General features: G+C 44.7%; 1 protein-coding gene and 1 long non-coding RNA gene across 8 annotated transcripts; both read left to right on the top strand.

Annotated features, from left to right (window-relative positions):
* The first annotated feature begins 41,801 nt into the window (after positions 1-41,801).
* Positions 41,802-42,281, top strand: LOC140511836 (uncharacterized). Its single transcript, XR_011969681.1, has 2 exons — positions 41,802-41,890; positions 41,983-42,281. It is a non-coding gene; the product is annotated as an uncharacterized lncRNA (long non-coding RNA).
* Positions 42,282-43,774: 1,493 nt separating this feature from the next.
* Positions 43,775-137,682, top strand: MASP1 (MBL associated serine protease 1). 7 transcript variants are annotated; one of them, XM_072618819.1, is made up of 16 exons: positions 44,176-44,398; positions 53,288-53,519; positions 83,797-83,974; positions 84,137-84,268; positions 86,889-87,085; positions 89,368-89,515; positions 93,321-93,439; positions 94,827-94,905; positions 105,391-105,528; positions 106,870-106,944; positions 119,448-119,582; positions 126,110-126,223; positions 128,380-128,565; positions 131,317-131,384; positions 133,509-133,608; positions 135,388-137,682. In XM_072618819.1, the coding sequence occupies exons 1-16, from the start codon at positions 44,394-44,396 to the stop codon at positions 135,576-135,578; spliced, it is 2,097 nt and encodes a 698-aa protein (XP_072474920.1). In that variant the 5' UTR covers positions 44,176-44,393; the 3' UTR covers positions 135,579-137,682. The 7 variants fall into 7 exon arrangements, with proteins under 7 accessions (XP_072474922.1, XP_072474919.1, XP_072474920.1 ...); XM_072618820.1 differs by lacking the exon at positions 119,448-119,582; XM_072618818.1 differs by lacking the exons at positions 119,448-119,582; positions 126,110-126,223; positions 128,380-128,565; ... (1 more) ...; positions 133,509-133,608; positions 135,388-137,682 and adding an exon at positions 115,510-117,807 and having other exon boundaries at positions 44,175-44,398.
* The last annotated feature ends 6,497 nt before the right edge of the window (positions 137,683-144,179 follow it).

The following is a 144,179-nucleotide window of genomic DNA, read 5'->3' as shown; positions in this document are numbered from 1 at the left end:
AGGCACTGTGGATAGAAATCAAAAGAATGAATTAATCTCTAAATTCAAGGAGATTTTATCCCAATGGGGGAAAAAACAAATATGATAAAATACACAAGGAATCAATATTAATAAATACAAAGGTGTGAAATACAAGGTAGTTTGGGAATAGCACAAGTAATATCATCCAGTGATGACCCAGCACTGAAGTCTAAGTTCTTGGGAATCATAGAGGAAGTTGTGTGGTAGAATGGACAGACTTCTGGGTTTGGAATCCTGAATTCTCATCCCTCTCACCTCTGTGACCCTGGACAAGTCACTTAACCTCCAGAGACCTCAGTTCTCTCATCTGTAAAATGAGGGTGTTGGATTCAGGGACCTCGAAGGTCCCTTCCGACTCCAAATCTATGTCCCACAAAGGAAGAGGAGTTTAATTCAGCAATCTTACTAAATGCCTAGCACTCTACAAGGAGCTGAAGTTATAATGACAGAAGGGAAGGAGTTGACAGTCTTCGTAGGGGAGTTCAGGTAATATCAAAACTGTTTTGAGAGGAAATAAAGCATCTTAGAAGAGCATGGCCACAGGTCATGGAGAAGCAGCCAGCTTCAGGGAGATGATAAGATAGGTACCAGCCACATCTCTTAGAACCCAGACAATGCCACGAATGCCAAATGTTTCTTTGGAACTTTCTGAGCCAAGAATGGAGTGTTTGTTTTTTTCTACCCTGTAAGAGCTTTCATTAAAAGATTGTTTGCCCAGGAAAAAAATAATTAAGAGTGAATGGATGTAATTCTTCTGTCATAATTAATATTAATTAAAGGTAAACACAGCATCAATTTTCATTTCAGAAAGGCTGACAATAACCACAGCTCAAAGTTTGATGGCATTTTAAAGTTTTCAAAATATTTCTTTTAAAACCTCTTTGAGAGAGGGGAAGTGTATTATCCATCGTTTCCAGATGAAAAAACTATGACTGAGTGACTTGCCCATAGTCACACAGCTAGTAAATAATGAAGCCATGAAATCTACTCCTGACTTTAAGATGTGTACTGATCTCATTACACCATCCGGCCTCTCCAGAGGGTATATTCATGTAGGAAAAAGACTGAATTGGCATCACTTGGATCCAGAGATCAGCACTAGGAAAAAGGCTTGAAAATTGCCTCAACATTTATTGGCATAAAATAAGGAAAATCTTCTTAATAATTAGCATCCTTCAAAAGTAGGATGGATTGCCCAAAGTGTAATGAGTTCCCTGTCACCAGAAGTAGTGAGTTATCCCATCACTGGAGGTCTCTAGGCAGAAGCTGGATGATGACTTGTCAGGTATATTTTAGAGAGGTTTCTATTTGAGTACAGGTTACATAAGATAGTGTCTGAGGGCTTTTCCAACTCTGAGATTCTGTGCCTCTAAAATGAAACCTGAAAGTCAAAGTTCAGTCCAAGCCAGAGAATTGTCTAAAGAAAACAAAATGAATCATATAGGCAAGTAATTTAAGACCTAGTATCCAATATGTCTTCCTACTTCCCACAAATCCCATTTGAACCAGGCAGCCACTGACTGGGGTTCAATACCCCAAGGCTACCTTCCTTCCCAGCTCATAACAGGCATGAGTTTAACTTTGGGATGACACATTGTGCAAGAGACAGAAGTCTAGGAAGTGTTGGGCTCCTCACCTTTCAGAGGAACAAGAGCCAAGTCCAGCTCTGACCTGTCACTCCAGGCAGTGGGAAAACCTTTGCAGTCATGAATCCTGGAAGGAATGACTAGCATCCAAGTATGTTTGGGCAGCAGCAGCCAAACCCTTGAATAAAACCAGAGCTTGAGTCCAATAATCAAGGGACACTGCATTCTTTCCCCTAGATCACCCAAGACTTGTTTATGACTGCACATTCTGTGATTCGTTGGTTTTAATATTCATTCATTCATCCAACACATTTATTGAATATGATGGTAACTTGAGAGAGTTGCCATAGCTGTGCATCTCATTTCCTCCATTTTTCAGAAGCGTTCTTACCGCTGACTCCCTCTCAGGAATGTTGGAGTAGGTCATTTTATGAGGATGAGAGGCACTGTGTTTCTCAGGAACTGATATGATATAAGCAAATTATATGTGGTTTTTAATGAAGTTACTAATTTACTCCTATTATTACTGTGGTTGCTGGTAATATTATTTGGATAGTTTCCATGAGAAAAGCCATATGAATGCCAGAATCTTCCCTTTTTCATTCTCACAAAATTACAGCAATCAGAATTATAGCCTTTCCAACAAATGCAGTGTCCAGTTAGTCTCCACATAAAGACTTTTATTTGGGAGACTCCCAGTACCTCCTGAGGGGATCATTCCACCTTGGGAGAGCACGGATTACAGCTTTTTCCTTAGATCATGTTGCTCCCCCAACATACACTGTGCTTATGCCATCGCTAATCCAGGAGCTACCCCTTCCTTCTCTCTTCTTCCACCTACCAAGATCCTCGTCACCCTTCAAGGTAACAGGTCCTCCATGAGGTTATTGCAGATTTCCATGGGCAGCAGTAACATCTGAGCAACGCTGGCGCCCACAAACTTCAGCGAGTTTTCTCTTACCACACTTCTACCTTTCTGCATTGTGTTCTAACATTTGCATACTGGGTCCAACCCCTCTACAAGGCGGGGATGAAGAAATACCATCAACACAGACAACTCCACAATGAGAAAACTACCTAGATCAGTAAAAGTTGGCACCTATTCTGAAATTGAGTCTCAGATAATTGCCTAGATCTTTGAAAGTTTAAGTAACTTGTCCAGGGTCATACAGTCAGTAGATGTCAGTGACAGGACTAGAATCCAGGTCTTTGTGCTTCTGACGTCAGCTCCCCATCCCCTGCTCTGTGTGGTCTATGCTGCTTTTATTATTTTGTATTCATTATTCCACGGACTATTAATAACTAGGCTTCTTGTTATTGTTAGTATTATTAGGAGCAAATGGTCACCTCTTCACCCAGCTAAAGAGATGTCAAAGATTCTTCATTCCCATTACAAGTGAAAAATCTCTCTGTTGACCTTGTAGAAATATTAATGGATTTGGTTTCACCATTTCCTTTCGGTTAAATAGCCAAGAGAGAAGGCCACCTGGGTTTTGATGCTTATATAACATGTTTTCCAAAGGCACAAAGGAGTCCTTCACTCTTGGTCCACACCTCTGTACCTGGTTGATCCCATGGGTCACAGAGGATTCTGTCACTTCAATTGCATGGCCTCTCAGACCTGGAGAAATTACTCTGCTTTTTTCTGGTCTTAAAGTATTAACACAGCATATTCTCTGTTAAGCAGAGTTCATGGAGAGAACAATCTAGAACATGGGAATGAATGCACAGGACTGTCTCCAGAACTGGAAGCGGCTTCAGGAGGAAAGGAGGCAGAAGTCATTTTCTATTTATCCAGTACAGAACATTTTCTTTGTATGTATCTGTCTACATGTTGTCTCCCCATTGGACTGTAAGTTCCCCAGTGCTCAGCACAGTGCCTGACACACAGTAGGTGCTTAATAAATGTTTATTGAATTGAAGGTGTTGGCCTCCTCATATTTCAATTATACCATTACCCAAAAGACACTAATACAATCTCTCTGAGCCAACCTACTTGTTTGGAGGGCACACAGGCTGGTGAGATCATTTAAGAAAATACTCAGAATATATAGAGTGATAGACTTGGAAAAACCCTTTGAAATCACCCTATCAAGCTTCCTCATTACTGAAAAATAAACTCTTAGGGATTCAGTAGCAAGAGACAGGGATGTTTAAAATAAGGAAGAGGAGACCCAGGGGGCATGATAGCCTTCTTCAAGAACTGAAAAGGCTGTTCTATAGATGAGAGAGCATGCTTATTCTCTGTGATACCCAAGGGAAGAACCAGTAGCAATGGATAGAGTGCTTTACATTCATTCATTCACATGAAGGAAGCAGCTACAAAACTCAGTAGAGAGAGCTGAACATGGAATCAGAAAGATCTGAATTCAAATACATCCTAAGATACTTCCTACATGTGTGACCCTGGGCAAGTCACTTAATTTCTATTTGTCTTAGTTCCCTCAGCTATAAAATTGGGATGATAATAGCACCTACCTCCTCTCTGAGTTGTTGCAAGGAGATGAGTTAATGTTTGTAAAATACTAGTTATTATTATTAGGCACTGTGTTCGATACTGGGGATAAAAATACCAAAAAAATGTATTGCCCTCAAAAAGTTTGCATTCCTTTGGAGGAAACTAGAGGTGGTTATGGAAGGAGATACAAACAAATAAAATATAAAATACAGGGTAGTTTGGGGAAGGGAAAACACTAGCAGTCAGAGAAATCAGGAAAGGACTCTATTGAAGGCTCCGCAGCTCTGGGCATCAGCAGATCACCGAGGCTCTGGTTACCACCAGTGCTTCTTCTGAATCTTCTTTTCAGTGCTATGATCTGCTGGTGACTCATCCCTCTCGGGGTGCGGCCTCTCTTGTCCTGCTTTACAGTTGGCATTGCTCTCTGCTTAGGCGCATACACAGGGTTCCATGGACCCAGTGAGGTATGAACCCAGACTCCTCTCACCCCCCACAGACCCTGCCTGAGAGACTTATTGTGCTGGCCTCCCAATGAACACTTTTACAGGCAAAGTCCAGCTGCTCCCAAACATTCTGCTGACTCCTCCCTGAGCTTGGATGGCCATTTCTGGATGCTATGGGTTCATGTGCTGTGACTCTCCTGAATCTTCCTACATAGACTTCCATGGTGGTCTCTTGTCCTCAATTTCTGCTCAGGTGTGTTGTCTTGCAGTCAGTCAGCTCCCTTGGTCAGAGCATGGAGTCAGTCCCTCCAACTCCTTGGTTCAAGTTCAACATGAGCTGGTTGACTTGGGCTATTTTACTGCCCACAGACTGAACCCCAAAGCTCACATGACTCTCTCAAAGGCATGTCCTCATGGTTCCTGTTTATTCATCACAAATATAGTTAGAGATATTCTACATTGTACAGGCTTCTAGGTTAGGTTCTGATGAGTGGGATCATAGGGGGAAAGTGTGGTCTTGTCAGCTCCATTTAATCCATAGCAGGAGAGAAAAAAATTCAAATCATATCCTGTTTGGGTGGAGGACGCGCACGTCATATTGATGCGTGCACGTCTTATGTACTCATCTTGTTGTACTTTTCCAGGCCCTTCTTAGGCCCTCTGAGCATAAGGCTTTCTCCCTAACTCCTTGAAACCCTGCGTAGCCCAGGAACCTGCAGCATAGACCAACACTCAGTACACGTTGCAATGAGTCTGGATCATAGCTCTGGAGCTGGACCTTAGAGGTCATCAGCCCAAGCCTCTAATTTTATGAAAAAAGAAACTGAGATCCTAAGAGAACAACTGATGAAGTAACTTCCCGAGATGACTGAGTGCTTGCCAATTGCATGAAGGGGGCTGATGAGACTTGGGTCATGCCAGCAGCCACCTCACTCTGACAGGAAGGACTGTTGGCTTTCCAGCCAGAGGAGGTAGGTTCAGATGCCAGCTCTTCCACTTACCCCCTGGAGGAAGCTGGGCAAATGCTCTCTTCTGGGCCTCATTCTCCTCCTATGTAAAACAAGAGGTTTGGGCTAAATTATCTCTAAGGTCCCTTCCAACTCTAAAGTTATGACTTTACGATCCCAGAAAGCAGCATAAGAGGCTAAGTATGTGAATGTGCCAGTGGGTCTCTCCACTTCCCATCCCAATGAGCCAGCCAGGAAGCCCAGGGCAGAGAAGATGAAAAGAAGCCAATTTGTGCATTCATGCCAATGGAGCTCATATGTGCAGCTGTATGATGGGCTCTCATTAGCAAATTAAGCATCAGCTTGGTAAGGGATAAATATTGGATGATGATTGATCTTCAGTCAAAGAGAGAAAACAGATCTTTAATCAATGCCACCGTCTCCCTACCTTTCCCAGCCCTGCCTCCATTTGAAAGCAATTTTCATGAAACTATTAGACAAGCATCCTTTTCAGCAGAATGGAACATTAGAAGACTTTCACTGGTTATTTGGATGTGGTGATCATGTTTTCTAACTACATATTCTCAGAGAAAAGAGAGAGAGTGTGTGTCTGTCTTCAAAATACAAAATCTTCAATTCTTCCTCTTCCTCCTCTTCATCATTATTATTCATCTCAGTCTCTCTCACTCTCTGTGTCTCTGCCTCTCTTCCTCTGTCTTTGTGTGCCTGTCTCTGCATCTCAGGTTCTGTCTCTGTCTTTGTCTCTGTGTCTTTCTCATCCTTGTCTCTCTCTTGCTGTCTCTGCATGTGTCTGTCTTTCTCATTGTCTATTTCTGAATGTGTGTCTCCTGTATCTTCTCTCTCTCTCTCTCTCTCTCTCTCTCTCTCTCTCTCTCTCTCTCTCTCTCTCTCTCTCTCTCTCTCTCTCTCTCCCCTAGTTTTTCCCAGTCATTACTCCATATAACCTAATTCTTGATAGGCATGATTTCTTTTCTGCCATACAAATGGAGATTTTGAGAGATGTAATCCCACACCTACCAAGCACTAGGATGTATATGAAATCCTATTTCTCTCCTTCTATGGCTTAATGTATGCCCAACCTGAGATGGTGAAAAAGGCTTCCACATGAATATGATTCAGAGGCACTTCTGTATCTATCCCAGGGAGATTTGATGAGAAGGCTTTGCATTTATTTCCAGGCAATTTCTGGTTATCCAGATTTGGAATTGTTTGACTGGTGGATCATCTGCATAGTAAGTGCTCAATAAATGTTTGTTGAGTAGGATAGAATTGAATTTAGTCCATTTGGCTTCCTCCTCTCCTGCCTCAGGGCTTGTTCAGCCTCCTCAGCCCTTCTCTGGGAGAACAAACAGAAGTGAGGAACAACTGAAACTCAGATTACTGAGTCTGTCTCCGTGCTAGATTGCAGACCTAATCACATACTCTCCTCTTCAAAAATCTTAAGTGATAGATTTAGGCCTAGGATGGATCTCAGAATCCATCTTGTCCAATCCTCTTTTTTTACAGGGGAAGAAACTGAGACCAAGAGAGGTTATGCAGCTTTCACAGGCACATGGACATGTTTGCTCTCCAAGCAGAATGTAAACTCTTGGAGGGTAAGAATCTTCACTTCTTGATTAGTATCCACACCCACTAGCAAAGGGCCTGGAACATAGTAATTATGAATAAACGTAGCTAATTAATGAGCCCAAGATCATACCAGAAGCATGGAACAGCAACGGGATTTGAACCTAGGTCCTCTGACTCTGAGACAAGAGCTCTTTCGGCTAAGCCATGCTCTTTGACTCTCTGTTGCCACTAGAATGAAATACACAATCCCCAACATCCCTCCCTAAATAAGCTCCCTCCGCCTCTCCCAGGTGAGTACAAAGCAAGCATTCTACCCACTCTGCTCCCCAGTCACGATGATCCATCCCCGATCTCTGTGTCCTTTCCTGGACTGTCCTTTCTTCCTAAAAGGCACCTCTTCCTCCCCTCCCTTTAGAGAAGGCTTAGCTTTCTTCTGAAGACAGCTCAGGTGCTGCCTTACCTAGAACATCACTTTCCCCATCTTCTAGGTTGTTGCATTCTGCATTTCTTGAAATGACTTTCTATTAATTTGTATAAGCTTTGTGTTTATTAATCTACGTTCATGTGCTCCTACAGCAAAATGTAGCCTCCTTGAGAACAGGAACTATTTATTTTTGTCTAGTGCTTCTCTAGTGCCTAGACAAATGCCTAAGGCACAGTTAGTACTTAATGAATGCTTGTTGTGACAAGAATATAGCAAATACTTAAATGTTGCGACAAGTACATAGTAGGTGCATATTAAAGGTTCCCATCATAGTAGGTACTTAGTAAATATTGTCAACAAATACATAGTAGGCATTTAATGAATGTTAACTGAGTCAATTACTAATAGATCTGATAAAAAGGAGCAACAAGGGTACCTCACATTTGGAGAGTACTTTAAGACAGGAGAAGTGATTTCCTCATTAAGTCCAAGATCTTACCAATCCTGTGAGGTTGATAGTACAATGTTATTGTCCCAATTTTACCAACAAAGAAACTGAGGTTCTGCGATCTAAATGGTTTAGCCATGATCAGCTAGTCAGTATCTGAATCAGGATTCCATTCTACTCCACTGGCTCCAAGTCATTTCTTGATCACATAGGAAACTGAACCCAATGGCTAAACCATTTTGGGGACTGTGTGCTGATAGCATTCAGAGGCCCCTGATGAGAGTAGAAAGAGCACTGCATCCAGGGACAGAGAACTCTTTTCAAATCCAGATTTTGCTAATTACTACGAGATCTTAGACAAATCACTCATCTTCCCTGGGACCCAGTATCTTCATCTATAAAATGAGGTGATGGGAGAAGTTCATAGCTGGCAAGCATCAATTCCAAGTGTCACAAGATTCCCAGAATATCCGGTGTGGAGACTGAGACAAGGATAGATATCTAGACAGAGATAGAGAGTGTTCTCCCCCCACCCCAAAACAATGTGAATACTCCTTTTTTATGCAAATTGCAACCTTTCCAAGGTTTCTAACCCATGGTTTTATTTTTTCAAAAATATCCTGCTCTTACTGTAGATGTCCTTGGTGACAGCTTTTATGCCATTTATTGTCAGGGTCATCACTGATAACCTGTGGCTGGTTACTTAGGTCTACTATCTATCTTGAGAACAAAATCCTAGAGGAGGAGAGGCCAGTGCTCTCCCCAGGATTGTTAATTGCCTTCAGCTGCTTCCTTCCTTTCCCCTCTGCAGAGCAAAACTGCTAGTCTTATTGTGATCATATCAGGACTTTTGGACTAGTCAGGTTGGGAAGTAACACAGAAAGGACTCCTAAGACTTAGCACTTTCCTGCTACAACATCCCAAGTCTCAATGGACTTTCCCGTTCACCTTGTAACCAAACCCTATCTATGTATAACCTCCTCCGTTAGACTGTGAGCTCCTTGAGGGGAGAAACTTTTACCTCATTTTGTATCCCCAGAACTTAGCACAGTGGCTGGCATCAAGTAGGCACTAGATAAACATTTATTGATTGACTGCTACCATACTGTCTCTCTAAGGTAAATAAAGTGAAAGAAGTGGCATGTAGGGGACCCCGTCCAGGAACCCTTCAGTGCTGGGGGTATGTTTGCCCAATGGCCCATAGGATGACCCTCACCCTCTGTTCTCCTACTCTGAATGCCGTCAGTCCTTTGAGTACACTAGAAAACATTTCTTAATTCTGTAGTAACTTGCTTAGTTTGTTATTGCTTTATGAGTGTCAATCTTGTCTCCTCAATAAGGCCATAACAGGTCCCTGAGGAACAGGATCATGTATGTAGCAGGCCCTCAGCACATACCTGGTGATGGATTCTGTGCTTAGGAAGAGGGTGTGCCAAAGCCTGGTATCCCAGGAAGCTGTGCCATGAGAATCTTCATGAGAATTTTCCCCAATGGCTTTGTAGAGGGTGGAAGTAAATACAGGGCAATATCTATACATGCTTCATCAGGTATAAAGTTATCTAGTTCATTCAAAAAAGAAAAATTCTATAAACAACCCAACCTGCCCTTTGTCTATCTTCTGGATTCTCCAATAATTAGGATTTTGAAAGATGTGCAGATAATACCAGAAAGACAACATGACCTAGTGGAAAGAATATGGAGAATAAAGAACTGAGTTCAAATCCCACCCCTGGACACTTCTTGGCTGGTGACCCTTGCCCCAACACAACACCTCTCTGATTTTTATCTACTAAGGCATTTTCCCCACAAGGCTACCAGAACAGCCAGATCCTGCTTCAATCCCTCTTCCTTCGGTCGAGGCAGAAGTAGCCAGAGAAGAGAAGTCACTGAAAACCGGCCCTTAGCAAACAAACACCTGGCTCTCCTGCCCTGGGCCACCATCTTTGCCTTGTCGTCTCCCCACTGATTTGTGCTTTGCCACGTCCCCTTGTCAGTTCCAGCACCTCCATTTTCCCGATGCACCTAGCCTTAGAGCCACAGAAGTGCTAGAGTCCCATGGCATCCATGCCTGGGGAGATATGAACCTTCCATTTTCCTTAATCCATTTGCAGTCTTGCACCCCTTTGGCTGAGAGCCCAGATGCCTCACTGCGAAAACCATGGCTTGTGAACAGAAACTCTGACTCTGGGTCTCCAACGCAGCAAGCACACTGAGTCTGCTGGAGCCATAGGGGAGTCCTAAAGCAGGCCTGGGACCCACAGCAAAGGTTTAGCAAAGGAAGGCTAACAAATAGGAGATGGCCAGCAGCCTGCTCTGAAGAAGAGCTTCCAGTGCCATCTGGTGGCCTTGGTAAGTCATTGCATCTTCTGACCTAAGCACAAATGGAGGTCTTGAAGGTTTCTGTAGTATTCTGGGTCAAAATAAGAACATATCTGTTAGTTGATTCTGCCTGAAGTTCCAGCCAATCAAGCTATTTGGGAATACCAGTTCTGTCATCCAGGTAAACCCTCCTGATTTCTTGTCATCAGAAACTGTAATAAGCATTCCAATATACTTTTATCCAAGTCATTGATAAACAACATTAGATGGAACATTGCCAATGAAGGAGCTCAGGGGGCAGCTAGCCCAAGCCCTTCATTTTACAGTGAAGGAAAAGGAGACTCAGAAGCAGATATGAATTTCATTAGACTACATAATGGCTATGTAAGTAAAGGGAGATATGTCTTTCGAAGCAAAATCTGGTTGGATCAAGTTAGAGAACTGAAAAAAGTTCAGATCATGAGTTGGGTGGGTAGCTTGTGTCTTCTCCACATTCAAAAACCAAACTCCTCTTATTTTCTGTCTCACAAATATGTGGTATTGGACAAAACAGGGATAGAGGCACCATATATGGATGCAGCATTGCCAAACAATCCCAGGATCCCAAAGTTATAAGGGATCTCTAAGATCATCTTGTCTCGCCATGACCAGAATAGGAATCTCCTTTACCGTATACTAAACAAGCGGATGTACAATATTTTCTAAAGACCTTCAGTGGGGGGTGGGCACTTCTCCTCCCCGCTCCCAGAGGCGATCCATCCCACTTTTAGAAAGTTCTAATTGCTAAGAAATTTATTTTTCTTACAAAGACAAAGCCGGACTCTTCAACGGCCGCCCACTGCTCTTTGCACTGCCTGATCTCCTTCTTGGGTCAGCTGAATGGCTCTTCCCTTTTCCAAATTGCTGCCACGAAAATATTTTAATATAGTCGTCCCCTTCTGCGTCCCAAACAAGGACAGGCTTCTGGTTGCTCTGTTTACAGCATGCCGTTGGGTCCCTTCAGTCACCATTCGCTGGATACATTTCAGTTTGTTAGGTCATTCCTAAAATTTGGCACCCTCTGACCAGAGCAAAACAAACTCAGACTATGGCCTCTTTTGTTCTAGACAGAATCCTTCTCAATACAGCCAGAGATCACATTTGATTTTGGAACCACCGTGTCCTGCCATAATGGTGGTCAATAAAACCTAGAAGTAAGTGGTTTGTTTTTAGACCTCTTCCTCCTCCCCCTTCCACAGCCTTACCACTCTCAATACCCAATACCTGATTATCAAAGAATGACAGAATGTTATACGTCTAATCCCACCCTGGATGACCAAGAATCTCTTCCCCAACGTTACCAACAAGTATTTTTCCAGCATTCCCTTAAAACCTCCAGTGTGGGAGAATCCCTTCCCAAATTGCTAGGAACAGGTGAAGTTTTTGTTTCCTTACATGAATCTCCCTTTTGGCATCTTCCATACCTTGTCTTAAGTGATCATGTCTCATCCCCCTGAGCCTTCTCTTCTTCCATTTTAACAACTCTACACTCTTTGTGGTGAATTTTCCTCTGCCCTCATCACTCAAAGACAGGCATACTATGCTAGAAGCATTCTTCCAATTCAGGAGCCTAATGGCCCTTATTTGAAAAGGAAGTGAAATTAGTTGGGCTCTTTTTGATCACTATTTCTCTTTCTAAATTTTCGTGAACCTTCCATTTAATTACATGTTACAGAACTTTCCCAGGAATCTAAGGCAAGCTTGCTGGTCTAAGGACTAAGGAATCTACCCTCTTCCCTTGTTTGGGTCAGGGCAATATTTTTGTTTTCCATTACATTCTTTTCAGACATCTGTCAGGTTACAAAGGGAGCTGAAAAACTTCATCTAACTAAATCATGTCTGGTACAATATTAGCATCTTACAATTCTCATAGGGTGTTTTCATCTTAATGAAAGACTCCTAGAGAAACAAAGCCTTAGCCCAGAGGCATGAATTGACACTAATTAGATTGTGTTGAGACAATCCTGAGTAATGGACCTATTATGATCTGTCCAATTCTGACCAGTCTGAAATATTGTGCTTTGTTCTCCATGCCATGGTTTAGGGAAAACAATGGAAAGTTGGAGAACCTTTAGAGGGAGGTATCCATCATAATGAAGAGCCTTCAAGTCATGTCATGTTAACATCAGCTGAAAGAAGAAGGGGTGTTTAGTCTAGAGAAGATAAAACTGGGGGGAGGTGGAGGGAGAGCACAAAGAACATGAAAGCTGGCTTCATGTATTTGGAGAGCTGTTTTAGAAGGGAAGGATAAGACTTACTAGCCTTGCTCTGAGAAAGAACTTACCAATGGGTGAAAGTCATAGAGAGGCAAATGCAAGCATGATATCAAGGAAAATGTCCAAATAATGCTGGCTGTCCAAACATGGAATGGGCTATCTAGCTGAGGAGTACATTTGCTCTACCAACAGATCTTTGCTAACCAACTGCTAACCACCTTGGGGGCACACCACATTTCAAAGGGCATTCTTGCTAAGGTAAAGGTGGGGCAAGATAACCACTGAGGGCTCTGCCAAACTCTGAAATTCTCTAATTTGATGGTAAGCCAAGGCTGAGGCTGCTGATGGAACTAGTCTAAGTTCAAAGCCAAGAATCCCAAGCTCTTGGAGGATACTAGGACAGGGAGCAAACACAAGCCAAGAATATATCCATCAAAGAGTGACCCATAGCTTCAGCAAGTGGTGATGCTTCTTCATTGCCCCAGCCCACAGCCAACACAAGTTGCTTGGCTCTAGAACCCCTTGCTTCACTGTAGCTCTTTGAGCCAAGACCTCATTTCCTGAGCTCTCTCCTCCTCTTCCAGATGCCCTCAGAATCCTGAAGAGAGTTGTACAGCTTCCAAAGAGTGGGTGGGGTGAATTCCCATAGCATGACATAAAGGGGATGAGTTTCCAAGGGATAATGGGTCATGACCCTCATGGCTCTCCTACCATCCCTCTGACCTGGACCAAGGACAGGTTACCCTGTAAGCTACATTTCCCGGCAAAGGCAGTCCATATGCCAGTCCCTTCTTTTTTTGGAGGAAGCAAGATAGCTTTACTGGGAACAATCTGCTACTTGAGGGAAGAGACAGACATATAGACAAATACAGAGAGAAAGAAGGAAAAATGGAGGGAGGGAGGGATGAAGAAGGAGAGAGGAGAGAAGGAAGGAAAGAAAGAGAGAAAGGAAGGAAGGAAGGAAAAGAGAGAGAGAGAGAAAGAAAGAAAGAAAGAAAGAAAGAAAGAAAGAAAGAAAGAAAGAAAGAAAGAGAAAGAAAGAAAGAAAGAAAGAAAGAAAGAAAGAAAGAAAGAAAGAAAGAAAGAAAGAAAGAAAGAAAGAAAGAAAGAAAGAAAGAAAGAAAGAAAGAAAGAAAGAAAGAAAGAAAGAAAAATTAAGAAAGGAACATCGCAGACGTCAAATAGCTCTTACACAACAGTAACATCTTGACTGGCCGTGTGTAAATAAACCAGGCCCATATGGAATGAATTTCCCCAAATGTAGCCAGGAATTTAATAAATCCAGGCTGGGATGGGGGGAAAGGAGGGGGCACGCTGTCACTCAATATTTAGAGCTATGGTAGAAAAGGAAACTCTTGAAAGCCATCATCCCCACCTCCAGTGCCTTCATCCCCTGGAACTGTCCCACCATGCCATTGAATCCTCCACCTGTTAGTTCCCAAGGACAGAGAACAAATCAGATTTCCACATGGTCTCAGGAAACACACTAACCCTACACCACTCTCTGAATCCAAGTCACTGCAGAGGAAATCAAAGCCCACTGTCTCTTGAGCTCATAACTCTTTTTCCAAGGGTTTCAGTTGAGTATCGTTTCCCCAGAGGACCTCTGAAGAATGGCAAATGTTTCTGGGAAGAATAAACAAAACTGGACCGCTTAGATGGCAGGGATCCTTCTGCCTTTCTTCTAGCCCAAATTCTTATAGAGAGGGGGAGAAAACAATGTTACACACACACACACATACACACACACACATTTGTGTGTGTCTCTGTCTGTCTCTCTGTCTCTCTCTGTCTCTGTCTCTCTCTGTCTCTCTCTGTCTCTCTCTCTCTGTCTCTCTCTCTCTCTCTCTTTCTCCACTCCTAGCCCCTCAGAGGTAATCATAGGGATTTCCTTGTGTGGAAACAGAGCTGGAGCATCAACAGAACTTGTCTATCTGAGGTTGTACAACTGTCACGGAGCAGACCAAGTAAAATCCTATGAAGTTAAATCCCAGGGGTGGAGGGGAGGGGGAGTAAGGAATAGAGCCTGCAGAGTATGTTAAAAATGCTGCTGCTCCTACTGACCATGGAAGTCCAAAAGCCACTGGACAAAGGTATCTGCCTCCGGGGTCAGCCCATCCTGAGCCCAGGAAATTGAAGGGCAGAAGCCCTGCCTCTCTCATCCCAACCCATTTTCCAGTTCATTTTGTAGGTTTGTCTCGACAAGAGACCCAGCTTCATCCATAGGGAGAGCCAAGAGAGACTGGGGTAATTTGGTCCACGGCCAAAGCTAGGGACCTTTCCTTAGTCTAATTGGTCCTGAACTCTGAAGCATCAGACACCGTTGACGATCTCTTCCTCCAGGATACTCTCGTTTCTCTCAGTTAATTTCTCCTGCTTCTCCTCTTAGTTATCCAACCATTCTTTCTGTATCTTCTTTGCTGGCTCATTAGCCACATAATGTGCCCCAACAGTGAGTGTGCCCCAAGTCTCTGCCCTGGGCTCTCTCCCGCCTCTATCCTCTCACTTGGGGACCTTACTAGCTCAAATGGGTTTAAATACCAAGTCTGAGCCAATGACTCACAGATCCCTAAATGCAGCCCCCATCCCTTCTCTGCCCACAGGAATCCCCAGAAGTGGGTTGGATTCATACAGCTTGGTAACGATTGCATTGCTAGTAAGTAAGAGCACCGGAATCCCAAGTGAGGTCTTGGTTCTAAGCCCAATGTTCTTGTTTGCCCTTCACCACCCTTCCTTTCTAAAGCAAAACAAAACGTAAAAAAGAGGATTTGATAAAAATTAAAATAGTGCAATCTAAAATTTCTTCAGATTTTGAATTTAAGAAAGACAGAGGAGAGATAAAGAGGGCACTAGGTCCTGAATGAAGGTGAGAAGGATTTGTATGGGGTGGGCGAAGAGGAGAGTGAGCCCTGGATCAGCTGGACCTTTCCTATAACACTTGCTTAGGACTGAAGAGCCCTGCCCTCTCCCCAAAACTGCAGCAAAACAGAAACACAGAAGATTCTATCCCACCCCAGCATGTTAGGCACTTTAAAGAGGAAGGAATTAGTTTCTTACTGTCAGCATCCAAATTCTCACCCAGATTAATGGTCAACACCAAAATTGTCAGGGCCTAAGGGTTTGGCTGATGCGCGGAGCTGTGCTTTTGGTTCAAGCTGCCAAAGAGTTAACATTTTCATTCTGTTTTGAATAAGACTATTGGGCATCAATGCAACAAATGTATTTTTGTTACTCATTCTACAACTATTATGCAGCAAAAACAGAGTTTTAAAAGAAATTTCATTTAGGTCATAAATAGGCCCAGTAGCAAATATCTGTTTCATAAATAATTGTTGCTCCAAACTCAAAGTTGTTGCAGAAATATTATGGTCCTTTTCCCCCACAGACTCCACATAATGGTACCATTGTTCCACTGTCATGAAACCATGGAAGGACTTCTGATTTATTGCACAAGAACATGATGGGTTGGGCTTTCATTTTTAAACCATCAACTAAGACACCAAAGCTAGCTTCATATGAGGAATTTTTGTTCCATTTGACTTAGTAATAGCCAGGTGCTGTAGAAAGGCTATTAGGAAGTCATGGATCTAGTGTGTTAGGGGCAGATACCTACCCAGAAGCCACCTGTAAAACCTGAAGGTCTTCTTCCTAAATGGAGATACTTCCTGAAAGGCTTGTGCAGTTCTCAGAGTACCCAAATTGTCTGGAATATTTGGGGAAAGATTGTCTGGAGGGGCAGCCTTTCTTTACAGTTATACCGAAGATAATCATATCATAAGATAGACCTTAGAGGACATTGATTTGTTTCAAGAACAAGAGCATGGTGGTTCAGTTACTTATTAGACCCTCCTCCCCATTGGTCTCTCCTAAACCCAGAGACATGAGAGCATTTAATATAAAAGTTCAACTACCTTTCCAGGAGACAGAGAGGAGAAAGTGGCTAAAAACCCACTCATCTTAGGATTGCTCAAATGTTGGACAGGCCTACTTCTGAAGGCATCAATACCAACAAATATTGATAAAGGGTCCATTGCTTGGCATGGTAGAGCAAGCATGCTAGAGACTTGGAGTATTCCATTATATAAAACAGTGAGTTTCACTAATAGATTGCTTCTATCTTAAATCATTGTATTTACTATCCAATCGGTCAGTATTTGGAGCTAATGGAAAGAAGCCATAATGCAAATGGAACTCTAACCCAGATCCAGAAATTGGTGGATTTTTACTAAGTAAAACCATCATCTTCTCCCCTCCCCTTCCCTCTCCCAGGAGTCATCTTCATGTCATTCTCCTGTGTGAAAACCTCCACTTTCAACAGATACTTCAGTTCCCTGTGCTCCTGATTCATGTAAATTCTCCATATCTAGAACATTGTCATTCCAACCTGGCTCCCCATTTCTTGCTCTGGGGACAATCAATATCCCAAATCAACAGATCAGTGCTACCATTTACAGAAAGGAATGTAAATCAACTGCCTTATGGCTCCATTTATCACTCCAATGTGGTAGCTAGGTGCTAGATTTGGATTCAGGAAAACCTGAGTTTGAATCCTGCCACTGATGCCTTAAATCTCCTAAAATCTCTCAGCCTAAAACATCAATGAAGATAAAAGGAGTTAACATGTAAAGTTCTTTGCAAACCTTAAAATTTTATATCAATTGTTTTCCCTTCATTTTGCAGTGACTTCTCTGACCAAGACAACTCTCCCTGGCAACTACCACTCCCCTATATAATCTGTCTTCACATATTAGAATGTGAGCTTCTTGAGGTCAGGGACAATCTTGCTTCTTATATCACCAAAGTACTCATGGTAAGTGCATAATATGTGAATTTTTCCTCACTCAGTCATTTACCACCCCACTTCTTCCATATTCCTCTAAATTTTCCTGAGTCAATGGAAACACTCTCTCTGGTTCCTGTCTCCCTAAAAACCTTCCCTGCTAGATAACCTATTTATCACCCAGAATGATGGGAGAACTGTCAGATGTGACTAAAATGCTGCTGAGAGCAGAAATCTTCATTTTTCCCCCTTTGTAGTCTCAAGACTTCATACATCATCTTTTTAGTTAGTTGTTGTCCTTCATCTTCGAGGACCAGAATGACATCACGATTGCAAAGTGAAATTTCAGTGTGTCTGACTGTGACTGATCAGACCAATACAAACTCAGAATGCTCTGCCACAGGTTGGACACAGATAGTCCATGTAGATATTTGGGGTGGATATCCCAAATTTGCACATCCTGAGTTTACTTTGTGCTGTCTCAATTCTGCTTTGCTCAAAGAGCACAACACCTTTTCTTATGTGGGCACATCATGCTGAGCGGTCCTGTGCCAGTGTCTCCCATGTTGCATAGTCAAATCCAAAGTTCTTGAGAGAGACCTTGAGAGTGTCCTTGTGTCACTTCTTCTGGCCACCATGTGATCACCTGCCCCAAACGAGTTCTCCATAAGATAGTCCTTTTGGCAAACGTACATTTTGCATTTGAACAATGTGACCAGCCCATCAGAGTTGCACTCTCTGAAGCATAGTTTGAATACTTGGCATTTTGCCAAGTATTCTTTGCTTTGCTTTGCTCAAGCAAGGACTTCAGTGTCTGGTACCTTATCCTGCCTGGTGATCCTCAGAATCTTCCTAAGACAGTTCAAATGGAAGAGATTCAGTTTCTTGGCATGGTGCTGGTAGACTGTGTTTCAGATCTGACCAAGGTCTTTGATACTATCGGTAGTGAGGGCTTATGGAAAATGAGGTCAAAATTTGCTTCCCCAGAGAAGTTCATTAATATTGTATGTCAATTTCATGATGGCATGTTTGCCAGGGTTCTGGATAATGGACAATGTTCTAGTGCCTTCCCAGTCACCATAGGAGTGAAACAGGGCTGTGTGCTTGCTCTTATGCTTTTTAGCATGATGTTTTCAGCCATGTTGACAAATATTTTCAATGAGGATGAACATGGCATCAAGGTCAACTACCGTGATGATGGTAAGTTCTTCAACTTGGAAAGGTTACAAGCCAAGACCAAAGTGGAGGGAGCATTGGTGCATGATTTTCTGTTTGCAGATGACTGTGCACTCAGTGCAACCTCTGAAGCTGAGACGCAACAAAGTATGGATCAATTCTCTGCTGCCTGTGCTAAGTTTGGCCTAATAATTAACAGCAAGAAAGCACAGGTGCTCCATCAGCCACCACCACACCACCCATACATGGTTACAACACATGGAGAAGTTTTGAATGCTGTGGATAAGTTCACTGACCTTGGAGCGCACTTTCCAGGGATGTACACACTGACAATGAGGTTGATGCACTCATTGCCAGAGCTAGCTCAGTGTTTGGGAGGCTCTGAAGAAAGGTTGGGAGAGAAGAGGTATCAGACTGACTACCAGACTGAAGGTACACAGAGCCGCTGTGCTGACGTCATTGTTACATCATCTTCTACCTAATGAGCATTTTATATATGTTTGCTGGTTTGGATGAAGGATTGGTTTTTTATATATTATTTATTTCGATGCTTACCATTTTGTTAAGATTTCAAATAAACTGCTAGTTGAAATATATTGCTCTGACCTTACACCCAGGTGTCTGTTATCATATTAGTCAATTACTGTAAATGCATGTATCTCTAGTTTTCCCATGTAAATCACTTCTAGGCCCTGGGAAGTGGGAACAGTCTGTGCCACAAGCGAGAGGCTAGTCCGCTGTAGGGTAAGCTGGCAAGCCTGTCATCTGCTCCATAAAAAGAGTACTTAACACAAGGGCTCGGAAAAGTCCGTGGGAAATCTCTTAAATACATACTCATTGTCACATTTGCCTAGGGACTGAAGAGGCAGCCTCCTCCAGGTACAAGGCTTCGAGAGCACCCCAGGGAAAGACGGTCCTGAGCCAGCTGCTTCCGGAGTCTACAAAGAACTAGCAGAAAAGCTGTGCCCTGCCCCCTGGAAATATAGACCACCTTTCTATGGCTCTCAGGACCTCATGTGTGTGTGTATGTGCACACGTGTGCGCGTGCATGCCCAGGCACATATGCCTGCACATGAATCCACATAAATCCAGATGGAAGAAAGAGCCCTGTAGCATCCTACCTGGGCTAAGAGTGGATTCTCGATTCACTTTAAGATACTGAATTGTAGTCATTATAAATGTGAGTGGGACCAGGCTCCTTCCTGCATAGCAGACATATTTATGTAACTGTAGGTCAAAATCTCCCATGAGAGGTGGGGGAGGAGAGAATGACAGGGCTGGGTTCCACCTTGGGGGGCAGCACAATGGTTTGGCTGATGCTGTCATCCAGAAACATGGAAAGATATCCATGTCCCAAGCCCAAATCTTCCCAGAAGGTTGGCACTGACTCTTTACTTAAGGATCACAGTATCTGAGAAGAACATGTTAATGCACAAAGAAAATCCAAAACTCATGACCAAGGCAACTGAGGCTCCAAGACTCCTCCAACAAACTCTCTATTTTCACCCAGACCCAGAAGGAGAGATTCAGTGTGTGGGGACTTCTAAGTATCTCTGAGGCCACCAATGCTGGATTTTGGCTGTTCCCTTCAGGTAATCTTTTCCTGTGTCCTGACTTCTTTTTACTACAGAAATGACCTGTCTTCTCTGCTGTCAACCCCACTGCCCATAAATCTCTCAAGTGCTACCTGAACCAAATTAAAATGTAATCAGGGAATGCTTAACAAAATAAAAAGAAAATGCAGATGATGTTAATTTGTGATTTTCTAAGCCAATATTCAGCCTACAAGGATCTGTTTCTGTTTGAGGTTGCTACCACTGACCTGTTTCTCTCAATTAAACTAATTTACCTGTTCCATGAAGGCTTCTCTTGGATGCCACCAGCTCCTGCTTTCAGTTTCACAGGAGCATGAACTTAAGCAGGCAGGGAACCACTGAGCCCAGGATTTCCAAACTGACCCAAGCCAGACTTCAAATTGTGCCATGGCCATCTTCTCACTGGTTGCCTTTGCTCTTGACACAGAGACCAGACCTTGGAGGATTTAACACTTTCACTTCTGAACCTCCAGCCCTAGGGTCCCACTGTCCCAACTGATGAAGACTTCATATGACCCTCTGCATCTTGGATGGCTCCATACATGCTCCAAATCATGCCCTGACCATAATTTTGACCACCTGCCTTATCATCACCACTCCACTCTTCTCCAGTCCTGGAATCACCAAGCAATTAGAAGTTTACTGTCCATTTCAATGGAGTTCATTGCAGTAAACATTTATTAACATTTTATTTCTAGCTTTCTATACATGTGGTGGTGGCAACAGTGGAAGCTTTGAGAGCTATCCACCCAGAAACAATGAGGAGGCTGGAAAATTCCTCAGAAAGAAATTACAGGGGCCCTTTACTGACACTGGGTACAGCTGGTGCTGACTGGAAACTGTTGCCCACATGTAGTTCTGAGTGGCAGATCCAGGGTGAAAATGAGCTCAGGAGGTCAGTCACAAGGGATCAGGACCCCAGGTCAAAGTGTCAAAGCAAAGAGAGAGATCTAACGCATATAGCTGCAAAAGACCAGGACCTATTCTTTGGTAAAGGCCAGAGTGAAGACCAGGAGAGCAGTGACCATACCTCTCAAAGTATCACACCACCTGAAAGCACCAAATGCTTTCAGACTACCAAAACTACCTCTGTAAATAGCAGTACGAAAAAGCGTGAAGCTTGGGACAGCGCCTCACCACCTCCAGGCAAGCGGAGTCCAACCTTAACATGAAGTTCAAAGTCAAAAAATAGGCTAGAAAAATAAGCAAACAACAACAGCAGCAGCAACAGCAAAAGAATTTTATCATAAAAAGGTATTGCAGTGGCAGGGAAGACCAAGACTTCCAGAAGAAGACCGCAGTATGAAAACAGCTAACAAAAAAAGCCTCAAGAAAATACTAATCAGATACAAGCCCAACAAGAATTCCTGGATGAGTTACAGAAAGAGATAAGAGTAGTAGAGGAAAAAATCAAGAAAAGAAACTAGAGGGATGCAAAAAAGCTACAAAAAATTAACAGCTTGTAAAAGAGACACAAAAAATATTGAACAAAGAAACACCTTAAAAATGGAATCAGTCTAATAGTAGAATAGGCATAAAGATTCAATGAAGAAAAGAACTCTTTAAAAAGCAAAACTGGCCAAATGGAAAAAAGTCTAAATGGAAAAGTCTAACTGAAGAAAATGATTCTTTAAAATTTAGAATTGGACAAGTGCAAGCTGATGATTCCATGAAACATCAAAAAACAATAAAAGAAAGTCAAAAGAAGAAAAAAATGTAAGAAAATGTGAAATATCTCATTGGAAAAACAACTGAGCTGGAAAATGGATCAAGGAGAGATAATTTTAAAACTATTGCACTACCTGAAAGCTATCATCAAAAAAAACAGCATAGATATCATATTTCAAGAAATTATCAGGGAAAACTGCCTTGCTATCCTAGAACCACGGGGTAAAATAATAGAAATTGAAAGAATCCATCAATCACCTCCTGAAAGAAATCCCAAAATGAAAACTCCCAAGAATAATTATAGATAAATTCTAGAGCTCTCAGATCAAAGAGAAAATACTTCAAGCAACCAAAGAGAAAAAATTCAAATATTGTGGAAACACAATCATGATCATACAAGATTTAGTGACTTCTACACTAAAGGATTGAAGGGCTTTGGATATGATATTATGGAGGGGAAAGAGGCTAGAATAACAACCAAGAATCGCCTACCCAGAAAAACTTAGTGTTACCTTTTGAGGAATAAGTGGATAGTTGATGAAATAGAGGGCTTTACTTTTTAAAGTTAATTTATTTATTTTAGTTTTCAACATTCACTTCCATAAGTTTTAAATTTTCTTCCCCTCCCCAAGACAAAACGCAATCTGATATAGGCTCTATATATATACATTCCCATTAAACATATTTTCACATTAGTCATGTTATATAAAAGAATTAGAATGAATGGGAGGAACTATGAGAAAGATAAAAACAAAACAAAAAAGAAAATAGTCTGCTTCACTCTGCATTTCAGACTACATAGTTCTTTCTCTGGATGTGGATGATATTTTGAATCATGAGTCCTTTGGAACTGTTTTAGGAGCTTGCAATGTGAGAAGGGCTAAGTCTATCAATGTCAGTTGTCATACGCCGTGGCTGCTACTGTGTACAATGTTCTTCTGGGTTCTGCTCACTTCACTCAGCATCAGTTCATATAAGTCTTCTCAAGATTTTCTGAAGTTTACCTTTTCATCATTTCTTATAGCACAATAGTATTCTACTACATGCATATACCACAGCTTGTGGGGTTATCCAATTGATGGGTATCCCCTCAATTTACAGTTCTTGGCCACCACAAAAAGAGCTGCTATAAATATTTTTTGTACACATGGGTTCTTTCCCCATTTTTTTATTTCTTTGGGATATGGTTCTAGAAGTGGTATTGCTAGGTCAAAGGGTATGCATATTTTTTAATTTTTTTGGTTTTTTTATTTGTTTTCAGTTTTCTACAATCTTATCCATAAGTCTTAGATTTTTCTCCCCTTCCATTCCCCCCTCCCTCCCCAAGATGGCATGCAATCTTATATAGGTTCTACAAATACATTCTTATTAACCACGTTTTCACATTAGTCATGTTGCATAGAAGAATTAAAATGAATGGGAGAATCCATGAGAAAAAAACAACATAACACAAGAGAAAATATTCTGCTTCATTCTGTGTTCCAATTTCATAGTTCTTTCTCTGGATGTGGACAGTATTTTGCCTCAATAGTCCTTTGGGAATGTTTTAGGCCCTTACATTGCTGTGAAGGGCTAGGTCTACCAGAAATAGTTCTCGTACACTGTGACTGTTGCTGTGTATAATATTCTCCTGGTTCTACTCATTTCACTCAGCATCAGTTCATATAAGTCCTTTCAGGCCTCTCTGAAGCCCTCCTTTTCATCATTTCTTACAGCACAATAGTATTCCATTACATTCATATACCACAACTTGTTCAGCCATTTCCTAGTTGATGGTGCATCCCCCTCAATTTCCAGTTCTTGGTCACTACAAAGAGAGCTGTTATAAATATTTTTGTACGTGTGAGACCTTTTCCCATTTTTTATGATCTCTTTGGGATACAATCCTAGAAGCAATATTGCTGGGTCAAAGGGTATGCACATTTTTGTAGCCCTTTGGTCATAGTTCCAAATTGCTCTCCAGAATAGTTGGATCAGCTCACAACTCCACCAACTTTCTCACATCTTCTCCAACATTTATCATTTTCCTGTTTTGTCATGTTAACTAATCTGATATGTGGGATGTGGCACCTCAAATTGTTTTGATTTACATCTCTTTAGTCAATAAGAATTTAGAGTATTTTTTCATATGACTATAGATGACTTTAATTTCTTCCTCTGAAAACTGCCTGTTCATATCCTTTGACCATTTATCAATTAGGGAATGACTTGTATTCTTGTAAATTTTACTCCATTCTCTATATATTTTAGAAATGAGACTTTTATCACAGACACTAGTAAAAATTCTTTCCCATTTTTCTGCTTCTTTCCTAATCTTGGTTGCACTGACTTTGTTTGTACAAAAACTTTTCAATTTAATGTAATCAAAATTATCCATTTTGCACTTCATAATGTTCTCTTTGAAATAGAGGACTTTCAAGAATTCCTGATGAAAAGACCAGAACAGAATAGAAAATTTCACATTCAAACAGAAGACTCAAGAGAAGCATAAGGGTAATCATAAGAGACTCAATAAAATTGAACTGTTTACATTCCTATATAGGAAGATGATACCTATAACTCCTAAGAACTTAATCACTATTAGGGCTGTAGAAAGAATTTTCAACAGGGGTATGTGTATGTGTTAATTATATTGGAATGATCTCCAAAAATATTAAGGGATAGAAAAAGGGATACACTGGAAAAAGGAGGAAGGGAGAAGTAGAATAGGGGAAATTTTCACAAATAAAAGAGGTATACAAGGAAGAGCTTTTACAATAGAGAGGATAATGGGAGTGGCAGGGACCTCACTCTCACCTGAACTGGTTCAAAGAAGGAACACTATATATACACATTTGTAAATAGAAATATAACTTACCTAATAGGGAAAGAAGAGGGGAAGAAGAGAGGAGAAAGGAGAGAATGGTAAAAGGAAGGTCAGATTAAGGGAGCCAGTGGTTAGAAACAAAACAGCCTTTTTGAGAAGGGGAAGAGACAGAGACAGAGACAGAGACAGAGAAGATAGTGGGATGGAGGGTGAAACACAGTAATAACTGAGTGTGAATGGGATGAACTCACCCATAAAATGGAAGCAAAAATGTTGTTTGAAAGAGGCACACTTGAAACAGAAAGATATATGGAATTAAATCTAATATGTTTTGAGTGAAGTTAAAAAAAGGCAGGGGTAGCACTCAGGATCTCAGACTAAACAAAAATAAAAATATACCTTATTAAAAGAGATATTCAAGGAAACTACATTTTGCTAAAAGGTACCACAGACAATGAAGTAATTTAAAAATAATTTATGCTAAATTTCTCTGATACAGAAATCATTTCTCAAATATATACCAAGTATAGAAGTGAGTCAAACTTAAAAAAAATAAAGAGCCATTCCCTAATTGATAAATGGTCAAAGGATATGTACAGGCAGTTTTCAGAAGGAGAAATCAAAGCTATTTATAGTCATATAAACATGTTCTAAATCACTATTGGTTAGAGAAATTCAAATTTAAACAGCTCTGAGGTATCACCTCAAGCCTATCAGGAATGACAAGTGTTGGAGGTGAGGAGGAGAAAATAAGGAAAGTAATGAGTTGTTAGTGGAGTTGGTAACTGCTTCAACCATTCGGAATGACAGTTTGGAACTATATCCAAGGGACTATAAAACTGCATATCCTTTGATCCAGTGATAGCATTACTAGGTCTGCATCCAAAGAGATCAAAGAAAAAGAGCTCTATAAATAAAAAAAAAATTAAAAGTAACTTTTTTTGTGGCATCAAAGAATTGGAAATTGAGGAGAGGCTCATCAGTTGGGGAACGGCTGAACAAGTTGTGGCATGTGATAGTGACTGTGTGCTATTGTGCTAAAAGAAATTACAAGATGGATGGTTTCAGAAAAACATTGCAAGACCTCTGTGAACTGGTTCCCTAGAACTCCCTCATTTTACAGATGAGGAATCTCAGGCAAATAGAGTTTAAGTGATACACCCAGAATCACACATCTCCTAAGAGTCTGAGGTAGGATTTGAAGTAAGATCTCAGATTTTACTGACCTCAAATTCATCCAGGCACAGCCTCTGAAAGGCTTGAAAAGTATGTTATTCAGCATGGTGTTCCTTTTTATGTTTTTGGTCAAATTCAGCCACTGTTCCTGACTTTATCTTCTCAAGGGTCATTTCTATTTCATGTTGTAGCCTAGAATGCTAATAATAACAACAATAGGTAACATTTCTAAAGTGCTTTAGAGTTTGCAAGCATTTTATGTATATTTACTCATCTGATCCTCACAACAACCTGGAGAATTGGATGGAATTATTATATCATTATTACATACTATTATTAATTTACAGATGAGGAAATTGAGGTCTAGAAAAATTAAGTAAACTCATGTCTGAGATGGGATTTGAATCCAGGTCTTTCTGATTGAAAGGCAAGTGTCCTATCTATTATACCATACTACCTATCCTTTCTTCCACACTATGTAGCATGAAGGAGGTAGGCGTTTAATAAATTTCTCTTGCTATGTAGGATCACGCAGCTAAAAATATCTAAGGTGCTGTTTGAACCCAGGTTGTCTTGAACCCAAGTTCTGTTTCCTATCCACACCTAGAGGCAGCTGTGGGACACAACAGGTAGTGTTGGACCTGAAGTCAAGTAGACCCGATCTGAAATCCAGCCTCAGACACTTCTTAGCTGTATGACCCCAGCACCCACCTCCCCAGTTTCTTGTGAAGATGAACTGAGATCATAATTGTAAAGTGTTTTTCCCACTTTAAAGTGCTATATAAATTTTAGCTATTATTATTATAACTGAATAACTCAAAATATCACAGAATTTGGCTTAGAGGATCTTGTCACATTCAGGATTTGTCAATCCCTTCATGCTCTGCAACAGCCCTTGGCATGTAAGTTCCCACGATCTTACATTCACCATGAGTCCTCAAAGGTGACAGGGTCCAATGACTCATGAAATGATATTCCCAGTTGCCTTCAGGGGTATGATGATAACAAATTCTCAAACTGATTTACCAGATTCTACAAGGCTGCCTTAGGAATTAGCCTTCCACTTACCTGCATCTTCTTTATTTCATCTGGTTTCACGGATGTGAAGAATGTCAATGAACTTCCTGGGTCTCACAGGTTGCTTCCAACTCATTAGTCATTGGATAAAGTCTCATTGAAAGAGCACCAAGAGTTGGTCCTGCTACATGTCGGCTCATTCTGTAACGCTCACAGAAAACTGGAAAAAAAAGGAACTTTCTCAGTATCCATTAGTGAAATTCATCCAATCGAGTCTTCGCATTTCAATATTATCAATAACTGATAATTGATAGTATTGATTATATACACTCCTATTTTATACAGTGCGGGAAAGGATACAAAACTAAAATGAATAGACTCAGCCTTGGAGGAAGGAAAGCCTGGGTTCAAGTCTGGCCAGTACACTTTGTCGGCGTGACCATGAGCGAGTAACTTCACATCTCGCTGCCCCTAGACACCTCTCTAATGGTCTAAGGCATTGGACCCAGGTTTCTGGACTCCAAATTTCTCCACCATACCACATTGTCTCTAATAATTGCTCTGTAAATATTTGTTGAGTGCTCCCAAGCTGGTCCCCTGGAATAGCAAACACAGTTCTGGATCAGGAGGCAGGGAAACCTGGATTCAAATGTCACCTCTGATGTTTGTTAGCCATGTGACCATGGGCGAATACCCTAGCCTCTCTGAGCTGCCATTCTGTCCTCTGTAAAATAGGGATGATGATGCCAGGAGATCCCACCACACTATGAGTCTCTAATGAGAGAAAATTAGTCAACAGTCATCAGACCTTAAGGTGCTCCAGACATGTCAGCTCTGACTTTTCTTCCTGGGTATGCTATGATGGTCATGGCTCCTCTCTATGCCAGCAGCAGCAATGGGCAAGGCTGGGGGGGCCCAAGGAGCCTGGCATTTGCTCCACATATTCTATGGCGGGAAAGCATTACCATGCAAAGCCTCCCTGAAATACTCTCACCAACTCTGAGGAATGTAGTGTGTTTGGAGAAGTCATGCCTGGGGCCTGCATCACTGCTCAGTAGGTTTGCCACATCATAGTAAACAAATCAAGTTTGACTCCTTGGCTGGGGCTGGGGCCAGAAGACAGGAAGGAAATTTGCAGGATCATGGATTCAAAGCTGGAAGGGACCTCATTTTACAGATGAAGAAAGTCCAACTCTCATTTTACAGGCGAGGAAACTGAGGCCCAGAGACAGAAGTGATGAAGCCAAGGTCACACAAGTAGGAAGAGGCAGAATTGAAATTTGAACCCAAGTCCTCCTATGCCTAGTCCTCCACTCTTTCCATTGCTCTATGCTTCATTTCACTGCTTGGGGCCTTTTGTGAGCCATGTGCTTCCATTAGGACAAGAATCAGAAGGGTTCTGAGTGGGAGAGGTGTCGAGTTCTCTTCTGAAGTTAGGTTTCAGTCTTCTGAAGACTAGACCCTCCATCTCTCAGCTCCAGGCATTTTCTCCAGCTAATCCCCATACCCATACAGTGAGGAATGCCCTCCTCGCTCCTCCACGAAGCTTTGCCCAACCCTTAATCCCACTGCCTTCCCCCTGTTCATTCCAATTTATCCTGTACAGAGCTTGTCTGTATATATGTGTTGGCTTCTCCACCATCATATTGTGAGCTCCTTGAGAGTAGGGTCTGTCTTTTGCCTCTTTTTGTGTCCCAGCACTTAGCACAGTGCCTGGAACTTAGTAGACACTCCATCAATGTTGACTGATTGATTGAAGTGCCTTCTGGCATCTCCCCTGCCCTTGCTCCTCCCCCTGGGCTTCCCTCCTCTGTCTCCCCTTGGCTCAAGCAGGGTGGTCTGGCCCAACTTCTACCTTTGGAGTAGAAGAATGGGCCAACTAATCAACATGTGCTGATGAAGTGTTTATCCTCAATCTGGGGCACCAGGTACACAAAGGCAGAAATAACAATCATGCCCCTGGGAGAGGAGATAACGAGTACATGAAGTCATAAGGGGGAGGTGGGCAGTGCTAGGTACTGTGGCATCAAGAAAGACCTTGAGGAGGGCACGGCATTTGATCTAAGCTTTGAAGTCAACTGAGAGGAACCACAGCCATTTCATGGAATGATGGAGCGTGTATGGGGATAAGTCTGGGCTTGGACCATTTCTGAAGACACTGACTGGAGCACTGCCCAAGGAATGCCCACCCTGGGCCCCAGCTCCTCCTGAGAACATATGTGATCAGTGCTGCAAGATCTGGTGCTCTGGGATGGCACAGAAAGCCTTGAGGGGTCCTATAGTCCCTCCTCTCCCTCATCTCCCAGTGGCTGTGGAGGTGAAGAGGATGTGGGGAGGAACCTGTTCGAAAACTGGGTTAAAGTGAGATGGCCACTGAACCAAAAATTCACACACTCAATAGACTTTTAAAAGAGTAGCTCCAACCTGTGACTCTGTTCTCCAACATTCAAGAAAATGGGACAAAAAAATCCTCTCTCTCTCTGTCTCTTTCTCCTTCCCTTCCTGTCTCTCCTTCCCTTCCTCTCTCTTCCTTTCCTCCTTCCTTCCCCAATATCCAAGGAAGGTTAGCAGAGCAGTCCTCTCCCCCATCCCAGCAGAAATGGTCATTATTTATGCATGGACATATAGAGGACAGTTTTACCTAGATGGCCTTAGGTTGGACCTCTGATTGCCTCTTCTGCTTTGTGTTTCTTTGTGATTCTTTGGTCACTTGAGCACAATAGCAAACTTGAGACCAAATAGCAATCCTGAGATGGACATTTCCAGCACTGGAGACAACCTTGTGAGTTTGGCAGTCCAGAAGATCCTAGGTTCCTGAGTGAGGGCCAGCCTTGCTTTCAGGGGCCTCCCCCCTGCCACTGCACTTCTTGGAGAAAATGATCACTCACAGAAGGATGAGCTCAAGCCATAGTTTGACCTGCCTGAACACATAGACCTGGAGGTAATTGTTTAAACAGTGCATAGCTGAAGCAAAGACCCAAAGCTCATTCAATAATTTTACAAAATGTTTCCTGCTTTGATGGTTGAAGTATCAATCTGACAAAGGTTATAACATTAATTATAAGTTACTCCTTCATGTTTAAGTTTTTGTCAGTGCACATTACAATTTTTTTAGCATTTCTTTTGTGTGGAGGAAATAAATAGCTGCCCTATATCTGATTTATAGTGTCCACTGAATATCTTTATAGTCCCCTTTAAGGAGATTCTAAACTTGAGCCACGTCTTTTGCTTTAAATAATTCTCCCCAGGGCTGGAAGTGGGGTTGTAAAGAGCCAGAGAATGGGAGAAAAAGAGCCTGCCTTCTCTCTTCATAGAGCAGACTGTTCCAAGACTGACTCCAGTCTACTGTGCATCAGTACAGAGGTCAGGACCCTCTTAGAGGGACAGGGCAAGAACCTTACCTTCCCTAGGTACAGCAGCATTCTGCGTTTTTATATGGGGGTTCTAAGAAGTTTCCGATTTCTTCTGAATTGTCTCAATCGCTATCTTCATTCTTCCATTTCTTATTTATACACCATTATTTTCTTATTTATACACCATTGATGTATTTATTAGGCATATGGTCAAAATCTTCAAAATCTCTTTTAGAAATGATCAATCTTCATCTTTTGGGACAATCCTTTGTATTCAAGAGACTTTGCAGGGGACTAAAAAGTATCATTTAAAGACCCAGAAGACTTGGCTTCCAAGACTGCTGCTGACATATGCTAGCCGTATGACCCTACGCAAGCCACTGAATCCCTTTAAGCCTCAGTTTCCTCACCTGTAAACTAAGGGTGCAGCTTATACTCCCTATTCCAAAGGATATTTATGAGAAAAGAGCTTGAAGTGCCCCAATAAAGTGGACTATTTGCTGCCTCCCACAATGACTTTCTGGTCTGCATGATGAACAGATGAAAACGTTTTACTCCTTTTCTACAAAGGGTGAAAACTCAGTTGTCACCATCTAAGCACTGAAAAGCATCAGTGTTTTGTTTTTCAATAAAGAATACAATGGATGTTATTAGAGGGTGTAGCTTGAGGTTTTGATCTAGCTTGTTGCTGGAAAATCTCATGCAGAATACCAGTCTCAGAATGGAATAATGACAACCAGGCACAGGCAGTCCTATGTCACATATGGCGAATAGAAGTCAGCTTAGGACAGGAATCTGGACAAGAAGAGCAATGGGGGATACACACAGAGAATTAGTCCAAGAATTTAGGATGGACATAGGGCCCCAGAAAGGAGGATTAATGGTAGAAGAACCTAATACTGAGGCAAGGTTCTGGAGACCTGCTTAGATCAATTAGACTTCTAAGTCATAAAACGCTGCTTGAATTCTATGGTAGTGTGTTTACCCAGTTATTGGACAAAGTAAGTAGGGATACTATGGCTGTGTTGGGTTATAGTATTAGGTCTCAGGCAGAAGAGGGTGGGAATTGATCCCAGAGTTGAGCAACCACAAGTTTTTAGGTAAGTAAAATTAGCTAGACTTTCCAAGGATTCTTTGGGGGAGAGGGTGGTGAATGAGAGGTAGAAATTGTGTGTAAATTATAACAGCCATCCCTCCACATTCTTGATCAGAAGGTATCTTCAGCATTATATCCTAATTAGAAGGAACCTCAGAGATAACCTGGTTCAGTTTGTGCAAACCTTAACAAGAATATTCTCTGTCTTCAATAGCTCCAAGAAGTCATCATCCAACCTTGGCTTAAAAACCCAACCATGTTAGAAAATCTGGGGCCAAAAGTGTGACTCGCTAGCCTTTCTTGTCATTCCCCTTGTCCCTTGTCTCTTCTTTCTCTATCCTCCTCATCCTCCATCTCCCTCCCTCTCTCTCTCTCTTCCTCCCTCCCTCCCTCCCTCTCTCTCTCTCTCTCTCTCTCTCTCTCTCTCTCTCTCTCTCTCTCTCTCTCTCTTTCTCTCTCTCTCTCTCTCTCTCTCTCTCTCCTCCCCCTCCCTCTCTCTCCCTCTCACACACACACACACACACACACACACACACACACACACATTTATTTCTCTATGTACCTGATGTTTTTTCCTAATGAACAAAAATTCCTAGAAAGGAAATACTTTCCCTTTTTTCTTTATCCCCAGGACTGAATTCAGTGTCAGGCACACAGAGGTTACTTCATGAATGCTTGTTGAGTGAAGCAATGAAGTGTTTCTTGGGCTCACCAATCTTCTTCGGCTTTTTGTCTTGACACTCTCCTCATTGGGGCTCCCGCCTGCACACCCTATTTCCACAGGACAGCAGCTTTCAGTGGCTCCCTTTAGCTAATCCAGATTTTGGCCAGGTGTAACAGGGCCAAAGAAGCAGAAATGTCAATGGCAGATAAACAGCTTTATTCTTTGCTTCTCTCCAGTCATCAAGAAAAAGCACTTATTAAGTACCAGGCACTGGGTTAAACGCTGGTAATACAAAGAAAGACAGAAACCGTTCTTATTCTCAAGGAACTTACAGACAACACTCTAACAACTATGTACAGATAAGATATAGAGAGGATAAATTGGAGATAATCTCAGAGGGAAGGCAATAGCATTAAGAGGGTCAGGAAAAGCTGTTCGTAGACAATGGGATATTAGTGGAGATCCACAGGAAGCCAGGGAAGCCAGAGATGATCATGGAGAGCATTCCAGGCATGGGAGATGGCCAGTAATAAAAATGCATGTCATCAGGAGATGGAGCATCCTATTCTAACAGCAAGAAGGAGGTGAGAGTCATGGGATCAGCACTACTGTGGAGAACAGCACAATTTAAAGAAAATTAAAGGAAAGAATCCAGGCATGGAGACCAATCAGAATGCTATTGCAATAGACCAGGTAGGAAGTGATGAGCACCTGCAAAGTGGAGAGGGTGGGGAGGGGGAACAGTGTCAGAGACGAGGAAGGGAAAAGTGGTGTTATGAAGGCAAAATCAACAAGCAACAGATTGCATACGGGGGGAAGAGACACCTTCCAGTGTTTCTAGTGACATCTCTGAACTTCAAGGCAATTTGCATAACCTGGTATTTTATGGGAGGAGGTGAAGGAAGGAGAGGGAGAAGAGAAAGTGACAGGAGAAAAGTAAATAGAAAGAGGTGTGTTTTTCCCCTGCCCCTAAACACGCAGCAAGACACGTTGACCAAGTCTGGGGGGTATAGTGAGTGATCACCTTGCCTCAGTCAGGAGAGAACACCGTGTTCTGACCTCTGATTGAGAAAGGCAATTCTCAAGGTCTCAACAGATGAACGAGTGGCATCTTCATATACCAGCAGGTGGAGCTGTAAGCTTAACTATCTTTGGAGTAATGCTTGTTGAACAATCCTGAGGCAAGTCCTCCTATGATATCTCATTCCAAAAGAGCTGCGATGTTTCCCTGAGGAAATGGCCATGATACAAAACACTTGGCAGCAACAGAGATACAATAAAGCCACAGCAGGGGCATTTCCAAGTCTTTGCCAGGCAAAGTGGCAGAGGGAATGGTTTCTGGATCACTGCTGGAGGCAAGGCAGAACAATGAGGCACTGAGACATGATTTGGAGGAGGAAAGCAGAACCTTACCTTTCACTGGTACTACGAGTCATGTGAACTGCATAGGACCTCCGGGAAGGTGGGACCTACTGGAAGAAGGGCTGCTGGACCAGCAAGCCCAAAGTGACTATGTATGCCACTGATGGAAGACTAGACTCACCAAAGAAGAAAGTTTTCTTGACAATCTCTTGGCTTGGGGATGAGTCATTTCTATAGTCTTTGTTTTCTGTAATGAAATTGTTCTCTACTTCCTACCTTGTTAACCCATTGCTGGAAAGGGAATTGAAGACACCCAACCAAGTGTGAAGAATGCTCTGAAGTTAGTCAGTCAATAAACCCACAAGCAGCTACTGTACAAAGGGAACCTTGCCAAGTGCTGGAGATGCAAAAAGACACAAAAGAGAGTCCCTGCTGTCAAGGAGCTCACAGTCCAACAGAGGAGACAACAAGCAAACAAACCTGTAGAAACAAGCTGCATCTACAATAAATAGGTAATAACTAACAGAGGGAAGGCACAGATGTTCATAGAAGAATGCCTCCCTGATTAAACTTGGTTGTCACTCTGTCCTCAAGTAACAAGCAGGTTACACAAGTTTCCCTGCTCTTTACCCACCACTTGCTTCCATAGTATTTCTATTTGTATCCCCAGTGCCCATCACTCCCAAGTATTCATCTTTATTGTCCCACAGCAGAGTGGAGTTTTCAAAAGAAAATTTTCCTTAATAACACAGGGAAATAAGACACATTCTTCCATTTAAAGTACTCCTAGAAGCCCAAGATAGCCTTCCTGTAAACTTCCTGGGCTACCAGCCCCACCACGCAGCCAGCTACTTTGTAGCATTTGGGGCAGTCACTGTGATCTATATCTTGCCACTGGACTCAGATGGCTCCAGAGGAGAGAGCGAGGCTGGTGACTTTGCACTAGCCCTGCCTCACTTAAACTCAATTCACTTGCATATCATAAGATCACCTTTGGTCCTTCGTGAGAACAACTGATAAACCACAACAATGCTCCAACCACCAGCAGTCCTGCATGTGACTTGCCCTCCCCTGACTTTCCTGCTACTGTAGCCCAAATGTATCTTGTATGTGGCTTGTTCGCGTATGACTGTGTCATTTTTCTCCCCTCTTTAGACTGGGAGTTCCTTGAGGGACTCTGTACCTTTCTTTTATCCCCAGAACCTAGCACAGCATCTAGCATGTAGTAGGCACTTAATAAATGCATGTTGACTAACTGATGTTGCTTCTGCTAGAGCCCTCCCCTCTGTATTTAGAGTTCCCACTATATAGACTCAACTTGGGTTGGAGAAGTTAGAAGAGGGGAAGGACCATGTCCCTCAAGTGCCAACAGGGTTCAGAGCCATGAAGGGGGAGCTTGTCCCACCTATTTCCTCCCTTCCATGGCACATTGGGTCCTGAAGACTCTACCCTGATTTCTCCCCTACCCGCATCCCAAATAATTTTTTCCTAAACCATAGGAGGACATTGTTTGCCTTTCATGCTGTTGGTCCCTGGCTCCAACTTGTTAGCAATGCCTCTACCATAACCATAGTGGCTTGTCCAGTCATCACCACCACATGGTCTTCAGTGTCTTCCCAACACACACACACACACACACACACACACACACATCAGAAGAAAAAAAGGGAGCTAAAAAGGAGCTTTAAAGAAAAGGAGCTAAAAAGAAAGCACTTACACTTTGTTGCTCCCAGAGTGACAGAGAACAAATAAATAGGAGTGGGAGGATTATGGGGTCATAGATATTGAGTTAAAAGAGCATTTAGGAGTTGAGTCCAATTCCCTTGTTGTACAGATAAAGAAACCCCTGCCCAGGGTCACATAGCTAATAACTATCCGAGGCAAGGATTTGAACTCATGTGATCCAGACCTATATAACCACTACATTATTCTGTCCCTCAGAGTCTGAAAAAAGCAGCAGTTCCAGGCTCTAAGCAGCTGTCAGTACCTACTGCAGGTTCCTACCCTCTCCCCATGCCATCTCCCCACTAAGACAGAGCAGAATAGGAGATGGGCAAGGATCTTACCTTCTCCATTGCTAGACTCTCCCACTGAGTACAAAAGCTGTTAGTTGCCTCTTAAGATGTTAAAGGGGGGGAGGGTTGGATTTTTCCCAGAGAAGTAAAAAGAGGAGTTCATCTACAAGTTAAGGAATGAGTGAAAGAAAAGTTGCCTTCTGGTTTAAGTTGATAGAGGAAAATCTTCAATTTAAAAGAAACAAGGGTCAATACTTACACAGAATTGAAAGTTGAAATCACAACAGAAGCCATTGAAGACATACCAAAAGATAAAATAATTTGAGTAATAAACACATTGAGGGGATTCTGCCATAGCCCAGAATGCAAGGGTTGAAGAAGCAACGTACAAAAATGTCAAGTAGCGAAGAGGATTTTATTTTTTTAAAAAAAATGGAAGTAGTAAAACAGAATAATTGTAGTTGAGGAAAGACCAATTATGCAACAAGAATTTTTACAAATTCTACTAAGTGGCAGGCTCTGTAGAAGGCAGGGATCCAAAGACAAAAGTGAAACACTTAAGATTAAAAGCAAAGGACAAAGCCTGCGTTTCCTCTGAAGATAATGACAATTCAGCATCAAGTAACTGACATGGAAGACAGATCTGGAAATTCAGAGATTAGATTAATTGGAATCCCAGAGAATAAACATAAGAGATACAAAGATCCTGCATGAAAATAAATCCCTGGGGAAAAACAATTCCCAGAATAGAAGAATAGGAATTACGGGGAAGGGGAAGTGGCAAGGAATCCATAGGTCCACCACTAGGAAAAACCCCAAATTCCAGGCTCCAAGGCACATAATTACCATATCAAGAGATAAAAACAGAAACAGTCTTTAAGATTCCCAAAGAGCTAAGAACAATTTTTAGAAAAGAATTAACGTACCCTAAAATATGGGTTAGAAGCTCCCTCTGCTGCCTCCACTGAAATCCAACTTGAATGTTTAGTCAGGGTGGAGTATAGACCCTGGGTTCTCAGACTCCAAATCTGAAGCCATAGCAGGAAGCGATGAGCTAGAAAGATGTTGAGTGAGTCCCAGAGATTGACAGTCTATCTGTCACCAGAGAATCAGCCTCAAGGGTCATGATTGTTTTGGACTTAGCAGCTATCAAAGACTGCCAACAAGAGATAAATGGGCTCAAACTTAGAGTGCATCTGAGGCAAAGGGGCCATTCTCAGGTCCCCAAAGTCCTTTGGCTTGAGTCCTTGAGGTGTTTACCTTAAGTGTGGTCTTGGCTTTTGTTTGTAATTAGTTTTCTTGATGAGTTTTTTGTAGACTTAAACTACATCCAGTCTCTCCTGGGCTCCTGATGCAGACACTACCATCAGCTGTTCCATGGATGAAGGGATGTTTCTAGGATACTTTTAGGTAGTTCAAACCCCTCTGAACCTTTGAACTTCACAAGGTTCTCCCCCAACCTACATAGGGTAAGGAGAGGAAACTAAGGCACTCTCCTCCTTCCCCTTCCCCCCAATCCTCACCTCTCAGTGGTTCTTTCTAGGATACTGGCTAAAATGATCCCTCCTAACTTCTCAGATCACTCAAATTACCAATTCCAACAAGCTGGATGGTTCAGAACCAAGCCCTTCAGTCAATCCAAATAGATTTCCTGTTGCTACTAGGAAGATGTGGCCAGACTTTGTTCACATCTAGTTCACAGTCTCCTTGATTAATCCCTGGATCCATGTATTCTCACCTGATCCCAGTATTTTGACATTTACTTTGAATAAGGATAAGGTGGGAGTGATATTTTTGATTTACTCAATCACTCACCCAACCTTGACACTTCTTACCCCTTTTAACAATCCATCTGTACTGTTTGATTATCCCTGTAGAAATGAAAATAGATGATTGGACAAAGAAGTCATCATCTAGTGTACAGAAGACGTCTCTCTGTGTCGAACTATATTACAGCAGGGGCTCAGACAGGAAGCACAGATGTTTTGCTGGAACTATACTCAGTCTTTTCCAGAATTACAGAACCTAATGAGCTTCTGGTGTAGCTGAGGGTGTCTAGGTAACTCAGGATCTGGAGTTCAAATACAGCTTCAGACACATTACCTGTGTGACTTTCGGAAAATCACTTAACCCTTACCTGCCTCAGTTTCCCTAACTGTTAAAATGGGAATAATAATATCACCTACCTGATAACCTACCAGGGTTATTGTGAGGATTAAATGAAATGATATTGCAAAGTACACTTGGCACAGTGCCTGGTAGACACTCTATGAAAAAGAAGCGCTACTATTTGGAACTATGCCCAAAGGGCTATAAAACTATGCAATTCTGCTACTAGGTCTGTATCCCAAAGAGATCATAAAAAGGGAAAAGAACCCACATGCACAAAAATATTTATAGCAGATCTTTTTATGGTGGCAAAGAATTGGAAATTGAGGGGATGCTCATCAATTGGGGAACAGTTGAAAAAACTGTGGTATATCAATGTTTAAAGAATGCTATTGTTCCATAAGAAATGATTAGCAGGCACATTTCAGAAAAACCTGGAAAGATTTATAGAACTGATGCAAAGTGAACAAAATCAGGAGAATATTTTACACAGGGACAGCCATATTGTACGATGATCATCTAGTTATTCTGATCAAAACAACAGATTTACGATGAAAAATCGTATCTACCTCCAGAGAAAGAACTGATGAAGTCTGAATGAATATCAAAGAATACTTTTTTTTACTCTATTTCTCTTGGGGGGGGGGGGGTGGGTTCTTGAACTGTGTTTTCTTCTGCAACATGGCTAATATGAAAATATGTTTTGCATGACTTCACATGTATAATCTATATCAGATTGTTTGCCTTCTCAAGGATGGGGGGGGGGGAAGAAGGGAGAAAAAGATTTCAGAACTTAAAATTTTTAAAAATGAATGTTCAACATTTTTACATGTGATGAAAAATATTTAATGAAATAACAATATATTGGAGGAAATTAAATGAGGATACTGGAGAAAAAAATAAAATGAGATCTAAGGAAGAAAGAAATGGAAAGAAAATTAACAGCTTGAAATATAAAACTTTGCCCATGCAGCAAACTCCCTGAAAATTAAATAGACCAAATAGAAGCCAATAATTCTTTGAGAAAAAAACAGAAATACTAAAATAAAGTCATCTCTGGGGAGGGAGGAGAAAAAAAGAAATTTGCATGATGATTTTGTTGTATATTTGAAAGGAATAGCATGTTGAGCATAGTAGATTTGCAGTCTCATGTACAATCATCATTTTATTGTACTATGTTATGGAAGTGATTGCTTCATTCCATAAGTCAAAAATAAAAATAAAAAGATTGAAAAATAGAAGAAAACATAAGCTACCTCATAGCAAAAGCAACTGACAGGGAAAACAGATTGAGGAGAATTGGACTACTTGCAAGCTTTGACCAAAAAATGATATAGATATTATATTTCAAGAAATCTTAAAAGAAAACTGCCAAGATCTCTTAAAAGCATAGGGCAAAGAAAGAATTCTGAAAACAGCCAGAAAGAAAGAAGTCAAGAGTGAGAAAAACAGACAATGAAATGGAGGATTTCCAAGCATTCCTAATGAAAAGGCCAGAGCTGCACAGAAACTTGAAGTTTAAACACAGGAATTAAGAGAAATAATAAAAAAAAAATTAAATTAGAAAAATGTAATGATTAAGAAATAATAGATACATTGAACAATCATCAGGGACCAAACAAGAATAAACTGCTTACATTCAAATATGAGAAGATGATGTATGTATCCCCTTTGAACCTTTACCATTAGGGAGCATAAAGAGAGTTTAATCGTACAGAAGGTCTGCTAGTGATTCCATTATCTCTTGATGATCTTAAAAGAAGAATGAAAGGAAAGGGGAAAGGAAATACACTAGGGGAAAAGGAAAAGGAAAATTATCCCACACAAACAGGGTATCCAAGTAGAAGTCTATACAAAAAAAGGACTAGGGGAGTAGCTAACCCTTGAACCTCACTCTCCTCTGAGCTAGTCAAAATAGGCAACGACATGCAGACACACTTCCAGAGCTGGATTCAGAAACATATTTCACTCGTCAGGAAAACAGGAAGGAAAGAGAGAAGGGAGGATTAGAGAGAGAGTAAATTAAAGGAGAGATCAATCCTAAGTAAAACAAACTCTATCTAAGGATCTACAAAAATACTCATAACTTTTTTCAAAGTGGCAAAGAACCGAGAATCTGAGGGAGCACCACCCATCAATGAGACAATAGTTGAACAAATAATGGCATATAAATGAGATGGAATACTATTGTGCTGCAAAAAAAAATGAAGGGGATGATTTCAGAGAAACCTGGGAAGACTTGTATGACTTGATTCAGAGTGAAGTCAGCAGAATCAGGAGGAAATATATATATAATGGCAATGGTATTGTAAAGACAAACATCTCTGCAAGACTTGAGAATATGATCAATGCAAGGACAAACCACAATTTCAGAGGATTCACAATGCAACATGCTGCTGATAGAGAAGTCTGGAACTCAGAGAGCATAATGAGACACATACATATGGTATGTGTCACACACAGACACACACACACACACATACACACACACATATACACACACGGCTTTTGAACATGGCCAATGTAGAATTTTGTTTTGCTTGACTATACTTATTTGTAATAGTTGTTTTGCTTTCCTTTCACTCTTGGAGGGGTAAGAGGACAGAATTTTGCTGATTCAAAAAAATTTAATTAAAAAATAAGAAATGATTGTTGAATGGTTCGCATGTGGTTTGTGCTAAGTGGTTTCTTAGGTCACTTCCTGCTATGTGACTCAGTGATTCTTTCTTGGAGTTCCCTCTTGAATTGCTTTTTCTGAAGACTTTGTAGGGTAAACCACTGGATACAGCTGGTTGATTGCTAGTCTTCCATTTTTCCGTAAGATAATAGTGAAATGGTATGGGTGATATCTTTTGATTCATGTGTAAACTGGATTTAAGTGAGGCAGAGTTGCACCAAGTCATCAGTCTCACTCTCTCCTCCAGAGTCATCGTAGTTCAGTGGCAGGACAGAGTCAAGATGGCTGGCCATGGCTCAGGATGCAGTGGATGACCTTGGCATCCTTGGTGTCTAACTAAGCTCTAAGCGCTCCACATGGCCTGCTTCATCTGCCTTCATGGCCGTTGGAACAAATTGTTCTCATCCACCCATTCCGCCAGATGAAGTCTTCACATGCTTGGGGTAGACACCCCCCTAACTCACCAAAGGGTCTGAGAACCCTTGGTTACTCTCAATCTGGTTTGGCCTGTCTGCCGAAACGGTTTATCGGGGTGTGGCCGCTGAGCATGCTGCAGCTTCTTAAAGCCACAGGTGAGAGTTAAGTGGAACAGGTGGACATCAAAGGTGGAAAAAACCCCAAAAAGGGCTCAGCAGCCATCACACCAAAAGTACTGGTCCTCCCTGAACACACCCTACACCCCACAGGATACAGTGTGATGAAGTAAGTTAATATCAGTATGGTAAAATCTGTCCACCCTGTCCTCCTGTCTTACTCATGATCAGGAAGATGTTTCTGGTATAAATGAATTTACTGTGCTAGATCCAGGAAGAGCTAAACCAGAAGTAAGAAGTAACCCTATGGGATTGGAGAATTTCTTGTGTTTTCTCAACACAGATAAGAGAAGGAAAAAAACCCAGAGAGGCTATTCTAGTTTAAGTACAGATCTCACTAGGTAGCCCCTGAAGCCCACAAATTCTATGATTCTAATCATATATGGAATTATTAAATTTCCAGGAATTCAAAGTATAAATTTATCCTTTTCTGAAACAAAAACAAGAGCAGCCTCCTATGCAACTATATAAGACTTTTTGTCCTGAAACTTTCTAAAATTTGAGTCCCTTTCAATGAATTTTTTTGTAACAAGAATTTTTTTTCCGATTGACTCTGAGACATGATTGACAATAACAAGTAATGATAATGATAGAGGGAATGCCAGAAGGATTGGGCAGCCACAAATGCCTGGCTCATCGTTGGATCCTAACATTTAGAGACAGACTAAAATGTAGGGACCTGAAGGTACCACAGTGGAAACAATCCTAAGTTTGGACCCAGAGGACACAGGTTCAAAATGTGTTTCTGCCACTCCCTGTCTGTGTAGCCTTGAGAAAATGATTTCATCTATATGAACCTCAGTTTACTTAACAAGTGTGAAAATTAAATATTAGGATTATATGATTTTATGTTATGTTAGCAGAAGGTAAGCTCCCTAAGGGCTAGAATTGTTTGGGGGATGTTTTTGTCTTTGTATCCCAAGTGCCTAGCACAGTGCTAGTAAGTAGTAGGTGTTTAATAAATGCCTGGTTGATTGGTTGGTTGGTTGGTTGGAGTTCTTCTATTCCAACCTCCTCATTATACATATACAGAAACCAAGGCCCGGAAAGGGCAAGTCATTTGCTCAGCCACACTCGGAGGAATGCTCCCCCTCTGTATTATACTCCCCAGCAGTCCGTGCTACCATTCGTGTACTCAATGCACCCTGCCCTACTTTCAGCTATCTCTCTGGTTATGGTGTCATCATGACAAAAGACCCAGGATGATGTCACAAAGGGAGCCATATTCCTGGGGAAGCAATCTCATCCCCAGCCCTGACAATCTGCTGAACTAAGAGGGTTCTGCAGTCATGCGCACAACATCTGAGCCAGGGTAAGCCCCAAAGAAGCACATACCAGAGCTGCAATCCATTGGCAAGGCTTCTGTGGACCATAGTTCATAAGCTTTCTATAATGTTTTGGCAGCTCCGGGAAGACACTGACGGAAAATGACACTCAGAGGCCTCATTTCTAGTTGACATTTTACGAGGAGAGTCCGGCGGCTGCTGGAGCTGGACGCTCTGTGCTCTGCAGCTGTCTCGGTGGCTGGCTGCGCGCATCTCCCTCCCGCGCCCCAGCAAAGCAAATTTCTGGGAGCTTGAAGTCAGTCGGAGTCTCCAATGGGCAGGACGCTGCAGCCGCCAGCCCGGCCGGGCCAAGTCCTTCAAACTTCATTTGTAAAACCCTCTTGTATTCCAAAGGAAATATAATCCATGTGTTCTTGATTCATTTGCGCTTAAATCATTAAAATGTTGTTCTGTGAGAGCCATTTGATGTCTGAGAAGCCGTGGCTTCTAACGAGACTTTGAAAGCTCTTTGCTTTTTTCTTGAAACAGAAAATCTCAGTTTGCCAAAAGAGTTCAAACTCCAGGCTCTTCTCTCATCCCTTCCATCTGAACCCACAAAGTGGGTGGGAACCACTCCATCACACCCTGGCTGGCAAGACAGGCTATTGAAAACGTTGAGAGAGAAAGAAAGAGACAAGAGATACAGTGAAAGAGACAGAGAGAAAGATAGACACAGAGACAGAGGCAGAGATAGAGAGAAAGAGACAGACAGAATAAGGAATGGGGAAAGAGAGGGAGAAGGAGGGAGGGAGGGAGAGAGAAAGAGAGAGAGACAGAGAGAGAGAGAGAGAGAGAGAGAGAGAGAGAGAGAGAGAGAGAGAATCAGAGAACAATGCTGGATTTGAAGTCAAGATTTGGGTTCAAAACCAGTCTCTCATAACCTTCCCAAATCTCATAACCATTCTGGTCCTCAATTTTCTCAATTTTAAAATAAAATAGTGGGATTAGATGACCTTGAAAGCATCTTCTGACTAAATTCATGGTCCCTCGTGTTCATGGTCCCATTGGCACAGGGAGAGAGTTAAGGACTTGGAATCAGGAAAACCTTGCTTCACACACCTCCTCTGCCCCTAACTGTGTGTTATACTGGGTGAATAAAATTCTCCAAGCCTCAGTTTCCCCAGCTGTCACATTAACTAATCAATCAGCAAGCATTAATTCAATCACAACTCTTGCCAGACACTGGATAAAGACAAAATGAAACAGTTCACACCTGGGGAGTTTCTGTTTCTACTGGGGGAAACAATGGGAATGTATATTAATGTGTGTGAAATAAAGAGTTGGTGGAGGGTGCTAGCAGAGACAGGGACAGTCAGAGCATATGTCTCACAGGCTGTTGCGACACTCAAACGAGATTAGCTTTGTGAGGGGCTCTGAAGCCCCCAAAGCACCAGACACACTTGAGCTCTCTGTGACCGAGTGTCCCCATGCATGCAGTATTCGGGCTGTGAAGAGCTCTTCAAGCCAACATTAGCCGGGAATGCGGGAAGGTGAATCAGAAGTTCTGCCTGGATTCTGGATCATATTTTCCTGGATCCCTATGTCCATATGGGCATGTACATTTTTGCAGACACAACCTGATGGAGGTCTCTGGGATTCATTGTGTTCTCTCTGGGGTGGATTAGTTGTCTGGACATTAGCACAATTCTCAAGGAAGTGGGTAAACAACTAAAAAGTTTTACTTTTAAGTGAGAAAGACCAACTGTGCAACAGAAGGGGCCTGTCCTGCCTGGAGTTCCTTGCCAAGGCTCCCAGTCATAGGAAACCTGTACTTGTTGGCATCCTCACTGGAGGGGAGTCAAGTTAGGAACTCAGTGTCTGGCCAGCAGTGCCTTTCCATGTGAACAGCGGAGGAGTTTCTTCTCAATTTGTTCTGTCCTAATACATTGTGTTTTCCCTTTGGTGTATCTTGTTAGTATTGTTTTGCTTGTCTTTGAGCTTGTCCTAAGGGGAAGCAAATGTGGTCATCTGGAAAAGGAGACAGAAAAAAATCACAGAAAACTAGAGAGGAGAGAAATACAGATAGGCACAGAGACAAAGACAAAAGGCGCAGAAAAAGGACAGAGAGGGGAGGCAGACAGGAAGAATAGAGGAGAGGCAGAGAAGTGGGGTGAGAGAGAGAGAAAGGCAGGCAAGAGAGGAGAGAAGGGAAAAAGAGGGAGGAGGAAGAGCAGGAGGAGAGGGGGAGGGGGGAGGAGAGAGAGAGAGAGAGAGAGAGAGAGAGAGAGAGAGAGAGAGAGAGAGAGAGAGAGAGAGAGAGAGAGAGAGAGAGAGAGAGAGAGAGAGGTCTGTTGCAGGCAGGAGAAGGCGTGACCTGAATGGAGAATGCCAGCCAACTCCCCAGACACACACAGGGCTCTCAGAACAAAGATAAGACAGAGAGTGGAGTTCAGGAGAGCCAGCCCCAGAACTGACACCAGTGAAGAGATTCTGCAAAAATAAGGCAGGAGGGTGGAATTCAAAGCCCCCAAGAACAGCCAAGGCAGAAACATGAGGTGAGTGCAAAGGGTCCCCAGAACTACTAGGGGTGGGGGATGACAGTCCCCTGTCCTCTCGGGGACAAGATCTCAGAGTGATCAGTGCTGCCTAGAGGGGCCCCTCCAACCAGTCCCGCTCCGGTTCTCCAGCAAGTCTTTCCCCACGCTGAGCAGGCTGGCTGATCGCTCCCTATGCACTGGGCTGTCTGGTGCCTCTGGTTCTTTCTGAAATGGTCATTGTGTCTAGAGCTTTCCCTGCTACTTGGAAAGATGCAACTTTCCACTGGACACATTTTCCAGGATCCCACCTGGAAGCCACAAGTCCTCATCGAAACCCCCCACCCCACCCCGCGCACACACACACACACGCACACACACACAAAACCCCACACACAGCCTCCAGTTGACTCTGAGTATTACCTTAAGAAGAAAGTGCCTTCTTTTTATCAGTTGGGATTTTTACTGCACTCTCTCCTCTGAAATTATCAGGCATTTGGCTCTCTCAATGAGGGAAGGGGGGAGGAGGTATGAGGAGTAAGGGGAGGGGGCTGCTTGTTGGTCTGTGTGTGTGTGTGTGTGTGTGTGTGTGTGTGTGTTTTGGGTGTTTATTTGTTTGGAACAGAAAAGAAGTCCATTTCCCCACTGCCAGGCTTCTGTGGTTTCCCAAGCCTTCAGAAGTTTGCCAGTTAAACCTCAATTTGGACAAATAAAACCTGTCACCATGGTACATACAGTCCCCTATAAGTCACTGCCTGGGCAACTGGAATCAGGCAAATGTAGCAAGCACCTTTTAAATGGAGGATGCCCGGGGCAGGGAGAGAGAGCCCTGGGACCCCCAAGAAAGAGCAGAAACCTCCAAGCTGGTTCCCTGACCTTGGACTAAACCTAACGTTTCTTCCTCTACCCCCAGGCAGAATGGAGCACTCCCCCTTAGGGGCACTCCTGATGTCACACATCTCATAGCTTAAGCACCCTCAGTACTTTTCTATTAACAGTTTTAGATGCTGTTTTAACAACCACCTCTAAAAATTTCCACAGATTCAGCAAATCCCCAAAATGTTCTTGTCCCCTCCCCTCTCCCCAACTGATTTTCCTTTAGATTCAGAAAGGCTTTAGAGGACAGTGAACTTGGAGATAGAATGACCTTGGATTTGCTTGATTCCAATCTCAATTTGGGCACTAACTGGAATTCTGGGCAAATCACTGCTCTCTACTTCAGTTTCCTTACTGGTAAAATGATGATCAAAAGTTCAGAGTCAAAAGGAACCTCAGAAATTACCCAGTTCAGTCCTCTCATTTTATAGAAGAAGGCAATTTGTAGCAAAGCAACTTGTCCAATGACACAGTTAGGAAGATAGATTTTTATCTGAAAAGACTGACTTTACAGAGAAACTGAGGCACAGAAAGCACAAGTGACTGACCAAAGTCATAATGGCAAAATCTGGATTTGAACTCTGGTTCTAGTTCAATGTTCTTTTTGATGTCCTCCTTCCCTGGTAATGGCTGTGGAAACCCTCTCACAGAGCCGGGGGGGGGGGGGGGGGGGGGGGGGGGGGAAGTTCCAATGATATAATTTGTGCAGAGGACTTTGCAGTCTCAAATCGCTGAGAGCTATCACTCATGGAGAGAATCTACATGGACAGAGAGCCAAGCTCAGAGTCAGGAAAATCAGGGTTCAGATCCCACCTTGGACACACGCAGGCTAGGTGTCCCTGGATAAATTATGTAACTTCTCAATGCTCCCCTAGACGACTCTATCTAAATGGTAGAGAAGTCACCAGCCTGCAGTGATAGAAAGTATTTCTTCACCAGAAGTTCCCCATCCCAATGAACTAAGAAATCTGCTCCAAATACTTGGTATATAATATTATTAATTTCTACTGTGCTTGGGTCAGTCAGCCCCTCGTTCACTATGGATAAGTTAGACATGAAAAGAAATTCATCATCATCTCACATTTCTAGAGCACCTTTAAAAAATGTCATTTACATTTGGACCTCCCAGTGAGACAACTCCCTCTACCAATGCAGGTCAGCTCTTGTTTTCAGCTTAAAGTCACAAAGGTTGGTTCAATTGAAACTCATTTAGGTTCACAAAGTACTTTCCTCAGCACAGTTTACAGACAGAGAAACTAAGGCTCAGAGCCTCAGACCCAATAGTTCAAGCTAGAAGGAGACTTAGTGTCTGTCTGGTTCAACCCTTTTGGTTTATAGTTGAGGAAACTGAAGCCCAGAGAGTAAACTCAGAGGTGAAGCAAGGTTGCCAACCCCAGCTATCCTCTCACTTTTCACTTTTTGATCCGCTGGGCTTTCTCTCTCACGCCTGGATGCTGTGTTTCCTCTTCTCTGACTACTGATGTCCCTGGCTTCCTTTAGGTCTCAACCAAAATAGAACTTTCTACAGGAAATCCTCCCTAACCCTATGAATTCCAATGCCTTCCTTCTGTTATTTTTTCCTGTTTATCTTGTCTATAGCCCGTCTTTTCTAGTTCGCATATTGTCTCTCCAGTTCGATTCTAAGCTCCTTGAAGGCAGGGATTGCGTTTTGCTTTTTCTTCTATCTTTTGCTTAGCACAGTGACTGACACATAGTAGGTGCTTGATAAATGTTTATTAATTGATTGGTTGGTTGGTTGCTTCTGAGTTACCCTGGTTGTGTAAACACCTATGACAGAGGCAGGATCTGAACTCAGATCTCTCCTGATTCTAGGTCCAGAAGTCTTTCCCCAAGCCCTAAGATGCCTCACCGGGAGGCAGCAACCCTTTGACTCAGGGTACTAAGGACCAGAGGGAATTAGATCCCTCGGGTTAATTTAGCTTTTCTAGGTTTAATCCCATTGGAATCTCAAAGGAGAGCTATAAGTCTGAGCCTCTGGCCTTTCCTACTGGATGAAGCTATTTTAATATGTAAAAGTAAATAAAATTTAAGAGCCTCAAAGGCAGGGGCTATTTTTGGTTTTTGTCTTGGTAACCCAAGAGACTAGCAATGTGTTCTGTATATAGTGTGTGCTTAATAAGTACTTATTGAATTGATCTCACTCGATTGTAATGAATACTGATCTATATGAAGTCAAAACAAAATCAAATGAAAAGCTCCACACTCCTGACCAAAGGTCTATCCACAAGCCTACCAATTAGGTGGCCCAGAAGGGCCCTCTCTGGATTTTCTTGCAAAGCCACCTACCTGTCCTGCCCATGAGGAGATAAGAATGGCCCTGGCGACTTACATTCTCCTCTGCACCTTCTGCAAATACATAGCACCCCACCTGAACCCTCTGAACAGCCCTGCAAAGTCCACAGAAAGGATGTGGCAGCTCTGGCTTCCTGGTTTCACATAGAGCAGGTCAATTGTGTGGTAATCTCTCACCTGGGTGGCACAATGAATAGGGTACTGACCTGAGGCTCAGGAAGGTGTGAGTTCAAATCCTGTCTCAGACATCTGCTAGCTATGTGACCCTGGGCAAACTCAGTTAACCTCTGCCTGTCTCAATTTCCCCATCTGTAAAACAGAAGTAATAACAGCACATACCCTACAGAGTTGTTGTAAGGATAAAATGAGATAATATTTGTAAAGTGTTTTGCAAATCTTCAAGTGTTATGAGAATGCTCATTATTGTTATTAACTACCTCAGGCAAGTCACTTAAGCATTCTGAGTCTCATTTCTTCTTCAGAAAAACAGATCTATGGAGGACCGTGACCTAAGGAATCAAGGGATGACCTTGGAGTCATTAAGACCTGGGTTTGACCCCCACCTCTGATGCTCACTGGCTAGGTGACCTTAGGCAAATCACATTCTCTCTGAGCTACGGGTTCAGCTCTGAGACTAAGTGGCAGAGCTGTAGTAGTAGAGGACCCTTTCACACCAGGAGTTTCCCACACAGGAAATCACTGGTCTGGACAATCTTTCTTTTTGAAATGGGAATTATGGGAGTGCCAGCTTCTACCTGAGGCTTTCCTAGGTGCCTGCCTTTGCTGTCCCTTCCCCTCCAAGGTGATCTTGCATCTACTTTCTATGGGCCGTGTCTATGCCTATCACAGCACATATTATCCCCTCTGTTAGAATAGAAGCTTCTTGAGATCAGGGACAGTTTCATTTTTGTCTTTGTAGCCCCAGCACATAGTGTGCCTGCCATACAGTAGGCATTAAATAAATTCTGTTGATTAATAGATTATTTAGAATATTATCATATGAAAAAATCAAAGGGCTATTATTAGCTGCATTTTGTAGGTAAGGAAATTGAAGTTGAGACTGAAAGTTCTATAAATATAGGAGTAGTAAGTATAAGAATGATGTCCAGATTTTCCTTCCCCCCTTTGTCTTGCTAATGGCTGATCTCCCCCTCTTTGGGAATAAGAAGGAGGGGTATTTCTACCTCCCCTCACCTGCCCAATTTATCATGATCACAGAGCCGCGCCTTCTCTTCCAATGGAAGAAGATGGGGCTATGGGGATCAAAACTGTGACCATCAGGTTGTGCCCTTATCTCCCTCTCCAAAGCCTTTGGTTGGATTTTCTCCTTTGGTAATAAAGAGCAGCTGCTGGAGGCTGGAAAAACAACATCTTGACCAATGAGCTAAGACATTTGAGGACAGGGAGAAGGCTGGTGCTGAATGACTGTTGACATTTACAATCCTTAGTTTGCAACTTAAAGCAATTTTCAAAGTGTGCACCGTAGCTTGTCCTATATATGAGGAGGCATTGACTTAGAACCTTTAAAATCATTATGAGGATGCAGAGCTTGAAGGTGGAGAGGAGAGACAGAGTGTCATGTAAATCAGTGTCTTCACAAACACTCTACCAAATGGGCTGGGGAAACCAACATCCTGATGACATGACTTGGGAAAAGAGCAATGAAGAAAGTGGACCAGGGGCAAACTACTGAAGGCAAGACCCATCCTTAAGCCAAACCAGCATGTAGGACAGATAATGAGGAAGGAGATGGTGTTGAAGACCCATCCATAAAGATGTTCTGCTTTATAGATCATCAGAGGCAATGTGGGATAATGGGTAGTACTCTAGCCTTGAAGTCAAATTACATCTCTGACACTTACTGACTGTGTGATCCTGGGCAAGTCTCTTAAAAATCTGTTTCATTATCTGTTAAATGCAGTACCTCACAATGTTGTCAGAGCTTCAAATAAGACACTATGCGTAAAGTGCTTTGCAAATCTCAAAAAGGTTATATATTATCATCACAAGGTACAAACACTGAGTTTTTCTAAGTGCTGTAGGAGATAAAGGAGTAGCACCAGAATGTTATTTATGACATGAGCAAGAGGCTAGAGTACAGTCATTGGAATCACGACTTAAAGGTTCTAGCCAGACATGCTTGATGACCTTGGACATGTAATTTCCTTCCTCTTCCTCCAGGATGCTCACTCAAAGATGTGCTCTAGATTATTGATATTCTATGATTCTATTAGGGATTGTGGTTCTAGAGCTGGAAGGGACCTCAGAGGCCAACTAATCTAGCCCCTACATTTTATAGAACAGGGTCACACAGGTAAGAAAAAGAAAGATTTGGATCAAAGCCACTGCTCTTTCTAAGATGTTACCTCTCCTGAAGACTTATTTGTTGCTTAAGTGACTCCCTTTTCATCTCCCCAAAAACTCAACTCGAAAAATGCTTATTAAGCATGTGTTGTATGCAATACACTGTGCTAGAACTGGGGACACAAACGCAAAAAACAAAATTTCCCATTTTCAAAGAGCTTCCATTCTCCTGAAAGATACAATATGGATGCAAATAAATATAATGCAGAGTAATAAAAGCAACTTAATTTTTAAATCTTTACAAGTTTTATTTTTTTCCCAAAATCAGACACTGATTAAGGCAACTCAACTAAGGTTTTTTTCCCTTTTTCATGTTTTTTTTTAATTTTGAGTTCCAAATTCTTTTCTTCCCTTCCTCCTACCCCTCCTGTACACATGGAGAAGGCAAGCAATATGATGTCCATTATACATGTGAAGTCATGCAAAACATATTTCCTTATTAACCATGTTACAAGAAAAAAAGAAAGTTAAAAAATATGCTTCAAGTTGCACTCAGAGTTCATTAGTTCTTTCTCTGGCAGTGGATAGCATTTTTTGTCATGAGTCCTTTGAAATTGCCTTGAATCGTTGCACTGATCAGAGTATCAAAGTCTTTAGAAGTTAATTATCGTTACGATGTTGCTGTTACTATGTACAATGTTTTCCTACCTCTGCTCACTGCACTCTGCATCAATGCATTCAAGTCTTTCCAGGTTTTTCCGAAGTCTGCCTGTTCATCATTTCTTATAGCACAGTAGTAGTCCATCACAATCCTATGCCACAACTTGTTCAGTCATTCCCCAATTGACGGGCATCCCCTCAAATTCCATTTCTTTGCCACCACAAAAAGAGTGGTATAAATATTTTTGTAGATGTAGGTCCTTTTTCCTTTTCTTTGATCTCTTTGGGGTACACGTAACAGTGGTATTGTCAGGTCAAAGGGTATGCATAGTTTTATCACCCTTCAGGTCTAGTTCTAAATTATTCTCCAGAATGGTAGGAAGTTCACAACTCCACCAATACCACATTAGTGTACCTATTTTTCCACATCCCCTTCAGCATTTGTCATTTTCCTTTTCTTTCATGTTAGCCAGTATGATAGGTGTGAGACGGTACTTCAGGATTGTTTCAATTTGCATTTCCCTAGTCAAAGTGATGTAGAGCATTTTTTCATATGACTATAGACAGCTTTGATTCCTTCTGAGGACTACCTGTTAAAATTCTTTGACTATTTATCAATTGTTGTTCAGTCATTTTTTTCACTCATTTCTGCCTCTTTGTGACCCCATTTGATGTTTTCTTGGCCAAAATACTGGAGTGGTTTGTCATTTCCCTCTCCAGCTCATTTTACAGAGGAGGAAACTGAGGCGAACAGAGTTAAGTGACTTGCTCAGGGTGACACAGCTAATAAGTGTCTGAGGCCACATTTGAACTTAGGAAGAAGAGTCCTTCAGATTCCAGGCCCAGGACTCTGTCCACTTTGCAACTTCATTAGGGAATGATACAAAAGCAATTTAAGATGGATAAATCTGTTGGAGGGAAAGAAATGTCAAAGTCTAGTAGAAGAAATAGCATCTGAATTGTGTTTTGATGAAAGCCAGAGACTCTGAGGAAAGAAAGGGAAAAAATGCCTTCCAAATACGTAGAGCAGTCTTTTTAGAGGCACAGAAGAAGAAAAGTCAAAATGGAGGCCATTTGATGGACACTCAGAACAAAGTGCCTTGTATTCCCATTGTCAGTCAAGGGTTGAGCTAGAAATGGAAACCAGGCTCCCTTCCCCTGAGCCTTTGGACTAGTGAAAATGCCTGAGCCCAGCTGTTAAAGCACTATTCCCCAGGATGAAGAGCTTTTGTTGTGGGGACCTCACAAAGTCACACCTTCTGACCTGGCAGGGCCAAACCCAACCCAAACAGCTTCTAGAGCACCCCCTGCCAAGAGTCATCCAGCCTTTTTCAGGAAATCTCCAGGTCTTGCTATCAGTCAGCCAGGACCCACCCAACACAGTCATCCCACTTGTGGGTTGCCCTAATTAGGAACAAGTTTTCCCTGACATCCAGCTGAAATTTGGCCTTTCACAGCCTCTACTCATTGTTCCTAGTGCTCCCTTCTGAGGCAAGCAGCACTTAGCTGATCCCTCTTCCTTATAAAAGCCTTTCAAATACTTGCAGATATCTAGCATATCCCCTGTAAGAAGTAACCCAGTACAACACAACACACACACACACACACACACACACACACACACACACACACACACACACACACCCTTCCCCAGGCCAAAATTAACTCAGGACAATCCAGTGTTCAGGCTCATGACCAGTTAGCAAAAGGAAGCTTGTTTCACAGCATCATGGAAATGCTCTGCAGTAAGAATCCTGCATTGGCTCAAGCAGAGGTGGCTCTCCACATCTCTGAGTTTTCCATAGTGGCTGTCTGGTCAGAAAGATATGCCAAGTCCTCATGTACTGGGCTTTTACTCTGAGGTACCAGGAGGCTTCATGAGTGATTCAAGCCTTCATTCCCTGGACCAATTAAAAAAGATATCATTGCCTTTTAAAGAAAAATTAGCCTAGCTTGTATGGAGTAGATGTTGTTCCTACCACACCCTTATATACTCACATACACAAACTCCAGGAGGTATCACAACTCAAAAAAGTCTTAAGTTCCTTTGAATTGTCATATTTTTGAAGCACTGTGAAACTAAGCAGACCCCAAAACCAGACAAGCTTAATAGAAACATCTCTAGGACGGGTAGGGAAAACCAGCATGGAAGGATAGGATCGTGAAAGGAGAGCAGAATTGAATGTCAGAGACTTGGACTGGAGTTCAGGTCCTGCCACTGCCCAAGTCACCCAACATCTCATGGCCTCAGCATGGTCAGCTGGGGACAAACTGGTTCTGCTGACATCTTTGGTTGTTTTATTTTTTACTTTGGTTTTTTTTTATGCCCATAACCTCTTTGGTGGAAGGTGTTCCCAGTGAGGAATCCCCTCTCAGTGCAGGTCCGCCCCTGCTCTCCAACCCATAGCTTTAGAGAATTGCCAAGAGCGCTGAAAGGATAACTGACTTGTCCAAAGTCACACAGTCAATACACATCCATCCAGTCCCAGGAGTTGAACCCGTCTTCCTGATTGTAAGGCCAACTACATCATGATGCCTTTTAGTTTCATAGGGTTTTGACAAAAGCATAACACAAATTATCAATGTGAGTTTTTATTATTATTTTCTGGAGTGAGATCAGTAATGATACCAAAAACCAGACCCTCTAGCCACCCCCTGAATGCCAAGCCTAAGGCTCCATCTTCTTTATCAGGTCTCCAGGCACAGGTAACCTTGGAAAGCTGCCTGACCCTCTGTTGCCCCCTCCCTGTCTTTCAGGGCCTTCCTGCTGTGCTGCTCCCTGTACATGTATCTGCTAAGAGTATCTGCCAACATTGTGGAACTGAATGACATGTTTGGGGAAATCCAGTCCCCCAACTTCCCTGATTCCTATCCCAGTGACTCCGAAATAACTTGGAACATCACAGTGCCAGAGGGATTTAGGATCAAGCTGTACTTCATGCACTTTGACCTGGAATCCTCCTACCTCTGTGAATATGACTATGTGAAGGTGAGATGTCGCTCTTCCTACCTACCTGCCTACTATAGACCAAGGCCTGACCAAAGTTGGGGGTAGGGTAGAGAAGGGTCCTTTCTCTGTGGTCTCCTCTGGCATTTCAGCTTCTCAATCCACATCCATTACCCTCCTCTCAAGGCTTTCATTTTCTATCTTGTTTTTCTAGGACTGTTGTCCACAAGCAGTGATTAGACTAGACATCTTTTCTCTCTTCCTTTAGAATCTCCTCTTAGTCTTGAACAGGTGATACATTTCTTCATATTCCATGCTAATCATCAATATGACCTTCACCATAAAATAAGGTCATAGATTGAGAGCTTTGGGCACCCTGGGGAGGAACTTTCTAGCAACACCCACTACTTTTATTATCTTGACAAGGACAGTTTTTTATGCAGGCCACCTCTGGATGTGGGCCAGAAAATTAAGTACTACAGAGAAGGGAGTTCCGTGGCCTACCATTTAAGTCTAGTCAGGTAGTTACTACCTGGATGAACAAGTGTTGATCAATTGATCATTAAAAACAGAGACAGAGAGACAGAGAAAGAGACAGAGAGAGAGAAGAGATAAAGAAAGAAAAAGGAGAGGGGAGGGGAGAAAGAGTGTGCGTGTGTGTGTGTGTGTGTGTGTGTGTGTGTGTCCCTCCGGCCATATAAAGCCCTCTATACATCCCATGTTCTTCAAGCTTCCCATTAATTCAATCACTCATTTCTTCGTTTATTGAACCCTTCTTATGACCAAAGCACTGTGCTGGGACACAGAGGTGGATAAGACATGGTTGGAGCACGCAAGGACTCAAGCAATATCAATAAGTCAAAAAAACTACTACCTGCAATAGCCAGCAGATGCAGACTGAGTCCAGTGGAGGTCTTTGAGAAGGAAGAAGTCAGGGGAGGCTTTATGAAGCAGATGGCATTCCACCTGGACCTTAAATACCAGGGGAAATATACCAGTGAGTTGCTGGGTATTGTGTCAGACTGAGTATCAAGGCAGCCTTCACCTTGATTGGAACCCAACAAGCTGCTGAGCCATAAATGTCATGTTTAGAACTTGAGCAATATTTTCCCCCATAACAATGGCAGTTACCTTCCCAGTTTAGCCCACAAATGCATGTAAACCCAAAATGCGCAACCATACTTTCCACTAACATCCTTTTTTTACTGTGGTAACATGGGAATGGAGATAGGTAAAAACCATATCCATTGAGGTCAAGGTCTGGCAGGTCCTGCCAAGGTGGAAAAGGGAAAAGAAATAAGACTTCATTAAGTACCTACTATGTCCCAGGCATTGTGCTAACAGCTTCACAAAGTTATCTCAGATTCTCATAACAACCCTGTGAGGAAGGCACTGGTATGAACCTCATTTTACAGACGAGGAAACTAAACAGACATTGACTTGTCCCAGTCATACAGCCAGAAAGTGTCTGAGGCTAGATTTGAGCTCTCATCTTCTGAACTCCAGGCCCAGTGCTTTATCTACTCAACCACCTTGATGCCCTTGATGCTGGATAAACATAAAAGGATGACCCAAAGGTTTCTGTTGCTTAAGAACAAGTCAACTGAAATGTCTTGGTACCCACCCATCTCTTCTTCAGTCCCCCCACCCCCCGACCCCGGTTAGTAATATAGCCCATGTTCCCTTCAAACCTCCATTGAAAAGCTCCCATTTGCTCAGATGGTGGTCTCTTGTCAAGGGTCAGAGGGAAAACAAAGAGACCAAAAATTTCACACAATGTGCAGATAACTGACAGCGCATTGCCCTTCCAACGGGTACCAGAGGTAGCTTTCTGAAAGATAATACTGCTTAGACCAAATGAATTAGAAGAGAGAGAGTGAAAGAGAGAGATAGAGAGATTTGTATTTTTAGAGATTTGTATTGTTCCTGCCACAGTCAGCCCTCAAAGCCATTTACAAGACATTCTAGGTTGTTTTGCCTTTTTCAGCCTCTTTCTGTTTGAATCTTTGGATTCTTTAAGAGTGTGGAGCTGACTAGAGGACCTCTACCAACTCTGTTTCACTCAGTCAACAGCAGAGAGTAGAGCCCTATGGGGTGTGTGGATCTTTCTAGGTTCTGGACCACCTGACTAAAACACAAAACCTACTTTCAGAGAGCTTATGATGGAATCCGTACACTGTGTTGGAAGAAAGGTGCCAAGGTATTTCCCAATTCCTATTATCTGGCTAAGAATGAAGACCAACCCAACCATGAGGGCTTGTAGGAAAATACTGATGATTAACCAGGTTTCCAGTGAGGGCCAGGCAAACAAGATTCTGGGAAGCAAGTTGTACTCACTCCAATGGACTTTGACCAGACTATTGAATCCCAAGCTGAGGGGAAAACTGCAAATGTGATGAATTTCATCCCTTTGAATTTAGACACAATTAGATTGCAATAACCCCAGTCACACAGCTGTCTATTATTTTACCTAAGTTTTCTTCAAAGGAGACCTTGTATTGATTTGGTATCATCTGCTTTTAGGTTCACCAACATCATGAAGGGAGGCATCAGGAGACAAAGAGAAAAGGGGGAGAGAGAGAGAGAGAGAGAGAGAGAGAGAGAGAGAGAGAGAGAGAGAGAGAGAGCAAGTTTATTGAGTCTTTACTTCCCTTCTGGCCTTGTGCTAAGTCCTGGAAATACAAATAGAAGCATCCAAGTATAAGCCTTTACTTTTTTTCCTATGAAATTTCATCTTATTAGATTAAACCTATTAGCTCAGAAAGGTAAATTTAAGCTTAAAGTCAGGAACACTTTCCTAACAATGAGACCAGTCCAAAAGTGACACGGGCGCCGGCAGGGATTGTGATCACTTGACAGGTCTTTAATTCCAGAGAATTAAAGACACACTGTGATGTGTGCCCCCTCCCCATCTCTCACCCTAGTAGGCTTTGGGATTAATGCGCTACTTTCTTCCTCTTCCTGACATTATCTTGTATTAAACCTGTTTTATACATTGTATCTCCCCTGTGGAATTTGGAAACATTTTTCTTTTGGTTTTGTGTTCCTATCCTTAGCACAAGACCTGAGGGTTGGTCACCAAATTTTAAGACAAATTTCTGGGATTCGGGCTGTGCTCATTCTGATGGACTTGAACTGAAAGATTAAATCTCTTGTCTAGAGGGAAACCAAAGAGAGCATGATCCTCATCCTTTTGAATTCAATCAACGCTGTGTGAAAATAACCTCATTTAAGAGGAGAGATTTTTAGTCTGTTTCTAAAGTTTTCTTAAAAGAACGCCTTCTCATCATCATATTGTTTAACTCTAACATGATGAGTAAGCTTGAAGTCCAGAGAGTTATCAATTACTCTCTCATGGTTGCCAGTTTCTTCCTGGTTAACTCTACCGGGCTTGTGACCATATATAAGCCTTTGTACATAAAGGAGTTCCCCCAGTAAGAGGTCTTCAAGCAAAGGCTGGATGGCCATTGGAAGATACTATACAGGGGATTAGAGGGGATGTTATTCAGGTACAGAATACATGCCCTCTGAGATTCCTTCCTACTAGGAGACTCTGATAGGGTACTATGCAATATAAAGCATTATGAAAAAATTACCTCCCTGGTGCTAACAAACCATTCATCTTCCATATGTATCAAGCTCCTAGTGGTAGACTGATTGGACTGGAATGGACTGGTATTTGTAGGACTGGTGCAGACTGGGGCAAAATAGATAGATTTTTGACTTTGTGTTCCCAGTGCCTAGCACAGTATTTGACACATAGTGGGGAATTAGTAAGTTTTATTGACTGATTGATGATGAATGGAATGGATTGGATGACATGGAAAACAACTCTATCCTTCCATAACAGATCCCTTTCTGTAGGGGTTAAACATTGGACTTGGGTTAAGAAGACCTGGGTTTTTGTTGTGGCTAATAAGAAATTTAGTTTTCCAGTTATCAATTAGGTGGCCATTGGCAAGTCTTTGAACCACTCTGACCCTCAGTGTCCTCATCTGTAAAGCAAGGAAAGCACTGCTTAGACTGAGGGGCATCTTTGTATAGTGGCCAGCAAACTACCCTCGAAATCAGGAAGACCTAGTTTCAAACCTAACCAACAGATATTAACTGTGTGACCCTGGACAGATAGAGACAACTCTCTAAGATCATAAGGAGTTGAGCAAGTTCTGGTCTGTGTGGGTGAAGGGAGTTTCCTCACTGAGAGTTTCCTGCACCAATGAAATCACAGGTGTGAATCAAAAATGGATCTAGAGATTTATAGTATCCAAATTCAGGAGGTTATTCTGAGAAAACCATCCCAGATTTAGATGTGAAAGGGACTTCAGAAGCCATTGGACCCAACCCCCTCGTTTTACAGATACAGAAACTGAGGCACAAAGAGGCTGAATAATTTGCCCAGGGTTACACAGTTGTAGCCAAGTCTGACATGGAATTTGAACCCAGGTTTTCCAGTTCCAACTCCAGATATCCACTATTCCATGCTACTTCCTTGAAGCAATTTTGTTGTCCTGCTAATGACCTCTTCCTCTTTCTCCCTTCCTCAAGCCAAACATATAAAGAGCTTGACCTACCCAATGTTATGTGGATTTTGTAAGTGGTGAAGCCCAAAGTGAATATTCCTAGTGTCATTGTCAGAGAGAGAGAGGGAACTGAGGCTCAACTGGGTGGACATTCTCAGATTGAGCAGAACCGTACATCCCCTTCCTCACCTCGCCTGGTCCCCCGCCATGCTGAACAGTAGGGAACAGTAGCTGAATCCGCCTTTGTCCATTCTCTCCAGTCACTTGTAAATATCCTCCTGGACAGGCTCAGGATTTTCAGCCTCCCTTGTCCTCTTCCATGGTGGGGACCATAGATCTCGGCACACCAGGGAATGCAAATGAGCAGAGCTCATCTGAATTTTTCCCATCTGTTCTTTCATGTGAAATAGTCTTCTCCAGTGAGAAATACTGTCTCATCAACTGAAGGTCAGCCCTCTACACAGGACACTCTAACCACCCCAGATCCTGGCCCAGGCTGAGTGCAAATGTGACCCCAGTCAGCGGTTCTTGTAACCCCTCTTCCTCACCAAAAGCTACTGGAAGCAAGGAGCAGGTGTGGAAATATCAAACAGTGTAGGAAAAAAAATTGGCCTTTGAACAGAACACCATCCCTCACTTCTTCAAGTAATGTGGATATAAGCACTTGGAGTAAAAAAGGACAATGGAAAGGAAGAGTGGCAGAGGTTCTCCTTTCTGCCCTGATACAGTGGGTGGGTGGAGCTCTGTGTGTGTTTAGTTTGAATAAAAGAGAAAAGGGAAGATGTTTGTCTGTCTGTAGAAACTGTAAGCTGTCAGCATGACAACAAAATTGCTTCTAAAAAGCAGCAGATATTTGATATGCCTGGGCTCATGCACAAGTTCAATGTAGTATCTAGGTCAAGGTCCCAGTCTGTAAGTGATGAGTAACCTGTAGGACTTGGGGAGGGGAGCACTGAGGGAGATAAGTAATATTAAGACCTGACAGACAAAACAGACGTCCTTGAACTGTTTTAAGATTTGTCAAAGGCTTTACACACAGTCTTTCACTTGAGTCTCACAACTACCCTGAGAGATGAGTAAACTAAGGCAAAGAGAGGTTAAGTGACTTCTCCACATTTACACAGCTGGTAAGTGTCTGGGGTTAAATTTAAATTCAGCTCCTCAAGCCTCCAAAGTCTGCTGCTGTCCACTTCTTATCCATCAAATTCCAACCCTAGATGGCTACAGACCTTAGATCCCAAGAAAGAGTTGACCACATCTATGGACCAGTTCTAGCCATGAATTGATCCAATAGCCAACACAGGAATTAGGAGCCAGACCAGATAGAAGGATGAGGTGGTGCACATTCGGCTGGTGTCAAAAATCCAGTGGAGTTCTTGCATTTCCATTTGTGTCGGTGACCATTAAGTCACTCACCCTACCAGACAGTGTATGGTGATAACAAGGTATGCAATGTGCACTCTTTGGTGGCTACTGGCTGAATTAAATAACCACAGAGATCCTTTCCAACTCTAAAACTCTGTCTGTCCATGACTTGAGTCTCAGGTCTGAACTTTGTTAGTCATGAGACTTGGAAATCACTTAACATCATTGGATCTCAGTTTCCTCATCTGTAAAATGGAGGTTATGGTTTCCATGTTTATAGAGATATTCCGCAATCCTCCTATTATAATATGAGGTCCTTGACAATACGGACTGTTTTATTTCTCTACTTATGTCTCCAGCACTTAGCTCATAAAGAAAAGTTTAATGAATGCTTTTTCATTCATTCATTCAAATATGGTGAGAGAGAGAGAGAGAGAGAGAGAGAGAGAGAGAGAGAGAGAGAGAGAGAGAAAGAGAGAGAGAGAGAGAGAGACAGAGAGAGAGAAGCAGGGAGGGAAAGAGGGAGGGAGGGAGAGGGAGAGGAAGAGGGAGGTGCTGAAGTTCTTCATAAAGTGCTATACAATTATGATGTGATATTATGATGTGGGACTGGTAAATATTAAAAACAAAAAAATGCACTACCTTCTACCATCCTTCAAGGCTCAGCTCAGCTGGCACTTCTGCCCAGTCCTCCTTAGCCTTTCAGCTCCTACCCCAATCAACTAAAGTGTTTTCCCCATCCTCAAATTTCCGCAAAGAACATTTTCTCTACCTCTCTTGCACCCCCTTTCCTACCTTACATCATACTTTTCATATACACAGACCATGAAATTCTCCAGACAAGGGACTGTCATTGTTACCATGAGAGGCAGTATGGTTCAGTGAGTAGTGTAGAGTTCTAGACTTGGAGTCAGGAAGACGGGTTCAAATCCCAGCTCTGTCACTTAGCAATATATGACTCTGGACATGTCATAACCTCTCTGGGCTTCAATTTTCTCCTCTGTAAAATGGGGCAGTTGGACTCTTCTGAGGTGCCTCGCAGTTTGAGATCTATGAGTCAATGATTTTTGCATCCCTGAGTGCAGCAAACTGTCCTGCATATAGTAGTCACTTAACAAAAATCCATCAGCTGAGATTGTTGAGAGCAGGGACTGGGCTGCTGTTGTTGTTGGGCTGGGTTTTGTTTTCAGTTTTCGCTTTCTTTGGATTTCTCCTCCACCCCCACCCCCCAGCTAATGCCAGCACATAGAAGTTTAGGGTTAGAGTTGGCTTAAAAACTGTTTGTTGACTTGACTCGACTTGGGTTGGATTAGCCGGGAGAGCAGGGACTTAGCATAATTTATGCCTAACTGTGAGTTTCTTTCTGGTGGTGTTTTTATTTGTCTGTTTCTTCCTGGAATTAATTCAAGCTGTGCTGTCACATGAAAGAGGGATTAGCTTGTTCTGCTTGGTCCCAGAAGTAGGACTAGGAGGAGGGTATGAAAGTGGCAGAGAAGCAAACCTGGGCTGGAAGTCAGGAAAAACTCCCTGACAATGAGGTCTGTCCCAGAGTGGAGTGGGAACCTGGGAGCCAGTGGCCAGTCCGCGGTTGGGAGTCTCTGAGCCAAGACTAGACGATCACTCATCGTGAGTGATGCAAAGGGAATTCGTGCCTAGGTCTGGGTCAGAGTCATGGTTCCCTTTGCTGCCTCCCAGCTCCAAGATTCAGCGAGGGTGGGAGTCTCAAGCTATTTTCAAACTGAGAAACTTTCTCACCAATTATCGCCCTGCTCAAAATGTGTGGAGTTGACAAAAATGCTGAGGATGAGAGAGTTTTAAGCCTACCAACCTCTCAGCAAAGCCGATAAAAGCATTACTGTCATCAGCTGCATCTTGTAGCAGGAAAAGACCTGGTGACAGGGCCCTGGGCAGAGGGAAACATTGGGGGATGGCCCTCCCATCCTCACTTTGGGTGCCAGATATGTCAAGGATACAATGGGCCAATGATGGACCCATGTCCTCTTTCCCCCCTCCGCCCCAGATGCTTTTAAGAAAGTAGGAGAAGGGGCACAGGAGCTGACTTTGGAAGAAAAAGAAAGATTTTCACAGCCAAAGATAAAGAAGGATTTCATTCCAGGCATGAAAGATAGACTAGGCAAAGGCATAGAAGTAGGCTATGGCAAGTCAGGTTTAGGTAGTGATTCAGCCATTAGCTGCAACACAGACCATGTTACCCAATGGGTCTCGTTTCACCAGACTCTCATGCCAGGTAGAGGAGTTTCATGTTATTTGATAGTCAAAGTCCACTCTTCAAATAATTTTTAAGCACAATGTGGTTCTGAGTTCTAAAAATGCCAAGATAGAAGATGCCACAGCTCCTCCCCTCAAGGAGATTACATGGGATCCTAGATTTAAAGTGAGAACTCTGACCCCCTTATTTCACACATGAGGAAACTGAGGCACAGAAAATTCAGTGACTCCAAGGGTCACGTGGGAAGTTGCTGAGGCAGGTCTTCTTGACTACAAACCCATTGTTCTGCCCACTAGATCACATGAGGTAGCATCTCACATGTGCCCAGATATGAATGAAGAAGCAATTGCTATATACTATGTGCCAGGCATATGCTAAGCCCTGGAGGTACAAACACAAAAATGGAATATCGTCTCTGTCTTCAAAGAGTTCACATTCTAACAGCAGAATATGAGAACCACAGAAGGTAAAGACAGATGGAGGAAAAAAGAAAGTCGATTAAAGGGCTGTGGACACGTAGGAGCCACAGAGGGCTTTTGAACAAAGGATCAGGGTTGACCTAGATGGCCAACATGACATCAGCCATGTATGTAGCTGTGGGGGAAGGGGGGGCTGGTTGACTTAGTCAAATTAAAAGGCTGTTCCAATAGCTCAGGCACGAGGTGAGCTATGAGAGCCTGAGCTTAAGTGGTGGACAGGGGCCAGAGAGGTTGGGTAGGGATTTGGGGAGCCCTGAATGCCCTTTTCAGGCCTGTGATTTTCCTGGACATGGTGAAGAGGTCTGGGGCTGGGGAGTCAACCCCAGTTTCCTTCCACATGTCCTTTTGGCATGGGGGCTAATTCCTGTTGCAGTGGCTTTGACAGCTGGGGGGCATCAGACAAGTCCTGGTGCTGCTCTGGGTAGCCACTGAACCAGGCCATGTAACAGGCCAGGCTTGCAGGGGCAGCAGGGATATCCTGTCCCCAGCCCCCATGAACATGTGTGCTCCACAGGATGCCCACACTTGGCCAAAGCAAGGGCCCAGCCGAGGGTGGTGTGCTCCTTAACTCTGCCCAGTCAAGTCCAGACACACAGATGGTCCACATGCCAGGACATTTGGCCACTGAGCACCACAGTCCATGAACATTCCTACATGTCATCACCCCGCTAAAATGAGTGATTCAGGGAGGGTGTGGTTTGGCTGCCCTCATTGTCATCGTCAAACACCCTAACCAACAGCAGACTCTCAGTCACAGAACCTCAAAGTTGGCGAGGAGCTTGAAGATTATCTAGGTCAACCCCTACCTGAGGAACAGGTAGGAGCTGGTCATCTGGGCCAGACTGAAAGACCACCAGTGATGGGCAGGCAAGTCCACTCTACATGTCTAACAATCTCTACTTGTTAGGAAATTCTTCCTCATATCTAGCCCAAATATTTCTCTTTGGAACTGAGAATGATAGATTTAGAGTCCCAGAGAAGCGCACAGCTTTGTCTGGAGTCACATGACTCAAGCTCAAGACAGGATTCAAACCCAAGTCTTCCTGGGTCCCTATGCAGTGCTCCCTCCACAAGGCCACACTCCTCATTCTGACCCCTGGAACCACACAGAATAAGTCTAATCCTCCTGCTAAGATTACTAACCTCCTCCCAATGACTCCATGAGGCATCTACAAATGACATTATCGATGGATTATTTTTCTTCTTAAGTCTCCTTTGAACATGGGATTATACACTTCTACCCTATTTCCCTAGACTGGATCTGACCTCCAAATTAGTCACTATTTGGAATGATGCATTCTTCAGTAAGCCTTACATAAAGGATAAAAAGACAGCCTCAGAGCTGTGAGGACCTGAGTTCAAATTCCAACTCTGACACATAATAGCTGTGTTCCTGGGCAAGTCACTTCACCGTCAGGGCAGTTGTCTCTCTAAGAGATGGTACCAATCTACACTGGAAGAGGGGATTTCCTCACCTGGGAGTTGCCTCTACCAATGAAACCACCCTCTCCCTATCCCTTTTTTATCCCCTACTGACAATGCCCACATTAGCAAAGAGGAGAATTGACTCCTAGAAGACAAACTCAGGCAGCATTGGGTCAAATAAAATTGGGAAGACATCCTAACTCCCACTCCGATTCAATGTCCTTCTAGGCAGCTTTGAAAGTTACCAAATTTCCTCCCACGGAGTCATTCCTTCCCTGGGCTGCAGGGGGACTTCAGATCTGCCTTCTCTCTCTCCCCCTCCTAGGCAGGCTCCACAGGGGACTCTGGGGCCCATAGACCCCAGAAGGGAAGCTTGCCTTCCATTTATCAGAGCCAGGGCGGTGACGGCTCCGATGACAGTGAGCACCAAGAGTTTGAAAAAGTGCAGGACCCCAGCCCCAACCCGAGCTGGATGTTCCTGCTTTGTTCAAATGCCTTCTGTGATCTGTGGTCTGATTTCCTTCAGGCCTCAGCTCCCTGAACCCAGGCACATCTGCGGCCAGGAATGGCCTCCTCAGAGCACAGGGGGCAGCCTGAAGCTGTGCTCATGGGCCCTGCAGGGATCAGCAGGACCTCTTGGCTGGAGGATTCTCCTGCAAGGGGGCATTTGCTAATGTAGTCAGATGAGAAACATTGCCACCACCACCCCTCTTGCCCGGGGGAAAGGGGAAAAGGGAGCTGCCAGTCTTACTTCCCCTTCCTAGTCTGATGCCTGATACTCTCCTCTCCTCCTGGCCTTGCAAGAAGCTCCCTGGGACATTTTCACACACTCCCCACCTTCTCCAAGGTTCTATCTGCCACCGAGAGCCTGTCTGTAACCCCAAGCTTCCCTCATTGGCTTTTCCTCCCGCTGTTCCCCCTCACACACCCTGCATTCAGTTAGGAGAGCAACAGACCTCTAACACTCCCTTTGCTTTCCTATGTCAAAACACATTATTCTTACCACTTCCTAGGAATTTGAATGCCAGCCCAGGCACTCAACAGATCGACTTTAGTTTAGACTCATTTAATTAGGTAGTAGGGAGCCATCAAAAGATTTAAGGCAATGGTGAAAACATGACTAAAGGTACCCCAGCTTCTAGCTCTTTCTAGCTCATTTATTTGTCAAAAAGGCAACATGACATAGATAAGAGAGAGACAGAGAGAGAGAGAGAGATGCATAGTAGATGGATGGATGGATGGATGGATGGATGGATGGATGGATGGATGGATGAACAGAAATGATAGACAGAAATTATATACATATATATGTCTCTGTGTATATATATACATATACATATACATACACGTACAGAGAGAGCCTACAAGGTACTCCTGGTTCTGTGCTAAGACTGAGGGTTCCAATGCCATCAGGCAGACTAGGAAGTCCTTGCCTCCTAGCCTCATATATTCCAACTGAGGACATCACCATATGAGGGGAGATGGAAGGGAAGGCATGTCTGGAAGGAGTGAGCTGTGGGTGCATCATGGGTTTACCATGGCCAAAGTCCAGCCATGAGAGCCTCAGAGACTCGTGGGGCATGGGGAAGTGAGGAAAAAGGGAACATCTCCCAAGGAGAAGAAGAGGAGCAGGCTAGCCTGGGATGGGCCTCCAAAGAGTTATCTTTGATTCTCAGCCCCAGCACTTGCTAACTTTGTGACTCTGGGCAAGTCATTTCACCAGCTTCAGCCTCGTTTTCTCCATCTCTAAGACAGGAGTAATGATTCCATGGGTCCAAGTTCCAGTGCGCTGAGATATGAATATGATTCTTGCACCAGGCTATTTCCAGGAAAGCTTTTTGTAATCTGGAAAGCACTGTGTATAGGGGAGATCCAGGGTGGTTGAGTTTTGTTGGGGTTTTTTTTATATCCTTCTACTCATTTTGCACTTTCCTATTTGTGACTTCATAAAGAAGAAGTAGTGCAGATCAGCTAATGTTCTCATTCCCATTTTACAGATGAGCAAACAGATCCAAAGAGGATAGGGGATTTGAGAGGAGCCAACGTACAGAGGACTTGAAGTCCCTAACCCACACCTTCAGTCGCTGCTCACTAGCTGTGTGCCCAAGGTGTAGCCCTCTGACACATCCAGGATGACCTGGTAGCACAGGTTCTTAGATCCGCTTTTCTAAAAGGAAAGCAACTTTGGAGAGGTCGGTAATCTACTTTAATCACATGTACCCGCAGAGAAAATACAAGCAGAGAGATAAAGAGCAATAACCAGGGCAATACATACTCCACATATCAACAGACAGATTCAGCTGTCACCATTGCATACATACATAGTACCAGCAGCTGGGTTGTCAAAGAGGAGGCCTCCTTGAAGGCTACCCAGAGTCTCATCTGGCACACGAACCTTCTTCCAGAAAATAAGCCCCAAAGAAAAACCTCACCTCTGGGTATATATACACTTTTCAGAGCCACAGAGCATCACGGCCCTCATGACCCAGTGCCTCATATTAATTGCTAATTATAACAAAAGGTGTGGGCCTTCCTACAAAACCTATTAATGCTCTGTGGAAGATCTTTAACTCAAATTATACTTGGTCAAGTCACTCTGAGTCTCCATGTCCTCATCTGTAAGTAGCAGCAGCACTGCCTAGTTCAAAGGTCCTTATGAAGCCTGTGCTATTTGAACATGGCCTGCTCTTGTTTGCCCAAGGTCATCCTACAGTTAGTGCAAAGCTGAGACTTTATCCAGGACCTCAGACTTTCCACAAAGTCACCCCAAATCAGCTTGTACCCCACAAACAGCTTTGCCCTCTCCCATGTCCCTCCCTACGAAGAGGCTTTGCAGAAACACACACTTAAGCTGTGCTCAGTCCTAAGCTGCATGTTTACTAAAGACCAGGTGGGACCTCTGGGCTGTCCCTGAGCTCGCTGAGCCCCTGGACACAGTAGTGTGGGCAGCAACAGTGATGATAGGACCCTTATGGGAGTAGAGGAACACGGGAAGTACTGACGAGGGAAAAGAAAATGGTTTTGAAAAGCCCAAAATAAGTAACAGATTTTCTCCATAAATTAGATTTATGTCCTCAAGGGTTCAAGGAACAAAAATCATGGCAGGAGAAGGTGAAACTGACAAAGCAGCGAGCCAGCACCAACTGCACCCCAACACATACACACCCACATTCACACTCACACTCACACACTCACACATTCACACATGTATAGGAGCTTGATGTGTGCAGCAGGAAGAGGGGTTTGAGGGCAAGGCTGTGTGTGTGGGTGGGTGTGTGGGTGTGTGGGTGTGTTGGTGTGTGTGTATATGCACATGCACAAGTTCATCCTGTATCCAATGTTTGATTCCGAAGGATCTTTTCATTTTTGTGTTCAAAGTGTAGCCTGAAGGATAGCCATGGGACCTCAAAGCGCTGGAAGGAAAGGAGGGAAGGAAAATGAATCCAGTGGTAGGGATGAGATAGGGACTCTCCTGGGCTCATCCTGGATGCTGAGATCACAGACACTGAGCACCCTAGCACCCAAGGGCAGATACAATGCCTATGGGGTCTGTGTTTCCTCCCCTCCCAGCTTACTGCAGAGCAGGCACTGGAGGATAACTGACCAATGGCAAGCTTGTTTATTTTTTTATTAATAATGATTATGGGTGAAATTTCTATAACCCTTTAAGATTTTTTTAAGGTTTTGCCCTCGTGATCTCATTTGGTTCTCACAACTCTGTGAGGTAGTCATTGAAGGTATTATTAGTCTTACTTTACAGATGAACTGATACTCAGGATAAATGACTTTTCCAGGGTCACAGAGCAAGGAAAATCCAGACACAAGGCCAATAGACTTTCTAGTTCACCATACTGACTTCTTGATTTAATAAAAAGGTTGGGCGGATGCCTGAATGCTTTGGTTCTGTAAATTTCAATGAGGGAACTGAACGGTGAGACAAGATAGCCCAGGGAATAACAACAGTTATCAGAAGCAAAGCAGATATGGGTTTAGCATTGACTTCGTTTCTACAGTTTACAAAGTACTCCTGCCCACCCACCTCCACCCCTCGCCCCCCCCGAAACAAGACTGTGGAACAAAGAGTGTAGATGTCTCCGTAGCCCTCCCTTTTATAGACAAGAAAAGAGAATTAGGATGACCTAAGTCCTCAGCCTGGCCTCAACCACAGAAATGATCCTAATTTGTTGGGGCAAAGGAGTAACCTAATATAAACTCTTCACCTCCCCAGCCTTCGGTTTCTGTATTTAAAAAATGAAAGGGATAGATTAGATGCTAAGTTCTCTTGCAACTCTAAGGGTACTCTAAGTACCCATGAATCTATGACAAATCAAAATTCAACATTTATTAAGCACCAATGGTGTGCCTATTATGCTAGACAAAGGGGTCACAAAGATTATTTAAAAACCCACAAGAGTTTATCTGTTACTGGGGTGACACAACAGAGAGAGACACAATCACATTATACAATGGTATACCAGTGCAAAAAGACAAATTCAAATAATTCCTTTTTTTGTTACTTATGCAATAAACATGGTAGCTTTTACACTTTAAAAATATCAAATATTCAACATGTCCTTTTCTGCAATGATGTTTTACATGACAGTGTGACACAGAAATACTTAATCACTTATCATGAAACCCCACTTTTATCACATTGAATATCAAGTCCACTTTTCTGAATCTGGTATGAATGATTCAGTGGGGTTAAAATCAAGTAAGTTCCCAAACAACTGAATCATATTTCTCTCCATGTCTTGGATAAATTTCTTAACCTTCTCTGACATATGGCATGGTCATGCTACAGTATTTTCTCACTCTTTTGGAATTTCTATAATTCTGGAAAAACACTGCTTCTCAGAACAGTAATCCATTTATGGGACACATTTTCTAAGCCAAAGGAAGTAGAAAATCCCCAAAACATCTTTTGAGGAGCTGAATGCTTTACAGTCTAATAAAGACACCCTTTCAGCCTCATCTGAACTTCTTCTGACAATAGTTTATGTTTAGACTTGAATGAAAAAGTTAATTGCATCAGGAAGAATTATCTTTTTCAAATATTCAGTATTCCAGTCTTTGTATTGTCTTCTAAGCCATGACAAATATTTTTCTTCATATCAATGCTATTTTTATATTGGTCTTACTACTGTTCCAACTGCAGGAAGCCTATATCACACTTTAGAGAAATGATAGTCACTCCCAGTCCCTTTGTGGGTCTTTGCCTGTCTTCTGAGGATTTCTTTAGCTCTTTTGGAGTCAAAGTTTGTCAGTTCTTGTTAGTGCTTTTTATTTCTGAGCATCCTTTCCTTTGCACTTAAGTGCAATTAATTCTGTTTCTATGGAGGTTGAAATGATCATTAAAATACTTGACTTACCCACCCAACAACCACTGCACTATCTTTACTAGTCACTGACGTATGCTCTTTTAAGGACAGCTTCTGCATTTCCTTCAATTAATATTTATTCCTCAAAATCAAAGAATTAAAAACACAACAAAAGAGCAAGGAAAGATGTGAATCTGTTGAGAATTCTAGGGCTCAAATGATAGAAATCTAAGAGCTCAATTTCTTTTGATTTGGACAAACTCAGACATTCTGAATCAATTTCCTGTGAATAGAAACACATATGCATGGCCAATGCTGTGACAATATGAAACCACATTAAACTGATCGCTTATCCTGCTCCCATCACTTGCTAGCTTTAGGCAAATCATTTAACCTCTGTTTACATCAATTTCTTCATCTGTAAAATGGAGATTTTAATAGCACCTACTTCCCAGCATTGTTGTAAGTTTCAAATGAGACAATACTTGTAAAGTCCTTTGCGAATCTTAAAGCAAACTGATTATTAAATTTTCAGTATGAGCATTTACGTCTCAAAAATCCAAAAAGGCTACAGACGAGGGCTTGATAGATTGTTTTGATGATGACCTAGACTTTAAAAAGTGATGGTAAAATGTTAACACGCAGATTAAGCTTTTGATCCAAGTCAAGGCTTTCTCAGGAATCACAACCAGCCATAATCATTGCAAAGGAGCTCTCTTTGGGGCCAGGTTTGATCTTTGTAATTTCACAGCATTCGCTTTGAATCTTTTAGAGTTTTTTGGTTCTTTCCACTTACGTCATTACCATCATCTCATCCATTGTTCTCTTGGATCTGCTTGCATCCCCCTGCAGTAGATCATATAGGTCTTCCCAGACTTCTCCACATTCATGACATGTATCATTTCTCACAGCACAGTCATATTCCATGACTGTGGAACATAATTTGTTTAGCCATACCCCAAATGAGGGGAATCTACTCTGTTCCCAATTCTTTGCTGTCACAAAAAGTGTTGTTATAAATATTTTGGTGTGTTTGGGACCTTTCTTGTTGTCAATCACCTCAGAAATAGGATTGGGTCAAAGGGTGTGGACATTTAACCATTTTGCTTACATAACTCCAAATTGTTTCCCAAAATGATTGTAGTAATTGACAGGTACGCCAACAATGCATTAGTGTACCTGTTTTTCCAAAACCCTTCCAACAGTGACAATTTCCTCCTTTTATCAAAAAACGAACCATTATTAAACACAAGTCAGAGATGAAATCTTTTCTATATAAAAAGAAAGAGCTGTTGAACAGTTTCCAGGGCTGGTATTCTATAGGAAAATGCAGATTCAACTGAAGTGTACCATGCTTTTTTGGACAACTAGTTGTTAAATACTTTCCAGCACGTGACTGCTTTTGCAGTAGAATTTGAGGAATGAGAGATTATAGGATAACAATTTAGGGGTTTGGAGGGGACCTCAGAGAAGGTGAAGTTCATCTCCATCATCTTACAAATGAGGAAACTGAGTCAACAGAAGGTGAGTGACTCACTCAGGGTTATCCAGGTGGAAGATAACAGAGCCGAGATTCAAACTCAGAATCCCGTGGTTCCAAATCAGCACTCTAGATTCTCTCTGGCAGTAACATTGAGTGAGTCTAGATTTCTAGAGAGGCCTACCCCACCCCTGGAAGCTCAGCGTCCCTATCTTGATCTAACTTCCCTCACCTACCATTTGCTGGGCTATTCCTCTCCCTGCTTTGGCCAGTTGCCAGAGCCCTGTGCAGCGCACACCTCCCTACTGCCAGGGAGGGGATTTGCATGTGAATGCGACTTCCCTCTTTCCCTGAAAGAGGGTTGGGGAGGGGATCAAGAAGCTTCCTCCCCTGCATCCCACAATTCCAGCCCAGCCTATTCACCATGGCAAAGGAGCTGGAAGGGGAAATCTCCCAGGACTCCGCCCCACTCCTCTTTCCCAGACATCCCCACCTCTTTCTCTGAAAGCCCCTGCCTGGAATAAAGGGCCAAGTCTATGCCCCCCACCTGCAGGATGTCCCTGTCTGTGGATTCCCAGGACTCAGGCCCTTTCTTCTCCTCTCTTGTGTTTGTCCTCCAAGTCTATCTCCCCCTCCCTCCCTACCCAGGGTGCATCCTGGCAGCCATCAGTTTCCCAGCCTCCCAGGAACCTGCCAGCTGCTGCTCCATCCCACCCATTATTTTTGGCCTATAGCCATGCTATAGGAACAATACCCTCCTTGTGTCTAGTGCCTTCTTCAATCTGGTCCTGTACTTATTACCAGATACCACCTCACATAGGCTGGGAGTATGCAGATGTTAATTCTGGTCCCAGCTTGGCCACTGACCCACTGAGAGGCTTTAACCTGCCTCCTTCTAGGCCTCGCCCACTATCTTCATCTGTAAAATGATGGTCTCCGAGGATCCATCCAGTTAAAGGTGAATGATGTTATAACCACGTTGTGACCTTCAGCAAGTCGATTAACCTCTGTGTGCCTCATCTGTAAAATGGAGATAATAATAACCAGCAATCTACTTCACAAGGTTCTTGCAAGACTCGAATGAAATAATGTCTACTGAAGGGCTTTCTGAATTTTAAAACCAAAATGATTTATGACACTGATGTTGGTATCTGGGACAGCGTAGTCAGCAAACTGGGTTCATCTCCTGGTCTGGGGAGCTGGTCCCGGCTGCCACTCCAAGCCTACCGCGTAGTCAGAGACATTAGGAAAGACAGTAGGTGAATGAGAGAAGGCCAAGGGAGAGAAAAAGCAAGAGAGTTCAGATCATGGGCCTGGGAGACAGGAAGCCTGGGTACAGGGGTCTCAGCCCTGCCCCTGGTGAGCTGTATGACTTTGGATGAGTTGCCAAACCTCTCCACGCCTCTGCATCTTCACCTGTGATCTCACCCACTGAGGATCATGACCACAGACATTTTCACTCAGGCAGCAGAATATCACCAAGGGTTATCTCAGAACCCACTCTGGATCATGGGTTACCTCCGCCCAGTGTAGAATTTGTCCCAAGAACTTCATACTCTCATAAGAGCACTAGGAGACAGAAATAGGCATTCATTACTTACTTTTTCAGAAAAGGAAACTGAGGCACAGAGAGATGAATTATCTCATTTCATTGCCACTATTTAGTGGGACTTGATTTTTTTTTTTTAATTCCACAGTCCTCGCCTGTGCCTCCCCTTGCTTTCATTCAAGAGCTAAAGATGATCCTGCTTCAGTCTGAAGTCATAAAATCCTATGAGCTGGAAAGGATCTTGGGAGTTAGCCCACCTCACCTCTTTAAGAAATGTGGAAACAGTCCCATAGAGTCTAAGAGAATTTGCATAATAGAACCAGAGAATCTGAAGGGGGGGGGGATGATCTAATCCAACCCTGCCCTGTATCCCCTCATAAGGAAGGGCCCCTTTGGAGTGTGAGCAGTGGTGTAATGATAAATATTTAACAACCGACTTTCCAAAAACAAAGATTAGTTGACATTATTACCATTTTCCCCATCTTTCTTAAGTCTAGACAAGTAACAAAACAATAAACTAAGACTTGATCTGTAGCATTTGCCTATTTCTGAGGTATAAGTGCTCACTGATAATTTAACAGTTCACTTGCCCCTGGAGCTGACTCCAGTAAGTCCCTGAGTGTGGGGGTCCCCCCAGCCTGGTGAGCTATTAGCCCTCCCAGCACCCAAGAACTGGACAAGTTCAATGGGGAGAGATCTCTCACCAGAGGCTGGTGCTGAGGAGTTTGGCTCCAGCCACTCGTAAAGATGCTCTACCCAGGCATGGTAGACTTTCCATCTACGTCAGTGGAAAGACTTCTGGTGCCGAGGACACCAGGAGTCCTTGCAAAACTACAGAGCTATCGGGTTAAGAACTAATGCCCAAAGAAAATAGCCCACACTTGGTCTTGTTGAAGTCCCACTGTGGCCTGACATATATTGAAAAAACATCAGCCCAAAGGAAATAGCCCTAATAACTAGCAAAAAAAATGTTTATTCATCTTCATAGTCTTTTTATTTATAAGGCTTATGAAAGGAGGAGTAGAATTAAATCAATAAGACGAATAAATTTCCTCTGGAATTTGGAGAGATCCATCAGTACTCTGTGGTCAACTGAATGAGTGAAAGAATGAATGAATGAAACAAGCACTTATTACCATACTAGGTAGGCACTGTACTCACATTCACTCAGCACCTATTATGTGCAAGGAACTCTAGCTACAAGGACTCCCCCAAAAAACCCTTAAAGACTTCACATGTTCCTAGGAGATGCCTCCATCCACTGAGAAGAAACTGAAATGAAAAGCAGTTCTAAGCAGAGCAATCCGCCTTCTCTCCCAAGAGGCTGTCTGACTGTTTCTCACAGAGTTGTCAGTCAGCCTGGTATCAAAGCAAATAGAGAGAAAGAAAGAGAGGGAGGGAGAAAGAAACAAAAAGAGAAAGAGAGAGGAAGGAAGGGAGGGAAGGAGGGAGAAGGAAAGAAGGAAAGAAGACATCTATAAAGCTCTTACTTTGTCTCAGGCACTGTTCCTTAACACCTGGGGATACAAAGAAGAGCGAACAGGACAGACACCAATCCCTGCCCTCATTCTCAAGGAGGAAGATACCACATAGGGAACTCAGTGGAAAGTGAAAGTGAGAAGGTGTGGGAAGCCAGGGTTGGAGATGGCCAGGCAGTGTCATGGTCGCCCCAAGGTTGAGTAAGATAAGAAAAAAGCTCATTGGTCCCAAGGCACTTGGGATGGGTGTCTGAATTCTAAGTAGAGAAGGCTGAGGAGGCTGGAGCCTTGGAGTTGCCCCAGAAGTGGAAGTGAAAGACCTAGGCATTGTGTCATACGAAGATGACCAAAGAACTTGGAGATGTTCTGACTGGAAAAGGAAAGACTTAGAGGGGACATGATAGTGGTCTGTCCTTAAGTACGTAAAGGGGCTGTTCAGGAAGAGGGTTGAAATGAGTCCTGCTCAGCTGTAGGGAACAGAATGGGAGGATAGGTGTAAAGAGGAAAATTTAGGCTGAACTCCAAGAGAAACTGCCCAGCAGTCATAGCTTCCCCGCCATGTCTCAGACTGGGAGGTAGTGAGCTTCCCTTCACAGGTGGTCTTCACACAGAAGCTGGTATGTTACAGAGTAACTTCTTGGACTCATGGGCTGCTGAGGCACCACCCACGTCCAAGATTTCCTGATTTTCCTGCCTGATTTGCCTCTGCTCCTCTCTATTCTGGTTGTTGACTCTGCCTGTCGTCTGCCTGGACTTTATGGTGAGGTCACCCCACCTGGGTCTCTCCCTTCTGGCCCCTTCCTCCTGATTACTGCTCTTTACTACCTTCTGACTCCACCCCCTTCCTCACCCCTGCCCTGTCTCCCTCTTCCCCATTTCTTCCCTGGCTCCATGCCTGAACCCCCTCTTGACAATGTCCAGCCACCAGGCAGAGTTTTCAGGTGTGGCCCCCAGGCACTAGGGCAAATGGGGAAGCAAGTGAGCAAGTGTTCTATGGGCTGGCATCTCATGAAACTGAAGTGGGGAAGCCCTACCACGATGAGGCTCTAGCATTAGAGAGAGACCTCAAAGGCACAGAGTAGGAGTGCATCAGCAATACCCTACCCTGTGATACCTGGAGCATGTTGAGCCAACAGAGTGCTCACACTGAAGGTGTGACCCCTCACTCACACTGACTAATGAAGATGCAAAGTATGGGGTCCTTAAGATCACTTGTCTGCTCTGCTGGGAAAGGAGATGGGAGAGTTCCCTGGGGGAGAGAAAATCAGAGGTGCCTCCCTGCACAGACAAATATAAAACAAGCAGGACCCTACTGAATTAACCCCTGGCTGGCTGCCTCAATCCAGACTGTGCAGTTCTTGGGGGATCCTATGGGAACAACCCAGAGAAAGGCTTTGTGGTTCCAGGAAGCATATAAGCAGAGTGCTGGGTTTGGTCTGGGCAGCCGCTGCAGGGAGATTGTCCTTTTTTGTCCTGAGGGAGATGTGCTGCTGCTACCTCGAAGACATTAAGATACTTTCCAGAGAAGCAGATTGTTACAGTTCAGTGACTCTCAAAGTGTGGTCCAAGGACCCTGGAGGGTCCGCAAGGCCTTTTCAGGTCAGAGCTATTTTTATAATAATACTTAGAGGTTTCATTTCTAATACCATAGCTATCAACCAATAGAAACTACATAAGAAAGAGTTCTTTGAGATCCTCAGGAATTTTTCAAAGCGTAATAGGCATCTAAGAATAACTGGTGAGTGGTTAAAGAAAAGGTTTGGTGCTAATCTCCCAACAGACAATTAACTCTGTGACCCCCTGGGTAAATCCCTTCCCACCCTGACTCAGTTTTTTCACCTGTAAATTGAGGGGGTTGGGCCACATGACCTCTAAGGTCCTTCCTCAAGCCAGGACCCTGCAGTCCCATGATCTAATCTTTTTGGGCCTCAGTTACTTCTTTTGCAAAATGGCAACGATGACTGAAACAACAGTAACAGCCCCCATCTTCCTGGGTTATGGTAAGAGCCCAAAGAGATGATGAATGTCAAACATTCACAGACATTAAGATGTTACGACTGTGGTTGCTCTCACCCCCACCCCATCCCCACCCTCAAGCTTGCCAAATGTCTCTGTCACTGACAAGGGCATCTCTGTTCCCCTCGTCATCACACTGGCAAACTTGGTGCCATCTTCAGTTTCTTACCCTCCTGGACCCCATCCCTCCCCTTCCTCCCATCAAACCTCATCATCTCTACTTCCCCCCTCACCTCTCCTCTTTTCTTTGTCTCTTCTCTCCATTCACACATCCACCACCCTGAAAGAAGTGCACATCCTCCCTCCCCTAGAATGCAGAAATAGCCTCCTCCATGGTCTTTCAGTCCAAGTCTTTCCCAGTTCAAATCTATCCTCCACTCAGCTGCGAAGCGATTTTCCTAAAACACTGTTTGACAATGTCTTCCTCCACCACCTCATTCAAAAACCAGAGTAGCTCCCTAATTACCTCTAGAAGCCCACCTAAAATCTTCTGTTTGGTATCTAAAGGGTTTTACAAATTGGTCTCTTTCTACCTTTCCAATTTTCAATTCAATAAAATTTCATATTCTTTACTTCCCCCTTTGTCATTGTTGATTTCAGGCCTATGCACCCCTTCATTACCCGATTAGGAATTTTCTTAGCAAAGATACTGGAGTGGTTTGCTATTTCCTTCTCCAGTTCATTTTACAGGTGAGGAAACTGAGGCAAACAGGGTGAAGTGACTTGTCCAGGGTCACACAGCTAGGAAGTATATGAGGCTGGATTTGAGGCCATGAAGATGAGACTTCAGGTCCAGCACTTTGTGCAGTATGCCGACTCCCGCTGCCTGCTTACACCTCTCCATGAACTCCATTATCTGAGTTCTTCACTCTGGTTTCTTTGCTCCTAGGTGAGGCTCATCTTCCACTGTAGGACTTTGCACTGTATCTCCTCCATGCCAGGGATGTTCCTGACCCCTCACTCTGACTTCATAGATTCCTTGACTTTTTAAAGACTCACCTCAAATTCCCATCTTCTATAGGGGGCTTTTTACACCCCCTCCCCCAGTATATACTTTGCAAGAGCCTTGTAGATGCATTAGAAAGTAAACCCTAGAGGGCAGTCTTTTTTTTGCCTTTCTTTATATCCCCCTCCCCCACTTAGCACACTATTAGGCATAGAGAGAGAGCAGATTTAATAAATTCTTGTTGACTGACTGACTTGTTGGCTATTATTATCTCAGGACAGGGACGGTGCCTCCAGTGTCTGTGGCATCGCCCTCTGACATTACCATGCCCAGGACAGAGCAAGGCATTGATACCAGGCTGACCAACAGCTGTGTCAGAAACAGGCGGACAACCTCTTGAGAGAGAAGGCTGAATTGAAAGTGTTCCTGGGTGAATCCAGGCACTGACTGGTCCAGGAGAATGAGGTCACTGGACAAACGTTCAGAAAGGGTTATGGTAGCAAGAACAGGAAGTGAAAGGGGGGGCAGCCGATAGAGCTCAGGGGAGCCCCTGAGGGGAGGGAGGTTTCTGGAGAGAGTTCCTCTTCCCTGTTAGACTCAGCCCTGCCTGAGGAAGCTTCTCTAGTGAAAATGTTGACTCAATGACCCCTGAGGCAAACTCTCCAAACAAGGAGTCAGGATTTAATTACTAGGCTGCTCTGGGATTGTAAATGATCTGGGGGAAAGTATACACTTCACAGAAGAGGCAGCGGGGCTTGATGGGGCCAGCAACCTCTTTGTTTATGTGACTGCCAGAGACCCGGCACTGTTCCATGTCCTCACTGGGATCAGGTCCATGGAAGGGAGATAAGACTTCCAGGGCCACTCTAGCCTGGCCTCTGCCTTTCCCGAAAGGAAGCCACATACTCTGGGCATGTGGAAAGTCCACTGTGCAAGAGGGGTGTCCAGGCGCACAGTGCTCTTCCACCAGGCAGAGATCCCTATTGACATTCTCTCTTCTACCTTTAAGAGTCCAAATCACGCAAGTTTCCACCAGGTTGCTGATCTGCCCTAATGGAGCAGTAATGTTAGCACTGATGGTACAAGCACCCAGTCCATCCCTTCCCCTTAACTAGGACTTTATCCCCAATACCTGTGCCTGGCAACATCAGCAGGACAAATGTCCTGGATGAGATCGACAATCACTTAGAGTTCAACCTGACTAAGCACACAAGACAATTCAAGTGGATGAAGAACTCCTCTTTTCCAGACTGATAGGGACACTCTGCAGCTGCAGATCACACATTTTTGCAAGCACACCATTGACTGGCAGGTGGAGAGGATGAGATACTGGTGGATTTCTTGTCCATTGACTACGAGAAAGCATTTGTCTCAATCAAGCAAAGTTTCACCTAAAAGGTTCTGCTCCAGCAGGGTGCTTCCCATGCAAGTCAGATATGCCATACCTGTGCATATCAAAGACCTCTAGTCAGCCCCTCATTTTACAGGAAGGGAAACTGAGGTTCAGAGAGGTTGTAGGATCCCATCTCTAGATCTAGAAGGGATCTCCAATGTCCTTATTTCAGAGATGAGAAAACTAAGGTCGATGGTCCTACATGTAGTAGGTGACAAAGCCAGGATTTGAACCAGTTCCTCCATGTTATTTCCAACTTCTCAGAGGCAGGGACTGTTTAGACGAGTGCCTGGCACAGTAGGCATCTAATAAGTATTTAACTCAGTGAGAGTAAGCCACAGGATTCCTTGACAGATGCCAGAAATGGTAACTGTGGCTGATGAGCATCTTATTAATTACTTCTAACTCTTAAAGAGAAAAAAAAAGATTTAAAGGCTTTATTTAACTTGCTCTAGAGACATAGCTTAAGATATGCTATGGATCAGATCATGCCCCTTGGTCCCCCAAGGCTGTGAGGTGTTTGTTCACCCTCATTATGGAGAAGATCCAGCAGAGTCCAGGGGGATACCCCAGGGAGGAGATGTTCTCAAGAAGCCCCTCTTTGTAGATGGAGCTTCACATCCCTCTCTCCCGCTCCCTCTCCATCCCACCCTCCCTCTCCTCTTCACCTCTCTCTCCTCTTCTCTCCTCAGGCTAATTTGGGGAAGGAAGTTGGATTGTTTCTAAACACTGTTTTGGTTTGCTGAGAACCCCTAACGAAGAGCAAGCAACTGTCACTTAAATAAACAAAACATACCATTGTGTTGAAAGAAGTGTCCAAACAAGCCTAGCTGGCTAATTTACTGGTGGTTAATGGGCACTCATGTGACCTGTAGTAAGATTTCCACTGTAGTCTTTGCCTGGGGGCAGACATGAAGTGACAACAGTTAATGGGTTAGTCAATGGGGTCAGTGGATATCAGTTGAGTGTCCAGCATTCTGTACCAGTTTGGAAGTCAACGGACCTGGATTGAAATCTCCAGCTCTGCCACTTACTATAAAGATGCCTTGGAGAAGTCATTTCATTTCTCTGAGTCTCAGTTTCCTCACCTGTAAAATGAGAGGGGGCTTGGATCACCTTTCTATAGTCCCTTCTAGCTCCAGACCTGTGATTCTATAAGCCTGCTCCCCAACAATGATCCTGTGTTCTTGGAGGGGATGCCAGCAGAGGGCAGGCTTTGCAGGTCCTACCCGACTGAAAGGCTGAAGTCTTGCACACTCAGTGATGGGCATAAGAAGATTGGCCACCAGCTTATGGACTTCTCAGTCACAGCAAGGCCTGAAACTGTGTCCAAAGGTGTTCTTACCTCATGGGTCTCAGCACTTTGGGGCCATTATCCTGGCAAGCACCAAACATGTCTCCACCTGAGACATTCTCATGGACCCATCTGCCCAAATATGTCACCTCCTCAGGAGCATGTCTGTATCATGGAAGGTCATTAGCTGATGGCCATCAGTGTCTCCATGGCTCCCTCTTTGAGACTCTTAGAGCAGTTTTGGCTGTTCCTATGGACAGACTTAGAACACAGGTCACATCACTGGTGGCACACTAATCTATTATGATACAGTCAAGAAACATGAGCACATAAGGAAGATATCTGGGGCATGATTACACAGCTGGGAGACTGGTCACAAAGAAAGAGGCCATTTTTAAAATTTCTATTAATTAATTTATTTTATTCAACTTTCATTTCCACAAGATTTTGAGTTCCAAATTTTGTCCCCATCTCTACCCTCCCCACCCCAAGATGACTTGCATTCTGATTACCCCTTTCCTCAGTCTGCCCTCCCCTCTATCACTCCACTCCCTCCTCCCATCCCTCTGCCCCTCACTTTCTTGTAGGGCAAGATAGATTTCTGTACCCCATTGCCTGTCCATCTTATTTCCCAACTGCATGTAAAAGCAATTTTTGACATTTGTTTTTAAAACTTTGAGTTCCAAATTCTCTCCCTTCTTCTCTCCCCACCCACCCTCCCTGAGAAGGCAAGCAATATAGATTATAACTCTGTAACTATGCAAAACGCTTCCACAATTGTCATGTTGTGGAAGACTAACTATATTATCCTCCATCCAATCCACCCCCCTATTTATTCTATTTTCTCCTTTGACGCTGTCCCTTTTCAAAAGTGTTTGCTTCCAACTACCCCCTCTCCCACTCTGTCCTCTCTTCTATCATCCCCCCCTTATCCCCTTCCCTCTACTTTCCTGTAGGGTAAAATACCCAATTGAGTGTTATGTTATTCCTTCCTTAAGCCAAATCCAATGAGGAAAGAGGCCATCTTACAAAGCTCTTCGCAAGCCTTAAAACCCTGCATCAAGGCTAGCTGGTGTTATTAAGTAAACAGACCATTAGTCTGATCCCACCGATGATCTGTGTGGCCTTGAGCAAGGGTCTTCCTTTATCAGAGTCTTTTTTATAAAGCAAGGAGGCTGGCCAGCTCTCTCCGGACCCCAGCATCCCTGCTCTGAGCTCTGTCCCCTCTAGCTTTTAGCTATAATGTTCTGTGAGGCTAATCGTCCAGGCAATTCTGGCTTGAGCTAAGCAAACAGAACTGAACCTTGTGCCCACAAGAAGGCACTCAGAAGATGACCTGTGTTGGCTTAGATAATTCCTGTACCATCCTGGAACATCCTTTTCTATAAATCACTGGGCTGGGCCAAGAGATTTCTAAGCAGCTCTAAATCCTGAGATCCTCCCACTTCAAACATTTCAGACTTGGCCTTGGTTTCTTGGAAAGGCAAATCAAGGCAGCTGGATTCACTCCTGTTTGCCCCCAGGGTCTGTTTATTCTGCTTAGCTGAAGCCTGAGCTAATGATTTATAGGGTCCTCAGATCTCACGCAGGGACCTTCTGGAAGCTCCTAAGGAGGTATATCCATCTGTCAAGGGTAGGTTTCACATACATTCCACCCTGTAACACAGACAACAGGAAGACTATTTCTACACAGACCTACGAAGTAAGGACCCTGATTTCTCTATATCTGTCAGGGCACCACCACCCTCCCAGTCCCTCACACTTGAATGCTTGGAATCCTCCTGGACCCTATTCTCTCTCCCTCATACCCCTCCTTGCCCACCTCCAATCAGTAGCCAAACCTTTTCAATTCTGCTGCCATAACATGTCTCCCTTTGTCCACCACATGGCCACCATCTGGGTTCAGACCCTCATCACCACATGCCTGAACTACAAAGAATGTCCTAAGGGTCTCCTATCTCAAGTCTCTCCCCTATTCAATCCATCTTTCCCATACACAGTCATCAAAACAACATTCCTAAAGCACAGGTGTGATCATGTCACTCCCCTTCCTGGTCATGTCTTCCTATTGCCTCTGACATCAAATAGAAGCTCTTTCACAATCTGGGTCCAGTCTATAAGGCCCACTCATGCGTCCTCTGATGCAGTCAAACTGACCTCTCTGCTGTTCCCTATGTATGACATACCATCTCCTACCTCTTCAACTTTGCCCAAGCTGTGCCCCATTCTTGGAGCACCTCCTTCCTTTCCTCTGCTCCTTGGATCCCCAGCTCTCTTCAAGGCTCAGCTTGGGTCACCTCCAATATGAGACATTTCCTGGTTCTCTTGGTTGTTTGTGTCTCCCACCCCACTCCTTCACATACATTCAATGTCTACTTCTCTGTGTACATGCCATGTTTGTCTCAGTAGAAAGTCAGCTGCTTGATGGCAGGGACTCCTGTTTTTGTCTTATAACCCCAGTAACCAGCCTAGCACATAGCAGGCACTTAGTAGAATTGCACTGCGTTGGATTAAATCTAATAGTAGGTTTTTGCTTTTGCTGACTGCCTGTTTAAAAAGACCACTTTCCTGTAAAACTGTGGACACCTCCCTTGCATGAAAAATCCCTCATTTGAGGGGCTTACTAAGAATTAATGCTTATATGCCCTTTTAAGAATTGCAAAACACTTCACTTAAGTTATTCCATTAGGACCTGGAAGGGAGGTGGTGTTAGTGTCTCCATTTTGCAGATGAAGAAAATGAAATACAAGTGACTTGCTCAGGCTCACATAGCTAGTGTCTAGAGCCCTGTTCTTACTGGCTCCAAGCTCAAACTCTAGTCACTAAACCACTCAGCCATCTGCTCCTCTTTTGTGGAACTATGGGCAGCTTCCTTAGCAGCCTCAGTCACCCTACAATGCTGCCAGCAGCCTAAATAGACCCATTCCCAGAATTCTAACATCCCAGATGCTTCGATCCATCCCTAGCCACATGACAACACCTTCAAGACACAGACGATAGACAGAACCCTGGTCCTAGAGTTAGGAATGCTCAGTTCAAGCTCTTACAAGCTATAAGGAATGACAGTTCCTAGACCATTCACTGGATCTCTAAAACTGAGTCTCATCATCTGTAAAACAGATAAAGTAATAGTCTCTGTAGTCATAGGATCACTGTGAGAATCTAACAAGTTAATGGATAGAATGTGTCTTGCCAACGTTAAAGGATTTAGACTGAAATGTTAGATGGTGTTGGTGGTTTTCCTTAAACTCCCAGAGCGTCAGTTTCCTCATCTATAAAAAGTCTATAGCCATCCTCACACTACCAATCTCCCAGAGCAACTGAAAGGAAAGTGTTCCAGAGTTAAGGCTTCCTGATCCAAATCTGTGTTCTAGACCAACCTGATCCTCTTTCTTGCCCCTCCTTTTTTTTTAAATTTTATTTTATTATTATTATTTTTTAATGTTTTACAATCACTGCCATAAAATTAAGATTTTATCCTCCCCACGACAGCATATAATTCTGTATAGTTCTACATATACTTTCCTACTGAGTACATTTTCACTATAGTCATGCTATGTAGTCGAACTAAAATAAATGGAAGAAATCATATAACAAATCAAAACATGATACACAAAAACACCCACACACAAACATGATCTGCTACATTCTGCGAATGACTTCCATATTTCTTTCCCAATTTACTACATCCCTCTGAATTTTGGTTGCATTGGGTTTGGTTGTGCAAAAACTTCTCAGTTTAATGTAATCAAAATTATCCATCTTACATTTCATAATGCTTTCTATCTCTTCTTTAGTAAAAAATTCTTCCCTTCTCCATAAATCTGATAAATACATTATTCCTTGCTTCTCCAGTTTATTCATGGTATCAATCTTTATACCTAAATCATGTACCCATTTGGACTTTATTCTTGCGTACGGTGTCAGGCATGGGTCTATGCATAATTTCTGCCACACTGTTATCCAGTTTTCCCAGGAATTTTTGTCAAACAGTGAGTTCTTATCCCAGAAGCTGGGGTCCTTGGGTTTATCAAACAGGAGGTTGCTATATTCCTTGCCTACTGTGCCCTGAGTGCCAAGTCTATTCCACTTGTCTACCTCTCTGTTTCTTAGCCAATACCAAGTGGTTTTGATAATTGCTGCTTTATACTACAATTTGAGGTCTGGTAGCACTAGGCCACCTTCCCAAGCATTTCTTTTCATTAGTCCCTTTGATATTCTGGACCTTTTGTTCTTCCAAATGAATTTTGATATTATTTTATCCAGCTCTAGAAAATAATTATCTGATAGTTTAATTGGTATGGCACTAAATAAGTAAATTAATTTAAGTAGAATTGTCATTTTTTATTATATTAGCACGGCCTACCCGTGAGCAACTGGTATTTTTCCTCTTACTTAAATCTGACTTTATTTGTGCAAAAAGTGTCTTGTAATTGTGTTCATATAATCCCTGGGTTTGTTTTGGCAGGTAAACTCCTAAGTATTTTATAGTGTCTACCCTAGCTTTAAGTGGGATTTCTCTTTCTATCTCTTACTGTTGGACTTTGTGCTAATATATAGGAATGCGGAAGATTTGTGTGGGTTTATTTTGTAACCTGCAACTTTGCCAAAGTTGTTTATTATTTCAGGTAGTTTTTTACTTGAATCTCTGGGATTTTCTAAGTAAATCATCATATCATCCGCAAAGACTGGTAACTTAGTTTCTTCTTTGGCTATTCTTATTCCTTCAATATCTTTATCTTGTCTAATTGCTACAGCTAACATTTCTAGTACCATATTGAATAATAGTGGTGATAATGGACATCCTTTTGCCCCTCTTTTAGGTAGAAGCTGAAGACCAGGTGCTGGCTCTCTTCTGTGGGAGGGAGACCACGGACACAGAACAAGCCCCTGGCCAGCAGGTGGTCCTGTCCCCAGGCCCCTTCATGGCCCTCACTTTCCGATCAGATTTCTCCAATGAGGAACGCTTCACTGGCTTTGACGCCCATTACATGGCAGTGGGTAAGTCGAGGCATAGGGGCTGTGTGATTTCTTGAACATGTCTTATTCCCTCCCCTTTCCTCTTAGAGTACAATGTGCTTCTGGAGATTGGTCATTTCTGTCTGCTTTACTGTCCCCCAATTCCTCCTCCTTCACATCTAATTCACACATACCCCCCCCCAGATATGGATGAGTGTACGGAGAAGAGTGACGAGGAACTGGCCTGTGATCACTACTGCCATAACTACATTGGAGGCTATTACTGCTCCTGTCGCATTGGTTACATCCTCCATACAGACAACAGGACCTGCCGAGGTAAGGAAGACCAGCAGCTCTGTGCCCCCAATCTGGAAGGTTCCATTGGGAGCAGCTACTCCTGAATTTGACCTAACAATACAGTCAGATAAGACTGAGCAGGACTGGGGGAGGGGTGGAATCCCCAATGCTGGCACACAGTAGGAGCTTAATAAATGTCCCAACCAAATATCTATCATTAACCATTACATTCAATTCTTTCCACTTACTGGTCACTGGACAAGGGTCGATCCCACATTTAGAAAACCAGCTGTTAATGTTCATGGATGATCTAAAAGCCAAATGATTCTTAGCATGCTCTCTCCCCTTTCTATCCCACTGTCATCATCATTACCAAAACAGAAGGGGGAAGGGATCTTTCCTTATTTTAGAGATGAGGAAACTGAGGCTCAGAAAAGCTACTTGGTTTGTTTGAGGCTGAAAGCTGTAGAGAATAACCACAAGATAAGGACCTCTACAATCTGATTCCAGCCTCCCTTTCCAGACTGACTTCCCATCACTCCCTTTTACACAAGCTATGTTCCAGATCAACTTGTCCAATTGCTACCACTCTCTGTGACTGAAAGCTCCATCTCCCACCTCTGAGCCTTTGTCCAGCCTATATCTCAGTCCTGAGGACTCAGTGAGCACTTGATAAAGGATCAGTGACTGCTCAACTGAAGAAGAAATCCATCTCAATCCCCTGTATTTTATCCATCAGAAAAGTAGGACTTCTCCACTTGGGTACCAGTGGATACCCACTCCAAGATACCCACTCTGAACTTGGCAGGTGGTACTTACTTCAACCACCTCAGCCACAAAGGAAGAGGGAGGCATGGATCCCTGGGGAAATCCACTGGCCACCCAGGTACCAGTCTCTCAAGTAATAGAGCTCATGGTCAACTTTCTCTTGGACAGACAGAACCTCCAGTGCTAGCTGGAGGCCTAGCATTGCCCACTGGCAAAAGCACAGATACAGCAGCCCCTTGCCAAGCACTGGGGTGGCCAAGGAGCACCCAGGGATTGCTCAAGAGGGAGAGCAGTGGCAAAGAGAGGAAACATGAGTGAGCTCACCAGCAGGACTTAGGGAGGGTTAACCAAGGAAACCATAGCTTTGCTTATAGCTACAGGACTAAACAAAGCCTTTGCTCAGCTCCCCAGCTTTCTCTAATTATATTTGCAGAGAGGAGTTAGAAGATGCAGCAGGCATGTTCACGACTAGGTGTTTTCCTAAAGTATTGTGGGGGAGAGGGGAGGGTTGTCCTTTAATTCAACAGATGTTTTTGGAACACCATTATTGAAACATTTTTGAACACTATTATTAGCCACCATGCCAAGCACTGAGCCCCCAAAGGAATAAAAGGCAAGGTCCTTACCATCAGGGAGATTCCAGAGAACAGAAGCTGCTTCCAAACAGTCTGTGATTATCTGACCAGAAGCATAGTCTGTGTTATGAGTTCAGGTGAGAAGTGCCCTGGACAAAATGCTCTGGGCAGGCTGCATGGAGGAGGGGGAATCTTTTGACTTTTAACCGAGGAGCTTGATTTCAGGCATATGGTAGTGCAAGGGCCCTTGGACCAGAGAGAAAGCTCTAAAAATGCTGTCAGATCCCCTCCAAATCCTCTGGATTAGGAAGTAGAGACCCTGGATTCAAATCCCAGTCTTACACTTTGCCAGTCATGTGACTTTGGGCAAGTTCCTTCATCTCCGTGGGTTTGTTTTCCTAATCTGTAAACCGAGGAGGTAGACTCTGAGATATCTTTCAGCCTCAGATCTGGGATCTTCGACTGACCGCAGGAACTATACATACTCATACACAGAAGCACCCAAATGGTGCCACAATGGATAGAACGTCAGACCTGGACTCAAAAACCCTAAGTTCAAATACAGCCTTACCCATTTCATAGTTATGTGGCTCTGAATCAGTCGCTTAACCTCTGTATGCCTCAGTTTCTTCATCTGTAAAATGGAGATAATAATAGCACCTACCTCCCCAGGGATTCTGTGAGGATTGAATAAGATAATAAAATTTTAAAGTGCTTTTCAAATCTTAAAATTCTTTATAAACTCCATTTACCCATTGGATTATAAGCTTCTCAAGAGCAGAGACCTTGTTTGTAAATGGATCTTCCTCAGTGTCTCCAATGCTTCATGGGCCTTTAGTGTCCTCAGCTGTTCTCCATACACTCAGTTGAAGCCAGTCCAACAAGTCTCTACAAAGTCCCTCTTGGCACAGACAAAAAATGAGTCACAAGCCCCTCTCTCAACAAGCATCAGTTTTCTTGTGAGTGTAGAAGCTGTCAAACAAATTAGTTTAAATTCTGTCCCACCTCCAATACTTCCTGATTAACCTGGGCAAGCAACCCTAGCCTTGCGCTGACCTGACCTGACCTGCCCTGCCCTGACCTGACCCACCTACCCAAAGAGTCACCCGGAGCCCTAAGTGAGGTGATGAACATGAAAGCCCTTTAGGCTCTGTAAAGCTCTGCTCAGATGTCAGATTCACTCTTCTTGCCTCTACCTCGTAGTCATCCACATGCGCAGGAAGCTGCCAGTGAACATGGAGGGATGGGAGGACTGGAACTCCTTCAGCCTGTCTCATGCGGTGTGTGGCTTATGTTATGTGGGTGTGTTTGAACAGTGGAGTGCAGTGATAACCTCTTCACCCAGAGGACCGGCGTGATCACCAGCGCTGACTTCCCCGGCCCGTACCCCAAGAGCTCTGATTGTCTCTACAGAATTGAACTGGAGGATGGTTTTGTCATCACTCTCCAGTTTGAGGAAAGCTTTGATGTTGAAGACCACCCCGAGGTGTCCTGCCCCTATGATTATCTCAAGGTAAGAATGACTGGGAGAAGGAGCAAGGGTCACATACTTGGGCCTGGATGTGACTCCCAGCTTAACTGTGACCAGCTGTGTGACCTTGGGCAAGTCACATGCCTTCCGCCATATCTGTGATGCCAGCTTAGGGCTCGGGGTCCTGGGATAGGTGTCCGTAAGAGCGAGCTAAGCCTGCTTTGGAGAAATCCTGTTCTGGGGGCACAGACATGGTTCTCACCCCTGCCAGACCCACTGTGGGTCTGTGCTCTGGGATCAAAGGCTGCTAGATTTAGACCTGCAAGGAACCTTAAAGACCATCTAATCAGGCAGTTGATAAAAATGTGTTAAGTAACTACTATGTGCCAGATCTTGTGCTCAGTGCTGGGAACAGAAATAAAAACAAAAACAGTCTCCGATCTCAAGGACCTTACACTCTAAGGGGGAAGACACACAGCAAAAAGAAGCTGAGGAGGGGGAGGGGGACACCTAGCATGGGGTTCAGAAGCCATGAGAAGTGCTGAGCCCCCTCAGTCAAAAGCCCCACCCCGCCCTCGATGCTGAGGGTCCAATCTGAAGGACAGAGAACACTGATGAGAGGTGAGGACTGAGGCTGATTCAAGCTTGTAGGTTTACGAGACTCCAATCATGAGTATCCTGGAGAAGGAAAGGCCCACAGAAGTACACAGTACTCTCATTTTACAGATGAGGAAATGAAGGCAGGTGGAAGCGAAGGGACTCCCCCACAGGGTCCACTGATCAAGTGACACTGACCAAGACCTTGGTCACAAAAAAAAGATAACTCATGGAAGCCTATAGCCATCTGTGGATGAAGACCCACAAGCCCATGTCCTGCAGGAGGGTCCTGGCAGCAATAGCCTCATGCCCAATGAAATGCTGATTTCCATGCCATGTTTTTTCCTACCTAGTTACCTTATGAGAGAGGACAGTTGAGTTCTGGGTCCAATGTCCCTCCGGGAATCTGTGATCAATACACAGCTGGCCCCACTAGGTTCCTTGTTGACCTGAGAAACTTTATATTTTAACTAAATGTTTCTCATTTCCTTCTTGAAAACAGAGACTGGAATATGACCCTTTCCTTGGGCAGAACAAGGAAGGATAGTCAGGCGTCTTGACATATACAAAGAGGCCATTATGGTACTGTGGAAAGAGCTGTCTCTCTAGAATTAAAGGACCTGGGATCACATCCTGGCTCTGTCGCTTACTACCTGTGTGACCTTGGATGAGTTATCTAACTTCTCTGGACCCCAGTTTCCTAATATATGAAAAGAAAGAGATGGACTAGGTGCTTGCTGAGGTTCTATCCTGCTCTAAATCTCTGATTCTGTAATGACAATAACCAAAGCTAGTACAGAAAGCAGAACAGTCTGACCAATGAACCCTCGGAAAATCTGTTGGGAGCCCAGGTTAGGCAAACATGGGCTTAATCACCAAGTCTGACTTGAAGCTATGGTGTCCACACAAGTGGGGGAGGGGGAGAGATAAGACGGAGTTCAGACTAGCTCTTCATTCATCTGTCATCTGCCTGTGCGAGCTCTTCTGTCCAGACACCACAGAGGCCTCCCTTTCCCCCTCTCCACCATCCCGCCCCCCACCTTGTGATAAGGACTGAAACATAAGCCCATTTTTCAGGGGTGTGGATGGAATCAAATGGTTGCAAGGAAGGCACTCTCTTGCTCAAGTATCTTTCCTGGCTTTCCATTGCCTTGGCATTAAGGACAAGTTCCTCAGTTTGGCTCTTAAAGTCTTTCTCAGGCTGGCTCCCACTCACCTTTTCAGATTTCCTTCCCATCATTCTGTTTCACGTGCTCTCCAAGCCAGCCAAGCTGACTGCTGGATGCTCTAAATTCCTCGTTGCATCCTCTGCTTTCTTTCCAGGCTGAGCCTCCTACCTGGAATGCACTCCCTCCTGGCCTCCACCTTTTCGAATCCTCGGCTTCCAGCTTCATCGTGGTGCTAGGGAACCATCTGCTGATCTCCCTCTCCTCCCCAGGTCCTGGTGTTGATCCTCTCTCCCTCCTCAAATTAGCTGATTCCTACTTTTCTGTCTAGATGTTGTAAAACCCACCACTACCACCACCACCCCCTTGAGGTCAGGGATTTTTTGTCCCTGCACCAAGCACACTGCTCACATGTAGGAGGTACAGGAATGCTTGTCAAAGCCATCAGATGATGGAATACCAGATCCCAACTCCCCTCAGTCTGAGAGAATAAGAGAAAGGCCTGGACATGGTACCAGCCCCTCATAATCCTGTCCCCTTTTTCTCTTTGTTCCCGGGCAGATTAAGGCGGGGCAGAAAGAGTTTGGCCCTTATTGTGGAGAGAAATCTCCTGGACGCATTGACACCCAGAGCAACAGCGTCCAGATTCTGTTCCACAGTGACAACTCGGGGGAGAATGGAGGCTGGAGGCTTTCCTACACATCTTCAGGTAATGAAGCCCTTCTTCATTGCCCTTCCCTTCCCTCTCTGAGCCCTAAGGGCAAGGCATTTGCTTCTAATCCCAGCTCTGCCACTTGCTGGCTGCGAGATCCCCAAGCCCTTCCAAGGGCTTATTACTTTTCCTATTACTGCCAAGGGCTCCCTCATCCCTGCCCCCATCCCCCAAGCTCACAACTGAGGTGTCATCCTCCACTCTTCACTGTCTCTCACCGCCCCATGTCCAATCTTCTGCTAATTCTCATCAATTTTATCTTCCTAACATCTCTCCAATCTGTCCCATTCTCTCCTCTGATACTGCCACTCCTACTGCAGACCCTCATGACCTCATACTGGATTACTCCAATGTGCCGTTGGAAGGTCTGCCTGCCTGCCTCACCTCTCTCCCCACTCCAATACATCCTCCATTCAGTCTCCAAAAGGATTTTCATAAAGGCAAATATGATAGTCCTACTCAAAAAACTCCAGTGGCTCCTTATCTCTTCCAGGATCAAATATAAAATCCTCTGTTCGATGTTCAAAGCCCTTCATAATCTATCCTCTTACCTTTCCTTTCTTCTTACATCCAAGACTGCATCCTCACATGCACATACACGCACCCGCGCGCACACGCACACACACACACACACACACACACACACACACACACACACACACTCCAAAACAGTGTCACTGGCCCCATGCTATTCCTCAAACAAGATACTCCATCTCTAGACTCCAGAGTCCAGGCTTTGGGCATTCTCTCTGACAGTCCCTCGTACCTGGAGTGCTCTCCTTCCACCTCCCTGTACCTTGACTTCCTTCAAGTCCCAGCTAAAATCCCACCTTCTACAGGAAGCCTTTTCCCAATCCCTCTTAGTTCTAGTGCCTTCCCTCTGTTTGTTTCCTTTTTATCCAGTTTATGATTTTTGTTCCAATTTTGTTTGTAATAGTTATTTGTCCATTGTCTTGCACATTTGATTGTGAGTCCTCAAGAGCAGGAATGTCTTTGGTTTTTCTACCTCCAGCAATTAGCAGGGTTCCTGACACATAGCAGCTGCCCAATCAATGGTTATTAACTGATTGACTGACCTTGGGAAAGTTACTTTCCCTTTCTGTGACCCAGTTTTCTGCTGTGCAAAATGAGTAAACTAAACTCGATTATCTCTGAGACCCCTTCTGAGCTCCAACATTCCATGACTTCACAGAGTTCCCACCCTATCACAATCCTGTGGATAAGGATGCATTTTATTCCGGGAATTTATACTCTTGGCCATCTTATATCAGAAACCCCAGCCCCTGGCATTGACATGAGTTAGAATGCCATGGGAATGGATGGCCTAGCAAATTTCACCTCATTTCCCAGTTCCCAAAAACTGGCTTTAGGCTGGCTAAAACCTGGAAAGAACTGCCCATTCCAGGGCAGTCTGAGCCATTCATTCAAGTATGGAGCCACTTTATGAAGAAGAGGGTGGAAAGACATGAGAAAGTCTAGACTTTTCTGGCTTGTTTCCAGATTCCAGTATCAATACATTTTGATTCAGTTCAGCAATTTGTTAAACACTTGCTCTGTACCAGATGAGGAGGAGGAGGAGGAGGAGGAGGAGGAGGAGGAGGAGGAGGAGGAGGAGGAGGATGAAAATGATGATGGTGGAGGGGGTGATAATAACTCTGTGCCAAGTAAGTATAGCCTGGGCATACCAGCATAAAAGTGAAAAAAGTATTTCTTTTGAATTATCATGTGTCCATTCATCAATCTATCAACATGTATCTATTAAGTTATCACTTTGTGTCAGGCACTCTCCCAAGTGTTGGGCATGCAAAGATAAAAATGAAACAGTCCCTACCCTTATGGATGTTACATTCTATTGGAGGAAAGCAAAATGTAAATAGAACATTAAATAACAAACATATGCAAGGCAAATTCTAAGAGAAAGGCAAAAGTGGAACATAAAAGATTGTTTACCTCCCACATATGTGCCCCTTCTGACTCCACTGAAGCCAGAGTCACATACAGGTATTTTCTAATAAAAATATCCTGAGAGATTGTTACAGGACACTTAAAAATGTAGGGAAGGGGGAGACTCTTGCTGTGCTCATCAATGTCACTGGCTAGCTGAACTCAGTCAAGTCACAGATAGTTTTGATCGATTAAGATACCAGGACACTGGTAACTGTCCTGGTGCTGATGGACAGCTCAGCTGGTCAACCACGAAGGTGCCACATATGACAGGCATCTTCCTCTTCTTCCTGTAGCCACTACTAATGCAAAGGAAAAAGAAGGCTCCAGGTAAGGGGTCTTCAATGCAGAGCATCTCTTGCTCCAAGTCTTTGTATAGGAGCGGAGCAGTAATAGACATTTTCCCCAGAAGTCATGCGTATCTCCCAAGGCTCTGTCTTTGGTCCGTTCTTCTCCCTTAACACACTCTTTCTTGGTGATTTCATCAGCTCCCATGGGTTCAATTACCATTTCTATGCAGATGACTCCCAGATCTGTACAGCACATTCTAATCTCTCTTCTGAGCTCCGGTCCCATATCATCAGCTATAAGTTGGACATCTTCACTTAGATGGTCCATGGGCACCTTAACCTCAACATGTTAAAGACAGAGCTTATTATCTTCCCTGCATCCAACAACCTTCCCCTTCTTTCAGACTCATCTGGACAAGATGTGTAACAAAGACAAGAACTCAAATCTTCCTATGGGGCTGACTCACTATCCACTATGCCACACTGCCTGTCAGGTTATTTGCCTACTTATATGTTTAAAGAATGTGTATATCCCATCCAAGAGAATGCAAATGCCTTCTTAGTAAGGACTCTTTCTTGTTAGTTTGTTTTTTATTTGTCTCCCAAGCACCTAGCACAGAATCTGGCACATAATAAGGCTATCTATGAATACCTTTAAAAACTGAATTGGATCAAAATGGAACAAAATGAAATTCTTAAAACATGTCTCAATATCACTTTCATCACCTCCTGGGTGCTATGAGAGGAGATAAGAGGAAATTTCAAGTTGAGCCTGGGTCATTTGGGAATGGGGTAAATCCTCAGTCCCCAATTTCCCAATATCATTATGCTGCTGGTTATTATGACCTGGGGTCATAGATCTATGGGTGAGAGTCATTGCAAGCTCATTTAACCCACTATAATCAGTTAACCCCAGATCATGCTTCACATCCCATTGAGGGATCTACCAAGATCTCACTGGCTACCCTACCCTGGACACCTTGTTGTCTCCTCTGACACTACTCAAACCCTCCCCTCACCCTTTCCGTCTTTTGCTCTTACTCTGGGCAGGATAGTTAAATCAATGCTGCCATTGCTACCAGAAAAGGCATGTAAATCTACTCCCTTATGGCTCTACTCACCATCCCTATGACTCTCCAGACCCAAACTCCCTTCCCTAGCCACCCCTCCCTTATTTGTGTGGTATTCCTCTATATGAATGTAATTGAGGACAGGGACTAACTCACTTTTGTAAGTGTGTCACCAGCCCCTAACATAGCGTCTGGCACATATTTGGAGCTTTATAAATACTTTTCATTCATTCTAGGTCCCTTGCCCTCTGGTCATCATTTCTCTACATATGTTGTATCCGCCTATGAAATGCCCTTGAGGTCTGGAACAGAATCACCTTTGTATTGGTATCCACAGCCTCCAGCACAATAACTGGCACAGATTAGACACATAATAAATTCTTTTTCATTCAGTCATTCGTAGAAACTAACTCCCATCATGTCCATATGCAGTTTTTCACTGGCTAAACTCTTCATCATTCTCTAACTCACCACTTCTGTCTCTCTGCCCACCACCAGGGAACCCATGCCCTATCTTGCAGCCCCCTGTCAATGGAAAACTCGATCCCTCCCAGGCTAAATATACCTTCAAAGACCAAGTGCTTATCAGCTGTGACACCGGCTACAAAGTAATCAAGGTATGGGACCACCTGCCTGACTGTTGAGATTTAGTGGTGCTGGGATCCCAAAATAGCGACATGTGGTTCCTGCCCAAGTAAATTCTACCCAAGCCTTCTTTCAGCCAAAGAAAAACAATGTTTATTAAAGATCCACCATTCTGGGTAGACTCTTAAGGAATCTGAATATTTGTAATGCTAATGTAAGCAGGCCAGATTGAATCTAAGCATTTTCATGGAAACAAGATGAATCTTATATAAAGAAAGACTGAGGGAAGGGATCCAGGGGTGGCCAAGTAGTCTGGGGTGACTAGAGGAGGACCCTAGGGAGGATCTTGATGGGAGTGACCAGCAGGCTGGAGTGACTAAAGGTGGATGCCAGGAACCAGGAGAATGGGGTTTTAGACAGAATCAAGGCTGGGAAGTAGCTGAAGGTGATGCGGAGATACAGACAATGGAGGCCTAGGCTAGGTTAAAGGTAACAGAGATTTGGGAATAGTGATAATGGAAGGCTTATAGTCTAAGGTGAACACCAGATCAAGTGGAAAGATTAAAGGAGAGTTTAAGGAAAGCATGTACCCCATATATGGATATGTATGTATGTATCCATGGTATATGGATACCAAGCCAGGGACCTGAGCGTTCAAGAGTAGTTGGCCATCGCCACTCCCTCTTCAACTTTCCATGAGATTCCAAGGTGTGGGTATCCTGCCCAGGTCACCTTATGTCAGGGTGGAAGTTTAGGACCCACCTGTTTCCAAGTCACAAAGTGTTTAATGTGTGACTTTGTATGAAATGATTCTGTGAATCCATGGTTTAGTGTGCTAGGGGGAAGTGCCTCCATTTCCCCTGAAGTCTGGTAAAACAATGGGAAGACCACTGGATTTGGAGTCAAGTTGATCTGGTTTCAAATTCTACTTCTGAGACTTACTAGTTATATGGTCTTGGACAAGTGTCAACCTCTCTGACCTTCAGTTTCTTCCTCTATGAAGTGAGAAGGTTGAACTAAATGAATTCTAGAGTCTACTCCACATCAAAGTCCTTGATCCTCCATTTCTGCTCACCCATCTGAATCCTGGAATTTGTTCCTTCTTTTGGAAGGCTCTTTTGAGTTTTATGGCTTGAACATCCTCAAATCAATCTCGTAAGGACCAAGAGATCATAGAGTAGAATAGACCTTAGAGATCATCAAATCCAACCCCCTTATTTTACAGATGAGGGAAATGAGGCCCAGAGAGGGTGACTTATCCAAAGTCACACAGCTAGTAGGTGTGTGAAGCAGGATTTGAACACAGGTCTCCCTGACTCCAGGTCCAGTATTCTACCCATGATGCTATGCTATCTCTCAAAGGAGGGTTTGAGGTTCAACCTAAGTTATCTACAACATTCACTTTGCCCCCACTCCCAGGACAACCTGGAGATGGACACATTCCAGATCGAGTGTCTGAAAGATGGAACATGGAGTAACAAGATCCCCACCTGTAAAAGTAAGCAAAGCTCCCCACCTATTTCATGCTTTTGCTGTGTATAGAGAATCCCTGTCTGTAAGGGAATAACTAGCCTTGCCTGGAAGGAGGGAGGTACTACTCCTGGAACCCAAGCCAGCCAGGTAACCGTAAACTCAGGAAACTCTTACGGTCTCTGATTCCAGGCCAGTGGCCTGGGCTGCTAAGCTGGTCCCTGGGTCAGAGTCTTTGCTTTAACCAGCTCTGTCTAAACAGTCACCAGTGTGTGACAAGGAGGGCTCCTTCATCCAGTGTGCCAGAGTGGCCAGGGAGGAGCTCCTACAAAGGGGAAAGGGTGTGTAGACTGAAGCACCGGCTCAAGGATCATGGAAAGTCTTGGGAGGAGGAGTCTTCTTGGGCCAGGGTTTCAGGACAACCCCCACATATTCTTTTCTTGGTTTTTTGTTACTATTCCCTTAAAATGTACCTTAAAATGACAGTATAAAATGGCCAGCCCCAAAAGGCCCCTTCCCCATTCCTCAAATATCATTTTGTGCCAGCACTTGGATTGCTCGGCTCAACACTATTTGGGGTGAGATGCTTCCAAAATCACATCCAAAGCAGAGACCCTAGAACAGAGATCCAGCCCCTTTTCAAATGAACAGCTTCATGACTTCATTCCCTCTCTCTGAGTCTCAGCACACTTCACCATATAGGCAGACTGGGGCTGGTGATTTTTGATACAGATGCTTCTCGACAATTCCAGAGGCAACTGTGGGAGTGGGGGCAGTATTCTTCTCCCTGTCATAGTTGGTTCCTTTCTCTATGTCTCATGTCCCCCATTCCCCCTTCTACCTTCTCTCATGATCCTTTTATTTTTCTTCCTTTTTTCCTTTTTCCTCTCCCTGTTTATTCCTTAAGCCCCCCTATGGTGCCCATAAGCATTACTTTGCCAACTGGTGGTTCAATCAATCCATCAGTTAACTGGCATTGTGGACCAGGCTCTGAGCTTGGCACTAAGAAGACAAAGACAAAAGTCCAATGACACGCTGTCTCAAGGAAGAGGACAGAAGGAGTTAAAGAAACGTTGCTCACTCTTTCTTTCTCCCCACAAATATCACTTTTCCCAGTTCTTGGATTGCTCAGCTCTACAACATTTGGGCTAAGATGCCTCTGAGGTCCCATCCAAAGCTGGGACCCTAAAGGAGTGGAGATCTGGTCCCTTTTGGAATGATCAGCTTCATGACTTTGAACAAGTCATTCCTTCTCTTTGAGTCTCAGGAACCTTATTTTTACCTTGAGAAGTTTGAACTGGATTATCTCTGATCTCTCACCCAACTCTCCAGTAACATTCAGGGAGTCTAGTAAAGTCCCTAGCTTTGAAGCTGCTTTGAATTACTGACTTTTTTTTAACACATTGTCTGTTGCATTTAATAAGTTGGTTCAGAGCATCAAAGAATAATTAGGTCTGTGTTTAAAAAATCTTCAGTCTTTCTGCACCGTTGTGTCATGTAAAACAAAGAAAAAAATCAAAGACCTTTGTTGGCATTCATTCTTATGTATGTATAGCCAGAGTCAACATTACTGCGGTTCCTTCTTCCCATCTTCTTTCTCCCTGGGTACTACAGAATAAAAAGAAACCAATCTTGTGTCCAATCTAGTCAAGCCTAAGGACATTAGAAATAAATATGACTGATTATGAAATTATGAAATGCCTTATACTAAAAGAACTTTATTCTTTCCAGGTGAGATGTAATAAGGAATGTTGAGAGATGTGGTTTTCACTCCTTGGTGCATTTAGAATAATGTAATAAGAAGCACATTACTTTATCAGATCTGTGATTTCCTTCATGTGAATACACCCCCCACTAGTGCAGACAGCAACCTTTCCACACTTTCCCATGCTACGATTCTTGTACTTGCTTTTCTTCAAATCATCTAGAAAGGATCTACTTAACATGCTACAGACATGCAACATTCTGTGGTTTTAGAATGTCCCTGGTATCCTGGAGCTACCTTATCTGTTGTCTTCCATTTTTGCTAGGTAACCAGCCCACCACCTCTTCTGGTCACCAGTCTTTTATCATTTCATTCACTCCACTTCTCACATATAAATTACCACTGGTATCATGATACCATCTCCTGAGGTGCACCACTCAGCTTTCCATTGCCCTTTGGGATCTTTGTCACTTGAGTCCTTCCAAGATCATAGGATTCTCAGTCTTGAAACTGGAAAGCATTACCAGGAAAATGCTGATGTTCCAGAAATGGGCTTTAACAGCAGCATGAAGACTGAGACATTGAAAGCATGATGCCATTTCCCAAATGTAATTTGACCCAAATCTCCCCATTGTACTGGGTCCAGCCTGGGGACCCACCTCACTCACTAGCTGAGTGATTGTAGTCCATTCACTGGTACTCAATGTCCTCATCTTAGGAATGGAAATAATGACAAATAATAATCTACCTCACAGGATTCTTGTGAGGAAACCATTCTGAAAACTTTTATCACCATGCAGAAGGGAATAATTATTATTGCTTCTCAATACTGAGCCAAATTCATTGTGCATGGGCAACTCCTGTCCAAGGCATTCATATTTCTTTCCAAACAATTGAAGGTCTAGTTATTATGCATTTTCATCCATTTTGTATATATACTGTGAATGGATCATAAAATCATATATTTTGAACCATAAGTAATTTTAAAGGTCATTGAGTCCAACTCCCTCATTTTACAGTTTAGGAAACAGAGACATAGAGAATTGATGTGCCTTACTTAATATCACATAGTAGTTGTCTGCAGTGAGGTTTGAACCAATGGCTTCCCAATTCCATATCTAATGCTCTATTTAATAAATCAAGTAGTGCGAGGGAGCTCCCATTAAGGAAATTCTTTCTACCAAAGCAGATCAACTGCTTTGTTGCAGCTACTTAGGGTGTTGCCTGAGGCACATAGAAGCTAAGAGATTTACCTAAGACCACACAGTCAGCGTATGTCGGAGACTTGAACTACTTGGACTCAGGTAGTTCTGACTCCAAGGATGGCCCTCTATCCATGATGCTCTTTGAAAATAGTAGGTGCTTAATTGAACAAGACTGAACTGAAGTAAAGTAAAGCAAATTTGATTGAAGAAAATCAACTAACAAAGCCTACCTGTTCCCTTCTTATGTTTTCTTGAAGGACGCTTTAGAATGTATGCGTCATTTTCAACAAAAATTTTTAGAAATAAAGTAGGCACAAGGTTTGGTAGTCATACATCTTCACATGGTAGTCACACAGCTTCCTAGTCATCCATGATGGTTTTCATTCCTTTGTAATCTTTGCTTTTTTGTTTTCTGAGATGCCTTGAGCATCCATCTCCATATTCCTTTATAATTCTGTCACCTTTACTTCTGTATGGTTTAGGTCAAACTCAACTGCTCTTTCTGACCCCATCTTCTCAAATGTCACTGTACTCCTTCACTTTAGCTATTGAAGGTGCAGAGTCCAAACAGGATGGTTCTATTTGTTTTTCCCCAGAGTGCAGGGACTGCTACAGAAAAACTGGCAGATCTGTCCCATGTTTTGGTCTGCCTTCAGGGGTCCCTACAAACCCTCTTGGAGACGTTTAGGCTTCCTTAATGTCACACTTCCTTAGTCACTTTTCAGCCTGTTATGGGGTGACATTGGAGGGATTCTCCTGTCATCCTCTTGGCAAATGAGTGGGTGTTCTAAGCCAATACTGCTTTTAGCAATTCTCTCTCTCCACTCACTCAGAAATATAAGGCAGGATCTGGGTTTCCTCAACCTCTTTATTGTAACACCCATACTATATCATGTAAGCACCTCCAGGAAATGGCTCCAAAAGGTCCATGCGTTTGCCTTGGCCCATTTCATATTTTTGCAAGCCAGCAGTTTGTTTGAGCAGGATGGGCTGGAGCTGCTCTCACCTCACCCTTCTTTAGCCTTTCATCTGATTTGGAGATGGCTCTTTTATCTTTGTTTTCACTGGCTGTTGCTCTGACGTAGCCAGCACTCAGACGATCCTGAGGTGGCTGCTTCCTTTCTGTGAAGGTAGAGTCAATATTTTTTTATGGAGTCATTCAGTGCTCCCTAACGCTATCACCTTCTTTCTCTCTTCTTGATGAAAGTATTGGTGATGCACATGAAGGATACTCCTCTCCAGTCTGCAAATCTTTAATCAGTTTCATTTCTGGACCCCATTCTTAATCATACCTTCCGTTACTTTACTTTGCCCTCCCTGTGCCTGTTTCCACGTGGAAGTAGCCAATTATCTGTGCTCTCACAAATGCCAGCACCATAGTCAATGTCTTCATAGATATTTTGTACATCTGTCTCCTCTCTTCTGCCATACATTCCCATCCTTACACTGTTTGTCTTCAGGATGGTTTGCTGTACAAAGCTTATGGTAAGCACAGCCAAGTAAGATGAACCAAAGTCCCCTGAAATAACATCTCCTGTAGCTTTGAGGAACATGCTTAAAGCAAAACCAGCATCTTCTTATTCACTCCTTTGAGGAAAAACTGTGAACCGTTCTTCCACTGAAATTCTATTTTTGTCGTAGAGTGTATCTTTTAGTACGAGGCACAACAGTCAAAAGAATTGTATTTCAATTTCATGCAGTTGAATTCTATGAGCATTTTGGAGTGTCATTAAGCTTTCAGGTTTGTGTTGGTGGCAGAGGAGATAGCAAAGACTTGGCATTGTATAATCCAAAGACATGAGACCTATGCTCCAGACATGGAGGTCCACAAGCAAGACATTTAAAAGGGACTGAAATGTAATCAAGAAGAGAATCCAAAAGAGAAAGAGAGTTAGAGACAGAGACATGTGGATAAAGGAGGGGGGAGACAGAGAGAGACAAAAAGAGACAGAGATTGGAAGATTTCCTGCTTTAAAATGGAGAAGAAAATTGGGGTCCTTTAGCCATCTCAGAAAATTCCACCTTTAGAGAACTCCTCACAGTCTATTGATTGAAAATTCTGCCCCCATGAGAAAACAATGAGGAAACCCATCCCCAAAATCTGACTAACACCTAGACCTGTTACCTGTTGGGTAAGGCTGCTGAGCACCCTCTTCTGGACTAATGACTTGGATAACCCTTTAGGGCTAGGGCATGGGTATTTGTTTTTTTCTTTTCCATTTCCCTTTGCATGTGATAAGGCTGGGGGCTATCTGGTACAGTTCTAAGCTTGGAATCAGAAGACCTGAGTTCAAATCCTGCTTCTGCTGCTAATTGTGTGGCCTTGGACCCTTAACTGCTCTAGGTCTCAGTTTCCTCATCTGTAAAATGAGGGGGTTGAACTAAGTGGCCTCTGAGGTCCTTCCAGCTCTCAATCCATGGCCCTACAACCTACAAGCAAAAGGGCAACTTGTGGGTTGGAATTTCCCATTCATTGCCTCAGAGGAAGAACAATAGAAAAAAATGCTGCCAATGAATGTTTCAGCTTTGTTAAATACACATAAATATTTTGTGCTAATAAGTGAATGCCCAGGATAATTCCCCGCTCCAAGTGGTAGTGGCTCCCAGAGATCTCCTTAGTACATTATAACACCCTGAACTCTGGTCTGGTGGAAAGATTCTGGGTGGGAGGCCCTGTTCTGATTCCATCTTTATGACTCTGGGCAAGTCAGCCTGGTATATAGTAGAAGAATCGCTGTCCCCATAACTTAAAAGCAAGGATCAATAGGCTCCTCTGACACATTATCTGTGTGACTTTGGGCCAGTCCCTTATCCTCCCTTCACCTCAGTTTTCCCATCTGTAAAATGAAGAGGTTGCACTAGATGCCTCTGAGATCCTTTATGTCTTTGGAGTCATGATGTCACTGTACCTCTGTACCTCAGTTTCCTCGTCTCTAAAACGAGGTTAATACCCTTTATTTATATCTTCTACTTCACAGAGTTACTGTGCAGAAAATGCTTTTAAGGCATAAAAGCATCCAGAAATGGGATCCTCTAGTTCTGAAAAACACAGAATCATTTTTCCCAAGGGTATATGATTCCCTCATAGCATTTTGTGCACCATGAGTTCAGAACATATGAGCTATAAGCAGCATATATAGTAGCACAATGAGCCAGACATAGTTGAGGAACAGAAATCTGACCTCAGGGTCAAGTCCTGTCCAGGTACTGGCTGGGTGATCCTGGGCACCTACAAGTTGTAAAGCAAGTACTGGGGGAGTAGAGGGATTACCCTGACTGGTAGTCTCGTACAAAATTCACAGTGATTGAGCAAAACCCACCACCCACAGATACCCTTCTCTCATGCTACCTTTATCAACCCTGCATGCTTTCACCATTCTGGGTGAAATGATTTCTCTCTTTCCTGCATGAGCTACTCTGGCTTTACCCAGTAATCTCGCTTTCTCTTCTTTTCTCTTCTCTCTCCCTCTTCATTTCTCTTGTGGCTTCTTTCCTGGCTCCTCCCCATCCCTTCTTGTCCTTCACCATGGGTGCAGAGCCTGAAAATGTAACAGAGAGTGGACTCCCGACAGAAGAGGAGACCGAGTGACTGGCAAGACCCACCTGGCACTGTCTTCCTGAGATGGATCAGCCACTCCAGGACCTCCCAAGACCTTCCTGCAAACCAGTATGAATGGATCTCCACAGGAAATGGATGCGCTTAATCCAGCCCTGAGTCCTTCATGGACTGCTCCAGACACACAGCTGAATTCTTTGGCAATTCCTTACATGTGCTCCATCCCTTTCCCTGCTCATTCTCTGACTGACTTGGGAGCATCGCTGAAAATCAGTGAATTAGGCTCTCAGCAATGCTGAGCATCTTGAACTTTCTTCACAGCACAAACTGAATCTGAGATCCAGGGATAGATGACGCTTAATCTGCAAAGAAGGGAGACCATCCTGGGGGTCATGGTAGACTCATGAGCTCCATGGAACCATCAGTGTGGTTTAGGCAAAACCCATTTATGCTTAAATATTTTCAATATTTAACTTGCTATTCATTCTTCCTAGAAGAGGGGTGGTCTTAGGGGTACTCAAACTAGGTAGCTTCTTGTGGGGTATGACTTGAGGGGTTCTCAACAAGCCTTCCTGCCCACCTGTCATTAGAAATTCACTCCTTTGGGCTTTGGAAGCTTTTCTGTCTCTTATGAGAGATTCTTCTGTACCCCATAAACATGCAGCAACCCTGAAATGATATGACTAGATGACACCTTGTAACCCTTTTCTTTGGTGGCTTGTCGGGTTGTAGAGATGCGCCCCAATCCAAAGTGCTTTCCTCCTCCTCTCCTCCATCTGTACCCTCAAGATCCTCCCCTAGTTCAGATCTGGTCCAGAGAAGGGTCCAAATATGGCTGTGGTACCAGAGTGTACTTTGGGGAAACTAGGAATGGTGACTTTGCCAGACCTCATTTAGGGGTCACTGAGGGTGGGGACCAAGGGAGTTGGTCCACATTCTAATGATCCTCTTCTCTACTCAGCACATCTGAGTCTCAACATCTAGAGGAAGTAATCAGCAGATGGAAGGAAAGTTGGGAGACCTGGTTCGGGAACAGCTAAGCTATGAAGGAAGGAAAAGAAGTAGGAATAAGTCATAGGCATTGAGGGAGGAGAGAGATAGAGCTGTGATCTTGGGAATAGAGGAGAAGAGTTAAGAGAGACAGAGGGAAACTGAGGAAATGCAAAACTGAAGACCACTCTTGGCCCAACATTATGAAAGTGCAGGAAGGGGAAGGTGCAAAGTTCTGAATGCCGATGGCCTTAGTTCATAGGCAGATGTCCAGCCATGGGATGCTGAGATGTGTCAGGATGCACAACAGAAGGAACTCATCTGGTCCATTCAGAGAGGTGAAGCTACAAACTTAGCTACAAACTCCTTCCAATAACATATGGAAATTTTGGCTCTGAAAAGAGAAGGTTGACTTGGAATGCAAAAAAGACAGAAAGGAGATAAAAACTGATCTAATCACATGTAGATGGAGAAATGGGAAGGCTGTATAGAGTTTTAAAATAAATAAACGTCTTCACCTTCCACTGACCCCAGAGTCTGTCTCCATTAATATGTCTTGGGATATTTTTTCATTTTCATTTTCAGGCCACCTAAACAAATGAGAAGAGACTGATCTAAAGAATTATGGGATCTCTTCCCCTTAACCATCCTAGGTTCAAATTGGTGGGAGGGTTGGGATGGGGGGGGTGGAGCTGAGAGATATTTGTAATGAGATATTTGTCTGATCAGCTAATGAAATGGGAGTGAGAGGGAGAATTCACAATATCAGATTATAGTCTGAGGTTGTAGATGAATATTCTCTACCCATTACCAAAAAGAGAGCAGATTAAATTCTGAATGAGAAAGACCATTAAAAGTTCCTAACAAAACTCTAATTCCCTAAGATTAAATATCTCGAAGCTTTGGAAATTTATGTGTATATGTTATGAGTCAAGAGTAGGCTAATGTCCAACATTAGCCAGATAGCATACCACATCAAACAGCTAATCTGATAAATTAGCCAGAGGACCTTGCTAATGTGCACTCTGCAATGATAATGGAAATACAATAAAACCCCTCTTTGCAAATAGAATTAAGATTATTTGGCCAAGTCAACTTTGAAAGCTGTAGTTGTGTTACCTAAGGCACATTTACAGCTTAAGTCAGTTCTCTCCTGTGTTTCCATTCGTATTTCACAATGCCCAGCCCATTCAAAAACATTGCCAGCTCTTTTGGTTGATGACTCTAGACGTTATGGCATTTGTTGCAAGTCAGCTGTGACATGTCTACTACAGATAGATAGACAGATGATAGATAGATAGATAGATAGATAGATAGATAGATAGATAGATAGATAGATAGATAGATAGATAGATGGATAGATGGATAGATGGATAGATGATAGATAGATATAGATATAGATCCCAATGGAATCCATTGAGTCCTTCAAGATTCTTCTGGCTCAGAACCTGAAATTAATGGGAGTAAAACTGAGGAGAAAGAGAAGGGTCTACAGAAGTACAGGAAAATACTGCTGATTCCAGGAAGGAGGGCTTTCACCAGAGTACAGGATACCAGAGTACAATTTCCCAGAGCTAAACTTTTCGTAAATGAGTTTCTCTTTTGCACTCTCTCTGTGTAGATGAACTTGTGAATGTCACCCTTTGAATGAAAGGTATGTCTGTTTCACAGGAAAATGGGCAGTACCTCAAGCCTTAGTACTGCTAAGAGACAGGCTGGAAATATAGGATCCTGGACCATGAAATGGGCTGGAAGCCACCTGGTCTGGGCAGGTGAGAGAGTGAGTAAAAGCCACAGAGATGGGACTTCAGTGACTCTCTCTTCCCTTGGTTCTCTGGGGGATAGAGATGATTCGGTTCCTCCAGAAATCTCAAAAAAGGGAGAAGGCGATAAGGGAACCCAGTGATAGTGAATTTCCACCAGGACTAGCTGAATGCCAGGGTCTGACCCCAACACCGAATGTTGAGGTGGAAGAAAGAACAGGGACTCCCAAAGAACCGATGAGTCTGTAAATATATGAAATACAAAATGATGAACCTGGAAAATATCATCGCAACCACCTACCAGTGTTTCGTTGGACTTGGATTTTGTTGTATAAATGCTTGCTTGAAATAAGTCACCATCACCCTAGGATAAGAGAACTCGTTTGTGGAGTTTTCTGTTGTAATGGTGAACATTGCAAAGCCTCACAACATTGAGAGAATAAAAAGACTGAGTTTTTTCTGGCCCACTTGGACAGAGAAATGCCCAGCGGGGTTCTGGGGTGCAGTCCTCTGTACATGTCTAAATTTCAAGCCCCATACACAGTTTTGCTAAAGTCCCTACTCTACCCATCCTTCCAGGTCGCAGCCCCAGGAAATGGCCTGATCACACATCAGGCTGGGGTCCCATGGGGATTTTATGGAGTTTAGGGCATCTGTGATATCAAAAGCTGGGTTCCAAGGAGTCAGGAAAAAGGAAAAAGGGACTCTCCAGAAATGAGATGCAAGCCCCCAAAACAAGGGACAGAGAAAAGAGTAAAAGAAGGCCTTCCAGTGCTGGCTGGGGAAGTCCTGCATCCCCCAAGATTCTAGGTAGAACAAACTGCTCATTCCATAAAAGTAGGGGCTTCTCCCTCCCCCCTGCCATTATGTTCCAAGCCAGAGTGACCACCAGGATTCAGTTCCAAAAACCACTGACCATCTGAAAGGAGACAAGGAAGTGTCAGGATTTCTTCCCATGCTTCCTCCTGCACAGGCCAAGTTGTGTAACCGGGAGCTGACTAGAATTAGACTCTTCCTTGCTCTGAAGTTGAAGCTGGAAGAACCGCTTAAAGTGGGGGGAGGGGGTGGGTGAGGAAGGGGGGTGTTGTCAGTGCAGTCAAATGTCACCCCAAGAGTCTCTGTTCTGGTGCCTAAAGCAGGTGGAACGCTGCAGGGCCTAGGTTAGTGATGTAACTTTGGGGACCCAGAGATGGGAGTGTTTGAGGGAGAGGGGTCAGCTCTCCTTCCCCACGGAGCTCATTCCAGAAATGGGCTCGAGGGATGGGGGAGGCATCCAGGCTGATTGTCTTCTCAGTTGTAGACTGCAGCAGGCCAGAGGAGCTGGAGCACGGGCTCGTCACCTTCGCCACCAGGAACAACGCCACCACGTATAAATCCGAGGTCCACTACTCCTGCCAGCGGCCCTATTACAAGCTGTTTCCCAATATCACAGGTGAGGCCTCCCCCCCCCACCCCGAACGCTGGCTCGCTTCAGAGGGTGGGAGGAGACAAGGACTGGTATTCCAATACATTTTCTGTGAGGAGACCCCCAGGATGTGCACTCCCAGCACCAGAAATAGAGTCCCATAAGATGTGACCCCAAGACCCTTCAGTGGCCTGTTCAGGAAAGTCACTTCATTGGTTAAAGGCACTCCTGGGGGAGGAGGCTTCCTCCACCAAGACAGGAGAACATTTTTTTTCACCCTCTTCTATTCTTAATCCTAGAGACAGGTGTAGAAGCTCCCCAAGGTTACACAGCGAGGTCTGGGTCCGGGTCCGGGAAGGTCTTGAACCCATCTCTGATTTAGCTTGGTGCCTAGCTGTTTCTCATGGCTCTTCAGGAAGGATCAAAAATGGGACGTCGGGTCCCTGGCAGCAGCTGTCCTTGGGGGTCGTTGAAGTGGAGTCCGGAATGGGCAGTGTTGGGGAGGAGCAGAGGCTGCCCTAGGAGACCCCACTCAGACTCCATTGGGACACTGTGACTTTCTGGGCATCGCTTGAAAAAGAGCGCTGTCCAGAGGGAGAGACTCAGAGAGGGACCGGGGTGGAGAAGGGACCTAGAAAAGGGAGGACTTGTGGACATACATCAGCCTTTGGAGCACGTGGGGAGAGGGATCATGCTTCCTTTGTGAGCCCCAGAGGACAGTAGGAGGGGAAGTCAAGTTCAGCTGGACCTAACACGGAGAGCTGGTCCTCAGTGGAAGAAGAGCTCTCCTGTGGTGACTGTCTTTCCCTGGAAAGTTGCAGTGTCTGAATGCCCCTTTTTGAGCATATTGCAGCTGAAACTCAGGCACATGGATGGTTAAGTCAGGCAATAATAATAGTAGTAGTAGTAGTAGTAGTAGTAGTAGTAGTAGTAGTAGTAGTAGTAGTAGTAGTGGCTACCATTCACATAACATTGTAAGGGTTGTAAAGTGCTTTAAATATCATGTCATGTGATCCTGAGAGCAGCCCCAGGAGCCAGGTGCTGTTATTATTGGATAATTATTGTTATGGGGAGGTGTGATGGCAAAGATCCTGAATTCAAATCCTGCCTCTGACATCACTAGCCTCATAGTTTCCACTCTGGGTTTCTGCTTCCTCCTCTGTAAAATGAAGGGTTGGCTCAGGGGACTGACCTCTGGTTCTAAAACTGGGATGCTCCCATCTCTGTCCCAGAGTCCATCTGTCCATCTGTCTCTGCTTCCTTCTCCACTTCCTCTTCTCTCTCTCTTCTCTTCTCCTTCCCTCTCTCTGCCCCAGCCCTGTCTCTGTCTGTCTCTCTTTACCCTTCTATTACTTTGGTTCTTTCTAGGCACATACACCTGTGAGGCCCAAGGCATCTGGATGAATGGAGAGCTGGGGGAAAAACTGCCTACTTGTCTACCAGGTACCTCACCAGGAAAGCCAGACTGGGTTGGACTAGACTGGGCTGGGCTAGAATAGGCTTGGCTGGGCTGGGCTGGGTTAGGCTGGTCTGAGCTGGGCCAAGTTGGGCTAGACTGGGCTGGACTATACTATATTTATATTGGGTCTTACTGGACTGGGCCTCCTTAGCTTTCCTGAACTTGGCTGGCCTGAGTTGGTCTGGACTATACTATATTTGTATTAGGCCTTACTGGACTAAGCTGGGCCAGGCCAGGTCCGGCTGCTCAGAGCAACCTCCCCACAGAGGCTCCAGGCCCCAAGACCTCTGCAGTGAGTGAGCTCAGAGAACATCTATCATGTGCCTAGGGACTCTTTGACGATTTGCTTTAGTGATGCTATCAGCTTCCAGAACAAAAGCAGCCAAGCCTCCCATCTTCCCTCCCTGAGCTCTGCTGTCCACTGTCCAGATGCCAAAAAAAGGCCCTTCCCTCCCATCCTGCCCTTCATCTTCCTCTTCGCTTTGACAGCAAAGCTGTCCCTGCCACAGGCCCTCCCTGAAGGGTTGCTATCCTAGGACACAGAAATCAAGTTAGAACAGCCACTGTTGGAAGGATCAGCCCCCATCCCGAGGGACTGTGCCAGCTTTGGTGGTTCAATCTCTCCTGAGGAATTTCTGGCCCTCCTTTGGGCCTCTGCTCCACATTCTCTGCAGTTCCCTAGAGTGGAGTTCTGGAGTCAGGAAGACCTGGGCTCAAATCCTGCTTCAGATACTCACTAGCTGTGTGACCCACTTCTCTGGGCCCTGTTTATAAAATGAGGACATTGTACTCCAAGACCTCAAAGGCTCCTCTCAGGTCTAAATCCAGTATTCAACCATCTTCTGGCCCATCCTGAGGGGAAGGAGGTGACCAGACCCCCTGGAATCCCTGCTTTGAGGCCTGGCCATGCAGGATCTTGTTCTGCCCAGCTGGGGAGGCTTCCTGGCCTTGGCTGGGCATCAAGATGAGCAGGGCAAGGTGAGGAGTCCTGAGTGGTCTCCTGGAATCATCTGACCATATCTCCTTTCAATGTAGTTTTTACCCATAATTGTTAACACCTATAATACACTCCAAACAGAGGCAGCAGATGGAGTGACAGGACTCGAAATCAGGAAGCCCCAGGTTCAGGTTCTGCCTCAGACACTCATGAGCTATTGTGAGCCTGGACAAGTCACTTAAACTTCTCAGTGCTCAAGGCAAGTCTCCAAGACTCAGGCACAGGTGGAGTGCCCACCTGCACTGGTGGAGGTAGGGTCCTCCCCCAGGACTTTCCCTAGAAAAATGAAAGCAGAGACCCCTAACCCTGCCCCTGTATTCTATATATATTCTAAGCATCCACACCCTCAGATATTCAAGAATCAAGGATGAAAAGTTACTCAATTTCTGCCCTCAAGGATGTTATCATTTCAATTCAGTCTAAGAGCCTTGGCTGGTGCAGTTCTCTAGGCAACTAGGGGGCCACAGTAGTGCACTGAATGACAGCCTGGAATCAGGGAAGACCTGAATTCAAATCCAGCCTCAGACACTTATTAGCTGTCTGACTGAGCAATTCACTTAACCCTGTTTGCCTCAGTTTCCTCATCTGTAAAATGGGGGTAATAATAGCACCCACCTCTCAGGGTTATCGCGATGTTCCAATGAGATAATAACCGTCAAGCATTTAGCACAGTACTTGTATCATAGTGAACCTCATATGAATGTGAGCTATAAGTATGCATTTTTATTATTACCTAGGATTTCTACGCCCTGGATTTATTAAGATGTAAACGCTGGAAGAGACTGCAGAGAGCTAGTCTGAGCCATTCATTTTACGTAAGAGGAAACTGAGGCTGAGAGGTTCAGTGAACTGTCCAAGGTTGCACAGGAAATGTCAGGACTCAGATTCAAATCCTGGTCCTCTCTCTTTCCACAAATACATGCGATACAAAGTATCCATGTTCCAGATTATATACACGGTTTTACTTGGCATCTGATTGGCTCATCAGGGTGCATAGACCACATACATAATACCTGATTGGCTGAGTCCATATGCATAGCCCACGTGCATTATCTGATTGGCTCAGCGCAGAGAGCCCACAAGAGCAGCTCCCCAAAACTCGGGCGTTTCATTGGCTCAGTGCCCAAAGACCTGAGAGCCCACGTGCCTCAACACTTAATGTCAAAAGAGATTAATCTTTCTGATGATTACAATGTAGCCAGAGGCTGGGAAACTGAATTTCAAAAGAAAAACTAAAATCCCGCCTTGCTTCAAGGAAAAAGAACGATTTTAACCCGGAGAGTTTAGGAGGAAGGGCGTTCTGGGCTTGATAGAAGAGGTAGGGAGGGGGGTTAATACTGATGATACTGCTAATGCTACAAGACTGAGGAGGTCGGGATGGGCCTGGGGCAGGCACCGTCTTGGCAGCCCGGGGTAGCTACTTGAGCCATTGGACAGTGGATTAGGGCTGGAGAGATTCACTGGACCAGGTGGCAGAGGGCATTTCTTAGGCATTCGTTAGAAAAGATGCTTCTGGGATCCCCTCCATCTCAGAGATTGTGCCAGAATAAGTGTGGCTGCCTCTTGTAAATCAATGGTAAAGTCTCCGGTTCCGACTAAGTTAAGGTTTCTACAGTCCAGGAGGATGAAGTGATATTGATCATTTATTTTTAAAAACTTTCTTCAGACCAATGGGATCGGGAGTGGGCATCTCAGGGCTGGACGGGGCCTCAGTGGTCAGTTAGTCTGAACTACCGCTGAACAGGAGGTCAAGTCAAACCAACAAGCATTGATGAAGCACCTACTGTGTGCTAGGTGCTGTGCTGAGCTCTGGGGATACAAAGCCCAAACAGCCACTTCCCACTGGAATTATCTCATAAAGAATCTCACCAAAGTCTGCACATCTGGGTGGAGGACAGTGAGCCCAGCCCCTCCCTTGGCCTGAACTTGGCCTCTCAAGATGGCTGTTCCTTGAAGCCTCATGCTTCCTTAGTCCCTGAATCATGGCCGTGCTTCCCACCCCACCGCCCACAGTGATGCTCCACTTTCTACTAGGAGAGCTATTTGCCTCCAGGCTCTGGTGAGTCACCCAGAGGAAGGCAGAGGGCTGGGCCGAGACCTCTGGCCACTGCTTGGCCAGCTCAGCCATTCTCTGTGCCCAGCCTTCAGCTGCTGGCCAGGCCTGCCTTCCTTCAGGAAGCCAGTCAGGCTCCTCTGTGTTCTTCCAAATAGCTTCTGGGTGGAGCTTCAGTCTGTCCTCCAGGGAGCCCTGGGCCAGGTCCTCTGTGGCCCACAGCCGTCAGTCCAAACCAGAGCCCCCTTTCCTTCATCCTCCTCTCCTTCAAACATGGCATGGGCTAGGCAGTGGGGATGCCCAGGCAAGCCTCACCCTCAAAAAAGCTGGCATTCTATCAAGAGAAAATAATATATGCACAATTAAGTGAATGCTAACATATACTGATATATAGGAAGTATTAGAGGAAGAGCTGAGATGTGGCCAGCACGAGAGACTTCTTGTGAGAGCTGCCCTTGGGTCTGGTTTTAAAGGGAGCTGGAGATTCCAAAGCAAGAGCAGGGAGGAAGAACTTAGGGGGCCCCACCTGAGGTGGGAACCAGGGTTCTGTGTGGAGGGACCCATCAGCACCCAGGTGCAGGTCAAGGGGGCACAGAAGCTTCCTTCTTTTCACAGCTGACAAAAGTCCACTTTGGTATAGGACAGCAGGCTGGGGGGGTCTTCCTCCCCATGCCTTACCTGATTTCAGGTCCAGGATTGACCACTACTCTCACCTCAGGCCTCTCCTTTCCCATCTCAAAATCCCACAGATGCAGGAGACTTCAAAGGCCTCATATCCACTCTAAACGTGAACAAAAGCCCCTCTCTCTACCATACATCTGCTTTGGCTTAAGGACGTCCAACAATAGGGAAAGCCCATTGCCAAGGCCACCCATTCCCCTCCGGAGCATAGAGATAGAAACCATGCAAAATAAATATTCCAATTTTGTAGAGAGGAGCCCACAGCTCCTGGGTTAGGAAATGCCCCATTACGGAATGGTGCTTGAGGTGAGCTTAGAAGAATGCCCAAGATTCTGAAAGGTCGAGGTGAAGCGGGGATGTATTCCAGGCAGGGGCCACCACAAGGGCAAAGGTATGGAGCATGGAAAGTGCAAGGTTACAACAGAAAAAGAAGGACAATGTGGCTAGATTGCAGGAGACAGGAAGAAGACGGTATAACAACCTAGAAGGTAGGTTGGGCCCAGATGAGGAAGGACTTTGAGCCAAGCCTCTTGTGGCATGAGAGAACTCTGAAGGGCAAACATAAGTCTGGGAGGGAGGAGAAGACAAGATGTTCCAGCCATATTCATGTCAGACCCAGCCATGCGAGACTTTGACCAAATTGGATGCACAGCACCCAATAACTCCTGGTGAGTGATCAACAGCAGACTGCTGGAGGATGAATCCCATGGCCTGTGGCCTGTCCTGCAATTGGGGGAGGGAGTGGACACAGCCTCCAGGTCCCCAAGGCTGGAGGCCTCCAGTGAAGGCCAGCAAACATCTGGCTTGGACGCTGGTGACAGGAGCCCCCACTGGGCATCAAAAATGTGTTTCTGGGACATTGTTGGCTCTGAGGAAGAGAACAGCTGAAACCCATTAGGCCCGGAAATGGTTTTCCATTCCAAGCTTCCAGAAAAGAATTCCAAGGTTTTTTTATTCTGTGAAGAAATTCTAAGTGAATCAGAAGGTATGAGGGAGGGCCAGGCCATTGGTGCTCTAGACATGGGGCACACAGGTTTGACACAGGGGATGCTAGGAGGACATTGGTTTGCCAAGGACTCACTGCCGAGCCCCCAGCCCCAGACATGGACAAGGGGACGAGTTGTCTGAGTTTCTCTCTCATCAGCTGAGGCCATTTGGAAGACCATCTCACTCTGGGAAGGGGACCAGGTGCCAGGACTCCAGCTGGGGCATGTGCATGTTGGGGCTTTCCTCGGCGGAGCAGACTTTGCTAAGACCCTTCCTCCCCAAAAGGTACCTTGGGGCTCCAGGGAGCAATGATGGACGGCTCACAAAAGGACCCAGGCATCATTGCTTTTAGATTATGCCACCTTCCCCTGCCCTGGCCATTGAGCGTAGCACCCACATCAGCCCACCCAGAAGATTGCTCTACAGTTCAGCATGCCCTTCCCCAATAAGACGTATTTAATTGGCTGACTGCATCAATATTAACTGGAGACCTCCCCTCTGAGTTCCCCCACCTTCATGCTCACAAGCATGGTCCCTGAAATCTGGCAAGCTTCTATGTCTGGCCTCCAGGTCTCTCTGTCAAGCTTCCTTGGCTATTTTCCTTGCTCAATAGGAGATGCCCCTTTCATAGAATATTGCCACATGTCTTCTGCTTTAGTCACTAAGGCATGCCTCTCTAATCAGGGACCCAGCTGCCCCAAACTAACAGATGCATGCAAGCATGGGTTAGATAGATTGGATGGCACGGTCTGTATGAAGGGTGGAGCCTTCTGGCCCAGAAGACCTGAGCTCATTGGGGCTAGCTAAATATGTGCTCCTCTCTGTATTTCAACTTCACCTATCAGCAGTCACCTCCAGCCCATGTTTTCTGGACTTAGCTAACATCTCTGCCAAAATATAAATGGGATTAGAAAATGGAGTGTCAAGTAACCATGGGGCAGCCCAAGGGAGATCAGCTGCCCAGAACAATCTGGAAGGTCTGTCTCTTATTTGGGAGGAGGAAGCTCCCCAAGGACAGAAAAAAAAAATCTGAATTCGGAACAAACAACACAGTAAAATATTTTTATATTATGGGGGTTTTTTTTACCAAACTTTTAAGTTAAGGAATTATTTTTGTTATTGTTTTAAAGTTGACAAGAATATGCTTTTGCTAATGTGACATTACTTTGCTAAATTTTAGTCTGAAGGAGTGAGGTCTGGACTTGGGGTCAGGAGTAGCCTGGGTTTGAGTCCCTCCAGCACTTACACGAGCCAACCTCTTCCCTGTGCCTCAGGTTTCTCATTTGTAAAATGAGGATTTCATTGATGCCTACTTCTTGGTCTATTTCTTGGTTAAACTTAAAGGACTAGATAAATATCAGCTAATATCTGCCCTGGATTTGCCATTTATGAAACCAGATCTCCGTGATCAGATGAACCACATCTCTATGTTAAAATTATTCGGAGCTTTCACAGGCTATACCAGGGAAGAACAAGTCCCTACTAGACTGGAAGAGCCTTCAGTACAGGCTCAGCTCCAGATCAAGTGTCTGTCACCTGAGAAACAGCCCAGCTAAATTTAGAGAGACACAACACAGCTGAATTTTGAGGGCTGTGGATCCATGACAAGTTACAATCTGGGTGTTGCAATCACACCAGTGCAATCCCATGTGGCAAGTTCAAAGTATGTAGCATATATTTCCTATCAAAGTTTATAATTATGATTACCATTACTCACTTCAATATAGGAGGACTTGTTGGGAACAGGGACGGGGGGTGGGTGGTTAGCCGGTTTGGCCTTTTAATTTTTATTTGTGTAAAGTCTTCTGCATTTTTCAGGACTTACATGGCCTGCTGGAATGCAGTTAGGCTGACTACAAGGCCACTGACATTCAATTTAATTTGGAGTCACATGCAGCATTTATTAAGCACTTCATATATACCAGGCAAGAGGCAGATTACAGGAGTGGAAGCTGATCTTGGAGTCAGGGAGATGTAGATTCAAGTCCTTTCCTTACTCTGACCTGTAGCAACTGAATGACCCTGGGCAAGTCATCCTCTCAGTGGCCCAGGTGATTCTAAAAACCCTATTAAGGTCAGAGCATTCCCTTTCTGCACTGATAAAGGGAATTTCCTTACTGGGAGTACTTTACACTAATAAACAGGCATTATTAAGCACTTACTACCTACCAGGCACCAAATCTGAACTGAAAAAATTCAAGGCACTGTGCCCAAAGAGAAAAATTAAACAGGCCCTGGCCTCAAGAGACATATACACTATTCAATCTGAAAAATCTCCCTGAAATAAGGAATGACTCAAATTAATCCAGCCCAATGTCAGGGAAAACATAAATAGCCCTAAATGAGTGTGTCACTGAAAGATTGATCCCAGATGTGGTATATTCTCAGAACCCCCCTGGGGGTTCAGGAAGAGTGTAGCTTGGCATCACCACTGGCCTGGAATTCCAGACTCACAGAGACATCACTGGATGGAAACTGAGAGATCACTGAGTAGCCACCAATGAGGAAACTGAGGCCTGCCCTCTAAAATCAGGGGCCTGGATCAGATGACTTCTAGTATCCCTATGGCCTTATGACTTCCTCAAAGTCACACGATGTACAAGGCAAACCCAAGACTCAACCTGACTCCAGGCCCTCTCTATTTCCAGCACACACACACACACACACACACACACACACACACACACACACACACACACGCACACTGCCCCCACACACTTTCTAGAACTCCTTGATCTGAGGCAATGAAAGAAAATGGCCAATATGGAATTTATACTGAGAATACAAGGAAACAGAGAAATGGGAGAGGGAAATAGTATTCCTTCATTGACAGGTGGAGAAACTGAGGCACCATGGAAAGGGGGAGAAGAACGTCTATCATCTAGGATTAGCATCCGAGAACCCTGCTCCCCTTGCTAATGCTCCTTGCCAAATATCACTTTTCCTGCATTTGAACTGAGTCTGAATCAGTTTAATACCAAGCATTTATTAAGCTCCTACCATGTGTCAGATACTGAGTCAGGCACTTGGCCTACAAAGAAAAGCATTCAATGATCCCTGCCCTTGAGGAGCTCAAGGTCTAAGGGAGGAGAGAGCACACACACTAGCATGGGTAGAGGATGTTTACAGGTGGAAGGAAGATGCCTCCTCAGGGGGAAGGCACAAGGTGGAAAAGCTCAGAAAAAGAGAGAGAGGTACAGTAGGTGAAATCCTTGGTCCCTTTATCCTGGGAGCCATGTCCCTCTGACCCCAGCCCAAAAACAGCAGCTCGGAAACACCAGGTGCCCTCCCCAGACTCCCCTAGGGACAGGGAGTTCACTAACCTGTTATTCAACATAACTCAGTGCAATGCTATTGAACTGGATTCAGTAAGCGTTTATTAAACACTTACTGTATGCTCAGCATTATGCTAGGTTTTGGTTACACAAAGACAAGATGAATCTATCTCTGCCCTCAGGGGTAACTTGGGATAATTCCGCCCATGATCAAGAAAGCCAATCTACTGCCCGAAATAAAGTCTGAAGGAAATGCCTTAAAAGGGAAAGGGGGTGGTTTTAAGGATCATCAGGGCCCGGTTCCTTTTCTCAATGTTCCATTGGCTTGGAACATAGAGAAACGACAGTGGGTATCTATTTCTTTATTGATACCGAGGCTGGAGAGGAGAGGATGTGAGGCAAGGAAGGGAGGGGGCAGACAATAGAGACTAGACCAGACCCTCAGGATGGCATAATCTATGGACGGTGTGGCATCGCTGTGCTTCCTGCTCCGGGTCTGCTTCTGGTGATCTGGTTTCTTTGTGTCTCTCGCTTTCCTTCCTCTCCCCTCCTGCAGTGTGTGGCCAACCCTCCCATTCCCTGCCCGTCCTGGTCAAGAGGATCATCGGGGGCCGGAATGCTGAGCCCGGCTTCTTCCCCTGGCAGGCTCTGATCGTGGTGGAGGATACCTCCCGGGTACCCAATGACAAGTGGTTTGGGAGTGGGGCCCTGCTCTCAGAATCTTGGGTCCTGACAGCAGCCCACGTGCTGCGCTCCCAGCGAAGGGACAACACTGTCATCCCAGTCTCCAAGGAGCACGTTACTGTCTACTTGGGTTTGCACGACGTTCGGGACAAGTCTGGCGCGGTCAACCGCACCGCGGCGAGTGTGATCCTGCACCCTGACTTTGACATCCAGAACTATAATAACGACATTGCCCTGGTCCAGCTGAGGGAGCCAGTGCCCCTGGGGCCCCACATCATGCCCGTCTGCTTGCCCGGGCCAGAGCCCGAGGGGCCACTGCCCAACACGCTGGGCCTGGTGGCTGGCTGGGGCATCTCCAACCCCAACGTTACGGTGGACGAGGTCATCAGCAGCGGCATGCGCACCCTGTCGGACATCCTGCAGTACGTGAAGCTGCCCGTGGTACTTCACGCAGAGTGTAAGGCGAGTTACGAGTCACGATCTGGTAACTACAGTGTCACAGAGAACATGTTTTGCGCAGGGTACTACGAAGGAGGTAAAGACACCTGCTTGGGGGACAGCGGAGGAGCCTTTGTCATCCAGGACCCGCTGAGCCAACGCTGGGTGGCCCAAGGGCTCGTGTCCTGGGGCGGCCCTGAAGAGTGTGGCAGCAAGCAGGTGTACGGAGTCTATACCAAAGTTTCCAACTATGTGCACTGGGTGTGGTCCCAGCTGGGCACCCCTCAGGGCCAGGTGGAGGTGGAAATGGAGGCAGAGCGGTGAAGCCCCCTCCCAGTCTTTCAGTGGTCCTGGGAAGACTTCTCTCCTCTACCCATTTGGTTCCGTGAGCAAAACAAGATGGTGTATCCCCACCACATCACTCCATGCCCTTCCCAGCCGGGCTTCCTCTGCTGACATGGAATCAAAATCCCAAGAGCGCCTACCTTTCTGTAACACATGGGATCTCTCAGAAGCCCAGAAGTTCAGGGGCCCTCACTAGATCTACTCCCTTGGCAAAGCTATTCTGAGGCATGAATCATTCTAGGCCTGAAAGAGTCCTTGAGACTTCCAGTGTTCCTAGGGCAAATATCCCTCTGCTCCACCATCTGGTGGTTCTTTAAGTTCCAAGCCACTTAGCAGATCTCAGGGGGAGGGAGGACAAAGGCCCAGATTTCCCAAGACACTCATTTAGAGTGGTTCAGAACTTACCAAAGGAAGCTAGAAGCCCCCATCTTCCCTTGGCCCTATGCTCTCAGGTAGACTTTGCCCCTGAGTAGCCAAATGGGACTCAAAGAGTCAAGACCCAGGCTGGAAGAAATATCCCCAATTCACCCCTCTCCTAAGCCACCCCCCAAAACTGCCCTGAGGTTCAAGATCACAGACATAGCCCCTCATGGACATTTCTAAATGTCCTCAGGCAATGCCAAGATGAAGGTAATGCCCAGGGCCTGAGAGTCCAGTCTGATGATCCCCCATTCTTCCTCGGGATCTGACAGCATCCTTCACCTCTTGCGCCTGCCTCCTAAGATGATAGACTGGGCTCTGGTCCTGCTTCTGACCACCTTCAACAAGCTTCTCAACCACATTACCTATAAAATGAGAGATTTGGATCAGAAGACCTACTTTGGAGGTGACTCCTAGAGCACCAGTGAGCTCTGACTCTCATGCCCCATTGGGCCCTCACACTCCCCACCAAAGTGCCAACCTCTGATCTCCACAGAGAGCAACAACCAGCCCAGCTGTCTCAGGGGAGGATGGATGTTCAGAACCTTCCCCTCCCTTCCAAGGGCTCTAGGGGTCTTAGGTCAAAGTATACTCCCTCCCAACATCTTTCCTCAGGCCTCCTATATTTCTCTCTTGTCCTGACCTTGACTTCAATCCTGTCCAGACTTTGCAGGGAGCTCTCACCGTGGGAAGGGGGTGGGGGTCCCTCTGCTCCCCTGTTCATGCCCCCTGCCAAAGAATTCGGGCAGAGACTGTAGGCAAGAGACTCCCATAGGACCGGCAGGAAAATACTTTTCTGACCTTCCGAGGGTGACAAGTACCCAACTCTTCTATCTGCCCAAGCTGAAGGTCCTGCACAGTTCATATTCCACAGCATAAGCTTCACCAGGTCTGTGAGGTGCTTTGGCTCCCACTGCCCTCCTTTCCTCGGGGACTGAGTTGGGAATAAAGTCCCTCTGAACAGAAATGGAGCAGGTGGCAGTTCTGTTCTAGGACCCGCCTTCTGACTCCCTGGTGACTCACCTTTTCACTCATTGGATCACAGATCAATGTCTGAAAGGGTCCTAACAAGTCATCAGGGCCAACCCCTTCATTTTACAGATAGAGAAACTGAGGCATGGCCACATTCAGTGATTTGTCCAAGGTCACACAGCTAGGATGTGACAGGGCCAGGATTCCAACTCTGGATGTGGGACCAAGTTGAGCATTTTTCCCACTTCCTCCTACTAGGAGACAAATCCACACCCACTGCACAGGAATAAAGGTAAAGAGTAGCATGACAAGAGTTGGAATCCTAACTCAGCCACTTAGTACCTGTGTAGCCCAGGACAAATCCCCTCCCCTCTCTGGCCTCAGTTTCTTCATCTATAAAATGAGGGGACTGGACTAGACCCCCCCTAAGGGCCCTTCTGTCTCTTTCTCTAGAAGGAGGCAATGTAATGCAGGTATGGTCAACAGAATTTCTTCAGGCTGGCACAGAATTAGGGGGCTCTGGACTGAGAATCTGTAATCCTTGACCATCACTGACCCAGCCCCACCTCCCCCAGGTTGATTTGTGTCATTGCTGAACAGGGAGCCTAAGGAGGCATGTGGGATGCTTATGGGCTCCCCACATCAGAGAGTCCCTTTAGGGTACCATGGGCAGCTGTTCCTCAGCCCTCCACAGCTTCTTCCATTCACCAGGACTTAACTGTAAAACCATAGCCCCAGGCCCAGGGGGAAGCAGGTAAAGCTTTCAGAGTCCCCTTCTCTCCTTTCTGGGCCCTCAATCCCTCCTGCCCATCTCCACCCTTCTATGAAGACCCACACTCCAGGAAGATTCTGGTATTAGCCATTCACCCCTTAGTTTGAGCAGGAGTCAGAGCGGAAGGCTCTTGCAGAACCACTCCTGATGAATGAAAGGCTTTGTCCTTTGCTGGTAATAGTTATCATCTTGTAGGTATGAGTGGGGAGAGAAGGAAAGGGTGAAAAATAGAGCTTCCTTTATCAGCAACACTGACCCTACTGAACTGCTCAGCTTAGCGGTGCTCTGGGCAGGGAGTCGTTCAAGCCTAGTGGCCAGCCACAGGTCAGGGGTAAGGTGCTGGCTCCCCACTTACACCCTGCCACATTAAATGGCCATGAACTTGGGACATACTCCCACATCATTTCATTGGTTCCAGACAATCCTCCAGGGTCTCGATTTCTGATGGGCAGCATTTCCTGGGGTGGCACCCAAAGTTCAAACTATTAAAGAGGAAAGTCATGTTTGATGAGCATGGGACTGTAGGAGAGGAATCCAAGAGTGGATGGTCACCTGACCTCAGCCACGGAAGTCAGACCTGAGTGTTTTGACCTGCATCCTACCAGAACTAACCTTTCAAAGCAGAAGATGGTGGGAAGAGGGTTTAGTTTATTGGTTAAAACAATCTTCCCTGTAAAGGTTTAGGGGGCTATCTCCTCATCGGAAGGGGACAAAAGTCCTGCAGGGAAAGGAACATAGCTCTTGGAGGCCACAGGTTAGCGGTGGGGATGGTTGATGGGATGGGAGGAGACCCCTCTCAGAATACAACTCTTGAAACCTGGGCCCCAACAACCTCACTGTGTTCCTCCCTCCCCTGGCTGCAGTGTGTGGGATCCCCAAGTTCTCCAGGCAGCTGCTGGCCAGGATAGTCAGTGGGCGCTCAGCACAGAGGGGGACCTCCCCATGGATTGCCATGCTGTTCAAGAATGGGCGGCCTTTCTGTGGGGGTGCCCTCCTAGGTAAGGAGAGGGGGGAGGTGGTAACTTGATCTTGGGGCTCCTGAATGTATTCAATTAATCCTCAGACTGATTTGGACATGGTTGGAAGCTCCTTGTGTGGCATCATAACAACTCTAAGAAATTCCCTGATCCCCCACCCATACCCCAAAAAATTACCCCTCCATCAGCCTCCATGGTGGTTGAAGGCACTGTCACCTTGTCCCAATTTAATTTAATTCAGCCATTTTTGATCAGACATTTACTATGACTCCAAAGCTGGAGATCCAAAGATGAAGACAGATAGAACCTGCCATTCTCCTGAGGGATGTGACATGTAAATCCAAAAGTAAATGCAAGGGAACTTGAGGGAGGGAAGGTCTGGAAGGCTTCCTGTTGGAGGGAGCACCCCACATGAGGAAGTAGAAAGCCTCAGCTTCTTTAAATGAAGAATGAGGAGGGGGGGTGACTAGACATCATCAGATCATACCAAACAGACTTTCAAGGTACCTTCCAACTCTAAATCTAAATGGGTCCTATTGTTGTGACTCACAATCCTTTGGTCTCACTATTCCAGAGGCTGAGTGGTGCAGTGGATAGAGCACTGGGCCCGGAGTCAGGAAGGTAGGGTTCACATCTGGGCTGAGACACTTCCTAGCTGTGTGACCCTGGGCAAGTCACTTAACCGTGTTTGCCTTAGTTTTCTGAACTGTAAAATAGGGATAATAGGATTTTGTAAGGATCAAATGAAATAATTCATAGTAGGTGCTATGGAAATGCCTCCTCTTTCCCAGAGTCAGGGCAGCCTGAGGACTTAGGGGTTTTCCTTCTCTAATGTCATTGGCTCAGACCCCCACTGGGTGCCTACACACACACACACACACACACACACACACACACACACACACACACACACACACACACACACACACACACACACACACCCCTCTGTTAGGTACCAGTGACTAGTGGCTAAGTCCCATTGAATGTCAGTCAAGTCACCTTTAGGAAGGGCTAGGAAGGGGCCATTTCCTCAGCAGTCTTCTCTGCCCCCTCAGTATCTGGAGGGTGTAGGCTCAGACTGGCACAATACCAGTCCCACCTCCTTCCAGTTCAGGAAAGCTGGGTTCTGAAGCTCACGTCTGGCTTCTCAGGGAGTCTGTACCCCTCTAACTGCAAAAGCAGCCTGCTGAGATGTCAGGACTCCAGGGCTCCTCCCCTGACCTTTCTCGCAAGGTCATAGGCACACAGGTCATGGAGCCACCCAATCTTCTGATTTACAAAGGGGCTGAGATGTGCATTGGAGGAGGGAACACCCACCTTCACATAATCAGAGACCCCTGCAACGTCAAAGATCAGAATGAAAAGATCTGGATCACAGCTCCAGAGCAGAAAGCCTCATGGCTTGGCTTCATCATGGACCAAGGCATCCCAGACCCCACACTGGAAAGGACTCCAAAAGCCACCTTGTCCAACCCTCTCACTTCACAGAAGGGGAAGCTCAGCTAATGGGGGAAGGGGAAAGGAGAAAGAGAGGAAATAAGCATTCTGATTATGTCCAATTATGGACCAGGTACGGTGCCAAGCGCTTCGTAAACACCGTATCTCATTTGATCCTCACAGTAATCCTACAAGGTAGGTGCCATCAGGGGAAACTGAGGCAAACATCGACTTTAGTGACCTATTCAGAGTCATGCAGCTAGTAAGTGTGTGAGATCAGATTAGAACTCAGGTCTCACTCCAGACCCAGCACGATAATAATAATAATAATAATAGTCAACGTTCATTTATATAGTGCTTCCAGTGTGCCAGGCACTGTGCTGAATGCTTTACAATGATTATCTAATCCTCCTTACAGTTACCTTGGGAGGTAGGTGCTTTTATTATCCCTATTGTATAAAGAAACTGAGGCAAAGAGTTCAGGGTCACACAGCTAGTAAGTGTCTGAGACCAGATTTTAATTTGGGTCTCCCTAACTCCAGGTCCAGGGTTCCATCCACTGCCCCACCAGCTGCCTCCAATGGGAGAGAAACCATGCAAGCAAGACGTATGCAGGATAAATAGGGTGCAGCATCTCAGGGAAGGCACTAGTATTAAGACCCAGAGAAGACTTTTTGCCAAAAAATGGAATTTGGGCTGAGACTCTCCACCAGAGGCAGAAGACAGGTGTCCTGCTCAGAAGACAGCTAGGAGAGAAGGCTGAGGCCCTGGATAGAGCAGCCCAAGAGGGAAGGAAGGCCAGAGAAGCCAGGAGGGCAGGAGAGGGCTGAGATATCCAGGGCTTTAAAGGCCAAACAGAGGATCTGAGCTCGGATCCTGCAGGTGAAAGGAGCCCCTGGAGTGATGACATGGTCAGACCTGAGTGTTAGGCAGACAATGGGCAGCAGAGGGGAAGCCAGACTGTGGGGCTCTCTTAGTCTGACCTCCTCAGCAGCCCGGGCTCCTAACCTTGGCTGAAATCCAATAGAATTAAATTGGATCAAGGGGAGGATCCTTTGGTCACCATCCCACACCTGAGTACAAAGGTGTTGGAGGGAGGGGGATTCGAGGAATGAGGATCAGGGAGTGTGACCCATGAACTTAAAAATGTTATCTTGATTTGTACTAACCTTTAACCCGAATTTAATATCTCCTTCAATTATTAAAAAACCTGATTCTGAGAAGGAGTCCACAGACTTTGCCAGGCTTCCCAAGGGGCCCACACACCCCACACAATCAGAGCCCCAGCTTGGAGGGTCAGAGTGGCCAATCAGCAGGGCATCTACATGAATGGCATCCTGGGTCTAAATGAGAAGGATGGGGAGGATGAGGAAGGAGAAGGGAGAGTAGCAGCTTTGGACTGCAGAGATTATTAAGAAAGCAGGCTCTCCTGGGCTCTTGGTACTGGGATACATTTCCACAGGAGGCAATGGGCCAGGATTTGGCGGCCTCACACCTACCACCCATATCTTGCCAGCCACAGAGCTCCTGAGGCATACAGGAGACATCTCCAAATCATGTTCCCATTTAATGACCTGAATGAGTCTGCCATCTAAGTCAGCCCCTGCTTGAACACAAAAGTGGCAAATAAAGGCCCTCCCTACCCTGAAGAGGCTTACATTCTAATGACAAGATCACAGGAGAATGATGCCTGAGGAAGGAGTCACAGGGATGGGGGTGGGGTGAGCTACTGGGGAGCAGATCCAAGGGGCAGTGACTACTCTGACCTGACCCTCATTCCCAAACTGGAGGGAGAGGAGAGGGAGTGAGGCAGCTGGTGAGAAGATGGCCAGGAATGGAGAGGAAAGTGAAGCTGGTCGGGAGCCTGCCTACAATGGCTGGCCAGGTGAGGCCTGAGACCTCACCTAGTCAGGTGAGTGGGGTTCCTCAGCAAACCCCTCGGGGCGTGGGGCAGCTGGCCCTGGGAGTGCGGTGGAGTAGGAGTGGAAAAGGGTTCCAAGAGAAAATGGCAAAAAATAAAAACTGAGGTAAGAGAAAGCCTGCTGAATTTTGAGTTATAAGTTCCTTACCGTCAAGAGGCAGCAACTCGTTGGACTTGGAATCAGGAAGGCCCAAGTCCCAAACCCTCACTCAGATCCTTGCTGGGTAGTCACCTAATGGCTCTGTGACTTAGCTTTTTCGGTCATAAAATGAGGGAGTTGAACTAGACAATCTCTCAATACTGAATCCCATGATGCTTATCTCCCTGAAGTAGTCATTTAGCAGCAGAGATGATTCAGAAATAGGATAATGAGATCATAAAGAGCAAACTACGTAGGACCATGGAAGTCATCCAGCCCATTCTGTAGATTAAAACACTGAGGTCCATAAAGGCTGCATGACTGGTCTCAAGGTTGCCTGTGACAAAGCCCTGGCACCAGATCCAATTCTCTTTCCCCTATATCTCCAATCTCATATGATAAGTTTGGAGCATACAAATATGTCACACCCACCTTCTGGATCCCAGGCAGCATTGCATACATCTGGACTCCTTACCTGCCTTGATGAGCCCTAGGACTTCAGTCAATCAATATATTTTAAGCCCCAGAGTTGCCAAATTAGCCTGAGAAATTAATGCATGGAGCCATCCAGAGGAGATGTGAATTTGCACAAGAGATAACGGTCAGATTGTGTAGGGGAGAGCTTTGTTGGGAAGATCATGAGGCCCTGAAACCTAATCCCATTAGCTATGTAGTATCACTGTCCCTACCCACTCACAGGGCTACCAGGCCTGGCTTAGGACATGCAGATATGTCTTGTCTCTAATAAATGGAGGAGCTCTGGGACCATCCACCCAAGTGACAGCTGTCCTCTCCTGGCTTCACAGTGTTCCCATGGACAGTCCATTCCCTCTCCACCCCCTCATCTAGCAGCATGTGTAGGACTCCCCACTGGGGCTCACATTGTATCCTGACAAGGTGGCTTGTGACTCTCCCAGAGGTGTTGATAGATATGGTGCAGTGGTTCCCCACTGAACACCCAGACCTAGCATAGAGTCTGGAGCCACACAGGAAGGCTAAGATGCCCCCATTCAAGTTTTTCCAGACTATCACAAGGGCTATCACTTCCTAACGCATGGTTCTTGTAACTCCTCTCTTTGTTGTGCCCCCAGTCAGATGTCTTGCCCGCACCACCCTAGTTGTGCCTCTAGACTCTTTCCCGTGTGTTTGCAGCTAAGAGCAGTGGGCATGGAGTGAGGAAGTTAAAATCTAGCCTCCAAGTCACTTAACCTCTATTTGCCTCAGTTCTCTCAGCTGGGTTTTTGAGAACCAAGTGAGATCATTTTTGTGAAGAGCTTAGCATGGTGCCTGGCACATAGTAGATATTTGAGCATGAAGGAAAGAAAAAAGCCCTGTCAGCTTTGGCATGATTAGATGCTGAGCCAGGCAGGTCAGATTGGGGCAGTCCAGGAGAGGATTCAGGTAGTTCTGTACCAGTGAAGGAGTACCCATAGGCTAATGAACTCCCCCAAACTCGCTGATCGTTTCCCTCAGTAAGAAACGCAGACTATAGCTACGTTTGTGTTTATCCAGGCTGTCCCCCTGGGTCAGGGAGTGTGGGTCAGAATGATCTGACCCGCTTCCTGCTGCAGTTCCCCATTGGCCAGGTCCTCCATCTCCCCCCGCCCAGACACAACCAAGCTGGGGAGGTGCCTGACCAGGAGGGGCTTCACCTAGCAGAATCTTCTGTAGCCCTCTATGCTGCATGCACCAAGCTGCTTTGTTTGGGTATAACTGGGAACACTCTCCCAATGCCCCTCTTTTGGATGCTCATTGCCAAGTCTGAGGCTTGGACATTGGAACCAGGACATTCTTCAGTAGAATGGAAGTGAGAGCCAAGCCACCCAAGGAGAAGGAAAGTGGCCATCATGATGTATCTCATTAATCAATACCCTATTATTAAGCTCCTATTGTGTACAGGGTGTTGAGAAGACAAATACAGAGAATGGAATAGTTCCTGCTCTTAGTAAGCTCACACTCCATCAGAGAAAATGAGTACATTTATCAATAGATACAGAATGAATGTAAAGAGAATAAATCCACAACAGTGTGGAAGGAAGAATGTTAACAACTGAGAGGATCAGGACAGGCTTCATGCAGAAGGAAGAGATTTCGGGAGGCAGTGGTGAGGAGTGAGTGCACTCCAGGAATCAGGCACTGCCAATGTAAAGGCTTGGGGATGGGAGATGGGAGTATCATGAGTGAGGGACAGAGAGAAGACAGGTTTGGCTGAATCAAAGAGTGCAGGAAAGGGAGTCATATTAATATAGTGGAAAAGTTGGGCTGGGGCTAGGTCCTGAAAGAGGTGGGGATTGGGGGTAGTTTGATTCTGTGCTAAAGATGATTGCTTTGTACAAGGAAAGGAGAAGAAAGTTGCAGGGGTCAAGCAGTAGTAGAGGGTGGCAGATGAACAATAAGGCTTCTAGTCTCCAAGGGGCTCTGAGGACAGGGCTGGTCAGCCAGGCCTGGGACTTCATGGGGCCAGAGGGGCAGGGGATCAGAGTGGGAGGTTGATCCTGTGGGGCAGATTGGGCCAGTAGCGTAGTGAGGCTCAGACTCATGAGAAGTGTACAAGGTTCAGAAAGCAATGGTAATAGCAGACAACATTTAGCACTTTCAAGTCTGCAGAGCACTTGGGCTAGGCACTCTGCTCATTTTCAGGCCTGTTTATAGAAGAGGAAACTGAGGTCAATTGGAACTGTGGCCTGCTCGAGGTTCTCCCTCATTGCCGCTTGTGGGGACATCAGGGCTTCCTGAGGTCAAGCGTACTTCTCCACCAAAAAGTGCCTAAAAGCTCTGAATGCCTCTGGCATGGAGGCTGGCTTTCCCATGGAGTCCATGGAGGCCCACAGCTGGAGGGAGGAGGGTGGTGTTGGGATGGTTCTTCCCCAGGGGACGTCCTGCACTCTGGGACTGCTCAGTGTCTGCCCTGGGGGGATGGTCAGGTTCCCCAAGGTGAGTCTGTGAGAAGTAAACCCAGATTAAGTAGATGTTCTGGCAAAAGCCCTCCATCCCCCAGGAGCCCTCAGCACACCAAGTCCTCTGCACTCACTGAATCCTTTTGTCTTCTAGGAAACAGGTGGATTGTGACTGCTGCTCACTGCCTGCACGTGCACCCAGAATCCGACAAGTCCCCTTTAAGCAGCTACCAATACCTTCCTCTGTCTGAATTCAAGGTTATCCTGGGTGAGTGAAATACAGCTGGCTGCAGATGGTGGCCAGACATGACCGGCCACTGATGAAATCAATCACAAATAATTCTTACCATGACAATTATGTATTTATTAGATTATTATGTTTATATTATTAATCACTATCTCTATCAGCTTCATAAGGTGATTACGAGACCGAATGAGATCATGTGAAAACATAGAGTGTATTGAGTGACTCCTGTACACCCAGCCCGTCCTATATAGAATGTGGTCCCTATGGCCTAATTGTGGAAGGAAAAATCTATAATTGAGGACACGGTGGGGAAACATCGACTTCAGAATCAGACAATCTGGGTTCAAGTATAACCTTTGCTACTTTATACCCATGTGACACTGGAGAAGTCACATAATCTCTGGCCCTCATTATCCTCACGGGGAAAGCGAGTGAGTTAGACTGGGGAGTTTCTCAGGTGATTCTCGGGTCTCTTCCAGCCCCAAATCTCAGACGGTCATTGAGCTCCCAGGAGTTGATGATGTTTTCTGAGAGAGGGAAGAGGACCCAAGACAGGGCCTTGAAGTGCAGGCCTATCTTGGAGATAGTTCAGGTTTGGTTCCAGACCACCACCATGAAGAGAATCTTCCGACAAAGCAATTCACATGAACTGTTGGGCTTCCCAATGCACATAAAAGCTACGTTTACACTGTATTGTAGTCTATCAAGTGTGCAGAGGTATTACATTTCAGAAATACCTAATTACATACCTTAATTTAAAAATACTTAATTGCTAAAAAATACTAACCATCAACTGAGCTTCAGTGAATCACCATCTCTTTTGCTGGTGGAGAGTCCTGCCTCGCTGTCGAGGGCTGATCAGGTGGTGGTTGCTGAAGGTCGCAGTGACTGTGGCATTTCTTAAAATAGGACAACAATGAAATTTGCCACAATAATTGACTTCTCCTTTCACTAGGTCACTTAGAGGCTATTGTAAAGTTATTAACTGGCCTAATTTCAATATTGTTATGTCTCAGGCATACCGGGAGGCTTGAGGAGAGGGAAGGAGATGGGGAGTGGTCAGTTAGTGGATCAGACAGAACACACACAATATTTATCAATTCATCTTCTTATATGGAGGCAATTTGCCCCCAAGACAATTCCAATAGTGACATCAGAGATGGTGGATCACAGATCACCAGAGCAGATAATAATAATGAAAAAGTCTGAAATATGGTGAGAATCACCAAAATGCAACACAGAGACGCAAAGTAAGCTTGTGCTGTTGGGGAAATGGCAGAGGGTTGCCACCCACCTTCAACTGATAAGAAATGCAATCTCTGTAAAGTGTAATAAAATGGGGTGTGTCGATGTGAACAGGACATGACAAATGGCCTAGAAAAGAAACTGAGAAAGCTTAAAGCATGAATTACCCTTCCTTCAAGAATTCCCAAATAATGGTGGAAGGAGTTATAGGTCAGAGAAGTCGGGTTTTTTACTCCCGTTGGCAAGTTGCTTCTCTCTTGGGCACAGTTTCCTCATCTATAGAGTGAGAGAATTGCACTAAGTCAGTCAATGAGTATTTCTAAGGTACCTGTTCTGGGTGCTGGGGAGACAAAGCCTCATATAAACAGCTCTTGTCTTCAAGAAATGTACATCTATTGTGTAAAACTTCATGTCGTTGAGCTCTCTTCCAGCCTTCAATCTTATGAACCTGGAATTTCTACTTTCAGGTAAAGTCTCTTCCAACTCTAAATACTATGAACCTATAATTTTTTACTTTAACAGAGAGTAAAGATTATACAACCAAATATTAATGGTAGCATTTCAGACATCAGGAAGTCAGTAGGAGAAATCTGTTGTGAGGTGGAAGATGCCTTCTTAGTACAGCCCCCACCCAAGTGTAGGCAATGACATGCTCCACCTACTCTTACAGCTAATCCAACTTTTTTATCTTGGGCTGATGGCTTATTCCTTCTGTGTCTGGCACCCTTAAAGAAAAAGATAGAAACCTACCAGCAACTGATCAAACCCCATTCCATCTCCTGACCCCATGTCCTCCACGTTTCTCAGCAATGACAGGTCTCTGGAGGCAGGCGACATGACAACATCATACAGAAGTTACATCAATCCTCAGGGAAAAAAGACCTTCTCCAGATGAATGTTTTACCTCCCTCTCTTTCCTTCTTTCCACCTAGGCAAGCATAGGACACAGAGAAGAGATGACACAGAGCAGCAGCTCCAGGCAAAGAGTATAATCCTCCATCCATCTTACAAGGCAGCCACATTCGAGAATGACCTTGCTCTAATTGAGCTGTTGGGAGAGCCAGTGTTGAATGACTATGTGATGCCCATCTGCCTCCCAGAGGGGCCCCCGCAGCAAGGTACTCACTGGGGGGATTTCCCCATTTCATCACCCTGGTGTTCTCCATCTTTGAAAGAGGCTTCTACTCTACTGTACCTAGAAGTAATGGGTCTGAGGCTCCTCCTGCCCTAAAGCATCATCAGGCTCCCTCTGGCAGACCCCAATGACTCCCTCTACTGACCCAGGACTGGGTTACAGGGAGGGCCTTGGCACAGTTTACCCCCAAATTCCTCATCGCCTTCATTTCACCCAGAGATGTTGAAATGAATGCCCAAAATCTTCTATGAAAGCCTTTGGTCATGATGGGATGAAAAGAACAGAAGAGCTAGAATCTTGGCAGATCAAGGCTTTGCTGCAGACCTCGGATCTCTGCATTTTAGCAAAGTCCTGCACGAGTGCTCTAATGATTTTCCTTGCTGACAAGATGAAAGTGGGGATCAGGGGTATGGGCTGGATGATGCCACAGATGTATTAAAAACTGCTTGAATGACCCTTCCAAATGAGGGTCACCAGTGGGTCAATTCCAGCCCCTCTTGGGAAGGAATTCCTCCCTTTTTCTGCATCTTTGATAGTCTAGGGAAACTGATGGATCATTTCTCAGAATAATGTTAAATACACACAAAAAATTAAAAGATTTGAAAGGAAACCAATTATTTTGAAATGCAATTATCCAAAAAAAAAAAAATTAAGCTCCCTGAATGCAGGTTAAAACACTTTGTCAAGGGTATCTGTCTTTGGTTGGGTGTGGTTCATTTTTCTATTCATGGCTTAAATGAAAAGAGGAAGGCATTCTTGTCAAATTTCCAGATAGTACAAAGATGAGAACAGCTAACAAGTGGACTGATGGTGCCGGGATCCAAGAAGATCTTGACAGTCTGACAATGGCTTGAATCTAATGAGACAAAATTTAATATGGAAAAAAATGGAAAATTCTGTATTTTGATTTTTAAATCATCTTCACAGACACAGGATAGAGAAAGAATCACTGGAATGGGGCAGGAACGGAGCTGGTAGAGTCTCACTGGGGAGGTTTAGCCAAAAGAGACAATGCAGAGGGAAGCAAAGCATGAGAACTGCCCTCAAGGTCTTAGACGATTGTCCTTTGGAAGCGGGGTCAGCCTTGTGCTGCTTGGCTCTAGAGGGCAGAACCACAAACAAAGAAGGGAGGAGGGGGAAAAGAGAGAGATTCAGGCTGGATGTTGGAAAAAGTTCAAAGTGGCCCAGGCTGACCTCCAAGGTGTTGGATTCCCCCTTCCTGGAGGACCTCAAACACGAACTGGGTCATGTCATTGGTAGAGATAATGTGGAGGGGGCTCTTGTTCAAACTAGATGCCCCTCCTTACCTCAGACACTGCCATAATTCCAGGTTCTGGGAGTCAGTGGAAGACAATGGATCCTATGAGTAGATAGATTATTAGACCGTAAGATCCTTGAGGGAATGGCTGTCTGTCTTTTTTTTTATGCCCAGCACTTACCACAGTGCCTGGCACATAATAGGCACATAGTAAATGTTTATCGAATTAAATGGATAGAGCACTGACAAGTCCCTCCTCTCCAAGGATGTCCGGTTTCATAGAGACATACAATACTGAATGGCTTTTCAAGATCTCATCAGGTCTCATGCTACGAGATCTTGCCACCAGTGACACTGCTGATCCAGAATGTTAAAGAAGAAATGCCTCGTGTATCAAATGCTCACTAGGTGGGGCAAGATTTGAGAGTAGAGAAATTTCCTCCCTTTCCTCTGGAACCTCACTGTTTGCTTATCCAAGGCACCTTCCAAACCCTTTGGGCCATCATTTAATGGTGAATGGCAAGAAAGTCCAATAACATAATTTCTATGAAATGCTTTGTATTTTTAAAGCACTGTATAAATTCAATGATGACTATTATATGATGAGGATACAACTTAGTCTCCTATGGTGTGTTCTCAAGGTCTACTGCCATCCTCATCATGCTGTCTATATAATCTATACCTTGCCCACATGCCTTCCTAAAATGTGGCACTCCAGGCTGGAAACAATGCTCCGGAGTACTCTGACCAGAGCAGATCACAGAGACCTTTCTCTGACCTCCTCCTCCTCCCCGGTGATTGTCTCTCCCTTAATGCAGTTTCCAGTCACTCGAGTTTTTGTGGCCACACTGATGATGTGTATTGAGCTCTGGGTTCCTAAAATTCCCCAACCCTTTTTGAATGAAATGCTATCTGGCCAAGCCTCCCTCATGCTATACCACAAAGGTGGTTTTTATAAGGTGGCATATGGAGTCCACATGAGCCAATAGACTGTGTTTGAGATCAATGACCCTGAGTTTAACTCCAAGATTTGCCCCTTCCTACTTCTGTGGTGTGGAGCAAGTCAGCTTCTCTGAGTCTCTTTTGTAAAATAACTGTCGGTTCAGTTCTAAGTCTATGGACCTATGGTTATATATCGATCTCAAATAAATGTTATCTTATTCCATTCTTTCCAGGATTCTAGGCTGTCAAGATGTTTGTAAATCTAACCTTATCACTCAGTGTAAGCACTCCTTCCCAGCTCTATGTCACTTGCAGACTTGATAAACAGTGACTTCATCCAAGTCATAAATTTAAATAATGTTCAATACCATGAGGCCAATCACTCACTGATCTCTGGGGAACTCCACTAGAGACCTTCTTCCAATTATTCTGTGATGCTTTTTCCTTCAGGAAGGGAATTTGTCCATCCCTCACAGGAGTGGAATGAGAGTCAAGAGTTTCCATGTTCACACCATCTTCTTCTCCCACTTCCAGGTACCATGGTTCTCGTGAGTGGCTGGGGAAAGCAGATCCGGAATAGAATCCCAGAGTCTCTGATGGAGGTGATCTCCAAATTCTCCCATGTTCAGAAGGAAATCTGTGTGATAGCAAACATTCATGCATTGGAGTTTTTCTAAGGAGAGGAGGGGGAAAGGAATGAGGAAGCAGAACACAAAGACTTGGAGGAAAAGGAACCATGGGATATATGACCTTGCTTCCCATTGGATTCAACTCCAAAGCCCATTGGAACATTGAGCCTTATTCAACATGAACCCTCAAGGGACATCCTTGTCTCTGGTGACTTGGGAAAATCCTCCAGGCAGCAAGGGGATGAGTTCTCTAGCTATTAGCCTTGCCCATCAGTAAAAAAAAATACATGTCCCCTGTGTATGGCAAGCCAAGTAAAAGGCCAGCAGGGTCCTTGGAGAACCCTCAGGGACCCCATTCCTTATAGCCATGACTTAACTCATTGGCCTTAAAGAGGCCATGAAATGAGTAAAGTGACCAATGGAAGGAAGCACAGGAGGGTAGCCTTGAGAAGAGAAGACAAAGGAGATATATAAGTTGTCTGTTTCTCAACCACTCATTCATGTTCAACTCTTCATGAGCCCATGGACCATGGCATGCCAGGCCCTTTTCTTCTTCACTGTCTCTCCAAATCTGTCCAAGTTCAGGTTTATTGTTTCCATGACACCCAGGAGCCAAGATGGTGGAGTAAGCATAAGCATGACACTATCTACCCAACTCATCCTCTGCCATCCCCTTTTCCTTTTGCCTTCAATCTTTACCAACATCAGAGTCTTTTTCAATGAGTCCCACCTTCTCTCTATGTGACCAAAGTAGTTCAGCTTCAGCATTTCACTTTCAAGGGAATTGCCCGAATTATTTTCTTTAAGTATTGACTGAAGTATCTGACTCTTCATGACTCCATTTAGGGTTTTCTTGGCAAAGATACTGGAGTGGTTTGCCATTTCCTTCCCCAGCTCGTTTTACAGATAACCAAGGCAAATAAGGCTAAGTGACTTGCCCAGGGTCACAAAACTAGCAAGTGTCTAAGGCTGGATTTGAACTCAGGCCTTCCTGACTCCAGGGCCAGTAGTATATCCACCACACTCCTTAGCAGCCCCTTGATAGTTGTTTACAAATACTTAAAGGTCAGGAATGTGGAAGAAGAATTCAATTTGTCCCTCTTGAATCCAGAGGGTAGAACTAGAAGCAATGGATCAGCATTTTAGATAACCAAATTTAGCTTTGATGTCGAGGGGTGTAGAAGAAAGTCTTGATAATTAGACTTATCCCAAAGAGTAAAGAGGTATTGTGGTGTGGTCGTGGAAGTCAAGAAGACCTGGGTTCAAATCTCACTTCTGACTCATCCTGCTTGTGTGACCCTGAAGTTGATAGTCCCAGAAGTACCTCTCCAAGACAGAAGTTACACTGAAGATGAAGATACTGATCCGCATTGAGAAAGGGCATTTCCTCTATCCACAAGTTCCCTTTACCAAAGAGATAAGAGGTCTTAATAGGGAGATACTGAGTTCACTGACATTGGAGGTCTTTGTGGGGAGGCTGGATGACCACTAGTCAGCAATGATGTAAAGGGGAGTCCTGTCCAGACACATATTAGACTGGATGCTGCCAAGATCCCCTTTTATCTGAGAGTCTGTGACCCTGCACTGGCAGATACATACAAACACACACACACATACACACACACACATACACACATACACACGCATACATACACACATACACACACATACACACGTACACACACACGCACGCACACACACACACACACACACACACTTTGCTATTAATTCAGCATTTCTGAAACATTGCAGTTTAGCAGCAAACTTTCCAGTCATTTATTTGTGACCATTTCTCAAAGCCCCTCCATGGAGACTCCTTCTCCCTTCCCCTAGTGGAAGCCATGGCTCATCTGGTCACGAGTCAATCAATTAACAGCCGACGTGTGCACCCATTATGTGGCATTCTTCTCCCCCCCACCCCCGCCACCCCCATGAGCCAGTTGCAGCAAAGGAAGCATTCGAACTCAGGGTCCTAGCAGGCACCTCACAGTCTACGCCATCCAGAACAAGAATCCCTTAAACGTCCAGCGGTCATGCAGCCTCGAACTCTCCAGACTGGGGAAAGACCTCATTTAACAACAATGCTTCTTGTTCTAGATTGAAGTGCCCATAGTCAGCCAGGAAGCCTGCCAGGAAGCATATGCTAAAATTAATCTGAAAGTCACCAGTGACATGATTTGCGCCGGAGAAAGTGACGGTGAGTTCATCCCAAGCCTAATCTGGCCAAGATATTGAGAGGATGAGGTCTGAACCCTTCCTAGGTCTTGAGGCTCTAAGGTGAGGAGAACAGAGACCAGGAGGATCCTGGAGTCATTGGGAGAGACTGTGCCTAGAGTAGGGTTCATGGGTGACCAGGGCATGGTACAAGGGAGCAGATCTGATTTGTAAAGGAGAGGCAGGGAAAGGGGCAGTCTACTTTTCCTGGAGAGTATTATACTTGAAATTAGGGAGAGCTGGGTTTGAATCCCACCTCCATCAATCACTACTTTTGGGACTTCTCTCAGCCTGTAAGTGACTATCCATAAAATGGGGATCATAATAACATTCTTACTGTTACTGGGAGGCTCAAAGGCAATCATGTTGGCACAGTGGTAGGCAAGCTTTGTTGCAGCTAGATGGCACAGTGGTTGGAGTGCTGAGTCTGGAGTCAGGAAGATCTGAGTTCAAATCCCAAATCCAGCCTCTGACATTTGCTAGCTCTGTGTCTCTGGGCAAGTCACTAGCCTCTCAGTTTCCTCATCTGTAAAATGGGGGCAATAATAGTAGCATATACTTCCTCAGGTTGGTATCAGGAAAAAATCAGACAGTAATTGTAAAGTGCTATTCAGTGCTAGTGATAGTGATGAAAAAAGTTCAATAGAGATGTGTTTGGGGGGATGATGAAAAGGAAAAGCAAGGAGCAGACTTCTGGGTAAGGAAAGTAGAGGGGAGTGTGGGTCAAAGGAGAGAATACAGCCTATGGCATGAAAAGACCATGGTTCAAACCCTGCCTTTAATGTTTTTCCACCTTTATGAACTTGGGCAACTCACTTGATTCCTTGAATCTCAGTTTATCTGCATATTTATTTTAAAAAGGGGGGTGCTTCTTCTTCCTCCCCTCCCCTCCCTCCCTCCTTCCCTCCCTCCCTCCCTCTCTCTCTCTCTCTCTCTCTCTCTCTCTCTCTCTCTCTCTCTCTCTCTCTCTCTCTCTCTCTCTTTCTCTGTGTGTCTATCTCTCTCTGCCTCCATCTGTCTCTGTCTGTCTCTCTCTCCCTGTCTCTCTCTCTCTGTCTCTTTCTCTGTGTGTCTATCTCTCTCTGCCTCCATCTGTCTCTGTCTGTCTCTCTCTCCCTGTCTCTCTCTCTCTGTATGTGTGTCTCTATCTCTCTCTGTGTCTCTCTGCCTCTCTCTGTGTCTCTGTCTCTATGTGTGTGTCTATCTCTTTCTTCCTCTGTGTGTCTCTGTATCTCCCTCTGTCTCTCTGTCTCTCTCTGTCTCTATGTGTGTCTCTCTGTCTCTGTCTGTCTCTGTTTCTGTTTCTCTCTCTGTCTCTGTGTGTCTCTCTGTCTCTGTCTCTCTCTATCTCTCTGTCTCTATGTGTGTCTATCTGTCTCTGTCTGTCTCTGTTTCTCTCTATCTGTCTCTATCTCTATCTCTCTCTGTCTCTATCTCTCCCTGTCTCTCTTTCTCTCTCTCTTTCTAGCCTCAATTCTGGCAAGGTGGTCAAATGGCCTTGAATGCTGTCCTTCTCTGAGGCTCAGTCCTATTCTCTAAAATGAGAGAACTGGACTAGATGATTTTTAGGGTCCATCCCGGATCTGTGATTTAAAGGAGGGTGTCATTCCCTCACCTGACTGCCTGAAATTGTGTCTCAGAGGCTCTGATGTGGAGGGTTTGAGGGGTTTAGGGGCTGGTTAACATTTTGGGGAACATTATATAGGCAGAAAGTCTATAGGCAGAAGCACCTTCATGGCTCTGATCTCTTTTCCTTCCTTAGGAGGGAAAGATGCTTGTGGTGGGGATTCTGGAGGCCCTATGGTGACCCTCAATGAGGGGCAAACCCACTGGTACTTGGTGGGCACCGTGTCCTGGGGAGATGGCTGTGGAAAGAAAGACAGATATGGCGTGTATTCCAACATCCATGAGAACCAAGCCTGGATACAGAAAGTCACGGGAGTTCAGAACTAGACCCCTGCTTGTGGCCAGCAGTGGAGGGAGGGGCACTAGGGGCTGCTTATCTGATCTCAGGTGCCCCAACACCCTGTCCATGCCCTCTCTGGAAGAAGCCATAATGGGCTGGGCAATGTTTGCCCCTCTGCCCGAGCTGCTGACCATGGCCAACAGAGAAGCATTCCAACCTTTGGCACATACATGGAGGGCTGTTTGATGGCTTCTTCAGTATGCCCTTCTTTGTCCCTTTCCACCTGGCCCCACTTATGTACAGTATGACCCAGCAGCAGCCAACATCAAGGCCTTAAAAAACAAAAAACTGTCAGTGGGATTTGACATCCCAGGATTAAGAATCTCCTCATCTCATCCTGGGGGTTGCCATATTTCAGGAAACTTTATCTAACCTTATCTCTCTATACCAAATAGCCTACAATCAACCAATTAAATGTGATTCAAGAAATGTCATTTGAGACCTCCTACATATCAGTAACCGTGCTAGATGCCAGAGACACAAAGGCAAAGCTTCTGCCCTCAGGAAGCTTACCTGTTGGCCAGTCAAGATTTCCTGGATGAAAATCATACCAAGCATCTGAGTAGCAACTCAGGGACTGTGGCTCCCAATACTTGCTTTGCCTGATCTGGACACATCCTCAGAACCAGCTGACTTACTCCTCTGTGCCTCATTAGTCATTCCTGTAAAGAGGGACGCTTCCACCTACCTCAGGCAAGTCACTAAACACCAAATGCCCACTGTTTTAGAGAGCCACACCAGATGCCTACAGGAGGGTGGCCAAATACCCTGCTGACACAATGTTTGTGAAACACATGATGATAGTCAAATGTTCCAGCTCATTGTTCCCTCTGCGACAGGGACTTCTCCAGAAGGGAGGAGATTTAATTTACTAGGGCCAGCCTGTGATGGGAAATAGTCCTAAAATGAGACTAGAGTTCCTCTAATCCTGAGGATTAGAACCTCCCAAGACCTACCAAGAGCTGTAGAATTCACTTCAGAGGCAGAGGAGCTGGGTTCCAATCCGAGTTCTGTCACTTCTAGTCCATGCTTCCTTGCAAAAGTCACTAAACACCCTCCAGGTCTGTTTCCTCGTTTGTGAAAGGAGTGTGTTGGATCCAAATTGCTTTAAGTCATCTCCAATTCTTCCAAGACTTACTGACACCTCCGTTTCAGGCGTTCACTCTCTTCTCCAGTCAAGGATTTCACAACTCTCTGATACTCGCTCAATTTTCCACCAATATGGGCTCAGCTCCCATGATCCATGCAAGATCGATGAGAATGTTGCCTTTCCCTCCCCTTCTTTTCCTAGCAACTTCCATTATTCCCTGGCATTGATTTGAAATGTTCTCGGATTTCAGAACAATTGAAATATAAGGATGAAGGAGTTGTGATCAAGGAACACCAAGGAAGGAGTGGAATATGTTCTTACCTGAGGAGGTTGTTTCCCTATTGGAGTTCCCTACACTGATGGAATCTCCAATCCTCCAAACCATCATGCTGTGGACACCATTATTTTTTCTCTCTGGTCTGGAAGTCTCAAGAGAGGACCAGTTGTGAAGCAGGTTGATCTGGTTTCCTGGTCCTTGAAAACCAGGTATAAGAAAACTCAGAATTTCACAACTATACCCTGCCTCATTTCTGGCACTGCCTCTTCTGTGTCTCCTAGACCCCCAAATAATCTTCCAATCTGGGCTTGTCACCGATTTCTTCCAGAGGCCCATCTGCAAGACTCAAGCACAGTCCTCCAAAAAAGGACTGCATGGGAAGCTGACTCAGGGACCCTTCATAAACCCCTCCCCAGTGGCTAGGACGTGGCTTGACTATATCCCTACCTCTTCTCTTGGGCCTGCAGCCCGTGGGAACTTTTACTCTTTGATACAGGCCCATGGTCAGAACCAAACCATGTAGCATAGAAAAGGCACATTGTAACCCTGAAGTCCCACAAAAATGTGAGCGATCCAATTTTTGGCAAAGCTCTTAGCCTATGTCTGGAGGATAAACAGCAAATGCTAGAAGCAAAAATAGTCAGAAGACGCGTTCAACAATAACAGGGGCTGGGTGCTTTCTGACTGCTCTCAATAAAATTGTGATTGAATCCATCCTCCCCAAGCTTCTTTGGTGATTTTCTTCTGAGGAATCCTCACTTAACCCATTTCTGGCTAATCAAGGTTTGCATGGATGGTAGAAAGAGTCAAACCCAGAGGTTAGAATGCCTCCTTGGATGCTTACTATTTGTGCAAGCATAAGCCAGTCTCTTAGATTCCCTGAGTCTCCAGATTTTTGTCTGTTGAGAGAAGCATTGGAGGGCACAGTGGAGAGCAGACTTGACTTATAGAAGAAATACCTGGGTGCTAATATTGGTTCATCTACTTACTACCCGAGTGACCTCAAGCAAGTGATTACCCCTCCCTGGGCCTCAGTTTCCTCATCTGGAAATTGAATGGGTTGATCCCATGGACCTCTGAGGTGCCTCCCAGCTCTGTGTCTATGGTCCTTAGAATATCTAAAGAGATAGGAAGATCTCCTGCTCAGGAGAATTCCTTTGCTCTCACCTGGGCTTGGTTAGAGTCACCAGTCACCTTCCCCCATAGTGGAATGGAAACCAGTAGAAACAAAGACCTCTTTGAGTTACTATTCCTATAAATGACCTTAAACGCCAATAGAGAGATAGGAACAATATGTCTAATAGAAGAACAGTATGTTACAGAAGCAATCCCTTTGGGACAAGAGTTCCTAACCCAATTAGAGAGATGCAAATCAAAACAACTCTGAGAAACCACATCACACCTATCAGATTGGCTAACATGACAAAACAGGAAGAAGATAAATGTTGGACAAGATGTGGGAGAGTTGAAACACTAATTCATTGCTTGTGGAGCTGTGAGCTGATCCAACCATTCTGGAGAGCAATTTGGAACTATGTCCAAAGGGCTACAAATAAGTGCATACCCTTTGACCCAGCAATACCCCTTCTCAGACTGTATCCCAAAGAGATCATAGCAATGGGAAAGGGTCCCACATGAACAAAAACATTTATAGGAGCCTCTTTGTGGTGGCCAAAAACTGGAAATCAAGGGGATGCCCATCAGTTGGGGAATGGCTGAACAAGTTGTGGTATATGAATGTAATGGAATACTGTTGTGTTATGAGAAACAATGAACAGGATGACTTCAGAGAAGCCTGGAAAGACTTATATGAACTGATGTTGAGTGAAAGGAGAGGAATCAGGAGAACTTTGTGCATAGCAACAACCACAGTGTGTGAGGAATTTTTCTGGTAGACTTAGTACTTCATTGAAATGCAAGGACTTAAAAATTTTCCAATGGACTCAAGGCAAAACACCTTCCACATCCAGAGAAAGAAAGAATTGGATCGCAGATAGAAACAGAACATTTTATTTTGTACTGTGTTTTGTTTTGTTTCATGGTTTCTCCCATTCATTTTAATTCTTCTATGCAACATGTAGTTAATAGGAATGAACATGTAGAACCTATGTAAGACTGTACACTGTCTCAGGGAGAGAGTGGGGAAGGGGGAATGAGGAGGAGGGAAGGGGAATCTAAGATATATGGAGGTTACTGTCGAACACTGAAAACAAATAAAATAATTTAACTTTAAAAAAAAGAGTTCCTAACCCAGAGTCCTTGAAAAAATTTCAGAGTATCCATAAATTTGAGTCCAAAGAAATGTCTACCTTTATTTTCACTGACCTTTGATTCCTCTGAAAACCCATGTATTTTATTTTCTGCATTTAATAACATGGTGCGTGGCGGGGGTTGGGGGGTCCTCAGTGTCCATAGACTTCAGCATACTGACTATCCAAGGGGGCCATATCATGAGGAAGGGCTAGAAGCCTACTTTGGGCTAGGGGTTACGTTTAAAGGTTGCTACAGTCTTTTCTAGTTCTCAAATTCTATGATCTCCCAATAGTTCCCTTGGGCTTGGCTAAAGCATTCCATCAGTCATCTTCCTCCATTGGACAGTAGGAAAAGTGTTAGTCCTGGAATCAGGAGAGACCAGAGTTCAAGTTTTGCTTCTGACACTTACTGACCAGGGGCAGTCACTTAGCCTCTCAGTGCCTCAGTCTTCTCATCTGCTAAATGGGAATCATAATGTCAGTGGTACCAACTTAAATTCACAGAGTTGAGGTGAGGGTCTCATGAGATAAAGCTTTAAGTGTAATACGACTCCCAGCAATAGTCTTCCTCCATCCTCAATTTACATAGGTATAGCAACATCTAAACCAGAAACTGGCAAATCTATTTGTGAAAATCTGTCCCCAGCCCTGGGCCCTGGACCACCTCAAGAGGTCCAGTTCTCTCCTGGCTCTGAAGCCCCTAACACACACACACACACACACACACACACACACCACGTCAGACCTGGCAGGGGACTCCAGAAAGGTCACCAATCCCTGGCCCAGGTATTGATGGTTTCCAGGAAAAATGAAGTCATTGCTGATAAGGCTGAACTTCAGGGAAGATGCCAGGCTGATCGGTAGAGGGCTGGTCAGGAAGTAGAGGCGGGGGAGGGAGGAGGGAACGGGGAGAGGGGGCGGGGTGGGAAATGAAGCTCCAAATATGAAGAAGCTTCCATTTCTCAAGTCCTGCCTTGACCCCCCAGGTCCTGGGCTCTGGTTCCATGGGGGAAGCTTCTGAGTTCCCTGAAATTTTGTTTTGTTGTAATGGAGAAAAACAAATTCTTGGCAGAGACTTCCTGGGTCTGGTTTGTTTGTTGTCTGATGTGCGTGCGTGCGTGTGTGTGTGTGTGTGTGTGTGTGTGTGTGTGTGTGTGTAAGAAGATAAAGACAGTATCATTGGGAACCTAAAGAACACGCTGGGTTCCCAGAGCCAAGTTTCTGGAGAGGAACAGGAAGACAGAGGCAGCGCCATAGTCTCAGAAACCAAAACAGCAGGAAAATAGCAAGCCCCTGCCAGACCCTGCAGCCAGGGTGATGCAGCCAAGGCCTCCGGCTTAGGGCAGACCATCACCCCCTCCCCCAGACCCTCTGCCCAGGCTTTTCTGATTTTTCTCCCATGCCTCCTTTTCTCCTTCTCTCCCTGCTTTTCTTCTTTTCTCCCTATCTCTTTCCTTCCTTCCCCAAGCCTTCAGGCAGCCAAGGCCAACTGGAACAAGGCTCCACTGCTGACCTCCAGAGGTCACAGGTTCCCAAGAGACAACGTGGTGGCTGAGAGTTTCACAACACCATGTTCCAAAAGCAAGGGGCTCTGGGAAGCCAAGGCAATGAGGTGGGAGGCTGCTGCTCAGGCCTCTCTGGAAGATCATCGGGAAACCACCAGCTCAGCCCTGTGATCCGGAAACATCTCCCTGTCCCTGAGGCTGGCTGCCCACTCATACCTCAGACAGATATCACTGATCTGCATCTCTCCTCGGAGACAGGGTTTGGTTCATCTAGGCAACTCACATCCCCACATCCTGCAAGGGGACCCAAAACCATATTCTCCCTCCCCCAGCAGCTCCCAAAGCAGCTCCTTCTTGTTGCCTTTCAACTTCCTATGTCCCAAATCAGGTCTTAAGCCCAAACCCCAACACCCCCAGAAGCCTCCTCGAAAGACTTGTCCTGTGGCTTGTAAGATGAGCTCCATCCTTCAGATGATGGAACAGGGAGGAAGTGTCTTTGAACTCAGAGAAGAAAGGGATCTCGGGCCAAAGAGGCACTCAGAAGACTTGGGATCCAGTTTGGGTGCATCCCGGCCCCCTGACCATAGGCAAATCCATGAATTTCCCTGGGCCTCTTTCCCTGTCTGTAGCCAATTGATGCACCCTTCTCTGCCCAAAGATGGAATGAGATCCTGGATCAGGGATTTCAGATAGAGAGCCCATATCAACCATAAGAATTATCACCAGTGCTTGGAATCTTGGATAGCAAATGAATGTTTATTGTAGGGGGAGGCCTGGGTCTGCTGCAGGCAGAATCACACAGTCACAAGCATGTGCTTTATATACTTTGACTAGGAACTTAATTATCTCTTCATTCATTCTGAGTGTGCTGGAAACAGCTCCATTTTCAGAGACACATGAGAATTTAATGCCATCAGAGCCTTGAACAACATTGAAAGTCCAACCGATCTTTCGTGCCCTCTCCTCCCCCACTCTGGGTCATTCATTAACCCAAAGCCACCCCCAAGTGTCCCAGCCTCCACAATTATATCTCCTCTCTTGGGTTTCTTCATATGGAGACGATTCATACTTAAGTATGAAGAACTGATGGTTTTAAGACATTCCTCCAAGAGATTAGGCAGATGCTGAGATCTCAGCAGATTCCTGAGGCCCTAGCAGAAGTGGGTATCTCAGGGAGCACATCACAGGCCTTTGCTTTAACTACCCTGCCTACCCACAGCCACCCAGATCCCAAAAGACTCTTGGCTCAAGCTCTTCCCCTCGAGGTCATTAACCCTCATTGCCTGTTTCTACCAGGTGCTTCACATCTCCTTTGGGCTGGATGTTGACCCACTCCTCCCCAGCCTAAAGAGGCCAAGGTCTCCCATTGCATCCTGGGCCATCTCCAGTAGTCCTGATGAATATCAGGTCACTGGACTCAAATGGCTCAGGAGAAGAAAGTGAGGCTGGTGACCTTGCCCTCTCTTACTCAAATCAAAGTCAAGTACAAATCATATCATTTTGATGTCATGGTCCTCTTCAAGAATGAAGGGCAAACACAGTAGTCCCTAAAATAACCCAGATCCCTGCTCCCATCTCAAAGTCACTTGAATGAGCAGGGAGTTATCATCTACATTCCTTCTGGTAAGATGGCAAACCATTGGGCCTTAGCCCTGTCCTGAAAGCATGCCCTCCAGACCTCTGGGTACTGCCATCTGTCTCATTACTGTACCCTGAGGATCACTGGGTCTCTCCTTGGGCTCCTCAGCTCAGCCTTACTATCAGAATATAGGCTTCTCCAGAGTAGGGACTGACCTGCTTTTCTATGAGTATTCTCACTCCTTGACACTATCCTTGGCACCCAGCAAGTGTCTAATAAATATACTTTTGTGCAATGTTTGTATTTTTAAGAGAGGTTCTGTCTTTCTTATTGACCCTCTTATGAATTGATGGCCCTCCTCCTCCCCACACTCACTCGATCACTCCAAGTTCTAAAGGGCAGGATGATAGACAGGGTCATAGGCCTCCTTCCTTGTTGACCCCCATTTCCCTAAGAGGAGTCTTCCTGATTCCAGGGCCAGGACTCTAACCACTGCACCACCCAGCTGCCTCCATTGTTCTGAGAGGCAGCAAAACCATATTTAGTCTTGTGGAAAAAAGAGAAGAGGTGACTCCAGGTAAAATGTGCCTTCTTGGAAGCGCCTCCCCCTTCCCTGGCCACCATCTTCCTTTCTGAGCCTCTTTCCCACTTCCTACACTTTCTCACACTTCTTGCCATGGTCATCCATCATCAGTAAGACTGTCCATTCCACCTTTTCTGAGCTCATTATCTCCACTGAATCTCATGGCATTCAATGTCACTAAAAAAAGAGCCCTGCACACAAAGCCAGGAGACCCTGCAGGAGATTCAGGTTGGAGCAGTGAACCTCAAGAACCATGGGTGGGGCGGAGCCAAGATGGCGGAGTAGAAACACACAAATACGCTAGCTCCGAACCCACAGCCCATGAAATATCCGTAGTAAAGAGCCGCCAATAAATTCGGGAGCAGGAGAAGCCACATAATAGTGGAGCGGATAAGATTTCTGTTCCAGAGGGACCTGCAAACCTCTTGCAAAAGGTCCATGGCGCTGCGGACGCGAAGTCCAGCCCAGCCCTGCACCAGCCCCGGCAACGAGAGGAACAGATCCGAGCGGACTTCAAGGATGGGATCTCCAGCGACCACATGGGTCCATCCACCCACAGGTGATGGGGGTCGGTGAGAAGGTTTCTTTGGTGGGTCGAGAGGGGAGTGGGGTGCCCCCATACTCAGGCCCCCTCGGAAGGCAACAGTGGAGGCGGGAGCAGACCAGGGCTCCCCAAGCAGGCAGGAGCCCGGATCCATTGTTGAAGGTCTCTGCATAAACCCCCTGAGGGAACTGAGCCCGTGAGGTGGCCCTGCCACCACCTGAGCACCTGAACTTAATCTCACACTGAATAGCAGCCCTGCCCCCGCCCAAAGCACTGAGGCTGGGAAGCAGCATTTGATTCTCAGACCCCAAGCTCGGGCTGGGAGGATCCGGAGGCAAGGTGGGTGTGAGGAGAATATTCAGAGCTCAAGTCACTGTCTGGGAAAATGCCCAGAAAAGGGAAAAATACCAAGACTATTGAGGGTTACTTTCTTGGTGAGCAGGTTTCTCATCCCCTCCCTTCTGATGAGGAAGAGCGGTGTTCACCATCAGGGGAAGACACGGAAGTCAGTGCTTCTACATCCCAGCCCACTCAATGGGATCAGTTCTGGGAAAAGGTCTTAAAGAGCCCAAACAATTTTCAAAATCATGATAGAGAGGTGGAGGAAAAACTGGGAAGAGTAATAAAAGACTTGCAAGCAAAGTATGAACAACAAATCAGCACCCTGCTAAAGGAGACACAAAAAAATGTGGAAGAAAATAACACCCTGAAAAATAGGCTAACTCAATTGGCAAAGGAGGTTCAAGAAGCCAATGAGG

Source organism: Notamacropus eugenii, chromosome 6, assembly GCF_028372415.1.
Source record: "Notamacropus eugenii isolate mMacEug1 chromosome 6, mMacEug1.pri_v2, whole genome shotgun sequence".
Lineage (NCBI taxonomy): Eukaryota > Metazoa > Chordata > Mammalia > Diprotodontia > Macropodidae > Notamacropus > Notamacropus eugenii.
Note: the sequence above shows the minus strand (reverse complement) of the source record. Positions and strands in the feature narration are given on the sequence as shown.

What these genes read in the sequence shown, in the direction of transcription:
- MASP1 (XM_072618818.1), top strand. An exon ending in GTGAATATGACTATGTGAAG is followed by an intron (nt 53,520 to 83,796) that starts GTGAGATGTCGC and finishes CCCCTCTTTTAG; the next exon opens with GTAGAAGCTGAAGACCAGGT. An exon ending in GCCCCTATGATTATCTCAAG is followed by an intron (nt 87,086 to 89,367) that starts GTAAGAATGACT and finishes GTTCCCGGGCAG; the next exon opens with ATTAAGGCGGGGCAGAAAGA.